The 144,179-nt window shown below is 47.0% G+C and overlaps 1 protein-coding gene and 1 long non-coding RNA gene across 3 annotated transcripts; both read left to right on the top strand.

Annotated features, from left to right (window-relative positions):
* Nucleotides 1–49,671: 49,671 nt before the first annotated feature.
* LOC138102847 (sorting nexin-18-like) lies at nucleotides 49,672–138,754 on the top strand. Of its 2 annotated transcripts, none has more exons than XM_069000595.1 (2): nucleotides 49,672–51,352; nucleotides 135,714–138,754. In XM_069000595.1, the coding sequence occupies exons 1-2, from the start codon at nucleotides 49,798–49,800 to the stop codon at nucleotides 135,965–135,967; spliced, it is 1,809 nt and encodes a 602-aa protein (XP_068856696.1). In that variant the 5' UTR covers nucleotides 49,672–49,797; the 3' UTR covers nucleotides 135,968–138,754. The 2 variants fall into 2 exon arrangements, with proteins under 2 accessions (XP_068856696.1, XP_068856698.1); XM_069000597.1 differs by lacking the exon at nucleotides 135,714–138,754 and adding an exon at nucleotides 108,523–109,845.
* Nucleotides 116,960–123,488, top strand: LOC138102848 (uncharacterized). The gene is made up of 2 exons (XR_011147583.1): nucleotides 116,960–118,408; nucleotides 123,157–123,488. It is a non-coding gene; the product is annotated as an uncharacterized lncRNA (long non-coding RNA).
* Nucleotides 138,755–144,179: the final 5,425 nt, after the last annotated feature.

Genomic DNA, 144,179 nt, shown 5'->3' with positions numbered 1-144,179 from the left:
CCGGGGTGGACAGGCGTTCGGCAGGATAAGGGTACATGTCATCTGTGGCCTTTGGTCAGAGATGTCTGCAGTCCAGAAGGCCTGAGGAAGTCCAGTAGAAACACTGCCGTTATCTTCCTGAGTTTGTTCTATCCTGGGGACACAAGACTTAAAAGGCACTAATTTAGCAAGGCAGGTCTTTTCAGGAATAGTTACAGGGGGTTTTTGCGTGGAGACCATAGCGCAAATCTGACCTTTAAAGTCAGCGTCTGTAACTCCTGAGCGTACTAAGATTCCTTGATGGGCAATATCAGGTTTTCCCACCAGCATTGCACTGGATCCCTGGGCTAAGGGTCCATATGCATCCGAGAGAAGCTTATAAATACCAGTAGAGTCTAAGACGACTGCTGCTGGGGTGTGGACGTCAAAACCGTCTGATCCCTGGGTGCCGTCTCTAGGGTGGCTGAGAAGGCCTGTGCCTGTACCTGTGCCACCCTCTGGGGACTGCATCAGAGAGCAATTCCCCCTCCTTGCACCCCGGTGGAGGTTTCCCGACAAAGGCAGACCATCAGCATGAGTCAGAGATCTACAATAGTCTGAGCAATGCCCTGGCCCACCACACCTCTTGCACTGGGGGATCGGTGTGCTCTCTTTTTGGCTTGGTTAGGCCGCTTCCATTTTTTCGTGTGTTTTGGTTGCTTTGGTTCACGACCAGAAGATGCGTGAACAGGCTGCAGGAACGCAGACAAAGCAGACCTTTTCTGGTTCCCAGCTCCCACCTTAGCACAGGCCTCAACCATGTCTGTTACCTCAGGTTCTTCTGGTAAGGCATCTATGATTTTTCTGCACTCCTCGTTTGCGTTATCTCTCACTAACTGCTTTAACAACAACTGTCTTAACCCGTTATCTTCAACCTGCTTCTCGAGAGAAGCAGCGACTTTCTCTACAAAAGAGAGGAATGACTCTGATCTCCCTTGAATTATTTCAATGTATCACTTTCTAGGAGCAGACAACTCTATGGTTTTCAACAGGGCAGCCATGCCGACCTGTTGAGCTTGGTGCAGGACGCTAGAGGGAAAGGTACCCTGTAGACTGGGATCAGAGAAGGGACAAGTCCCCATAAGAGCATCCGTTCCCACTGCACGTCTAGGATCGTCAGCAGGGAGCTGCATATTCCCTGATGCAGCCTTGTCAGCCAGCTGTCTTCAAGTATTTTCAAAAACTGCATATTGTACAGGTTGAAATAGAATTTGACCTAAGTGTCTGATATCAAATGGAGCAAGCAAATCTGTATTTATCACCCTTATTATTTGCATAACCTCAGCAGAACCTAGCCCATGTTGTGCAACCTTGGACTGCAGATCCTGTGCAACCTTCCAGGCAATTACCTCATGCTTATCATGCTGACCTGAGTTTGGGAGAGTCTTATACACTGGGAAAGCCTGGATCTCCCCTTTCAGGGTGTCACTACCATCCTTAACTTCTGGCACAGTCTGTGGATGGAGTGTAACAGCTTCCCGATTACTCAGGATCCTCAACTCTGGCATTCCCAGAGTTTCCAATAAATTCCAATCTCCCTCCTCCAAAGCCTGCATCTTAAGTGACTCCCAGAAAAGGTTGTAGTGTCTCGGACGCACTGTCACAGTGCAGTCCGGGAAGGTCCAGGGGTGAGACTGGAGCAGACTTTTCTTTCGCCTCCTGGCTACAGCCGCTTTACAACCTGGGGCCAAAGCCTCCTCTGCCTCACTGCCCGACGATGAATTGTTGGTTAAAGGCAACTTTGAGGTGCCGTGAACGAACAGAGGTGGGCGGGGAGGGATGGACTGACCAGAAGAGAAACTGGCAGCACAAGCTGCAGTCGGCTGTGCTTTGGTTTGAACTGCAGCCTCTTTCCGGGACGTGACCTCGGCCAGTCTCGACTGATCTGGCGCTGAAGCTGCTGCTGCTGCCTCCGGTGCTGCAGCTGCGCCCAGAGCTGCCACTGTCTTCTGTGCCGTGGCAGCATTTGGAGCCGCCACCAGCCAGGGCACGGCCACCGCCTCCACCGCTTCTGTCACTGGTCTCCGTTTCGCTGGTGGCTTGAGCGCTGGTGCTGCGCTGGAGGATAACGCCGTGACTGGCTCCGCTGACGCCGCAAGTTCCGGGTTTGGAGCTGCTGGTCGCGCCACTTCCTGATTCACCGCTTCTGTCGTGGGGGGCACGGGCGGCACGGAAGGCGCAGACGTGGGGCGCTCCGCGTGGAGGGGCACCTCTGGCAGCTGCAACAGCTGCTTTTGCAAGCTGAGCAGTTCCGATAGCTGCCGTGATATGTTCGGCAGCTCTGTCAGCAAATGCAGATGCTGTATTAGAAGGTCAATTGCTCAATTGTGCTTTTCCACAGCACCATCCTGTGGGGTATGCCCAGCCCCTGCCCTAGAGGGATCTCTGCTGAGAGAAGAGATTTTGCAATCGCCCAGCAGGACTCCCTGGAAAGGCAACCACTTCTTTGGTCACGGCGAGAAAAGACAGACCCACAATCCTTTAGGAGGCCCTATGCAGATCCCTTGTAACCCATTGGCCTTCGCCCATCCCCTGTATCCCTATAAAAGCTAAGGCCTCTGCCCCTGTGGAGGAGAGTTCTCGTCCCTGGCTTTCCCCTTAGCCGGAGGGGACCAACAATAAAGCTACCTTCCATGCGGAACCAGCCACACGTCTCTCTCTCTGGTCTGGCTTGGCCTGGATGCTGCCCTGCAGAGCTGAGCTGGAATCACGAGCTGATAATCACTAAAGAGCTGACAGTGTCTGCAAGGGCCCTCCTGCCAGCAGCTAAGGAAAGACACCAGGCCTTGGGAAGGCGATTCCTTTCGGGACCATCTCCCCAGACCGGTCACCTCTTCCTGGGTCAGGGCCACAGACCCCATCACCAGCTGTAATAACTGACGCCCGAACAGCCATTGGATCCCGGACCCGGACCTGGCCTGAGCTGCGTCTTGACCACGCCAAGACAGAACCAGCCGTTCGTGTGCTATTACTCTGAAGATAGGCCTACGTTTTAGCAGGCCTTTTGGATGGGGACAGTTCGAGACCCTCGCCTCCCACCAAGGACTGAAGTCCCTGAGGATCAAACTGCCTGACCATTACCCCAGCAGATCTTTCTAGGAGCCAGCCTCACTAGAAAACAGGATTTGTAAGTTTAAATTTGGGGCTCTCCTCCTCTTTCTTGTGTGCAACTTAAAGTAATTTTGGGGTTTTTTCTATTTTTTCTGCTGAGGGAGGAACTAAGATGGGACATAGGCAAGCTAAACCCAGCCTTTCCCAATCTGAGAGAGACCTATACCCCTTTCTTCTAACCCTTCACTTAAAGTCTGACTTTAAATTCTCTAAAGGTGTTCTTTCTAAGAAAAATCTCAAATCTTTCACTAATTGGATATCTCGAAATTTTCCTGACGCTACAACAGACTCTGTCCTGAATCAGGGGGATGGGGAGCAGAAGAATTCATTTGTCGGGAACAATGCATCTAGCTTGGTCAGCATACCAGAGCAGGAAGTAAAGAGACCACTGATAAGACCAGCAGGAGTCTCAGACAGACATCCTGCCTCATCCCAAAACTAGCTCAAACCAGTGCCAAAGCTTAAACCCAGGCCAAAGGTATAAAAGAGCATGCGCAGGAAAGAAAGGTGAAAAGTTCAGGATGAGGAAGACTCTCCCTGACTTCATCAAAAGACCCTCGGAAGACCCCTACCACAACCACCAAATAACACTGCGCAAGCGCTACGCGGATGTAAATGACTTTTGAGTTCATTATAATACGAAGCGAGGCTGGGCGGGGCTAGGTGATGAATATGCATAAGTTTGTTAGGAAACTTAATGAATATGGAACTTGTAACCCGATAAATACCGAGCTGAATGCAGCTGTCGGCAAGCATGATTTTGGAGGAGCGATCCCCCGTGAGTTCCCAGCGCTGGAATAAAGCATACCTACTGTACTACTTATTTAGTAGTGGAGTTCTTTCCGCTTTTCATTTGGCGAGCAGCCAGGGGAAACTCTGTCCGGCTGCAGGATCGACTGAGGAGTGGACATCCTAGGGGCGCCCCAGGGCTTTCCTGGAGGATCTCCGCCCCTTGTCTCGCTCACTGCGGCGGACAGACAACGACCTGCTGAAGCTGCGGATAAACGGTATGTTTTGCATTTAGGGTGCCTGTAAGTTGTACGCGTGGCCAGGGCTGCTGGTAAGCAGCGAGGAGACGTCCTGGGCACAGCGCAGTCCCTGTGAGGGTAAAGGTGGGGCTTGCAAGCAACCGGCTACCGGAGCGGGCAAGGGGGAATCGCTGACCGATAGAGCGGCTGCTAGCGATCCTGAGGGTGGATCGCGTGATTTCAGGGGGGGTCCCGCTGGAACTTGTTACTGTGTTGGGAAAATATAAGCGGGACCCTGAAACTATTACAAGCGAGTGTTGCCAACATTTTTGCTACTAGTAGCTGGTTTGAATGTTGTTGTGTTGCTTATATGTCTGTGCAGACGTTGGTTGTTGTCGGACTGCTTTTATGGGTGTGGATGTGTATTAGGTCGCCTATTCGTTTGTAAAACGGGAGCGTGCGTGTTGCCGTGTGTTGTTTGAGAGTGTGATATTGAGACATTTATTTGGGAGAGTGCTTGCTTGTTGAATTTGGAATCTTAACTGGGAGAACCTCTGCAGGAAGATTAGTGGCTCTTGATTGAGAACAACCAGCAGCAGAGAATTTAGAGTTTGAAAGAGTACGTGGAATAGCTTGTTATGTGGATGTATCAGAACCTTTTATTCAACGGGAGGGTGGCAGGTTGCATGGGTATTAATGCAGTGTAAAGTTTGTAAGAGAAGGTGGTACTGTTCTTCTGCCAGGCGGCAGAGCCTGTGTTCTTCTGCCAGGCGGCAGAGCCTGTGTTCTTCTGCCAGGCAGCAGAGCCTGTGTTCTCAGTGCTATCAGGGGTACGCTGAAGCTGATTTTGAGCCTGAGATTTTAAAGATTGTGTGTGGGAAGTCGCATTTGGTACCTGAGATTTGGGAGGTTCAGGAAGAAAATTGGGAAAGAACTGTGAGAGAGTGTGAAGAAAGATTTGGGGGCAAACGAGATAACACTAGGGGACGGACATAGAAACTCTCTCCGTTCGTGTGTCCTATCTGCTTGAGTGATAGAAAGGACTCCCTGCTTTGTGTGTGGGTGTAAGCTCAGTGCAGATTTTGTGGAAGTCGGAAAGGTTATAATTCTATTTATTTGGCAAACAAGAGATCTGTGCCCAGATTGGGAGGAGATAGTAAAGACTTCAGAAAAAAAAAAAAAAAGAAAAGAAAAAAAAAAAAAAAAGAGAGGAGATTTCAAGCAGCAAAGCAGGCTTGGCAAAAGGCATAGGATACAGGTGACCCGAAGGGGGTGGCACAGTATTTGAGTAAACTCAAATAGGATGGGAACCAGACAAAGTAAGGAAATCCCCAGAGCAAGCCCCCTCGGCTGTATTCTAGCCCATTGGAAGGAGATAGTAGGAGCTGGAGGCACAGAAAATAAAAGAACCCTTATAAAATATTGTACCCAGTGGTGGCCACTGTATAAATTAGAAAATGAAGCCAAATGGCCATCTAATGGAACTTTAGATTATAATACTTTGCTTCAGCTAATGCTGTTTCTGAGGCGGGAAGGTAAATGGGAAGAAGTTTCCTACGCCAATGCATTTTTTTCTCTCCGAAAACACCCTGAATGGCAGAGAGATTGTGGAATCAAACCCCCCAGTGATCCTATGGTGCTAGCTCTGGAAAAAGAGAATAAAAAGGGCCAAAGAAGAATTAAGCACTGTTGTTCGTCGTGCAGCATAGGCCAGAGATGCACAAGGTCAGACAAAGTCTATCAAGCAGCAGCTCAGGGACAAGATGATGATGAACTAACCGATTTGCTTAAGCCTCCCCTTAGGAGACAGGAAGAGGATGCGGACTCGGAAGGAACACCAACGCCAACCCCCTCTCCCCCGGGCAGTCCTGTCTCGTCCCGAACCAGGAAACAGGTACTGATGGCACCCCTGAGAGAGGCGGTGGCACCTGATGGGGATAAAATGTTGATTAGAGTACCTTTCTCTACTGCTGACCTAGATGCATGGTATAATATTGCCAAAAATTACCGAAATGATCCAGCGGGTACTGCTGAGCGCTTGCGACTTATAATTAAACAGCATAATCCAGATTGGGCTGATATACAATTATTATTGGGTGGACTAACAGAGACAGAAAGACAGTTAGTTTTGAAAACAGCTCGAGACTTGGCAGAGGATTATTACAAAACGCAACAATTACATGTAAAAGATTACTTCCCACTCCAGGAACCACACTGGAACTCAAATAGAACAGCTGAATTAAAGAAATTAAAAGGTTATTAAGAATGGATAGCAAAAGGGGTGGAAAGAGCTATTCCCAAGACCCTAAACTGGTCAGCTTTGTACGCAATAAGACAGGGTCCTTCCGAGTCACCATCCGAATTCCTGGATCGTCTGAGGGATGCAATGCGCCGTAACACATCGCTGGATCCTGGGACCGAGGTAGGGGTACAACAGCTAGTATCTTTGTTTCTACGGCAATCCACAGGAGATATCAGACGTAAATTGCAGAAACTTCAGGGGCCAGAAGGGAGGAACCTGGAAACTCTATTAGATGCAGCTTGGAGGGTATTCAGTAATCGAGAAGAAAGTTACAAGCGAGGGATGAGGAGATTAGTAGCAGTAGTAGAAGAAGGGAATAGAGGAAAACTTAGACAAGGACCCCCCAGACGAGGACCTCCCAGACAAGGCCCACCCCGGCTAGGTAGAGACCAATGCGCAATTGGTGGAAGGTCCGGCCATTGGAAAAATGAGTGCCCAGAAAGAAGACAAGAAGACCACCAGAACAGAGGAAACCGAGGAAGGGGGAGGGTGGTTGCACATGTGAAAGAAGATTGAAGAGGACCGGGGGATTCCACCCTAGCAGATCCACTGGTTATAATGAAGCTAGGGGACAAGGAAAAAGAAATAGAATTTTTGGTGGATACGGGGGCAGCATATTCAGTTTTAAATAAAGCTTTAATGCCTGTGGGGGATGACTATATTGTGGTACATGGAGCAACTGGCCAATCTGAAAAAGCTTATTTTTGTAAGCCATTGAAATATAAAATCGGGAAACAATGGGGTATTCACAAGTTTCTATATTTACCCAATTCTCCAAAAGCACTCTTGGGAAGAGATTTATTAGAGCAATTACAAGCAACCATTATTTTTAGGAATGGGCAAGTTATTCTGGAGGTAAATGACCAACAGTACGTAGAAATACTGAGCCTAATATTAACAACCAAAGGCCCTGCAGAGGAAATTAAGGAAGAGATAATAAGCCAAGTGTTCCCAGGAGTCTGGGCCACAGATGTACCTGGGAGAGCCAAAAATGCAACCCCAATACAGATCAAACTCAAAGAAGGGAGACAACCAGTTAGAATTAAACAGTATCCCCTTAAAAGGGAAGACAGGGAAGGAATTGGCCCAATAATTGAAAAATTCTTACAGTTGGGATTGTTAAAAGAGTGCCAATCTGATTTTAATACTCCTATCCTGCCTGTCCGTAAACCTGATGGATCTTACCGGGTGGTACAGGATTTACGGGCTGTTAACAAGATAACTGAGGACCTCTATCCTGTGGTGGCAAACCCTTACACTCTGTTAACATGTTTAACACCAGAGCTAACTTGGTTTACTGTTTTAGATCTAAAAGATGCCTTCTTTTGCCTCCCTCTCCATGAAGCCAGCCAGAAAATTTTTTGCATTTGAATGGGAAAGCCCTAAGAGTGGGCGCAAAACCCAGCTCACATGGACGGTGTTGCCTCAGGGATTTAAGAACAGTCCCACCTTGTTTGGAGAACAGCTCGCAAAAGACATAGAGTTCTGGGAAGCCCCACCAGGAGAAGGGAAGCTATTGCAGTACGTGGATGATCTCCTAATAGCTACCCGAACAGAGGAAGCTTGCACAGCCTGGACGGTAAGCCTCTTAAACTTTCTGGGACTCCAAGGGTACAGGCTATCTAAGAAAAAGGTTCAGGTGGTGAAACAGAAAGTGATCTATCTGGGCTATGAAGTCAGTGCTGGACAACGAACTTTGGGGCAAGATCGCAAAGAAGCAATATGCCAAACCCCAAAACCCCAGACAGTGAAAGAGTTATGGACTTTTCTAGGGATGACAGGGTGGTGCAGACTGTGGATTTACAATTATGGGCTGCTCGTGAAACCACTATATGAACTCACTACAAAGGAAAGCAGAGATCTCCAGTGGACAAAGGAGGCCAGGCGGGCCTTCAGCCAGCTAAAGAACGCCCTCATGTCAGCTCCAGCTCTAGGACTCCCAGACGCAAGTAAGCCATTTTTTCTATTTTCCCATGAGAAGCAAGGGATCGCCCTGGGAATACTAGCACAGGACCTGGGCCCATACCGACGGGCAGTTGCTTATTTCTCTAAGCAGCTAGATGCAGCAGCCAAAGGATGGCCTGGGTGCCTCAGAGCTGTTGCAGCAGTCGTGCTAAACATCCAGGAAGCACACAAGTTCACCTTGGGTCAGAGAATGACTGTACTGGTATCCCACACGGTGTCCGCAGTGCTGGAAGTGAAAGGCGGGCACTGGGTCTCCCCACAAAGGTTCCTGAAATATCAAGCCATCATGGTAGAACAAGATGATGTAGAAATAGTGGTAACTAACATTGTCAACCCAGCTTCCTTTCTCAGTGGAAATCAAGGGGAACTGGTACGCCATGATTGCCTGGAAACTGTCGAAGCTACCTACTCCAGTAGCCCGGATCTAAAGGATACCCCTTTAGACAACACAGAGACCTGGTTTACTGATGGGAGCAGCTACATCATCAGTGGAAAGCGACATGCTGGGTATGCAGTTACCACCTGCCGGGAGGTGATAGAATCCGGACCCCTGCCAACAAACACCTCTGCGCAGAAAGCTAAAATAATCGCCCTAACCCGTGCCTTAGAGATGGCAAAAGGAAAGAAAATAAACATCTATACAGACTCAAGGTATGCGTTTGGAGTTGTGCACGCACACGGGGCCATTTGGAAAGAAAGAGGACTGTTAAATTCGCATGGAAAGAACATCAAACATGCACAAGAAATAATGCGGCTGTTGGAAGCAGTCCAGCTACCTGAGAAGGTAGCAATCATGCACATAAGGGCACATCAAAAGGTGAGCTCAGAATTGGAAGAAGGGAATGAACTGGCGGACAGAGAGGCAAAAGAAGCAGCAAAAGGTGAAGTAACAACAACTGGAGCCTTGATCCCAGATGGACAACTTTCCCTAGAGGGTAAGCCAACATATAATAAAAAAGACAAGAAATTGATTAAAGATGAAAGGGGAACATTTAACCAAGAGGGATGGGCTATCACTGCAGGAGGAAAAGTAGTTATTCCCTCTCATTTGCTATGGGCCGTAGTTAGAGAGGAACACCAGAAAACACACTAGGGAACAAATGCCTTATATAACTACTTAATTGAGAAAATTATTGCCAGAAACTTATACGAAACTGTTATGCAAGTAACTCGACAGTGCAACCTTTGCCTCCAGACTAATCTCAAAAATACCCCCAAACCAAAAATGGGCGAGATTGGGAGAGGCCATGGGCCTGGACAGCAGTGGCAAATTGATTTCACAGAACTTCCAAGAAAAGGGGGGTATCGATATTTATTAGTGCTAACAGATACTTTTTCATGATGGCCAGCAGCCTTTCCTACTAGGACCGCTAAGGCTCGGGAAGTAACCAAGGTGTTACTACAAGAAATAATACTGCGCTTCGGAGTTCCAGCCACAATATCGTCAGATAGGGGATGACATTTTATTTCAAGGGTGGTACAACAAACTAGCCGACATTTAGGCATAGACTGGGAACTCCACACTCCATACCATCCCCAGTCGAGTGGCCAAGTAGAGAAAATGAACCATTTGATAAAACAGCAAATTGTGACATTAGGGCAAGAAGCTAACCTACCCTGGCCCCAATCTCTTCCACTTGCATTGTTACGAATTCGGACCAAGCCCAGAATTAAGGAGAAGTTAAGTCCCTTTGAAATACTTTATGGGAGACCATATGGGGTACAGAAAGGAATATCTACCCAAACAGGGGAAGAAACGCTAACCACCTACATGATTGCTTTAGATAAACAGCTTAGAGAAATTGGAAAACATGTGGCTGGAACTCGAAGTCGAGGCTTGGAAGGTCCTGTACATGGCATTCAGCCTGGAGATTATGTATATGTTAAGTCTCTTACAGAAAAGACTCTGGAACCACAGTGGGAAGGACCATTCCAGGTGCTCCTCACCACTTACACCGTGATTAAGATCAGAGAATAGAGTGCCTGGATTCACCATACCCGGGTAAAGAAGGCTCCAGAGACCCCTTGGAAAGTGACCCCTGGGGATGATGAACTGAAATTGAAGTTTACCCGAACAAAATGAAAATGTTAGGGTGGCACGCAAGTATAACTCAGAAAATTCTTTTTCTCACCGTTATAATTGTAACCTTCAGCCGGGAAGTTATTCATAGGAGAGAAGACATATGGTCCCAAGCCTTTATGCGGGTTACTGGACTCATGGGGAAATATTCTGATTTAAAAAATTTAAACCTGGTGACTATAGTCATGCACAGAAACCAAGTGTATACAAAGCAAGAATGGGAAAAACAGAGAACTTGGCAGCTCCAGGGGACTGTAGGAGAAAAAATCAAGATTGGATGCCGAATGATTAACGGGACTACTCATAGAAAAGCAACCCAAATCAGTGTCTCAATTACTCCTACAGACAAACACCGTGAAATCTGTAGTTATTCAAGTGAAGCAGATTGTTGGTATACTTTTACATTAGTACAGACTGTTGGTTTGTCTTTGGGGCCAAGGCAGTAATGGACTCTCATTCAAATTCCAGATAAATGCCATGGCTAGGCCTACTACGACCTACTCTGGCAATCAGATCCAAACCCAGGTCACACCACTTTAATCTGAGCCAAAGGTTTATGAGATTGGCCCTTATGTAGTAAGGAACACAGGCCAACAATTACTGCTGTTTAACCCAGAATGGTCTCTTAAGCGTGTAGAACTACTAATGCAAATTAACATTTCTGAAATCCAACCAGCCTGCTCCCCTTTAATTCAAACATCCCTTGAAGGGTGGACAGCCTGGCTGCAGAAGCAAACACCCCTCAAAGGCAGAATGCGGAGAGACCTGACTGGCATGCTAGGAACAGGACTGGGAGTTATAAATGGGATTGATTCAGAGATACTGATGAACAAATTGGCCACAGCGACCAGTGACCTGACCAAATTAAAACAACCCCTACAATCTTCCCTATTAGCATTAGGAAACAGCCAGTGGCGAGTCTCAAAAATACTCCCAGATCTTGCGAAAATCAGCAACCTGGACCACGAACTGATATTAAACACACTTGGCACAGCTCAGGACAATGTCTCATTAGCCCTTAGCTGCATACAAGCTCAATTATGGATGCAGTCCACAGCTTCCTTAATCATAAGAGAAGATAATGAAGGTGTATTTCCTATTGAAATCCGAGAGGCTGTTTGGAACAATGCTACTAAATTAGAAAGAAAGCTCCAATCCTGGTGGACCTTGGTAAATTTCACCTATGACCCAATGACTAACATAGCTACTGCCTTTGTCCTTACGATATGGAATGCCACAGTTTATGTAATTCATCCTATTGTCGCATTGGGATTAAACCATAAAGGGACAGTTTTCTACCCCTCTGAACATAGAGTACGGGCTTGGATGGTAGGAGAAAAATGGCAAACGGTGAATCTAGAATCTTGCATCACACAGGAACAACAAGGATTTATCTGTGAAAGTAATACACTTGATGCCAGAGACATATGTCTTGATACAGAACAAAGCATATGTATCTTTGAGATCCACCGAGACACTTCAGCAAAAACTGTACTTGTATATATTGGTCAAGGCTGTGTGTGCTTAAGAGCTACCTGCACTTCTATGATGATAGATGACAATGTTATAAATGTAACTGCCAGGAATCACTCTAATTTTTGTATTTGTAATTTTGCCAGGATTGTTGGGTGTGACTTTTCGTATTTAGCACCAGTTGTATCTCATCAATTAATAAGGTCTAACTATACCATTTACCATAAATTGTTACCCACACCTATTGGGATGGACCTAACATTAGTAAAGCAATTAATGAAACATCAAGACCTAATGGAGATTTTGAGAGAAATCCAAAGAAACAGGGAAAAGTCACCGTCCATTATGGCACACAAGAAATCAGCAGAATCTTGCAAAGAGTAAAACAAGACGCAAGCCATAACTGGTGGGACTCACTTTTCGGGTGGTCACCTACCGCAACTGGTATCCTAAATACGTTATGTCACCCCATCATTGTCTTATTAACCTTGGTTAGTACCTGCCTCACGCTATGGCGTTACTTATTTGGATCTATAGAGTACTAAAAAGGCTATCAGTTCTAACTACTTTGTCAAACGCACACAGAAAAACATTAAGAGATGCCTACCAAAAAATTCATTAGGAAAAGAATTTAAGTATTAATAAAAGAATTTACTAACTCTTTAGAAAAGGGGGGACTGAATCAGGGGCATGGGGAGCAGAAGAATTCGTTTGTCAGGAACAATGCATCTAGCTTGGTCAGCATACCAGAGCAGGAAGAAAAGATAAGAGACCACTGATAAGACCAGAGGGAGTCTCAGACAGATATCCTGCCTCATCCCAAAACTAGCTCAAACCAGTGCCAAAACTTAAACCCAGGCCAAAGGTATAAAAGAGCATGCGCAGGAAAGAAAGGTGAAAAGTTCAGGATGAGGAAGACTCCCTTGACTTCATCAAAAGACCCTCGGAAGACCCCTACCACAACCACCAAATAACACTGCGCAAGCGCTACGCGGATGTAAATGACTTTTGAGTTCATTATAATACGAAGCGAGGCTGGGCGGGGCTAGGTGATGAATATGCATAAGTTTGTTAGGAAACTTAATGAATATGGAACTTGTAACCCGATAAATACCGAGCTGAATGCAGCTGTCGGCAAGCATGATTTTGGAGGAGCGATCCCCCGTGAGTTCCCAGCGCTGGAATAAAGCATACCTACTTTACTACTTATTCTAGTAGTGGAGTTCTTTCCGCTTTTCAGTCCTTTATGATCCGTTCTGGGACAGAGTGGGGAAGACACTCTGTTCCTCTCAAGCCACGGGAAACCTCTCTGTTTCCAAATTCATCCCCTTATTTCATTTATTGATTAAAATGTGTCGTGCGACAACCCCCCCTCAGACAAACCCGTTCTCTGCCCTTCCCCCCTCCTACTCCCCATCTCCGCCTCCAGCAATGGCCAGCCAGAGCGTGGACCCCGCCAGCTGCCCCGGACCTGGCCCGGCTGGAGCGCCGGCCATCCCACTTCTCTACCCCGATCCCCTATTTCCAGCAGTTTTCCCATATCCAACCCTCCTGCTCACCCCCTCGGTTCCGCTGTTACCCCCCAAACAGCGCATGCGGGATCCATCCCAGGCCCATCCCCCCTCCCTGGGCTGGATGCCTCTGAGCCGCCCCCTGCCCCATCTACCCGTGCCCCTGGTATTTCGCAACCCTTCCCGCACAACACCACCCTTCCCCCTCTCGCACCGGCTCGCGGTGCCTCTGACCCCCCCCACCCCACCGCGTCCCACCCCACTGTGTCCCTGCTCCCTGCCGCATCCCTGCTCCACGCGCCGCTGCCCCTCCCTGCACCCATGCAGCAGGCATGGTACAACACGGGGCCAGTCCCGCAGAGCCCCGCGCACGCACTGGGGAGCACGGAAGAAGCGCCTGCCCCTCTTGCCGCTGGCAGGACCCAGCTATCCGCGGCACTGCCCCAGGCTACCGCCCTGCCACAGCTTACCACTCCTTTTCAGATGACAGTAGCAGCAGCTCTGACTCTGAATCTGGGGACCGATGGGCACAGACACACAGGGAAGCGAACCGGGAGGGAGACTGGGAGCTCGCCCAGAAAATCTCAGCCTTTCAAGTCATTATAGGGAAAGGGAGGAGGGGTGGTACATCATCTACAAAAACATGGGAACCTATCCCATACAAAGAACTCAAAGAGCTTTGCAAGGCAGCAAAAGAACATGGGAGAGGGTCACATTTCTTTAGAAACTTATTGGAAGCCACTTTCTCTGCCTATGCATTAGTACCACAGGATATTAAAAACATTATTAATTGCATCCTTTCCCCTGCTGAATATATGTTATGGGAAAGGCATTGGAAGAGACATTTAAAAACACTGTCTGACACTTATGCTAAAGATGCAAATCAGACAGATTGGACAATAGAACAACTGGCTGGAGAAGGTGACCTCCAAAAACCCTCAGATCAAGCTACAACCGTACCTGAAGTAGCATTACAAGACATAGCTATTGGAGCAAAAACATCGCTGCTCCTTACTCCTGATGATTCTGTTCCTACACAATATTTAACACCAAACAGTCAGTAAATGAAAGTTTCATTAAGTTGGTTGATCGTTTAAAAACTAGCTTAGAGAAACAGATAGAGAGTCCGGATGGACAAAAGGATTTTTTGGTTAAACTTGCTATGGTAAATGCTAACGAACAATGTAAGAATATCTTGAGGGCCCTACCCATGGACACAGAACCCACAATAGAACAAATGATAGAGAGCTGTATATGACACACATCTTCAGAACACACAATGACCCAAGCAGTTGTAAAGGGCATCACAGAGGGAGTTTCTGGTGCATTTGCTGCAGCAGTCTCTAAGGAGAATGCCCGCTGTTTCTATTGTGGCGAACTTGGACACTTTATAAAGGACTGCCCACAAAGGTCACCCACCCAGGACTGTCATGCCGCCTACCAAAGGCACCAGAGACAGCAACAGCACCAGCAGCGTTCAAAAAACTTCTATCAGAGAGCAGTGTCAAGGTCCTGTGCTCAGACAACAAATCAAAGGCCATACTACCCCACCCCGGCTGTGAACTCCACATCGGACCACTGAGAGCAGACAACTGGACCTCACCTGGCACCATCATCCCAGGGAATCCCAGAACACATGAGAAGGATCCAACACACGGAGCGCTACCAATCGGAACCAGATGCCAGCTCGTAACATCACTGCCACTTAACTTTGTTGACAAGCGTTTTTATTGTATCCCCACAGAAAAGTATGGACCGCAGAACGGCCCATGGGACATTCTTATCCTATGCGATACCATCCATGGTCCAGGACAACTCTTTGTATTACCTGAGATACAAACAGTGCACCCTGGACAAGAGATTCTTGTCCAGCTTTGCTGCATGGACACACCTTTCTCTCTCCCACAGGGAACACCGATTGCGCAAGCTTTTTCACTTCCATAGAACTGCCCGGAACAGCTTCCTCTCAATCCTAGAGCAATGTGGATAGAGATTGTGGGCTCAAACCAACCGACCATCGAGTGCAGCTTGTTCTGTAAAGAAGAGAGGGTCTACCGCCCAGGGATGCTGGACACTGGAGCAGACGTGACCATTATCGCCCGCTCCGAGTGGCCAGGGAATTGGGAACTGGAGCCAGAGGCAGGTATGATCTCCAGGATTGGTGGAGTTGCAGTATCCATGAGAAGCAAATGAAATGTCATCATCAAAGGACCTGAGGGCAAGATAGCCACCACCCGACCATTCATGGTAAGGGCCCCCATCACCCTAAGGGGCAGAAACCTTCTATCCCAGTGGGGCGGCACCCTTACCATTCCCAGCCAGGATTTCTGACTCGGGCCACTGATAAACGTGCCCTGCCATCTACTCCCCTGCTCACCTGGAAGACTGACAACCCAAAATGGACTAGGCAGTGGCCCCTTGAAGAAGAAAAACTCTGAAGCCCGAGATACCATCACCAAAGTCCAGGAAGCCCTGTCTTCACGCCAAGCCCATCGCGTTGAACCCAGCCTGCCTCTCCAGTTTGCAGTTTTGGGTAAGGCTCCCCTTTTACACAGACTGATCTTCCAATGGGACCCTCAACTCAGACACCCTTTGCTGATTCTTGAATGGGTCTTCACAAGCCATCAACCTACAAAGACATTAGCCACCTTCCAAGAAGTAATAGCACATTTAATAAAAAAGGCCAGAACTCATCTCTGCTCTCTTGCAGGGTGTGAGTTCACATGCATATACTTGCCATTGACCACTGAAGATCTAAAGCAGTTGCTCCAGACCAATGAGAGCCTCCAGTTTGCCCTAGATAGCTACACAGGCCAAATTTCCATTCACATGCAAAGACATAGATTTTTCTACCATGATGCAGCTTTTAAATTGATTCCAAAATTAATCCAAAGTAGAAAACCTCTCAAAGCTCTGACCGTCTTTACCGATGGGTCGGGTTCGTCTCATCGGTCTGTCATGACATGGAGGCAACCCAATACCCAAAAATGGGAATCTGATATCCAAATAGTAGAGGGATCTCCACAGATTGCTGAGTTAGCAGCTGCTGTCAGAGCCTTTGAGAAGTTTAAAGATGAACCTTTTAATTTGGTCACAGATTCGGCTTATGTGGCTGGCATAGCTATGAGGGCTCAACGTGCTTTTCTAAAGGAGGTCTCCAACCAAAAATTATATCAATTGGTTTCTACATTAATTCATTTAATCTCGCACAGAAAACAGCCTTACTACATTATGCATGTGAGGTCACACACTGACGTCCCTGGTCCCATCGCTGAAGGGAACAGGAGAGCAGATGCACTGGCCATGCCAGCAGAGACTGAAAACGTCCCTGAAGTCTTTGCCCAGGTGAAGTTGTCACATGCATTTTTTCACCAAAACATTCCTGCCCTGTTCAGAATGTTCAAGCTTTCAAAAGATCAAGCAAAAGCTATCATCGCAACATGCCCGAACTGCCAGAACTACCAAATACCATCTATGGGTACCGGAGTCAACCCCTGCGGTCTGAACAGCTGCCAATTGTGGCAAACTGATGTAACACACTTCCCATCATTTGGGAGATCCAAATACGTGCACGTGTCAGTCGACACGTTTTCTGGGTCAGTGTTTGCGTCAGCCCATGCAGGGGAAAACGCCGTCCACGTCATCAAGGATTTTCTCCTTGCCTTCGTCACCCTGGGAGTCCCTGAAGAAATCAAAACAGATAATGGGCCTGCCTACACCTCTCGTAAGTTAAAAGATTTCTTCAACCAATGGGGGATAAAGCACAAGACAGGCATACCTAGCAATCCCACAGGACAATCCATCCTAGAAAGGACCCACCAAACCCTCAAAAGAGTCCTCAATCAGCAACAGAGAGAAACAGAAATCTTGTCTCCCATTCAAAGACTCTGTAAGGCTCTCTATGTCATTAACTTCCTAAGTGGTACCTCCCCAGTACTCCACCACTTCTCAAATTCAACCCAAGCTAAGCTCGCAAAGAAACCACCAGTGCTGGTGAAGGACCCTGAATCACACCAGGTCTCTGGGACTTTCCAATTGATTACCTGGGGGAGAGCCTACGCCTGTGTCCAGCTACCATCTGGCCTGAAGTGGTTCCCAGGAAAAAGTATAAAACCATACCTAGGCCCTACAAACACTACTTCCACAAACACCAACAAGAACTCTCCTGACTCAAATACAGGACCTCCCCAAAACCAGACCAGCTCTGCATGGAGACGAAAACGTCGCCAAATGCCCACCAACCAGGAGAAAGATTGTCCCACCACACGGCAGCAGACGGAACAGAAAGCTGAACAAGAAGCTATGGCAAAAGTCAAGCCATAGGCCAGACACAGCCTGAAAGAACTGATCCTTAGTTTATATGTTATCACCCCTTGTTACCCCAAAATATCCCCTTCTCTCAACCCTTGTCAAATCTCCTTAAATACCTAAACCCCAAAACTTCCCCTCTCACCACAAAGCTAACAGATCTCGCTTATATTCCCTCTCAGAAGCCCCATCCCTGCCCGAAGATGAAATGTATCTACGTTGATGCTGTCCTCACCATTACCTCGATGACCTAAAAGTAGATAAGAGCCTAGACTGGGTCAATGACCTTTTTGGACCATGGGGAATAACGGGATGGATTGCATCTTTGATTAAGGGAGCTTTGTGGGTATTCATTGTAATTATTACTGTGTTACTTATGTTCTCTTGCCTCCTACGTTTCTGCAGAAAGGCTGCTGGGAATGCCTTTTTAATAAATATAGGAGGGGTGTAGGAGCTTGGGTGGGTTGGATGGTCGGGACAGACGGAGACGAGAGATCTCTGAAGTCAGATCTTGGAACACGGGGTTTATTGCGAAGGGCGTGGGTACAGGGGCACTGCTTAGAGCTGCCAGCCACAGCTCGGAGCAGGCCCAAGAGAACAAGAATGTAAAAGTAAGAGCAAGTAGGTAAGAGCGGAGTAAGAGTGAACGAAGAGGAGGTAAGTAAGAGGGGGCGAGAGAGAGAGAGTAAGAAAAAGGGCCGAGGTCCTAGTTACAATACAATAAATCCTCTTCTGTACTGAATATTCTAATTCTCACTAGCCAATCTAGTACAAGATACAAATCCTATAGCATTTACATACAGCCTATAAGAGTTATTACATTACCATAGAGTGTTACGTTTTAACTCCTAAAAACTACTCTTTGGACCCCTTCTGCTGAGCTAGTAGGGTCTGCTCTGATCCTCCGACCTGTCTGCAAGCAGAGGGTATTGTTCAATCAAGAGGGGATTACCTTCAGTCGGCCATACCATTGTTTTCCAGTTGTTCAGTAACTAAGACTTGGTATCTCAAAGGTGGCCTTCATTTCGATGTCGCTTATAGTTTTCATATTCCCAAAATCTTTTGTCAGGCAAACATATTTATAAGGCTTTCCTGTTTCATCTTCCCCAACATCTCCCCCGTTCTGATGAACAACTAAGGTATTAGATACAGTCCTACTCGTTATTTTTTGCACACACTGAAGTATACAAGTTGTGACTGCCTCTGTGATACACACTTAAGAATAGACAAACTCCCCCCCAAGCTCTCTCTCGTTTCCGGCGCTGGGACAGGTGGCTGCAGGCCCCGTGCGGGGGCCAGCAGGCCCGGCCAGGCGCTGCTTGGGCCAGGCCAGGCTGGGACACGGCCAGCCTGGAGCCATGGGCCTGTTCCAGCCGTGGAACCCCCCCCACTGCCTTGCCGTGGGCGGCCAGAGCGGCTCGGAACCACCCCCCCTCCACTGCGGCCAAGATTTCAGCAAAGCGGCACCTCTGTCCGGCAGAGGTCAGGTGACCAACAGCGATAAGCCACATTCCAGCTGCAAGGCCAAGGTGAGATTAACCCTTTTATTGCTGTGAAGAGCTGAAAACCTGAGGGAAGAGAGAGAGGAGATGCTTAAAGCTGAAAGTCTGTTGTGAAGCTATGATATATCAGAGTATCCTGTTGTAATTTCATGAAGATATGGGGGGTAGAGTGTTCAACTCGTAAGCAATAGGCAGATGCTGCCGCAGCTGTAATTTCATGAGAAGTTTGGACAGGGAGAGATGAACCAGATGAGGACTTTTGCTCCAAACGGGAAAGGAGAAAACCTCAGTTCCTAGAGATGCTCCCAGAGATAGTCCTTATGATGAAGATGAGGAAGACCCTTTGCTCCCAGGGAAGGAGAAGGGCCTCTGGTTTTTTTTTTATTATTTCTGAATGGCTCAACTTTAAATTGTACCCCAAAAAACTTCAAAAGTGGACCCTCGAAAGCAGTTGCAGGAAAAGCTGCAAGTCGGGGGAAGGGACTCACATCGCAAGCAGAGAGACTCCTCTTCCTAAATGGACTGAACAATATTTGGAAGTAGGCGGCTGTCTCATTGTGATAATGTTTTCATAGCACGAGCAAGAAGAGACTTCTCTTTCTAAATGGACTGAACAAGGTTATTATGGAAGTGGTAAACAGACTGAACATCTTAAGGGTTGTCTTTTTACGTTGTCAGTGGGAGAAGGGAGGAAGGTGGGGGGAGGAGGAGAGTTCTGAAGGTGGTGTAATTTTTTTTTTTTTCCTTCTTTTAGGTCTGTTAATAAACTTCTTTATACTCTTTCAAGTTTGTTGCCTGCTTTGCGTTTCTCCTAATTCTTATCTCACAGAAGATAAACAGTAATGAGTATTTTGGACCAAACAACTACACTCTTTTATAGACTTTTTTCTTCATAGTCTAATTGGACAAAGGATCAGCCACCCCCTGGGTGGATTGGCTAGAATTCCTAAACATCCATTGTCAAAATATTTTTCTACTGTACCATAAACATAGTTCTACAAGGTCACCGATGTCCATAGTATATAGAATTTCTGCTAATCTCTTCGTGAGAAAGAAAAGTATCCCACGGGCTTAGAAAGAAGCAAGAAAATTCTTACCAGTAGCAAATTGTATCCACACAGACGGGCTCTGAATTTTCCCCATGGTTTCTCTCAGCAGAGCAGAAGGTTTTAATATTTAGCATTATAATCCTTTTCCTGTGTTATTGTTAAACAAATAGTTTTATCTCTTTCACTTTCCTTCGAGGAAAATTTATTTTAATTTTTCCGAACCTGGTGGGGGAGGGGTGGTTGTAGCCTGCCTTCTCACAGAGGATGTATTTCTAAATTTGGCCAAACCAGAACAAATTTAGTGGCGCCCAACTGCGTGGCTCAAAGGAAAGTGAAAAAACCTGTTGTAATTACATTTTGGGTTGAATTTACTTATTCTGTGTTGGGGTAAAGTAATCACCATGTTGGTTGAGTTCATAATGTCACTCTGGCTTGATGTACTCATGTCTTTCTGGTCCTTAGGCTTCATTGAGGTACTGGGGTTTTTTTGGTCCCTAGGGTTGTTTGCCTATCCACAACTTGCTCCAATCTTGTCCCTGCTATGTAAACTTTATAGAGGAGGGAGACAAAACAGGATTTCTATCTTGCTGTGCTCGGTGATAATGATTTATAAGAAGTGAACAGAGGTACAGGCAGCTGTTCAAGGTGTGTATGATAAGTGGTTTCTCCCTTCTAACCCCAGTCCTAGCTTCAGTAGCCTGTTTTGGGAATTTATTAGTAATTGCACCCAGATTGTTAGAAGAGGAGGAGTTGGGGTTTCCCTTGCCTTTAAATTTGATAGGTTATCTTTTGAGAGTGTTCCGTTTCCCCTGGATGTTAAAGAGACCACCCTCCTGGTATTTAATCTGGTAAGCTACCTCTATGTGGTTCGCAGCTTGTCTAGAATGAGAGCTCAGATTTCCAGGGTGACTGCTGAGACATCTGACCCAGAGGTGGAAAATCCTGAGTGGTGTGGGGAATGGGAGGATATGGGCCAAATCCTGAAGAAATTCTCTGACCCAATGGTTTGCTATTTCCCCCCTGAACAAGTTCAGAAACCAGCTGAGGTGGGGAAATATCTGAAAGAGAAATACAATGACAATTCTAATGAGAACAAGCTCCTTGCAATATGTTGGGCTTTGGCATATGCCTATCTCACACTGCAGCAGGTAAAGGTAGAGGGGCAGGAAGATAAATCAGCAAAGCCTGCAGACACCTCAGTCACTCAGGCTGCAGCCAAACCAGATAGCAAGCCCAAACCAGATGGAGAGTCTAAGCCATTGACAGTGGCTCCTGTCACGAGGAAAAAACAAACCATCAAAATGGATCGTCCAGTGGAAGATAAGGATAATGCAGGGGAAGGGACCTCAAAAGATGCAGGGGAAGGAACCTCAAAACCACCATCTGACTCAGGCACAGAAACCATTACTGAGTCCATGTCCATAAAGGATCTTCACAGCTTAAGAAAGGACGACACCCAACGGTCTGATGAATCCATAATAAGTTGGATGGTCCGTATTTGGGATGCGGCAGGTGATGACGTCATGCTGGATGGTGCTGAAGTGAGGCATTTGGGATCCCTGTCACGTGGTACAGCTATCGACCAAGCAATGATAAGGGGGGCTGACTCTGCCAGTCTCTGTAGACGGATTTTGACAGGCGTGATTGAAAGATATATGTGCAGAGATGATCTCTACATGCAGCAAACCCAGTGGAAGACCAGGGAACAAGGGATCCAATGTCTGAGAGAACTAGGGGTGGTAGAGATTATCTTCACAGATGACCCAGGGTTGAGGAGTCCAGACCGGGTCAGAGTTAATCCATTCATGTGGCGAAAACTCATACAGCTTGGGCCACAAGAATATGCTTCTGCGTTTGCAATAATGAAACCGAACTACGCTGTGAATGAGACTGTGCAGGACATGGCAGTGAAGCTCTGAGCCTATGCAGATTCCGTGCATGGCCCAACACATGCAAGAATCGCAGCAGTAGAAACCCGTATGCAGAAATTGGAAGATGAAATAAAGAAGAATCACCTGGAACTCACGCAGGAACTCAAGAAGGAGATCAAAGAGAGCCTTCTCCACATGTGGGCAGTACAGATCAGAGATTCTGATACCAAACACGGACTTTCCCAAGAGACAAAATACCTCCCACGAAGAGAGTTGTGGGATTTCCTCTGTGATAGTGGGGAAAACGTGGAAGTGAGAAGGACAACCCACTTCTGCTCTGGCAGCACGAGTGCGTGAATTGAAGGAGTGTAAGTCTCAGAAAGGAAGTTCTACCAAAAAGGAAGTAGCTCCAGTTGCCTATAGCCAAACTGCTGGAAATGATGGAAAAGACAATGGCATGTCCGATTCCCATGAAGGAACCCCTAAGATGCAGGCCTAGGGAAAGAAGGATAACCAGGCACAGAGGGCCCCTGCCTCTAGCCAGGTAGAGGCCAGGGAAAACCGTGTTTTTTGGACTGTGTGGATTCGTTGGTGTGGTACATCAGAACCACAAAAATATAGTGTGCAGTGAACAATAATCCCACCACAATATGTGGGGGTATGTGTTGGGTTGGCCAAATTTAGAAATATATCCTCTGAGAGAAGTCAGTTTGCAAACCACCCATCCCCCACCAGGGTCGGGAAAAAATAAATTGTCCTCGAAGGAAAGTGAAGGTATTAAAAACTATTTAACAAACACACGGGAAAGGCATAATACTGCTAAATAATAAAACCTCTCACTGTGGAGAAAATACCTGGGAAAGTGTTAGAGTCCTCCTTTTGGTCTCCTCGGAGCTGGGGCCCTCTGTGCTTGGTGGAAAGTCTTCCTGATGTGTTCTGATACTGAAGCAGTCCAGCAGAAAAGAGACAAAATCCAAAATTCATGGGAAGGAAAAAGTTAAACTCTCAGTTTCTCTCAGGAGAAAGAAGCTGAAAAAACCTGGCCTCTGACATGCACTACTGGGACCTTATCTCCATCTACTGTATGTAGGGATTCAGATTGGGCTGGACCAGCTCTATTGGTGGAACCTCGGGTGTTAACTAACCAGGTGGCCTTTGCTTTCTTACTCGGGCAGCGATGTTTTTCCAGTCGTCAGCGGCCCAGACTGGTTTTCCCCAACGCTGCCAATTAGCTTTTTCCCGCTTTTCCAGCCATCCCCACAGAGCACAGGCTACCATCCATGAATCAGTGTAGAGGTAGAGCTTTGGCCACTTCTCTCTTTCAGCAATGTCCAGGGCTAGTTGAACAGCTTTGAGTTCAGCGAGTTGGCTTGATCCACCTTCTCCTTCAGTAGCTTCGGCAACCCGTCGTGTGGGACTCCATACAGCTGCTTTGCACATTCGTTTCATCCCTATGATTCGACAAGATCCGTCGGTGAAAAGAGTGCCGTGTGTGTCTTCTGATGGCAGTTGGTTGTATGGCGGAGCTTCTTCAGCGCATGTCACTCCTTCTTCTTCATCAGCGAGACCAAAGTTTTCACCTTCAGGCCAGTTTGTGATTATTTCCAAAATCCCAGGGCGATTCAGTTTTCCAATACAGGCGCGCTGTGTGATGAGAGCAATCCATTTGCTCCATGTGGCATTGGTGGCGTGGTGGGTAGAGGGAACCTCTGCTTTGAACATCCACCCCAGCACCGGTAGTCAGGGTGCCAGGAGGAGTTGTGCTTCAGTGCCAATTACCTCTGAGACGGCTTGGATTCCTTCATAGGCTGCCAAGATTTCCTTCTCTGTTGGGGTGTAGTTGGCTTCAGACCCTCTGTAGCTTCGGCTCCAGAATCCCAGTGGTCGACCTCGAGCCTCACCAGACACCTTCTGCCAAAGGCTCCAGGACAGGCCATGGCTCCCGGCTGCAGAGTAGAGCACGTTCTTCACTTCGGGTCCTGTCCTAACTGGGCCAAGGGCTACGGTATGAGCGATTTCCTGCTTGATTTGGGAAAATCTTGTTGCTGTTCAGGGCCCCAGTGGAAATCGTTCTTCTTGCGGGTAACCAGGTAAAGAGGACTCACAATCTGGCTGTACTCAGGAATATGCTTCCTCCAGAAACCTATTGCACCTAGGAAAGCTTGTGTTTCCTTCTTGTTTGTTGGTGGAGACATTGCTGTGATCTTATTGATGACCTCAGTGGGAATCTGATGCCGTCCATCTTGCCATTTCACTCCCAGGAACTGGATCTCTTATGCAGGTCCCTTGACTTTGCTCTTCTTGATGGCGAAACCAGCTTCCAGGAGAATCCGGATAACTTTCTCTCCTTTCTCAAACACTTCTGTTGCAGTGTTCCCACACACAATGATGTCATCAGTGTACTGCAAATGTTCTGGAGCCTCACCCTTTTCTGGTGCAGTCTGGATCAGTCCATGGCAGATGGTAGGACTGTGCTTCCACCCCTGGGGCAGTCAGTTCCAGGTGTACTGCACACCCCTCCAGGTGAAGGCAAACTGAGGCCTGCACTCTGCTGCCAGAGGAATGGAGAAAAACGCATTAGCAATGTCAATAGTGGCATACGACTTCACTGCTTTGGGCTCTAGCTCGTACTGGAGCTCCAACATGTCCGGCACAGCAGCGCTCAATGGTGGAGTCACTTCATTCAAGGCACGATAGTCCACAGTCAATCTCCATTCTCCTTCAGATTTGCGCACAGGCCAAATGGGAGTATTGAAGGCTGAGTGGGTCTTGCTGATCATCCCTTGGCTCTCCAGCTCATGGATCATCTTGTGGATGGGAATCACAGCATCTCGAGTTGTCCGGTACTGTCGGCGATGCACTGTCGAGGTAGCAATTGGTACCCTTTGTTCTTCCACCTTCAGAAGGCCAACTGCGGATGGGTTCTCTGATAGCCCAGGCAGGGTTTTCAATTGCTTAATGCCCTCTGTCTCCACAGCAGCTATTCCAAAAGCCCACTTGAGTCCCTTTGGGTCTCTAAAATACTTGTTCTGGAGGAAGTCTATGCCCAAAATGCACGGGGCGTCTGAACCAGTCACAATGAGATGTTTCTTCCACTCATTTCCACTCAGGCTCACCTCAGCATCCGCCACAGTGAAATCTTGTGATCCACCTGTTACACCAGCAATAGAAACAGATTCTACCCCTATTACCGCAGTCCTGGTTCCTATGGTATAGCACCGTGTCCCTCAGCCATAGGGAGGATGAGGAGAGATGATCCAGCAGGCAGGAATTGTGCAGCAAGATTGATTTATTTAATTATTTTACAAACTCTTTTATAGACTTTTTTCTTCATAGTCTAATTGGACAAAGGACCAGCCACCCCTTGGGGGTGATTGGCTAAAATCCTAAACATCCATTGTCAAAATATTTTTCTACTATACCATAAACAAGACTTTTCAAGGTTGCAGGTGGCTTGGTTGTTTACATTCCCTGCTACCTCTTCTGTGAGAGAGAAGTCTCTCACTGACTTAGAAAATAACAAGAAAATCCTTGCTAGCATCATTTTTGTACCTACATACCCCCACATGTTGCGATGGGATTATTGTACACTGCGCACCAGTGTCTGTTGGGAAATGGTTAGAGGATCAGAGACATGGATCATTGATAGAATTATGGGATCAATAAAAGAACTATACAAGCAATAGGCCTGCAAGCAAAGGTTAATGTGAGAAACTGTCTGCATGAGAAAAATCCCATTGTGAGAAACAGGCCTGGGAAACAAAAAGGGAGTTTTGAAGCGCTGCAGCTGTGCTGATAAGATGTGCTGACTGGGAGAGAAGGGAGGGTGAACTTTGAATTCTTTTAATCATAACATAACTAGTAGAAGTTTTCCAATGTAATCTAATTAGGTAGAAGCAGAAATGCGCTTTGATAGGTTTTAAGCCACTTAAGAGTTAACAAGCTGGAATACTATATAAGTGCCTCTGGATTGCTAATAAACGGAGCTTGCTTTTATCAACCACATTGGCTTGGACTGCAATTTCTCCCCCCGCCGGAGTCCGCGGACCCTTTTTTCCAACAAGTGTCAACAAAAGCATCATATTTTTGTGGTTCTGATGTACCAGGCCAACGAATCCACACAGTCCAAAAAACACGGTTTTCCCTGGCCTCTACCTGGCTAGAGGCAGGGCCCCTCTATGCCTGGTTATCCTTCTTTCCCTGGGCCTGCATCTTAGGGGTTCCTTCATGGGAATCGGACATGCCATTGTCTTTTCCATCATTTCCAGCAGTTTGGCTATAGGCAACTGGAGCTACTTCCTTTTTGGTAGAACTTCCTTTCTGAGACTTACACTCCTTCAATTCACGCACTCGTGCTGCCAGAGCAGAAGTGGGTTGTCCTTCTCACTTCCACGTTTTCCCCACTATCACAGAGGAAATCCCACAACTCTCTTCGTGGGAGGTATTTTGTCTCTTGGGAAAGTCCGTGTTTGGTATCAGAATCTCTGATCTGTACTGCCCACATGTGGAGAAGGCTCTCTTTGATCTCCTTCTTGAGTTCCTGCGTGAGTTCCAGGTGATTCTTCTTTATTTCATCTTCCAATTTCTGCATACGGGTTTCTACTGCTGCGATTCTTGCATGTGTTGGGCCATGCACGGAATCGGCATAGGCTCGGAGCTTCACTGCCATGTCCTGCACAGTCTCATTCGCAGCGTAATTGGGTTTCATTATTCCAAAAGCAGAAGCATATTCTTGTGGCCCAAGTCATATGAGTTTTCACCACATGAATGGATTAACTCTGACCCGGTCTGGACTCCTCAACCCTGGGTCATCTGTGAAGACAATTTCTACTGTGGTAGGTATCTTTTCAGCTTTTTACTGGCTAGGCTAGTGGTTTAATGCCTTAGAAAGCCTTGAGCAGCCTAGAGATGTAGCACAGGCAATCTAGCACTTTAGTAGCTCTAAAATCAGTACCTGTATCAGCTGCAAAGCAAATACCATCAGCAGAAGCAAAGAGGGAAAAATATAGCTCCCTGCTCGCTCAATTTCCCCCAGTTTGAAGCTTTCAAATGAAACAGAAAACAAGAGATGTTCACAGGAAGGTATCTGAGCCAAGAGAGGGCGGGGCCTCCCTCGATCGTCTCTCTTATTCGGAGAAGGGGAAAGGGGAGGACTGGGGGCAGACCCGGGGTGAGTTGCCAAACAGACACCGCTAAAGAGCTTGAGTTACATTTGGTTTTGCCTGCGCTTAGAACAAAAGAGCTCCAATCACATGGCAGAGGCAAGTGTCTTGGAGAGGGGGAGGGGAACCTCAGAAGAGGCAGCAACAATTCCCTATTTTTTTTCTTTAAAGCTGGGTTGTAACTCTTTGTAACTTAAAAGTGCATAGAACAGTAACAAAACAACAGTGAAAAACATAATTGGAATCTATCGTCCCTACAACTCGACAGTGCCTAGGATGTCTTTAAACTAGTTCCCCAGTCAAAACTCAGGGGGTTAGACAGGACATCTATGGTATGGGGTATCAGGACGAAGATTTACAGAGTACAGTGCAAGATGTGAGTGCAAAACAGTGCAACTTAAGGGATTAACATCAAAATTTCCAGTAGGGGGTTTCCATGAGAGTGCAAAATCAGGATCCTTTTTACGGTGTCTCCTCCAGGAGGCAGTTTTAACCTCCTTAACTTTTGAGGAAGTGACATAAGGTTTTACCCATTTCCCTGGGATCCACCTCAGTCCTTGAGGGGTAGATACACTGGCATACCCACGTCCCCAAGTTACAAGTTCGTATGGTCCTTGGATTTTTTGAGTCTCTGGGTCCCGGATCAGGACTTCTGGATTTTCCTTCAGTTTCTGGCTCCTGGTGTTCTGGAAATGACAATAGATGGAAGGGTTTGGATCCTCAAAGGTGCCATTCAGGAAGGTTATGATAAACAGTGATTTGCTGAGTCTGAGGACAGGTGAGTTGAGTTTAGTGGTTCCTGATTGTTGTAGCAGCATTTGCTTGAGGGTTTGATGGGCACATTCAACAATGCCTTGTCCAGTTGGGGAGTGAGGAATACCTGTAACATGTCGAAATTCCCACTGCTGACAAAAGTTTTTAAAGTCCTGAGAGGTGTAGGCATGTCCATTATCAGTTTTTATCACCTCAGGTATACCAAGCACAGCAAAAGCTTGGACAAGATGTTTTTCAACGTTTTTAGCCTTTTCACCTGCATGTGCAGAAGCACACATAGCACCAGAGAAGGTGTCAATAGAAACATGAACGTATTTTAATCTCCCAAATTCAGGGAAATGTGTGACGTCCATCTGCCACACTTCACCGCTATTAATGCCTCTGGGATTGATCCCCATGCCCAGTGATGGAAGCTGTAGCTTCTGGCAGTTGGGACATGTTGCCACTATTGCTTTTGCCTGCATCCGCTACAGATGGAACATGCGGATAAGAGCAGGGATATTTTGATGGTACATGGCATGGCTCAATTTTGCTTGTTCAAAAACCTAGGGGAGCTTTGGTAAGTCGGCTGATAGAACTATGTCTGCTGGCATAGCCAGAGCATCAGCTCTACGTTTACCTTCTGCAATAAATCCTGGCAGGTTTGTATGTGACCTCACATGCATGACAAAATAGGGATGCTCTCTGTGGGAAACCAGATAAATTAATTTTGAGAGCAAATAATAAATTTTTTTGTTTGAGATTTCTTTTAGGAGAGCATGCTCAGCTCTAACAGTTACTCCAGCTACATATGCAGAGTCTGTGACCAAATTAAAGGGTTCTTTGAACCTCTCAAATGCTCTAACGACAGCGGCTAGTTCAGCTACTTGTGGTGATCCTTGGATTACCTTGATGTCAGATTCCCACTTTTGCGTCTTTGGATTTTTCCATGTGACCACGGACCTTTTACTTTTTCGTGAAGCATCAGTAAAAACAGTAATCACATTGAGGGGTTTTCTACTTTGAATGTCTCTAGGGATGAAAGAGAATGGCAGATTAAACATGTTATGTTTTGGGTAATGATTGGAGATTTGGCCTGAGTAACTATCTAATGCAAATTGTAAATTTATATTATTTTGGAGTAGGTGATCTAATGCGTCAGTTGTTACAGGTAAGTAGATGCATGCAAAGTCACATCCTGCCAGGGTGCGGAGCCTTGCTCTACCCTTCATGAAAATTTTTGCCATTAGTTCTTGTGGCTGTGTGATGGTCTTAGGCAGTTGGAGTGGAAGGAATACCCATTTAATTATGATGAGGTGGTCCTTCTGCTCTTTTTCCCACTGAAATATGAGGCCGTGAAAGGGTGGTACCTTCCGTAGAATGATAAGCTTAAAGGGTAAGGAGGGCTGATACCTGTGTACTTGTCTGGTGGAAATGAGCTCTTGTATCTTTTTGAGAGACTGCTTTGCCTCTTCTGTCAGGGATCTAGGGGATGCTGGACCGCCTTCCCCTTTTACCAGGTTTGCAATAGGAGCTACATCTTCTGTGGTGAGTCTTAACCAGGGCCTTAGATAGGTCAGTGTCCCACAGATCTGTTGCACTTCCTCCAATGTTTTTGGGTTAATATTAATGGTGACGGGTGTTGGGGTGATAGAAGTTTCTGTGATTTTGAGTCTGAGGTATTTCCAAGGGCTTGTTCTCTGCATTTTTTCAGGTTGTAATTCAAACCCTTGGCCTCTAGGGCCTCAATCACCATGTTAAGTGTCTGCTCGAGATACTGATTATTGGGAGCATACACCAGCACATCATCCATGTAATGTAGGATGATGGCTTTCTCTGCTTCGGCACAGATGGGAGATAGAATTTTAGCAATATACTCTTGGCAGAGAGTTGGGGAATTTTTCATACCTTGGGGAAGCACAAGCCAATGGTAACATTCCATGGGAGTTTCATGATTAATAGAGGACACAGAAAATGCAAATTGAGGAGCATCTGCAGGGTGGAGTGGAATAAGAAAGAAGCAATCTTTAATGTCAAGAACAGCTAAATGCCAATGTTGTGGGAACATTGAAGGTGATGGCATACCTGGTTGAAGGGGTCCCATGTCTTCAATAACCTTATTAATTTCTCTAAGATCTTGGAGTAGCCTATATTTGTTCTTTCCCGGTTTTTGTATTACAAACACGGGTGTGTTCCATAGGCTGTTAGTTGGAACTATATTTCCTTTAGCCAATTGTTCAGCTACTAATGTTTTGAGTGCCTCTAAGTTTTTCTTTTTTTTAGTGACCACTGGTTAACCCACTGTCATAGGTTAGCAAGCATAGTCCTGGAAGGGATGTCCTTGCTAAGGGGTGCTTACAGCTTCCTCTGGGACCTGATAGAACCTATCAGCTGGCCAGTTTCAATATGGACAGTTCTTTAAGCCACTTAAATTTGTGACCGCCTCTATGATACACACTTAAGAATAGACAAACTCCGCCCCCCAAGCTCTTTCTCGTTTCTGGTGCTGGGACAGGTGGCTGCAGGCCCCGTGCGGGGGCCAGCGGGCCCGGCCAGGCCCTGCTCGGGCCAGGCCGGGCCACGGCCATCCTGGAGTCGACGGACCTGTTCCAGCCGTGGAACCCCCCCCCACTGCCTTGCCATGGGCAGCCGGAGCAAGTCTACTCTCCCCTCTCTCCACTGCGATAAGAAAAATTCAACATTCCAGCTGCAAAGCTGCAAGGCCGAGGTGAGATTAACCCTTTTATTGCTGTGAAGAGCTGAAAACCTGAGGGAAGAGAGAGAGGAGATGCTTAAAGCTGAAAGTCTGTTGTGAAGCTATGATATATCAGAGTATCCCATTGTAATTTCATGAAGATATGGGGGGTGGAGTGCTCAACTCGTAAGCAATAGGCAGATGATGACGCAGCTGTAATTTCATGAGAAGTTTGGACAGAGAGAGATGAACCAGATGAGGACTTTTGCTCCAAATGGGAAAGGAGAAAACCTCAGTTCCTAGAGATGCTCCCAGAGATAGTCCTTATGATGAAGATGAGGAAGACCCTTTGCTCCCAGGGAAGGAGAAGGGCCTCTGGTTTTTTTTGTTTCTGAACAGCTCAACCTTAAAAGTGGACCCCAAAAAACTTCAAGAGTGGACCCTCGAAAGCAGTTGCGGGAAAAGCTGCAAGTCGGGGGAAGGGACTCACATCGCAAGCAGAGAGACTCCTCTTCCTAAATGGACTGAACAATATTTGGAAGTGGGCGGCTGTCTCATTGTGATAATGTTTTCATAGCACGAGCAAGAAGAGACTTCTCTTTCTAAATGGACTGAACAAGGTTATTATGGAAGTGGTAAACAGACTGAACATCTTAAGGGTTGTCTTTTTACGTTGTCAGTGGGAGAAGGGAGGAAGGTGGGGGGAGGAGGAGAGTTCTGAAGGTGGTATATATTTTTTTTTTCCTTCTTTTAGGTCTGTTAATAAACTTCTTTATATTCTTTCAAGTTTGGTGCCTGCTTTGCGTTTCTCCTAATTCTTATCTCACAGAAGATAAACAGTAATGAGTATTTTAGACCAAACCACTACACCCACACTGGTTCGTCTGTTTTCCAAGTTAATTTCTGTTGATGGCACTCTGCTCCAGCGGCCTGCAAGGGAAAATTTTGATGTCTAGGGATGATATCAATTTTTGTTCCCCACTGAGACATGGCATCCCTTCCCCACAGGGTGAATTTGGTGTCTAGGACATATGGACGAAGTGTCGCTATTTCTCCTTCAGGACATTCAATTTGAATGGTGTTTCTGGATTGCTTCGCGATTTGGGTACCTCCAATCCCTTGTATGATGCTCTGAGATTGCAATTCCCATTGCGCAGGCCACTAATCAAATGGAATGACAGACACATCAGCACCTGTGTCTATCATGCCCGTTATACTGATTTTATGTGATTTGTGACGGAGCTTACATTCTATTACAGGTTTATCATTTTCCAAAACCTCAGTCCAACAGATGGCTAAGATACGACCATCTGTGGTCAGGTATTTGGGTAGTGGAATGGCCTGTGCAATGGCTTGACCCTTTTGCATGAAGTACCGTGGATATATACATTGTACAATTAGGTTAGAACACCCATTCTGATCCACTTTCATGAGTGTGGGTGTAACCTCTATCCCAGTAGGTGTTACCCGAGTATCCCCAATAACAAAAAGGTATGTGAAATCTGGCATGTGGTCCACATTCTGGAATGAGATGGGTATGACAGTCTGTTTGTTGTTGTTGAAATGGTGTGCTTTATCACAGGTTACCTTAAACCTGAGTCCAGAAGTCCAAGTTGCTTTGTCTGCAGCCCTATTTATGTTTGAACGCGGAGCTGTTAGGACACGTTGGGTGGCTAGTTTCCCTGCTGTTGACCTAGGGAAACAGTCTTTGGAGAGTTTTTATCAGAAGTTATAATCGTTCTGCAATTGCAAGCTACATGTCTCTTTTTCTGAAAACAATAGCATTTACAGTTACCACGTGATTGAGTTTCCCCTGTACCCGTAGCATTCTCCACAACTTCCCCAGCCATTCCCACTTTTTTCAAAAAGGGAACAGCTGTGTTCAGCTACATCATCTTTGTACAGACTTTGAGGATGGATTCAACAGTAGGAGCAGGATGCAGAGGGAGAGTGAGGTGACTTGTTTGCAAGCATCATTCGTATTAACTTGGAGAAGTTCGAGTAGGAGCGCTTGTTGGAGGTCGGGATTAGGGATCTGGGAAGAGACAGCTTCGCACAAACGGTTATAAAAGTGAATAATATTTTCATTTGGCAATTGCTTGATGGTGGTATAATGAGAATTAAGAGTTTGAGATGGTAGTAATGTTAAGGCCTTTTCAGCAGCACGTGTGTTTTCAGTAAGAACTGGACGAGGGATAAGCATTGCTTGTTTTTGAGGATTTGCCATATTATTGTCACCAGATAAAAGGTCTAATGTGATATAATTATTGTCAAAGTCCAGGTAATTATCTGGAGTTTGCCAAAAAATTTTTAATAAATCAGATAAAATTAATTCCATTGCTTTTTCCACATCATAAAATCACCAGGTATGAGAAGAGTTTGCATCAATGTCAGTAAATCATGAGGTACAAGTAAGTGAGTTGCAAAAGTAGCACTTAAAAGGCTCTTAAAATAATTACTATGCATCCCAAACTCCTTAATTGCCTTGCACAAATCCGTAAAATTAGAATAAGGAAGGGGTGTCCAGTCAGGGTTTGCTCCATTGCTAGTAGGAGAGAGTGTAGTAGAAGCAGTTGGAGTTACTTCCTGGTAGCCATGGGTTCCCGGATTTAGAGAGGTAGTCACAGGATTGTGGGAACTTGGGGCAGGACAATGGGAAGCAGGGGTGGGGAGTGGAGGTGGGGACACGGCCGGAGAAGAGGAGGGGTTGGAGGCGGGGTTGTGGGAGCCAGGGGCGGTACTTGAGTCATGGGCGGGCACAGAGGGAGGGGTGAAACACAACGCTGTGGGGGCACGGTTAGGGGCAGGGTCAGGTTGTGACGCGGGAGTGGGAGGGGATGGGGATGAGAAGGGATTTGTGGGGTGGGGGAGAAAGGGATTGTGGGAGGGATAGTTTGGGGATGAAGAAACATTGCATCCGCCATTATTGGAGACAAACAAACTCGGAGAAAAGGGGTTGGGGGAGGGGGTTTTTCCCGGGCTGAGTGCACATGGCAATGGCTGTCCCTGGGAACAAAGAGATCAGGGGAGAAGGGGTTTTTACGCGCGCTTGAAACATGAGGGCTAGAAACCGGTGACAGAGGAGTGGAGAAGAGGGGTTGGAAAGGTCCTGGGACGGGCTCCGGATTCCCGTCCAAGGCAGGGTGCTGAGGAAACATGGGTGAGCCAGGAGGACGATAGCTCTCCTGTGCTAAAAAGCAGTCTGCTCTAGCTGTGTTTTCCAGCATAGGGGAAGAGGGGTCAGGGACACAGGGGTTGGAAGAGGGTATAAGGGAATTAACAGGGGGCTTTTGCAGAGGCTTTTCATGTACTGCTTTTTTCTCCGGCAAAGTGTAACTTAGTAACAGGAGAGGAAAGTATTTTGAAACTGTTTCATCTCCTGCACGCCTAAGAGAGGAGAGTTTTCTCCCCACCTTATCCCAAAATTCAGGAGATCTTATGTCCTCGGAGCTCAGATTAGGAAAGTACTGAAAAAGCCATCGTACAAAAGATGGAACTAGATTTTTAGGGTATTTATGCCCAGTACAAGAAAGGTAGCTTTGAACTTGGTGATATATTTCTCTATGGTGTGCAGAAACTTCAGATCCCATTATGAAAGCAACACCACAAACCTCAACCCCAGCTCACCAAAAAGGAGGAAAAAACCAGAAAGTTTGCACCGGCACCAGCTTAAGACAGGAGCCCCTAAACCAGCCGGGAAATACTCACCAGAATTCTGGATTTACCACAGGAAAGCAGGTCCAGAGAAAAAAAACGTGCGAGAAGGGTCTTCTGATTTCCAGCCGATCCCTTGCCACGTGGTGTGGGGGAGGGAACAGGCTGAGGCTCTGGGCTCACTGTTACGCAAAAAGTAACAGCTTGCTACACAGAGCTGGCACAGCAGGACATGCAGAGCTAACTCCAGAAGACAAACAGCTGCCGGGACACCCTAAAAGTCTCTCAGAACCGGAGTTTAGAGATAGCACGTTGGGCGCCAGATGTAGAAGGTATCTTTTCAGCTTTTTACTGGCTAGGCTAGTAGTTTAATGCCTTAGAAAGCCTCGAGCAGCCTAGAGATCTAGCACTTTAGTAGCTCTAAAATCAGGACATGTATCAGCTGTAAAGCAAATACCATCAGCAGAAGCAAAGAAGGAAAAATATAGCTCCCTGCTCGCTCAATTTCCCCCAGTTAGAAGCTTTCAAAAGAAACAGAAAACAAGAGATGTTCACAGGAAGGTAGCTGAGCCAAGAGAGGGCGGGGCCTCCCTCGATCGTCTCTTTTATTCAGAGAAGGGGAAAGGGGAGGACTGGGGGCAGACCTGGGGTGACTGGACAATCAGACACTGCTAAGAGTTTGAGTTACATTTGGTTTTGCCTGCGCTTAGAACAAAGGAGCTCAGAGCACATGGCAGAAGCAAGTGTTATTGGAAGGGGGAGGGGAAGCTCAGAACAGGCAGCAACAAAGAACGATTTCCATTGGAGCCCTGAACAGCAACAAGCCTTTTCCCAGATCAAGCAGGAAATCCCTCACACCGTAGCCCTTGGCCCCGTCAGGACAGGACCCGAAGTGAAGTACGTGCTCTACTCTGCAGCTGCGAGCCATGGTCTGTCCTGGAGCCTTTGGCAGAAGGTGTCTGGTGAGGCTCGAGGTCGACCACTGGGATTTTGGAGCCGAAGCTACAGAGGGTCTGAAGCCAACTACACTCCAACAGAGAAGGAAATCTTGGCAGCCTATGAAGGAATCCAAGCTGCCTCAGAAGTAATTGGAACTTATGCGCAACTCCTCCTGGCACCCCGACTACTGGTGCTGGGGTGGATGTTCAAAGCAGAGGTTCCCTCTACCCACCACGCCCCCAATGCCACATGGGGCAAATGGATTGCTCTCATCACACAGCACGCCCGTATTGGAAAACTGAATCGCCCTGGGATTTTTGGAAATAATCACAAATTGGCTCGTCGGCAAGAACTTTGGTCTCACTGAAGAAGATGAACAAGAACAAGTGACATGCGCTGAAGAAGCTCCACCGTACAACCAACTACCATCAGAAGACACATGCTACGCTCTTTTCACTGATGGTTCTCGTTGAATCGTAGGGATGAAACGAAAGTGGAAAGCAGCCGTATGGAGTCCCACACAAGGGGTTGCAGAAGCTACTGAAGGAGAAGGTGGATCAAGCCAACTCACTGAACTCAAAGCTGTTCACCTGGCCGTGGACATTGCTGAAAAAGAGATGTGGCCAAAGCTATACCTCTTCGCTGATTCATAGATGGCAGCCAGTGCTCTATGGGGATGGCTGGAAAAGTGGGGAAAAGGCTAACTGGCAGTGTAGGGGAAAACCAATCTGGGCTGCTGAAGGTGGAAAGACATCACTGCCTGTAGGGTATGCCCAGCCCCTGCCTGTTGGGGTGGGTCAGCCTGCTCTTGGGCTGAAACCATCAAATGTCAGTCACCAGAAGAGATCACTGAGGTCTAGATAACCTCCCCCTGGGTGGCTCCCAATCCTAAATTACCTCCCCCTGTTCCAGAAAGTTCTCCCTTTTTTAGTTATTAATTGGTTCCCTGTAATGACTCCTGCCTCCCTGTTTTCCCCATTTGTTCTGAAAAATTGTATCCTCCCCTATGCTTGTACCCCATTGGTTGTTTTCTCTTTCCCTGCCTTACTCCACCCCCCCATAAAGGGGCTAGCCCGCGTCTCCTCAAGGCTTTTGCTGGTCCCTGATCCCTCCTGCAAATAAACCTGTTGGAACCCACACCAGAAGCCCCTCCCGCCTTCTTTGCCTCCGGGCTAACGCCAGCCTGATCATTGGCTGCCCGACGTGCTTCCTCTGAGGAGGAGCCAGTGCACACACCCATCTCACGCTGATTCCACTGAGCCGTCCAGCGAGGACGCTGTGGAGGCTAACGCTGTGTCCCCTCTGCCCGAGGGCACGCCGGGGCTTGTGGTTACAAGCCCCCGGCTGCGTTACCTGCCCTGGAGAGATCTCTGCTGAGATAAGAGATTTCGTAATTGCCCAGCAGGACTCCCTGGAAAGGCAACCACTTCTTTGGTCACGGCGAGAAAAGAGAGACCCACAATCCTTTAGGAGACCCTATGCAGATCCCTTGTAACCCATTGGCTTTCACCCATCCCCTGTATCCCTATAAAAGCTAAGGCCTCTGCCCCTGTGAGAGGGCGTTCTCGTCCCTGGCTTTCCCCTTCGCCCGAGTATGGAGTGATAATAAAGCTACCTTCCATGTGGAACCAGCCACACGAGCCTCTCGTCTCTCTCTCTGGTCTGGTCTGGCCTGGAGGCTGCCCTGCAGAGCTGAGCTGAAATCACGAGCTGATAATCACTAAAGAGCTGACAGCTTCTGCATGGGCCCTCCTGCCAGCAGCTGAGGAAAGACACCAGGCCTCGGGAAGGGAATTCCTTTTGGGACCATCTCCCCAGACCGGTCACCTCTTCCTGGGTCAGAGCTACTGACCCCATCACCAGCTGTAATAACTGGCGCCCGAACAGTCATTGGACCCCGGACCTGGCCTGAGCTGTGTCTTGACCACGCCAAGACAGAACCAGCCGTTCGTGTGCTGCTCCTCGGAAGATAGACCTACGTTTTAGCAGGCCTTTTGGACGGGGACAGTTCGAGACCCTCGCCTCCCACCTCAGGACAGAAGTCCCTGAGGATCGAACTGCCAGACCATTACCCCAGCAGACCTTTCTAGGAGCCAGCCTCACCAGAAAACGGGATTTGTAAGTTTAAATTTGGGGCTCTCCTCCTCTTTCTTGCGTACAACTTAAAGTAATTTTGGGGTTTTTTTCTCTTTTTTCTGCTGAGGGAGGAACTAAGATGGGACATAGGCAAGCTAAACCCAGCCTTTCCCAATCTGAGAGAGACCTATACCCCTTTCTTCTAACCCTTCTCTTAAAATCTGACTTTAAATTCTCTAAAGGTGTTCTTTCTAAGAAAAGTCTCAAATCTTTCACTAATTGGATATCTCGAAATTTTCCTGATGCTACAACAGACTCTGTCCTTTCTGAACCGTTCTGGGACGGAGTGGGGAAGACACTCTATTCCTCTCAAGCCACGGGAAACCTCTCTGTTTCCAAATTCATCCCTTAATTTCATGTATTGGTTAAAATGTGTCGTGCGACAACCCCCCCTCAGACAAACCCGTTTTCTGCCCTTCCCCCTTCCTACCCCCCCTCTCCGCCTCCGGCAATGGCCAGCCAGAGCATGGACCCCACCTGCTGCCCCGGCCCTGGCCCGGCTGGGGCGCCGGCCATCCCACTTCCCTACCCCCATTCCCTGTTCCCGGCAGTTCTCCCATACCCAACACCCTCCTGCTCACCCCCTCGGTTCCGCTGCAACCCCCCAGGCAGCGTGCGCGGGATCCATCCCAGACCCATCCCCCCTCCCTGGGCTGGATGCATCTGAGCCGCCCCCTGCCCCATCTCCCTGTGCCCCTGGTATTTCGCAACCCTTCACGCACGACACCACCCTTCCCCCTCTCGAGGTGCCTCTGACCCCCCCACCCCACCGCGTCCCACCCCACTGCGTCCCACCCTGCTGCATCCCTTCTCCATGTGGCCCTGACCCCCCCACCCTACCGTGGCGGCCCCATCCCAGAAAGTCACCCCGCCGCCGCTGCCCCTCCCTGCACCCACGCAACAGGCATGGTACAACACGGGGCCAGTCCCGCAGAGCCCCACACACGCACTGGGGAGCACGAAACAAGCGTCACACCCCCCGCCAGCATCTGCCCCTCTCGCCGCTGGTGGGACCCAGCTATCTGCGGCACTGCCCTAGGCTGCCTCCCGAGGAGTGGAATCTCCCTCCCCCCTCCCCCCCACTGCCAATGGCTCTGGCACCCTGGCAGGCGCCGGCACACCCGCTCTCTCCCCCCCCAGCTGCATCTTGCCCAATCCCTGCTGATGCTTTCCCTCTCCCTGCACCCCCCCTCCCCCTCCCACAGGTTCTTGCGCAATCCCCATCTCCTCCGCTGCAGCGTTAGAGCCCACCGCCCCCCCCCCCCCCCCCCCCCCCCTTCCTCCTATAGCCCATCCGGACTCCACACGGAATTGCGAAAGCGGCACCACCTGCAACCCGACCTCCCCCCAAACAACCTGCTGCTGTACAACCTCTCTACCCCCATGCTGCCACAACAGACCCCCTTCCCATCCCTCAATCCACCCCTGACCCCCCGCTACCCCTGCCCTGGCTAAAGGAAAGTCGGCATTTCAAAAATGCCACGCTACGCCACCTGTATCCCAGCCCTGCCCTACAACAGCTAACCCCTCCTTTTCAGATGACAGTAGCAGCAGCTCTGACTCTGAATCTGGGGACCGATGGGCACAGACACACAGGGAAGCGAACCGGGAGGGAGACTGGGAGCTCGCCCAGAAAATCTCAGCCTTTCAAGTCATTATAGGGAAAGGGAGGAGGGGTGGTACATCATCTACAAAAACATGGGAACCTATCCCATACAAAGAACTCAAAGAGCTTTGCAAGGCAGCAAAAGAACATGGGAGAGGGTCACATTTCTTTAGAAACTTATTGGAAGCCACTTTCTCTGCCTATGCATTAGTACCACAGGATATTAAAAACATTATTAATTGCATCCTTTCCCCTGCTGAATATATGTTATGGGAAAGGCATTGGAAGAGACATTTAAAAACACTGTCTGACACTTATGCTAAAGATGCAAATCAGACAGATTGGACAATAGAACAACTGGCTGGAGAAGGTGACCTCCAAAAACCCTCAGATCAAGCTACAACCGTACCTGAAGTAGCATTACAAGACATAGCTATTGGAGCAAAAACATCGCTGCTCCTTACTCCTGATGATTCTGTTCCTACACAATATTTAACACCAAACAGTCAGTAAATGAAAGTTTCATTAAGTTGGTTGATCGTTTAAAAACTAGCTTAGAGAAACAGATAGAGAGTCCGGATGGACAAAAGGATTTTTTGGTTAAACTTGCTATGGTAAATGCTAACGAACAATGTAAGATATCTTGAGGGCCCTACCCATGGACACAGAACCCACAATAGAACAAATGATAGAGAGCTGTATATGACACACATCTTCAGAACACACAATGACCCAAGCAGTTGTAAAGGGCATCACAGAGGGAGTTTCTGGTGCATTTGCTGCAGCAGTCTCTAAGGAGAATGCCCGCTGTTTCTATTGTGGCGAACTTGGACACTTTATAAAGGACTGCCCACAAAGGTCACCCACCCAGGACTGTCATGCCGCCTACCAAAGGCACCAGAGACAGCAACAGCACCAGCAGCGTTCAAAAAACTTCTATCAGAGAGCAGTGTCAAGGTCCTGTGCTCAGACAACAAATCAAAGGCCATACTACCCCACCCCGGCTGTGAACTCCACATCGGACCACTGAGAGCAGACAACTGGACCTCACCTGGCACCATCATCCCAGGGAATCCCAGAACACATGAGAAGGATCCAACACACGGAGCGCTACCAATCGGAACCAGATGCCAGCTCGTAACATCACTGCCACTTAACTTTGTTGACAAGCGTTTTTATTGTATCCCCACAGAAAAGTATGGACCGCAGAACGGCCCATGGGACATTCTTATCCTAAGCGATACCATCCATGGTCCAGGACAACTCTTTGTATTACCTGAGATACAAACAGCACAACCTGGACAAGAGATTCTTGTCCAGCTTTGCTGCACGGACACACCTTTCTTTCCCTCACGGGGAACACCCATTGCTCAAGCTGTTTTACTTCCACAGAACCGCCCAGAACAGCTTCCTCTCAATCCTAGAGCAATGTGGATAGAGATTGTGGGCTCAAACCAACCGACCATCGAGTGCAGCTTGTTCTGTAAAGAAGAGAGGGTCTACCGCCCAGGGATGCTGGACACTGGAGCAGACGTGACCATTATCGCCCGCTCCGAGTGGCCAGGGAATTGGGAACTGGAGCCAGTGGCAGGTATGATCTCCGGGATTGCTGGAGTTGCAGTATCCATGAGAAGCAAATGAAATGTCATCAAAGGACCCGAGGGCAAGATAGCAACCACCCGACCATTCATGGTAAGGGCCCCCATCACCCTAAGGGGCAGAGACCTTCTATCCCAGTGGGGTGCCACCCTCACCATTCCCAGCCAGGATTTCTGACTGGGGCCACTGAGAAACACACGCTGCCATCTACTCCCCTGCTCACCTGGAAGACTGACAACCCAACGTGGATAAGACAGTGGTCCCTTGAAGAAGAAAAACTCAGCGTGCTGGAAACCCTGGTGGAAGAGCAACTTGCCAAAGGTCATATCACCGAAACCACAAGCCCTTGGAATTCCCGTCTTTGTACTGAAAAAGCCCGGCAAGGACAAATGGCGACTACTCCAAGACCTACGAAAGATCGATGAGGTCATTGAAGACATGGGCCCCCTCCAACCCAGCCTGCCATCACCATCGATTCTGCCCCGAGACTGGATTCTTGTCATCATCGACATAAGACTGTTTCTTTAACGTCCTGATCCATCCTCAGGACGCACCAGGGTTCGCCTTCTCGATCCCCTCTCTTAACGAACAAGCCCCACTCAGAAGATACCATTGGCTCGTCCTCCCACAAGGCATGAAGAACAGCCCGACCATATGCCAGTGGTATGTCGCCCACATTCTGTCCCCCATCAGGAGCCTGTTCCCAGAAGCAATCATTTACCACTATATGGATGACATACTAATCTGTGCATCAGAAAAAAACTTACTTGGACAGAACTCTTAAAAAGACAATTGAAGCCATAGAAGAAGCAGGGTTTGAGATTCATGAGGACAAAGTGCAACACTCCAGCCCATGGACTTACCTTGGCCTCCAGATCCGTGAGAGAACCATCGTACCCCAGCAACTTGCCATCAAAGAGGATCCCAAAACCCTAAGGGACTTACACAGCTTGTGCAGATCCATAAATTGGATACATCCCCTACTGGGAGTCAGAACAGAAGACCTCACTCCCCTCTTTAACCTCCTTCGCGGCAGCGGAGACTTGGACTCTCCACGTGCCCTCACGCCTGAAGCCCGAGATACCATCACCAAAGTCCAGGAAGCCCTGTCTTCACGCCAAGCCCATCGCGTTGAACCCAGCCTGCCTCTCCAGTTTGCAGTTTTGGGTAAGGCTCCCCTTTTACACAGACTGATCTTCCAATGGGACCCTCAACTCAGACACCCTTTGCTGATTCTTGAATGGGTCTTCACAAGCCATCAACCTACAAAGACATTAACCACCTTCCAAGAAGTAATAGCACATTTAATAAAAAAGGCCAGAACTCGTCTCCGCTCTCTTGCAGGGTGTGAGTTCACATGCATATACTTGCCATTGACCACTGAAGATCTAAAGCAGTTGCTCCAGACCAATGAGAGCCTCCAGTTTGCCCTAGATAGCTACACAGGCCAAATTTCCATTCACATGCAAAGACATAGATTTTTCTACCATGATGCAGCTTTTAAATTGATTCCAAAATTAATCCAAAGTAGAAAACCTCTCAAAGCTCTGACCGTCTTTACCGATGGGTCGGGTTCGTCTCATCGGTCTGTCCTGACATGGAGGCAACCCAATACCCAAAAATGGGAATCTGATATCCAAATAGTAGAGGGATCTCCACAGATTGCTGAGTTAGCAGCTGCTGTCAGAGCCTTTGAGAAGTTTAGAGATGAACCTTTTAATTTGGTCACAGATTCGGCTTATGTGGCTGGCATAGCTATGAGGGCTCAACGTGCTTTTCTAAAGGAGGTCTCCAACCAAAAATTATATCAATTGGTTTCTACATTAATTCATTTAATCTCGCACAGAAAACAGCCTTACTACATTATGCATGTGAGGTCACACACTGACGTCCCTGGTCCCATCGCTGAAGGGAACAGGAGAGCAGATGCACTGGCCATGCCAGCAGAGACTGAAAACGTCCCTGAAGTCTTTGCCCAGGCGAAGTTGTCACATGCATTTTTTCACCAAAACATTCCTGCCCACGTCAGAACGTTCAAGCTTTCAAAAGATCAAGCAAAAGCTATCATCGCAACATGCCCGAACTGCCAGAACTACCAAACACCACCTATGGGTACCGGAGTCAACCCCCGCAGTCGAAACAGCTGCCAATTGTGGCAAACTGATGTAACACACTTCCCATCATTTGGGAGACCCAAATACGTGTACGTGTCAGTCGACACATTTTCTGGGGCAGTGTTTGCATCAGTCCATGCAGGGGAAAGTGCCGTCCACGTCATCAAGGATTTTCTCCTTGCCTTCGTCACCCTGGGAGTCCCTGAAGAAATCAAAACAGATAATTGGCCTGCCTACACCTCCCGTAAGTTAAAAGATTTCTTCAACCAATGGGGAATAATACACAAGACAGGCATACCTAGCAATCCCACAGGACAATCCATCCTAGAAAGGACCCACCAAACCCTCAAAAGAGTCCTCAATCAGCAACGGAGAGAAACAGAAATTTTGTTTCCTGTTGAAAGACTCTGTAAGGCTCTCTATATCATTAACTTCCTAAATGGTACGTCATCAGAGCCTGACCCCCCATTACTCCACCACTTCTCAAATTCAACCCAAGCTAAGCTCACAGAGAAACCACCAGTGCTGGTGAAGGACCCTGAATCACACCAGGTCTCTGGGACTTTCCAATTGATTACCTGGGGGAGAGCCTACGCCTGTGTCCAGCTACCATCTGGCCTGAAGTGGTTCCCAGGAAAAAGTATAAAACCATACCTAGGCCCTACAAACACTACTTCCACAAACACCAACAAGAACTCTCCTGACTCAAATACAGGACCTCCCCAAAACCAGACCAGCTCTGCATGGAGACGAAAACGTCGCCAAATGCCCACCAACCAGGAGAAAGATTGTCCCACCACACGGCAGCAGACGGAACAGAAAGCTGAACAAGAAGCTATGGCAAAAGTCAAGCCATAGGCCAGACACAGCCTGAAAGAACTGATCCTTAGTTTATATGTTATCACCCCTTGTTACCCCAAAATATCCCCTTCTCTCAACCCTTGTCAAATCTCCTTAAATACCTAAACCCCAAAACTTCCCCTCTCACCACAAAGCTAACAGATCTCGCTTATATTCCCTCTCAGAAGCCCCATCCCTGCCCGAAGATGAAATGTATCTACGTTGATGCTGTCCTCACCATTACCTCGATGACCTAAAAGTAGATAATGACCTTCTTGGATGATGGGGAATAACGGGATGGATTGCATCTTTGATTAAGGGAGCTTTATGGGTATTCATTGTAATTATTACAGTGTTACTTATGTTCTCTTGCCTCCTATGTTGCTGCAGAAAGGCTGGTGGGAATGCCTTTTTAATAAATACAGAAGGGGGAGTTGTGGGGTATGCCCAGCCCCTGCCCTGGAGGGATCTCTGCTGAGATAAGAGATTATGCAATCGCCCAGCAGGACTCCCTGGAAAGGCAACCACTTCTTTGGTCACGGCGAGAAAAGAGAGACCCACAATCCTTTAGGAGACCCTATGCAGATCCCTTGTAACCCATTGGCTTTCACCCATCCCCTGTATCCCTATAAAAGCTAAGGCCTCTGCCCCTGTGAGAGGGAGTTCTCGTCCCTGGCTTTCCCCTTCGCCCGAGTATGGAGTGATAATAAAGCTACCTTCCATGTGGAACCAGCCACACGAGCCTCTCGTCTCTCTCTCTGGTCTGGTCTGGCCTGGAGGCTGCCCTGCAGAGCTGAGCTGAAATCACGAGCTGATAATCACTAAAGAGCTGAGAGTCTCTGCATGGGCCCTCCTGGCCAGCAGCTGAGGGAAGACACCAGGCCTCGGGAAGGCGATTCCTTTTGGGACCATCTCCCCAGATCGGTCACCTCTTCCTGGGTCAGAGCTACTGACCCCATCACCAGCTGTAATAGCTGCCTGAGTAAGAAAGCGAGTTGTGAAAGTCCAGCATGTAAATGCTAATTTTCCCAAGAGTAGGGCTAATGAGGAACACCTAAACAACAAGCAGGTAGATCAGGCTGCAAAGATAGGAGTGTCACAGATGGACTTGGGCTGGAAACACAGGGGAGAGTTGTTCCTAGCTCGATGGGCCCATGTCGCGGGTTGGGTTTGTAACTGGGCGGAAACACCAATTTAGTGTAGTGGTTTGGTCTAAAATACTCATTACTGTTTATCTTCTGTGAGATAAGAATTAGGAGAAATGCAAAGCAGGCACCAACTTGAATGAATATAAAGAAGTTTATTAACAGACCTAAAAGAAGAAAAGAAAAAAAAATTATACCACCTTTAGAACTCTCCTCCTCCCCCCACCTTCCTCCCTTCTCCCACTGACAATGTAAAGACAACCCTTAAGATGTTCAGTCTGTTTACCACTTCCATAATAACCTTGTTCAGTCCATTTAGAAAGAGAAGTCTCTTTTTGCTCATGCTATGAAAACAGTATCACACCGAGACAGCCACCCACTTCCAAATATTGTTCAGTCCATTTAGGAAGAGGAGTCTCTCTGCTTGCGATGTGAGTCCCTTCCCCCGACTTGCAGCTTTTCCCGCAACTGCTTTCGAGGGTCCACTCTTGAAAGTTTTCTGGGGCACAATTTTAAGGTTGAGCTGTTCAGAAACAAAAAAAACAGAGGCCCTTCTCCTTCCCTGGGAGCAAAGGGTCATCTTCATCTTTAAGACTATCTCTGGAAGCATCTCTAGGAATTGAGGTTTTTCTCCTTTCCTCTTTGGAGCAAAAGTCCTCATCTGGTTCATCTGGTTCATCTCTCTCTGTCCAAACTTCTCATGAAATTACAGCTGCGTCAGCATCTGCCTATCTCAGCGCAGGTGCTTCTGCTTATGAGTTGAACACTCCACCCCCCATATCTTCATGAAATTACAACGGGATACTCTGATATATCATAGCTTCACAACAGACTTTCAGCTTTAAGCATCTCCTCTCTCTCTTCCCTCAGGTTTTCAGCTCTTCACAGCAATAAAAGGGTTAATCTCACCTCGGCCTTGCAGCTGGAATGTGGCTTATCGCAGTTGGTCACCTGACCTCTGCCGAACAGAGGTGCCGCTTTGCTGAATCTCGGCCGCAGTGGAGGGGGGGGGGGGTTCCGAGCCGCTCCGGCTGCCCACGGCAAGGCAGTGGGGGGGGGGTTCCACAGCTGGAACAGGCCCATGGCTCCAGGCTGGCCGTGGCCCGGCCCGGCCTGGCCCAAGCAGGGCCTGGCCCGGCCTGCTGGCCCCCGCACGGGGCCTGCAGCCACCTGTCCCAGCGCCGGAAACGAGAGAGAGCTTGGGGGGGAGTTTGTCTATTCTTAAGTGTGGATCACAGAGGCGGTCACAACTTTAAGTGGCTTAAAGAATTGTCCATATTCAAACTGGCCAGCTGATAGGTTCTATCAGGTCCCAGAGGAAGCTGTAAGCACCCCTTAGCAAGGATATCCCTTCCGGGACTATGCTTGCTAACCTATGACAGCCCATGATGCCTCAGGCCATCAAGGCAGAGATGCCACCTATAGGAGGGCATGAGATCGAGGTGTGGATCTAACCATGGACAGTATCTCCCAGGTGATCCATGATTGTGAGACATGCGCTGCGATCAAGCAGGCAAAGTAAGTGAAGCCCCTGTGGTACAGTGGGTGGTGGTCCAAATACAAGTATGGGGAGGCCTGGCAGATTGATTACATCACACTGCCTCAAACATGCCAAGGCAAGCGCTATGTGCTCACAATGGTAGAAGCCACCACAGGATGGCTGGAGACCTACCCTGTGCCTCACACTACAGCCCGGAACACCATCTTTGGTCTTGAAAAGCAAGTGCTTTGGAGGCATGGTACCCCTGAAAGAATTGAATCTGACAATGGCACTCATTTTAAGAATAGCCTTATTAACACCTGGGCTAGAGAACATGGCATTGAGTGGGTGTACCATATCCCTTACCATGCACCAGCTGCAGGCAAAGTGGAACGGTGCAATGGATTGTTGAAAACCACTTTGAAGGCACTAGGTGGGGGAACTTTCAAGAATTGGGAACAGCATCTAGCAAAGGCCACCTGGTTAGTTAACACCCGAGGTTCCACCAATAGAGCTGGTCCAGCCCAATCTGAACCCCTGCATACTGTAGATGGCGATAAGGTCCCAGTAGTGCATGTCAGAGGACTGTTAGGAAAGACTGTTTGGGTTAATTCTGCCTCTAGTACAGACAAACCCATTTGTGGGGTTGTTTTTGCTCAGGGACCTGGTTGCACATGGTGGGTAATGCAGGAAGATGGAACAACACGTTGTGTACCGCAGGGAGATCTGATTGTTGGGTGAAAACCACCTGTAATGTGCGATGCCTGTATACCACTGCTTGTTGAGTGTCACTGTCACTGTTTGTACATAGCTGTATATACATACATATGTATGTATTGATGTGTGTGTGTAGAGTTAGAATATATTAGTTTGGGCTTTGAGCCAACAATATGGGATAAGGGGTGAAATGCCTTGGGGTGAGTTTGTGATTTGTATCCCCTATTGCTGCTCTATGCCCAGAAATGAATCTTTTTGCCTTTATATGCCTTTAAATTGAGCCTGAGAGGGGAGAGGAAAAACTGAGCAAAACTTTTTCAAAGCAGTTTGTTTTCATGTTCCAAGGACACGCAGAGATAGAGACTTTTTTTTAGCTGTGGCAGGACAGTGAGAGGGAAGGGAAGCACCCGGCTTGCTTTTCTTTCCAGCCAGCTTTTGGCAGTTTTTTTCTCAGCTCCTTTTCTTTCGAAGACTTGAACTTTTGTTTTTCTGGGACTTTGTTTTTTTTCCCTTTTCTCTCTGCTGGACTGTTTCAACATCAGAATACATTGGGAGGATTTTCCACCAAGGCCTTGGCCCTGGAGTTTGGCCCACTACACCATCCCAGCTCCAAGGAGGGAGAGAGAGATCTGCGGAAGGACTCTGAATTTTCCCCCAGGTGTCTCTCAGCAGAGCAGGAGGTTTTATTATTTAACATTAGTATCTTTTTTTTTTCCTGTGTGTTTGTTAAATAAATAGTTTTTATCTCTTTCACTTTCCTCTGAGGAAAATTTATTTTTTTCCCAAACTGGTGGGGGAGGGGTGGTTGTAGCCTGCCTTCTCTCAGAGGATGTATTTCTAAATTTGGCCAAACCGGAACACCCTCCTGGCGGATGCAGGAAAGGATGTGGTGTTGTCTACCTGGACTTCAGCAAGGTCTTTGACACTGTCTGCCTCAGCATACTCCTGTAAAAGCTGACAGCCCACAGCTTGGACAGGAGCACTCTTTACTGGGTTAAGAACTGGCTGGATGGCCGGGCCCAGAGAATGGTGATGAACAGTGCTGCATCCTGTTGGCGGCCAGTCACTAGTTGTGTCCCCCAGGGATCAGTGCTGGGGCTAGTCCTGTTAAATATCTTTATTGATGGTCTGGATGAGGGGATTGAGTCCACCATCAGTAAATTTGCAGATGACACCAAGCTGGCAGCATGTGTCAATCTGTTGGAGGGTAGAAGGGCTCTGGAAAGGGACCTGGACAGGCTGGATAGATGGGCCACGTCCAACAACATGAAGTTTAATAAGTCCAAGTGCTGAGTCCTCCACTTTGGCCACAACAACCTCCTGCAGTGCTACAGGCTGGGGACAGAGTGGCTGGACAGTGGCCAGGCAGAAAGGGACCTGGGGGTACTGGTTGACAACAGGCTGAACATGAGCCAGCAGTGTGCCCTGGTGGCCAAGAAGGCCAATGGCATCCTGGTCTGTATCAGGAATAACGTGGCCAGCAGGACCAGGGAAGTCATTCTTCCCCTGTACTCGGCACTGGTGAGGCCACACCTTGAGTACTGTGTCCAGTTCTGGGCTCCTCAATTTAGGAAGGATGTTGCGATGCTCGAACATGTCCAGAGGAGGGCAACAAGGCTGGTTAAGGGCTTCAAACACAAGCCCTATGAAGAACGGCTGAGGGAGCTGGGGTTGTTTAGCATTGAAAAAAGGAGGCTCAAGGGAGACCTTATCACTCTCTACAACTACCTGAAATGTGAGGGTTGGTCTCTTCTCCCAGGCAACCACTGACAGAATGAGAGGACACAGTCTTAATCTGCACCAGGGGAAGTTTAGGTTAGACATCAGAAAAAAATTCTTCACTGAAAGAGTGATTGGGCAATGGAATCGTCTGTCCAGGGAGGTGGTGGAGTCACCGTCCCTGGACATGTTTAAAAAAAGACTGGACGTGGCACTCAGTGCCATGGTTTAGTTGATGAGGAGGTGTTAGGTTAGGTCATAGGTTGGACTTGATCTCAAAGGTCTTTTCCAATCTAGTTCATTCTGTGATTCTGTGATTCTGTAATACACTTACTGAAGAAAAGTTCAAGAAGGGACAGTATAAATTCTTATCACAGCATGGAAACCCTGAAAAGAAAACAAAGCATCTGAGAAGACCCACAGGCTTCTTTGCCAAACCTGGACAAGTGCTGAAACATCTTTGAGGAGGCTTGGAAGTAATCATCAGGTATTCAAGTCATGGAAATCTTGTAGACTTCTGAAAATATAATCAACAGATTTAAAGAGGCTGAACTTGCAATATTACAACCTGCAAAACTTGGTAAAATCCACTCAAAACACGGAAGATTATAACCGTGTTATTTTTCTGGCCGTGAGAATGGGATGCCTTTATCGGGTGAGGGCAGAGGCGGCGGAGGGGAGGGTGGGCAGGGGCACGACCGGGGTTTGGCGCTCACCCGGCAGCCGGTCGGATGTCAGGGTCCGGGCGGGGAAGGGGCGGGCCGGACCGTGCCCATCGATGGGGGCGGCCGCTCTGCTCTCGGCTCCTCTGCCCTGCCTCTCGGCTTTGGATTAGCGAAACTGGCGACGTGGGACATCCGCCGGCTCGGCCCCTCCGCCTTGTCTCGCCTGCCGAGGTGAAGTCGGGACTTGGAGCCGGCCGCGCCGCAGCGCAACGGAGCTCAGGGAGCTAGCCGCCGCAGCGTCCCCGCCGGCCAGACTCAGAGGCCAGCCGCGGCGCCCTCCTGCACAGCCCCGCCGGCGTGGTGAGGTGAGGAGCGGCGGCGGGGAGCCCCCGGCGGGCGGTTGGGCGGTGAGGCCATGGCGCTGCGGGCCCGGGCGCTGTACGACTTCAGATCGGAGAACCCAGGGGAAATCTCGCTGCGGGAGCACGAGGTGCTGAGCCTCTGCAGCGAGCAGGACATCGAGGGTTGGCTGGAGGGTATCAACAGCCACGGCGACCGTGGTCTCTTCCCGGCTTCCTACGTGCAGGTGATCCGCGCCGCCGAGACGCCACCGCCCGCCCGCTACGCCAACCTGCCTGCCGGCGGTTTCGAGCCGCTGCCGCCCCCTGCCGCCTTCAAGCCGGCGACACTAGAGGCCCCGCCGGTGGCGGCGCCCGAGCCCTTCTCGCTGCCCCCTGCCGCCGCCGAGTACCCCTTCCTGCCGCCGCCCTACGGCAGGTCCTACCAGCCCAGCCAGGGCAGCGATGACGACTGGGACGATGATTGGGACGAAAGCTCCACGGTGGCCGATGAGCCAGGCTCCCTGAGCAGCTCTTACCCTGTCTACGAGGCAGTGGGCAGACGGGCCTCTGGCCACTACCTCCTGTCCATGCAGTCTGAGATGTCCCTGAGCTTCCGCAGTGGCCATCTGGCAGGCCACCTGCACCCACCCAGCAGCAGCACCAAGAGTTCGGCCACGGTAAGCCGCAACCTCAACCGCTTCTCAACTTTCGTCAAGTCTGGTGGGGAGGCCTTTGTGCTGGGCGAGGTATCAGGCTTTGTGAAGGACGGGGACAAGCTGTGTGTGGTGCTGGGCCCCCGGGGCCCTGAGTGGCAGGAGAACCCCTACCCCTTCCAGTGCTCCATCGAGGACCCCACCAAACAGACTAAATTCAAGGGCATGAAGAGTTACATCGCCTACAAGCTGGTGTCCAGCCACACTGGGCAGCAGGTGCACCGCCGCTACAAGCATTTTGACTGGCTCTATGGGCGCCTGGCTGAGAAATTCCCTGTCATCTCTGTGCCCCACTTGCCAGAGAAGCAGGCCACTGGCCGCTTTGAGGAGGACTTCATCTCCAAACGTCGCAAAGGCCTGGCCTGGTGGATGGACCACATGTGCAGCCACCCGGTGCTGGCTCAATGCGATGCCTTCCAGCACTTCCTCACCTGTCCCAGCACGGATGAGAAGACCTGGAAACAAGGCAAGCGCAAGGCTGAGAAGGACGAGATGGTGGGTGCCAACTTTTTCCTGACCATCAGTGTCCCTACTGGCTCTGGGGCTGGCCTGGACTTGCATGAGGTAGAAAGTCAGGTGGATGGCTTCAAAGCCTTCACGAAGAAGATGGATGAAAGTGCCCTGCAGCTTAATCACACAGCCAATGAATTTTCTCGCAAACAAGTCACTGGTTTCAAGAAGGAATACCAGAAGGTGGGACACTCCTTTAAGTGTCTCAGTCAGGCATTTGAGCTGGACCAACAGGCCTTTTCAGCTGGCCTCAACCAAGCCATAGCCTTCACTGCAGAAGCCTATGATGCCATCGGGGACCTCTTTGCAGATCAGCCCCGGCAGGACCTAGATGCCGTGATGGATTTGTTAGCACTGTATCAGGGGCATTTGGCCAACTTTCCAGATATCATCCACGTCCAGAAAGGTAACACCCTTACATGTTTTCTGAAATGATGAAGTTTTATGTTTCAGTGGTATGCACATGGATATAGAGACAAAGGGCTAAATTTGTTCTTCATCTGACTTGCTGGCCTTGAGTTAAATCTTTCAGTGTTTACTCAGGTAAGCTGTTGCTAAAAATACAAAATAACACATCACTGGCAGTTTACATTCTGTGCCAAAGGTCTATACGTTGTTGGGAATTTCATTGGTCAGAGGTTACTGTGTTTGGCTGTGTATCTCTGAAAGAAACCACATCTGCCTATACTGCTGATACATTAAAGATTAATGGGCTTGTTTACAAAGCCTGAAAATAAAGTGGTATGAAAACATCTATTACTCTTTGATGTATGTTAGTTATCTTAAATCTCTGATCTAGTAGATAATAAATATGAAGTAAACTGAATATGGAGATACTCTGACTACTTTGTTTGAGGTGCACATGGTGGTGTGTGCATTTTTCAGTGTCAGACATTCAGATGAGATGTTTAAAGCTGCTGGGGTTTGTCAGTTCAGCCATACATTAAACTCTCTTGCTACCTTTGTAAGAATGATGGTCTGTCATGATGTTCTTAGTTGGAGTTGTTTATCCTTTGCCCTTATTATCACAAAAAGACGTTGCTCACTTCTTATCCTTTTATCATCTTTCTAGTTGAAACATGCTTCTGAGGTTCAGGTTACTGTTTGTATGATGCTTTGTGATCCATTGGAGAAAAAGAAACTCCAAATATGAAAAACTCATCTGCTATGTAACTAGTGACACTTGTTCAGATAAATATAAGCTTATAGCATTATATATGTGTAGATGATTTCCCAGCTGGGAAGTTAATACTAATCATATATTCATCATTATGAAAATACTAGCCCATCATTCGTTCTTCTTGCTGTTATATATGATCAGGGTGTGTGGAGATTAGAGCTGTAAAAGAGACCAAGAAAACATCACATATTCAGTACAGAAATGGGTATGTGTAACAGTTATTCGATAAAATGTGCAAGCTTCTTTACTGAAAATTATTTTGGAGATTAATAGGCCGTATTGTACTCCACAAGAGGCAGAGCTTGAATTGTCACCCATGATGAATCAATCTTTTCTACCCTTATGTTTCATTTCCAAGATTTTTGCATCTGGAACAGTACATTGAGTTTGATGGTAAAAAGGTTGGAAGAGTTTTTTCAATAGATCAAAAAGGCAGGCTTCCAGGAGGTGTGCATTATTGCTGGGAAAAACTGAGGAGACAAAATTCGTATAAATTGCACAAATTGTTACTTTAAAAAAGTAAGCTTTTCATTAAAATTACATGTATCAAAGTTAGATTTCCATTCTTCTGTCAAATCTTGATAATTATGAGTGGAAACTTAATATTGTTTTGAATAGAAAAGGGACTTGTTCTGTTAGCTGCTGTGTCATTGTGTTCTGATAACAACTTTAAAATATTTTAAATTTGGAGAGAAGGATGACCTTGGTAACGCCTCGTGTTTGAGAGTAGAGAATTTTGAAGTGAGTTGTCAAATAAGAATAGGATTATTTGTAAGCTTCTGGAAAAAAAACAGACGGAAAGATTTTTAATTAGGTGGAATAAGACAGCAGATTATATATACTATTTAAATACTATATTCTCAAGATTTAAGACTATATAGAGTTCTTCAATGTAATATTCTTGGACACTTTATTCTGAGGACTGGGAATAAGTTATGTGTTTGACTCAACCCATATTTCCTTCAACTTGCATATCTCTGTTTCCTTTATAGTTCTGTTTAAATCTGCACTTATTAGTTAGGTTTACCATGCTGAACCAGAGAAAGCTCATCTAACTGAGCTTCCACTAGAGCAGTGCATGAGCATGATGTATGTAGAGCTGATTTTATGCCAGAGCACTATTTTGGAACTGGTTGGAGAAATGTACAGTCAGTCTGTGCGCAGGTGTTGATGCTCCAGCACCTCTCGACTAACACTGCCTTTAACACAATATTATCCCTGGTACATATTTGCCTTTAGAAAATGGCATGCTATATTCGGTTTGCATGGCCTGGTTTTTGGTAGCAGGGGGGCTATAGAGGTGGCTTCTGTGAGAAGCTGTTAGAAGCTTCCACCATGTCTGGCAGAGCCAGTCCCTGATGGCTCTGAAGATGGATGTGCTGCTGGCTAAGGCTGGGCCAATTAGAGATGTTGGTAACGCTTCTGTGATAACATATTTAAGAAGAAAATCAAAACAAAGTGAGGGCACAGTTTTAATTCCAGCTAGAGAAGAGGAGGAGGTGAGAACATGTGAGGGAAACAACATGAAGACACCAAGGTCAGTGAAGAAGGAGGGGGAGGAGGTGCTCCAGGTGCCAGAGCCAAGATTCCTCTGCAGGCCGTGGTGATGACCATGGTGAAGCAGGTTGTCCCCCTGCAGCACATAGAGGTCCATGGGGAATGCAGAGATCCACCCGCAGCCCGTGGGGGAGATTCCCATGCTGGAGCAGGTGGATGCCTGGAGGATGCTGTGATCCAGTGGGAGACCTGGTGGAGAAAGGGGCCCCCTGCTTCCAGGCTGGAGTAGCCTGTCCTTGGAGGACTGCACCCCCTGGAAGAGTGACCCATGCCACAGCAGTTTTGAGAGGACTGTTTGCCCATGGGAGGGACTCAAGTTGCAGCAGTTTTGGGAGGACTGCTGCTCGTGAGATTGGACCCACGCTGGAGAAGTTCACAGAGAACTGTCTCTTGTGGGAAGGGACCCCACAGTCTTAAAGGGGAAGGACTCTTCTCCCTGAGCAGCAGAAGAAAACCATAGGTGACGAACTGACCAGAACCCCCAGCCTCTGTCTCCATGCACTGTTGGGGGGAAAAGGGTGTTTTTAAGAGCTTATTTTACTTCTCATTTTCGTGCTTTGATTCTGTTAGTAAAAAATGCACTTTATATCTCTAAGTCGAGCCTGTTGTGCCCTTAGAGTGTTTTCTCCCAGCCCTTATCTCAACTCATGAACCCTTTGTTTAAATTTTTCTCTCCTCTGCCCAGCTGTGGCAGGGGAGAGCGAGTGAGCAGCTGTTGTGGGTGCCTGGTGTTTGGCCAGTGTCTAACCACGACACATGCGTTTCAGATATTGGTCTCTTGAGTGTCCATGTTAATCATAGGAATAGGGTTAGAGCCAGGTTAAATGTTTGTTGTTGTCGTTCCCTTTACAAAATAGGCAAACTGGAAGAAAACGGAGAGGAAGATGTTTTTTCCCCCCCAGTATATTGCCATTTTATTACTTTTAAGAGTTACTTGTAACAAGGTATAACTTTTCAGATCAGATGAAAATATGAACTGTTCGGTGTTCTTGCCACATAAGAGTTTTCTTTTAGATTTACTAACTGTGATAGTTGTCAGTATTTGAGAATTATTGCCTGTATAGACCAAGCAAAAATCTTTCAGTGTTTTCTTTTCTAGTGTGCAACTTCTTTGTGTGTGTCCTTAGAAGTGGTAGAAACATCAAGCTGTTTGACATATTGCTTACATGGCCATGACTTTAAAAAGATGAACTCTGAAATTAGGAGTTGTACCGGTTTGGCCAAATTTAGAAATATATCCTCTGAGAGAAGGCACAACCACCCCTCCCCCACCAGGTTCGGGAAAAAATAAATTTTCCTCGAAGGAAAGTGAAGAAGATAAAACTATTTATTTAACAAACACACGGGAAAAGGATAATAATGCTAAATGATAAAATCTCTCGCTGTGGAGGAAAAACCTGGGAAAGCGTTAGAGTCTTCCCTTTGGTCTCCTCGGAGCTGGGCTTGGCCCAGGGCCAGGCCCTCTGTGCCCAGTGGAAAGTCCTCCCAATGTGTTCTGATGTTAAAGCAATCAAGCAGTCCAGTAGAAAAGGGAGAAAATCAGAAATTCCAGGGAAGGAAAAATTCAACTCTCAGTCTCTCTCTGGAGAACAAAGCAGCTGAACCACTGGGCAAAAAAAACTGTTCTGGGTGCAGCAAGCCGGGTGCTTCCTCCCTCCCCTGCTGCAGTGGGGGAAACCAATTGCTATCTGTGTGTGACCTTGAACAAGCTGCAAACTGCTTTGAAAAAGTTTTGCTCAGTTTTTTCCTTCCCCCTCCCAGGCTAGGTTTGGAGGCATAGAAAGGCACAGGAATTAATTTCTGGGCATAGGCAGCGATATATGATACACATCATAAGGTCACCCCAAGACATTCCACCCCTTATCCCATATTGTTGGCTCAATGCCCAAACTAAGATATTCTAATTCTATACCCACATTAATACATATATACATATATATATATACACTATATATGAACAGTGAGCTATATATATACAGTGACAGTGACAATCAGCAAGCAGGGGTATACAAGCATTTCATACTAATGGTGGTTTTCATACAACAAACAGATTTCCCTGTGGTACACAATGTGTTGTTCCATCTTTCTGCATTACCCACCGTGTGCAACCAGGTCCCTGAGCAAAGACAACCCCACGGATGGGTTTGTCTGTACTCGAGGCAGAATTTATCCACCCAGTCTTTCCTAACAGACCTCTGACATGCACTACTGGGTATTACCGCAGGCCTGGTTCCTAGGGTATATCACCGTGTCCCGCAGCCATAGGGAGGAGGAGGAGAGAAGATCCAGCAGGCAGGAATTGTGCAGCAAGATTGATTCATTTAATTATTTTACAAACTCTTTTATAGACTCTTTTCTTCATAGTCAGATTGGACAAAGGACCAGCCACCCCTTGGGGGTGATTGGCTAAAATCCTAAAACATCCATTGACAAAATATTTTTCTACTATACCATAAACAAGATGTTTCAAGATTACAGGTGTCTTGGTTACATTCCCTGCTACCTCTTCTGTGAGAGAGAAAAGTCTCTCATGGACTTAGAAACTAGCAAGAAAATCCTTGCTAGCAGCATTTTTGTACCTAAAACTGGGACCTTATCGCCATCTCCTGTATGCAGGGATTCAGATTGGGCTGGACCAGCTCTATTGGTGGAACCTCGGGTGTTAACTAACCAGGTGGCCTTTGCTAGATGCTGTTCCCAATTCTTGAAAGTTCCCCCACCTAGTGCCTTCACAGAGGTTTTCAACAATCCATTGCACCGTTCCACTTTGCCTGCAGCTGGTGCATGGTAAGGGATATGGTATACCCACTCAATGCCATGTTCTCTAGCCCAGGTATTAATAAGGCTATTCTTAAAATGAGTGCCATTATCAGATTCAATTCTCTCAGGGGTGCCATGCCTCCAAAGGACTTGCTTTTCAGGACACAAGATGGTGTTTCAGGCTGTAGTGTGAGGCACAGGGTAGGTCTCCAGCCATCCTGTGGTGGCTTCTACCATTGTGAGCACATAGCGCTTGCCTTGGCATGTTTGAGGCAGTGTGATGTAATCAATCTGCCAGGCCTCCCCATACTTGTATTTGGACCACCACCCACTGTACCACAGGGGCTTCACTTACTTTGCCTGCTTGATCGCAGCGCATGTCTCACAATCATGGATCACCTGGGAGATACTGTCCATGGTTAGATCCACCCCTCGATCTCGTGCCCACTTATAGGTGGCATCTCTGCCCTGATGGCCTGAGGCATCATGAGCCCATCGAGCTAGGAACAACTCTCCCTTATGTTTCCAGACCGAGTCTACCTGTGACACTTCTATCTTTGCAGCCTGATCTACCTGCTTGTTGTTTTGGTGTTCCTCATTAGCCCTACTCTTGGGGACATGGGCATTTACATGGCGGACTTTCACAACCAGCTTTATTACTCAGGCAGTGATGTTTTTCCACTCTTCAGCAGCCCAGATTGGTTTTCCCCTACGCTGCCAATTAGCTTTTTCCCACTTCTCTAGCCATCCCCACAGAGCATTGGCTACCATCCATGAATCAGTGTAGAGGTAGAGCTTTGGCCACTTCTCTCTTTCAGCAATGTCCAGGGCTAGCTGAACAGCTTTGAGTTCAGCGAGTTGTCTTGATCCACCTTCCCCTTCAGTAGCTTCTGCAACCCGTCGTGTGGGACTCCATACGGCTGCTTTCCACTTTCGTTTCATCCCTACGATGCGACAAGAACTGTCGGTGAAAAGAGCTTAGTGTGTGTCTTCTGATGGCAGTTGGTTGTACGGTGGAGCTTCTTCAGCACGTGTCACTTGTTCTTCTCCATCAGCGAGACCAAAATTTTCACCTTCAGGCCAGTTTTTTATTCTTTCCAAAATCCCAGGGTGATTCAGTTTTCCGATAAAGGTGCGCTGTGTGATGAGAGCAATCCATTTGCTCCATGTGGCATTGGTGGCGTGCTGGGTAGAGGGAACCTCTGCTTTGAACATACACCCCAGCACCGGTAGTCAGGGTGCCAGGAGGAGTTGTGCCTCAGTGCCAATTACCTCTGAGGCGGCTTGGATTCCTTCATAGGCTGCCAAGATTTCCTTCTCTGTTGGAGTGTAGTTGGCTTCAGACCCTCTGTAGCTTCGGCTCCAAAATCCTAGTGGTCGACCTCGAGTCTCACCAGACGCCTTCTGCCAAAGGCTCCAGGACAGGCCATGGCTCCCGGCTGCAGAGTAGAGCACGTTCTTCACTTCGGGTCCTGTCCTGAGTAGGCCAAGGGCTACGGCATGAGCAATTTCCTGCTTGATCTGGGCAAAATCTTGTTGCTGTTCGGGGCCCCAATGGAAATCGTTCTTCTTGCGGGAAACCAGGTAAAGAGGACTCACAATCTGGCTGTACTCAGGAATATGCATCCTCCAAAAGCCTATGGCACCTAGGAAATCTTGTTTTTCCTTCTTGTTTGTTGGTGGCGACATTGCTGTGATGTTATTGATGACCTCAGTGGGAATCTGATGCCGTCCATCTTGCCATTTCACTCCCAGGAACTGGATCTCTTGGGCAGGTCCCTTGACTTTGCTCTTCTTGATGGCGAAACCAGCTTCCAGGAGAATCCGGATAACTTTCTCTCCTTTCTCAAACACTTCTGTTGCAGTGTTCCCCCACACAATGATGTCATCAATGTACTGCAAATGTTCTGGAGCCTCACCCTTTTCTGGTGCAGTCTGGATCAGTCCATGGCAGATGGTAGGACTGTGCTTCCACCCCTGGGGCAGTCAGTTCCAGGTGTACTGCACGCCCCTCCAGGTGAAAGCAAACTGAGGCCTGCACTCTGCTGCCAGAGGAATGGAGAAAAACGCATTAGCAATGTCAATAGTGGCATACCACTTCACTGCTTTGGACTCCAGCTCGCACTGGAGCTCCAACATGTCCGGCACAGCAGCGCTCAATGGTGGAGTCACTTCATTCAAGGCACGATAGTCCACAGTCAATCTCCATTCTCCTTCCGATTTGCGCACAGGCCAAATGGGAGTATTGAAGGCTGAGTGGGTCTTGCTGATCATCCCTTGGCTCTCCAGCTCATGGATCATCTTGTGGATGGGACTCACAGCATCTCGAGTTGTCCAGTACTGTCGGCGATGCACTGTCGAGGTGGCAATTGGTACTCTTTGTTCTTCCACCTTCAGAAGGCCGACTGCAGACGGGTTCTCTGATAGCCCAGGCAGGGTTTTCAATTGCTTAATGCCCTCTGTCTCCACAGCAGCTATTCCCAAAGCCCACTTGAGTCCCTTTGGGTCTCTGAAATACCCATTCCGGAGGAAGTCTATGCCCAAAATGCACGGGGCCTCTGGGCCAGTCACAATGAGATGTCTCTTCCACTCATTTCCGGTCAGGCTCACCTCAGCTTCCACCAAGGTCAAATCTTTTGATCCACCTGTTACACCAGAAATAGAAACAGATTCTACCCCCACATGCTGCGATGGGATTACTGTGCACTGTGCACCAGTGTCAACCAAGGCATCATATTTTTGTGGTTCTGATGTACCAGGCCAACGAATCCACACAGTCCAAAAACCACGGTTTTCCCTGGCCTCTACCTGGCTAGAGGCAGGGCCCCTCTATGCCTGGTTATCCTTCTTTCCCTGGGCCTGTATCTTAGAGGTTCCTTCATGGGAATTGGACATGCCATCGTCTTTTCCATCATTTCCGGCAGTTTGGCTACAGGCAACTGGAGCTACTTCCTTTTTGGTAGATCCTCCTTTCTGAGACTTGCGCTCCTTCAATTCACTCACTCGTGCTGCCAGAGCATAAGTGGGTTGTCCACCCCACCTCCTCATGTCTTCCCCACTGTCACACAGGAAATTCCACAGCTCACTTCGTGGGATGTGCCTTCTCTCTGGGGAACGTCCGCGGAGAAGGCACTCTTTAATCTCCTGGAGACTCTTCTTCATTTCATCTTCCATTTTCTGCATACGTGTTTCCACAGCTGTGATTCTTGCATGTGTTGGGCCATGCACAGAGTCTGCATATGCTCGGAGCTTCACTGCCATGTCCCGCACGGTCTCGTTCGCACCGTAGTCCGGTTTCATTATTGCTAAAGCAGAAGCATATTCTGGTGGCCCAGGCTGTATGAGTTTTCGCCACATGTATGGAATAACTCTGACCCGGTCTGGACTTCTCAATGCTGGGTCATTTGCGAAGACAATCTCTACCACCCCTAGTTCTCTCAGGCGTTGGATGGTCTTCCACGGGGTTTGCTGCATGTAGAGATCATCTCCGCACATATATATCTTTCAATCACGCCTGTCAAAACCTGTCTCCAGACACTGGTAGAGTCAGTCTCCCTTTTCATCGCTTGGTCAATCACTGGATCATGTGACAGGGATCCCAAATGCCTCGCTTCAGCACCGTCCGGCATCACATCATCACCTGCCGCCTCCCAAATACGGACCATCCAACTTATTATGGATTCATCAGACCGTTGGGTGTAATCCTTTCTTAGGCTGTTAAGGCTCTTTATGGACATGGACTCAGTAATGGTTTCTGTGCCTGAGTCCATTGGTGGTTTTGAGGTTCCTTCCCCTGCATCTTTTGAGGTCCCTTCCCCTGCATTATCCTTATCTTTCACTGGGCGATCAGTTTTGGTTGTGTGTTTTTTCTTCGCGACAGGAGCCACTGTCAGTGGCTTAGACTCTCCATCTGGTTTGGGCTTGCTATCTGGTTTGGTTGCAGTCTGAGTGACTGCGGGGGTGTCTGCAGGCTTTGCTGATTTATCTTCCTGCCCCTCTACCTTTACCTGCTGCAGTGTGCGATAGGCATATGCCAAGGCCCAACATATTGCAAGGAGCTTGTTCTCATTGGAATTGTCATTGTATTTCTCTTTCAGATATTTCGCCACCTCAGCTGGTTTCTGAACTTGTTCAGGGGGGAAATAGCAAACCATTGGGTCAGAGAATTTCTTCAGGATTTGGCCTATATCCTCCCATTCCCAACACCCCTCAGGATGTTCCACCTCTGGGTCAGGTGTCTCATCAGTCACCCTGGAAATTTGAGCTCTCATTCTAGACAAGCTGCGAACCACATAGAGGAAGATTACCAGATTAAATACCAGGAGGGTGGTCTCTTTAACATCCAGGGGAAACTGAACACTCTCAAAAGATAACCTATCAAATTTAAAGGGAAGGGAAACCCCGACTCCTCCTCCTCTAACAATCTGGGTGCAGTTACTAATAAATTCCCAAAACAGGCTACTGAGACTAGGACTGGGGTTAGGACAGAGAAACCATTTATCATACACACTTTGAACAGCTGCCTGTACCTCTGTCAACTTCTTATAAATCATTGTCACCAAGCGCAGCAAAATAGAAATCCGAATTCGTGTCCCTGCTCTGCAAAAATTCCTTATCAAGGATAAGATCGGACCAAGTTGTGGATAGGCAAATAAGCCTAGGGACCAGAAAGGCCAGTACCTTAAACAAGCCTACGGACCAGAAATACATGAATATATCAAACCAGAGAAACGTTATGTACTCAACCAACATGATGACTATTTTACCCCAGCACAGAATAAGTAAATTCAAACCAAAATGTAATTAGCACAGGTTTTTCACTTTCCTTCAAGCCACACAGTTGGGCACCACTAAATTTGTACCTGTTTGGCCAAATTTAGAAATATATCCTCTGAGAGAAGGCACAACCACCCCTCCCCAACCAGGTTCGGGAAAAAATAAATTTTCCTCGAAGGAAAGTGAAGAAGATAAAACTATTTATTTAACAAACACACGGGAAAAGGATAATAATGCTAAATGATAAAATCTTTCGCTGTGGAGGAAAAACCTGGGAAAGCGTTAGAGTCTTCCCTTTGGTCTCCTCGGAGCTGGGCTTGGCCCAGGGCCAGGCCCTCTGTGCCCAGTGGAAAGTCCTCCCAATGTGTTCTGATGTTAAAGCAATCAAGCAGTCCAGTAGAAAAAGGGAGAAAATCAGAAATTCCAGGGAAGGAAAAATTTAACTCTCAGTCTCTCTCCGGAGAACAAAGCAGCTGAACCACTGGCCAACAAAACTGTTCTGGGCGCAGCAAGCTGGTTGCTTCCTCCCTCCCCTGCTGCAGTGGGGGAAACCAATTGCTATCTGTGTGTGACCTTGAACAAGCTGCAAACTGCTTTGAAAAAGTTTTGCTCAGTTTTTTCCTTCCCCCTCTCAGGCTCAGTTGAGAGGCATAGAAAGGCACAGGAATTAATTTCTGGGCATAGGCAGCGATATGGGATACACATCATAAGGTCACCCCAAGAGAGGAGTACTTTTCCATTTTTTTTCTACATAGTGCAAACATATTGTCCACTTGGGGCAAAACTTCAAGCATTTTCTAGACTCTGTTTCTATATTGTCCTAGACCTGAGAAGGACCAAAAAATAAAGGCTGTTATGCTCAAAATATACCCATATCTGTGGGTTGAATATGAGTCCCTTGTCCTGTTATAGGTTTGCTCTTCTGCAGATAGTTGAGCAGCTGCTTAATATGATTTGGAAGTGTGTTTTGTGGTATGGACTTAGAAGTCTCCATATCTGGGGTTTTTCAATCATTTCTGCAACTCTTCTTCTGCAAAAAGAAGGTCAGAGAATCTCTGAGCCAGAGACAAAAATTTCTCTCCATTCAGGTTTTATCTTTTCTCTTATAATTCTGAACCAAAGCCATGTAAGCCTCACTATTGCTTTGTCTGTGTATCAGCAGGAAAATGTGTTAACAATTATGATCTTTTATTGTTTTTGGGTCTAGGTCTTTCTGCCTCCCATGTTGAGGATATCATACATGATCTGAAGTGTGCCAAAAGAGGTGGTCATTTTGGTTACTTGTGTAAAATATGTGAATCACTGGACTGTATGAATATTTTTAAGCTGTTTATAATCTTATTAATATTGTAAGTATTTTATAAAAGGACAATAAGTTCAATAAGAGATTTTTAAAGATTCCGCACCTTCATCTTGTACACCAAGTGTTTAAGGAATGTCCTGTGAGAAAAGAAAAAGTTGAACTTCCTGCTCTGGAAGAGACAGAGGAAAGATTTGAACTCCCATATGTCAGTTGAGGACCAACTTCTATTTTAGTAGGCTTTGTCACTACCCACTGGTAGGGGGCTTGATGTTCGTTGTAAGTTCTCATCAGGCTGAACAAAGACACCAGACCAAGGGTCAGGAAACTCCAATGTTTTATTCTACAATCATCTTCACTCTGGCAACTAGCCCACTGCTTAGACTCAAAAGGTATTGGCTAACAAGCCCTTAATTTACACTACACTTCAATAAGCTCTCAACTCCCGCAAAAAACTTCTCAAAGGTGCTGGCTCACAAGCCACAACACACTAACACAAGCTCCCCATTCCCACAACAAACTTTAGTACAGAGTACAGGGTAGAATATGGTAGCTGTGCTTTGCCCAGGCAAAGCAAAGGAGAAGAGAAACAAAGGCAGAAAAGAGAGAGAAAAGAAAGTCACCAATCCTTAGATCCCCCAGTGGTCCTGCTGCGTGGATGGTCTGGAGCTGGGGTTGTGAGGCAAAGAAAGCAAAAGAGAGGGAGAAGAAAAGAGGGAAAGCGATCAGCTTCCTTTTATCGTTAATCTGGTGGGCACCTCTTATGTAAACTAAACTTTTCACGCTGTTTTGTTCATGTGTGCACAGCCAGCCCTTTGAGCCCTCCTTCAGGAAGTGAGTTGGGGGGAAAGGGAGAGTTGATATGGGCACGAGTCGAAAGGCAGAGCAGGAAGTTGGCTCAGAACAGTGCTACAACACCTCTGCGGGACCTTCTCTTCCAATCACATCTTTCTTGTCTGTCCTAGGTTACAATATAAGGTGTAACCAATAGTATGTATTCTATTGTCATCTTCACAAGCTGTTAAATCAGGTGGGGCAGTGTTCGTTATCTCCTACCATGATTCATCGCTGATAACTCCCTCCAGGAACTATCTCTGTTTAATGGGCTATCAAGCACCCAAGGCATGACTCATAGATTTACATCATCCCATTGTGAGATTCTCCGCCCAGGGGGGAGGAGCCGAGCATTCCCACCTGGATATAATCTGGGGTTTGGAACAACACAAGCAGTCCTTACCCCCTGGATTCCCAGAGGACAGGAGCTACCACTGGACCTTCAGGTGAAGACCGGACCCTTCTACAAGATCACTGCTTCAACAGGACCACTTCATCTGGACTGCTACCAATACCCCGACCAACAGGGTGTCAGGTTGTATCCTGACTCTGTCAGTGTTCTTGTACTATTGCATTTATTTTAATTCTCCTATTAAATTATAATTCTGACTTGTGATCTCCCACTGGTTTGTTTTCAAACTAGTACATTGTCGTAACAGAATGGTTGAGACAAAACATGCTTGCACCTGATCCTCCACAGGCTTGAAAAACAAGTTGCACTTCTGTAATTTCTTTTGCTGAACTGGTGTATCTTTCAAGAAATGCTAGTTTTAGTGACTTTAATTTCGAGAAGAAAAGCAGCGTCTCATCTTCATTTGTAATGGATAATGCCTTTTTTTCTGTGTTTTTAAGGTCTACTATGATGGGTTGACCCTGGCTGGAGGCTTCTCTGTCACTTGCCTCCTCAACTAGACAAGGAAGAAAAAATATAACGAAAGGCTCATGGGTGACCATAATGACATGAAAGATCACTCAGATTACTGTCATGGGCAAAACAGACTTGACTTGGGGAAAATTTAAACAGATTTGAGAAAGTGGCCTAAATGTTTTTTAAGATGCAAGCAGCAATTCCATTTCCTCTGCATTCCAAGATTTAAAAGAATTATTTTCAAAAATATTTTAATTACTCTTTTGCTCCTTGATCAGAATTTGTTAAAGTAAAATAAGGCAAATGGTCTTATTTACCTAAAGCAAACTTAATTCTAAAAATGTCTAAAGAATATTTGAACAATGTACTGGGAGTATTTTTAGAATATCTCACAAAATTATAGGCAAAAAAACCATTCCATCTGGGAATACATCAAAATTTCAAGCATTGAAAAACCCCAAACAGCACTGAAACCTGGATTTTTATAATGATTTTAGGGTTTTTTTGAGTGGGGTATGTGTGTTCACAAGTAAATCAGACTGGTCAAAATGCACACCTTAAATTTTATATCACAATTTAAAACCAGTTCTTTTCTCTTGCTTGCTTTCTTGCCTCTAAAATTTGTTGTGCAGGCATGTTTTTTCTGTCCCTATTTTTCCTTTATCCACTTTTTTCCCCCTCCATCCCTCAGATAAATATAGTTTCTAGGGGGTGTTGTCTAAGAACAAAAGAATGAAACCTTGCTACAGTGTTAAAATGGTAAGATAAAAAGCAGATATTTAATGAAAGCTTTCAGGTGCACAAAACATGGGTATGCTCATGTGTGATAAAGAATTACTACAATTTCCGTAAGGTTAATTAATTAGTGTATCTAGCTGATACATCCAATAGGAAATCAATTAACCCAGTAACGGACCCTTGGGTCTGCCCCTTGGAATTGTTCCAGGGGCTTCTTTGCCCTTTTTCTCACTATGTCTTCTCAGATTCTGGTTGCAAAAAAAAAATATGCTTGTTAGAGGTTCTTTTCTTGAGAATAAGACTAAACAGAATTTCAGGAATGTTAAAATGGTTAGCTTATTATTCTAAAATCTAAGAGAAAGGGTAGGAAAAATACTAGGAGCTATATAACCGTGTATTAACAGTCTACAAAGCTAAAAATATATGAAAAATGTATAAAAGGCAAAAATCTTTGAGTATCAGAGGTAAAATTTGTTCCGGTTTGGCCAAATTTAGAAATATATCGTCTGAGAGCTAAGCATGTAAACCTATCCAGATGACCCTCATAACAGGAAAAACAGTTGGGTATTTACATTTCATCTGTTTAAGGTTTTTTATGAAAAAGGTTGGACTGCTCTAGGATGAGTCTTGTATTTCTTGCCCTCTCAGATTCCCCATTTCTATTACAGCAATGATGTAGTGTTGTCTGCTTGCTGCTAAATCACCCAATATTACCTCCCAGTAACCTGAAGGAAACGGACACTTTTGCATGTCTAAAATATGAAACCAAGGGGGGCAGTGTTTCCTTGCCTCCTGCCCCCGGACTATCTTTCTGTTAATGGGCCATCAATGCCATGCCACGTGACTCAGAGATGACTCCCTCTAAACTATCTTCTGCTTAATGGGCCTCTTAACACCTTGCCTTATGACTCATCATCCCATTGTGAGATGCTCCACCCAGAGGGAGGAACCAAGCATTACATCCTGGATATAATCTGAGATTCTGAACACCAGAGACAACCTTTCCACTGGATTCCCAGAGGACAGGAGCTACATCGCCACCACAGGACCTTCTGAGGAAGAGCAGACCCTTCTACAGGATCACCACTTCAACAGAACCACATCCACCACTTCAGGAGGACTGCAGCCACCATTTTATCGGACTGCTACTACCACCCTGACTAACAGGGTGTCAGGTTGTATCCTGACTCTGTCAGTTTGAAACAGTGTTTTCTGCCTTTATTTATTTTTTTTTTATTTCCCTATTAAATTGTTATTCTGACTTGGTGCCTCCCACCGGTTTGTTTTCAAACTAGTGCGTATTTTGGTGCCCAGTGTGGGGCTTGACCTGAGAGAAAGTCAGAATTGCAATTTTGTATTAATAGAAACCTATCCACCATGGTGCTCTGCTTGTCTATAATGGGTACTGTATCATGCTCTCTATAGTTTTCCTCACATAGAAAACTACCTTCCTGTTGTATTGCTCCTGTTGAAACCAGAGAATGGTATGAGAATTGCTTTATTGGTTTATTATGCCTATAGCATAATAACCTGCGAGGCAATGAATACCATTTGGAATATATACTCAATTTTGTTTGGCTGTCCTAGTCAGGGCTGCTACATCTGGGATCTCCTCAACTATCACACCCAGCCCCTGGTGGGAAGAGTAGAGAGTGGTTTCTTCCAGCCTTTCAGGCCAGGCACAGCAGTTTTTGAAAATATTGAGTTCCCTCTGGATGTTAAGGATGGTATAATCTTCTTGTCAGTTCTATTCTCTTTTTTCTCTATGGCCTGCACTGTGTACACCATGCTGAGAAACAGAAAACTACTTGGTGTGGTGCAGCGTCTGTTTAAGGAGGAAAGAAAGAGCAAAGCAACAAACACCATGTCTACGCAGACTGTCCCAGAGGAGAAAGGAACCAAAAGCAAAGCAACAGCGTCCATGTCTAGGCAGACTGTCCCAGAGGCGAAAGGAACCAAAAGCAAAGCAACAGCCTCCATGTCTACACAGGCTGACACAGAGGGGAAAGAAACCAAAAGCACCGTCAGCGTCTCCACACAAACCGTCACCTAACCAGAACAGCCTAAACTGGTAGTTGCCCCCGTTCAGAAGAAGAAATCTAAAAGCAAGTCAGTCCGCATAGTGACTGACGAGGATGCAGCAGGACCTTTGCACCCAGCAGAAGAGGCAGAGCCAGAGATCATCACTCGGTCGCTATCCTTGGGTGAGCTGCTTGACCTGCGGAGGGAATTCACCTGCCAGACAAACGAGTCCATCCTGACCTGGCTGCTCCGCATTTGGGACGCTGCAGCCAATGACACCATTCTGGACGGAAATGAGGCCAGGCAACTGGGATCTCTGTCCCGGGATGTGGTCATTGACCAGGGGATCGGGAGAACCCAAGAAACTCTCAGCCTCTGGCGGCGACTGCTTACAAGTGTAAGGGACAGGTACCTTTGTAAAGAAGACCTCCAGGTGCACCAAGGAAAATGGAGCACAATGGAACAAGGTATCCGGTGCCTGAGGGAATTGGCTGTGCTGGAGATCATTTTCTCAGAAGACGAGAGATTTCCTAAGAGCCCGGATGGTGTCCAGTGCACATCACAGATGTGGTTGAGATTCGCATGTCTTGGACCAGAGATGTACTCCCGTTACCTGGCAACACTGCAATGGAGGGAAGGCGAGGACAGGGTGGGCGTTTTGGTCAACAAACTGAGGATTTACAAGGACACTGTCACAGCCCCGTTTCGCACCCATGTCTCATCTGTGGAAACAAGGCTGGCTGAGCAAGTCCAGAGCTTGATTGAAGAAGGCCATCAGAAACTGACAAAGGAACTTAAGGAAGAGATTTACCAGATCTCGCCAGAACCAACAAGAGTCTCTGCCATTAGGAGCAGGCGTCCCCCAACCAGGGAGAGAGGATACACTCCACGAGGTAACCTGGTTTTTTCTTCAGGAACATGGAGAAGACATGAGTAAGTGGGATGGAAAACCCACCTCCTCCTTAGCAGCCTGGGTACGTGAACTAAAAAGAAGGACAACTACCACAAGAAGCGCATCTAGAGTCAAGGCTGGTCTCTCATGCACAGAACTCCAGATCTTATAGGAGCGATAATATGACTGATTCTCTTGAATGGACCTCAGGAGCATATTCACCAGAGGGGAGCAATGTGTACTATGACCAGGAATAGAGGGGCCCTTCCTCTAGCCAGGTAGAGGAAAGGGACAATCGGGTCTTTTGGACTGTGTGGATCCAATGGCCTGGCACATCTGACCTACAAAAATACATACCTTTAGTTGACACCGGCGCTCAATGGACTCTGATGCCATCAAGGTATGTGGGAGCAGAACCCATTTCTATTGCTGGGGTGACAGGAGGATCCCAGCAGCTGACTGTACTGGAAGCCAAAGTGAGTCTAACTGGGAACGAGTGGCAGAAACACCCCATCGTGACTGGTCCAGAGGCCCCATGCATCTTTCGCATAGACTATCTCAGAAATGGATATTTCAAAGACCCAAAAGGACATCATTGGGCTTTTGGGATAGCTGCTGTAGAGGCCGAAGGCATCAGACAATTGAGTACCTTGCCTGGTCTCTCAGACGACCCCTTTGCTGTGGGAGTGCTGAGAGCTGAAGAACAACAGGTGCCTATTGCCAGAGCAACAGTGCACCGTCGGCAATACTGCACCGACAGAGACTCTGTGGTTCCCATCCATAAGATGATTCGTGAGCTGGAGAGTCAAGGGGTGGTCAGCAAGGCCCGTTCAACCTTCAACAGCCCTATATGGCCAGTGCGTAAGTCCAACGGAGAATGGAGACTGACGGTGGATTACCGTGGCCTGAATGAGGTCATGCCACCATTGAGTGCTGCTGTGCCGGACATGCTGGATCTCCAGTACGAGCTGGAGTCCAAGGCAGCCAAGTGGTACGCAACCATCAATATTGCCAATGCCTCCTTCTCCATCTCTCTGGCAGCAGAGTGCAGGCCTCAGTTTGCCTTCACCTGGAGGGACGTACCGTATACGTGGAACCGACTGCTCCAGGGGTGGAAGCACAGTCTCACCATCTGCCATGGACTGATCCAGACTGCACTGGAAAAGGGTGAGGCTCCAGAACATCTACAGTACATTGATGACATGATTGTGTGGGGGAACATGGCAATGGAAGTATTTGAGAAAGGAGAGAAAATCATCCAGATTCTCCTGGAAGCCAGCTTTGCCATCAAGAAGAGCAAAGTCAAGGGACCTGCTCGAGAGATCCAGTTCCTGGGAGTAAAGTGGCAAGATGGATGGAATCAGATTCCCACTGAGGTCATCAATAAGATCACAGCAATGTCTCCACTGACCAACAAAAAGGAAACACAAGCTTTCCTAGGCACCATAGGTTTCTGGAGAATGCATATTCCTGAGTACAGCCAGATTGTTAGCCCTCTCTGCCAGGTTACCTGCAAGAAGAATGTTTTCCACTGGGGCCCCGAACAGCAGCAAGCCTTTGCCCAGACCAAGCAGGAAATCGCTCATGCCATAGCCCTTGGCCCAGTCAGGACAGGACCAGAGGTGAAGAACGTGCTTTACTCTGCAGCCAGGAGCCATGGTCTGTCCTAGAGCCTTTGGCGGAAGGTGCCTGGTGAGACTCGGGGTCGACCACCGGGATTCTGGAGCTGAAGCTACAGAGGGTCTGAAGCCAACTACACTCCCACCGAGAAGGAAATCTTGGCAGCCTATGAAGCAGTCCAAGCTGCCTCACAAGTAATCGGCTCAGAGGCACAACTCCTCCTGGCACCCCGACTACCGGTGCTGGGGTGGATGTTCAAGGGAAAGGTTCCTTCCACGCATCACACCACCGACACCACATAGAGCAAATGGATTGCTCTCATCATGCAGCGCACCCATAATAGAATAAGGGGTGGATAATGTCCTGGGTTGCAGTGTATTCTATTACCATCCTCATGAGCTGTTGAAACCAGGTGGGGCAGTGTTTCCTTGCCTCCTGCCCCCGGACTATCTTTCTGTTAATGGGCCATCAATGCCATGCCACATGACTCAGAGATAACTCCCTCTAAACTATCTTCTGTTAATGAGCCCATCAACACCTTGCCTCATGACTAATCATCCCATTGTGAGATGCTCCACCCAGAGGGAGGAACCAAGCATTCCATCCTGGAAATAATCTGAGATTCTGAACACCAGAGACAACCCTTCTACTGGATTCCCAGAGGACAGGAGCTACATCGCCACCACAGGACCTTCTGAGGAAGAGCAGACCCTTCTACAGGATCACCACTTCAACAGAACCACATCCACCACTTCAGGAGGACTGCAGCCACCATTTTATCGGACTGCTACTACCACCCTGACTAACAGGGTGTCAGGTTGTATCCTGACTCTGTCAGTTTGAAACAGTGTTTTCTGCCTTTATTTATTTTTTTTTTATTTCCCTATTAAATTGTTATTCTGACTTGGTGCCTCCCACCGGTTTGTTTTCAAACTAGTACAAGACTCAATGGCACTAGCAGAATAGGCATCTGCAATGACTTAAGACTATCAAAGACTCCCAAAATATCCCATGACTCACAGGATTACTTCATCCATTGTGAAACTCCCCACCGTGGGGGAGGTACTGAGCATGCCCCACCTGAACCTGAGAATATATAATCTTTGGCCTTGGGGACTTGGGGGGCCACCGCTTGATAGATCTGGAGGAGTACCAGAACTTTAACAGGACAGCAACCATCACTGACCAACAGGGTGCCAGGTTTGTGGGTTAAAACCAGTTTTCTCTGTATCATTGTATCTACTGAAATCTCTTCAGTAAATTGTAAATCCAACCTCTAATCTTTCTTGAGGTAGTTGAGTGGGGTTCATTTTTCCCGCTGGTTTACTTTTAAACCAACACATATTTTGGTGCCCAATGTAGGGCATGAGAGAAGTCAGAATTATAATTGTGTTCTAAGCATTTGTATATTGAGGTAGTGAAACTCCCTGATCATCATGTTGCTCAGTGTATTCATGTGGATGTTGTACCTAACCCTGCATATATTTCCGCATATGGGGAACTGTTTGCCGATCATGATGCTCTTTTAAGATCAGGGAGAGGAATCAAAATTGCTTTGTTGATATACTGTGTTAATGGCATGATAACATCAGAGACAATGCGTTTCATTTGGAATGTATATTCAGTTTTGTTCCCCTGTCCTGGTCTGGGCTGCTACATCAGGGGCCTCATTAATAATTGCACCCAGCCTATGGGGGGGAAGAGGAGATAATTGTTTTTTCCAGCCCTTTGCCTCATTCTCCCCCATTCAGGCCTGCTACAACGTTTTTTGTGAATGTTGAGTTTCCTTTAGATGTTAAGGACAGCATAATTTTGTTGCTAGTTCTGCTGTTTCCTCTGTATGGCTTGTGCTGTCTACATCATGCTTAGAGTCAGGACAGAGGCTTCTAGGGAAGTTATCTGGAGCCTTGCCCTGGGAATGGATAATCCTGAGTGGTATGGGATGTGGAAGGAGATGGGCCAGTATTTGGAAAACTTCCTTCCTCCAATGATCTGGAAGTTCACCCCTGAACAACTACAAGACTCTTAAAATAATAGGATATGTGAAAGGAAAATGCTCTGACAGCTCCAGAGATGAATAAGTTACTGCAACATGCTGGGCCCTCGTCACTGCCTACCAGACACTGCTTGGGATGGTACAGCACCTTCAGGAGGAGGACAAAGGAAACAAATCAATAGGCACTGTGTCCACTGTATTGGTTTTGCATGGCTTGGTTTTTTGGTAGCAGGGGGGCCACAGAAGTGGCTTCTGTGAGAAAATGCTAGAAGCTTCCACCATGTCCGGCAGAGCCAATCCCTGATAGCTCTGAGGATGGACATGTGTCTTGGGGTGATTTATGATGATAGTCTATTCCCTGATCCTTTGCTTTATGCCCAAAAATGGTTGCTGAATCCTTAAGGTGGGTCTGGGGAGGAGGGAGCCTTGGGCCCTTTGGCAGGCTTTTTCAAAGCCTCACATCCCGGGCATCTGGGAGTGTGGTGCAGTCTGGGTTTTTTTGCTTGTTTTTTGTTAGCCCAGGCAAGAAGTTTTTTATCTTCCTTGGCCTTGGAGAAGCTGCAGCAGCAATCCTTTGGCAACTTTTAGAGGTGAACTGGACAGTTTGTTTAGTCCGAGACCAGAGAAAACGGAACCTGCGGGAGAGGGGTCGCTCAGGATCAGTGGGAGAGGGGTTGCTCCGTTTTTGGCCCCAAGCCTTGGGAAAGCCGAGCTGGAGAGAGAAAGCACACCAAGCCCAGCTGCTTCATCTGCTGGTGGAAAGGATGTCGATGCCAGATATTACCGCAGGCCTGGGCCCTAGGGTATATCACCGTGTCCCACAGCCATAGGGAGGAGGAGGAGAGAAGATCCAGCAGACAGGAATTGTGCAGCAAGATTGATTTATTTAATTATTTTACAAACTCTTTTATAGACTTTTTTCTTCATAGTCTAATTGGACAAAGGACCAGCCACCCCTTGGGGTGATTGGCCAAAATCCTAAAACATCCATTGTCAAAATATTTTTCTACTATACCATAAACAAGACTTTTCAAGGTTGCAGGTGGCTTGGGTGTTTACATAAATCTGCTACCTCTTCTGTGAGAGAGAAAAGTCTCTCACGGACTTAGAAAATAGCAAGAAAATCCTTGCTAGCAGCATTTTTGTATCTACAATTCCCCCTTTTTGTTTTATAAGATAACAACTCTACTATTAATCCTAAATAGAAATCTACATCAGTTATTAATTCTAAATATGTCCTTAAGGCTTTAACTATCTGACTCCATAACAAGAAATTTAAAGTTCAGTCTTTGCTTGTGGAAGGACCATCCCAGTCTCTGCTTGTAGAAGGACCATCTGCCTGATGGTTGACATCCTGGTCATCATCAGAAGAGTCATTAGGCTGATGGTCTACATTCTGGTCACCATTTGGATGGCTGGCGTTCTGGTCATCATTTGGAGGTTGCCTGTTCTGCCTCTGGTGCTGTAGGTCAGGGCGAACACATTTTGAAGGTAGCCACTGTACCCCAGTATCTGTGGAAACGCAAGCATACCCACGACCCCAAACAATAAGCTCATGCGGGCCTTCCCACTAGTTAGAGAGTAAATTCCGCACCCAGACTTTTGCCCAGGGCAGCTGTGTCTCGCCTGCAGACTGCAATGAGAGAAAATGATTGAGAATAACAGGATTATTTGAATTTTGTGGTACTGTAAGGTGATTAATTTTATACAAAGCTTTTGCTAGTTGGCTTCAGTAACCAAATTCAAAGGTTCCTGTGAGAATCATTGAAAAGCCAGGATAACAGCCCGTAATTCAACTAACTAAGCAGAGTCTGACTCAGATTGGTGCGTTAATCAGCCACTGCAAAGGCAGTGTAGGATACTGTGCGCCCTTACGCACAGTGACCCCTGCTAAAAATTTGTCCCAATCCATACGCCCCAAGCTGCCAACACATCCCGTCCCCAAAGGTTAAGGGAAGTGGTAGTATCAAAAGGCCGAATCGTAGCTGTGTGCCCCTCTGAGTCCTTGACCACCACAGGCCGTTCGCTTAAATAGCTCTGTGTGGTTCCTCCTAATCCTGCGATGGCTGATCCCACCGGGGATAAAGGCCATGAGGGAGGCCACGCAGAGGAGATGATAGTTACATCAGCAGCCATATCAATCAAACCTCGAAGCTGAATCCGGGGCGGACGGGCGTTCGGCAGGATCAGGGTACATGTCATCTGTGGCCTTTGGTCAGAGATGTCTGCAGTCCAGAAGGCCTGCGGAAGTCCCATAGATCCACTGCTGCTATCTCCGTGAATCTGTTGTTCTATCCTGGGGACACAAGACTTAAAAGGCACTAATTTAGCAAGGCAGGTCTTTTCAGGAATAGTTACAGGGGGTTTTTGCGTGGAGACCATAGCATGAATCTGACCTTTAAAGTCAGCATCAATAACCCCAGAGTGCACTAAGATTCCTTGATGGGCAACATCAGGTTTTGCCACCAGCATTGCACTGGATCCCTGGGCAAAGGGTCCATATGCGTCCAAGGGAACCTTATAAATACCGCTAGAGTCTAAGACGACTGCGGCTGCAGTGTGGACGTCAAACCCGTCTGATCCCTGAGTGCCGTCTCTAGGGTGGCTGGGTAGGCCTGGGCCTGTACCTGTGCCACCCTCTGGGGGTGCGACTGCATCGGAGAGCAATTCCCCCTCCTTGCACCCCGGCGGAAGTTTCCTGACAAAGGCCGACCATCGGCATGAGTCTGGGATCTACAATAGTCTGAGCAATGCCCTGGCCCCCCAGGCCTCCCCACTGGGGGATCGCTGTGTTCTCTTTTTGGTTTGGCTTAGGCCACTTCCGTTTCTTCACCTGTTTTGGTGGCTTTGGTTCACGACCAGAAGATGCGTGAACAGGCTGCAGGAACGCAGCCAAAGCAGACCTTTTCTGGTTCCCAGATCCCACCTCAGCGCAGCCTTCGACCATGTCTGTTACCTCGGGATCCCCTGGTAAGGCATCTATGATTTTTCTGCACTCCTCGTTTGCATTATCTCTCACTGACTGCATTAACAACATCTGTCTTAACCCATCATCGTCAACCTGCTTCTCGAGAGAAGCAGCGACTTTCTCTACAAAAGAGAGGAATGACTCTGATTTCCCTTGGACTATTTCAGTATATCGCTTTCTGGGTGCAGATAACTCTATGGTTTTCAACAGGGCAGCCATGCCGACCTGTTGAGCTTGCTGCAGGACGCTAGAGGAGAAAGTACCCTGTAGACTGGGATCAGAGAAGGGACCAGTCCCTATCAAAGCATCCACTCCTGCTGTCCGTCTAGGATCGGCAGCAGGGGGCTGCATATTCCCTAATGCAGCCTTGTCGGCCAGCTTTCTCCAGGTTTTCTCAAAAACTGTAAATTGTACAGGTTGAAATAGAATTTGACCTAAGTGTCTGATATCAAATGGAGAAAGCAAATCTGTATTTATCACCCTTATTATCTGCATAACCTCAGAAGAACCTAGCCCATATTTTGCCACCTTGGATTGGAGGTCCTGGGCAACCTTCCAAGCAATTACCTCATGCTTGTCATGCTCGGATGAATTTGGGAGAGCCTTATACACTGGGAAAGCTTGGATCTCCCCTTTTAGGGAATCCCTACCATCCTGAACTTCTGGCATAGCCTGTGGATGGAGTTTAACAGCTCCCCGGTTAACTCCAGAATCCTCAGATCTATTTGGCATTCCAGGTGTTTCTAATAACCTCCAGTCACCCTTCTCCAATGCTTGCATTTTAACTGACTCTAAGAAGCGACTGTAGTGGGTTGGACGCACCGTTAGCGTGCAGTCCTGAAAGGTCCAGGGGCGAGACTGGCGCAGCCTTTTCCTTCGCCGTGCGACTACAGCCGCCTGAAGACCTGGGGCCAGAACCTCATCTGCCTCACTGCCTGACGATGAGTCATGAGGCAAAGGCAACTCTGAGGTGCTGGGAGCGAACAGAAATGGACGGAGAAGGGCTCTTTGGCTAAGTTCGCTAGAGCCAGAACAGACAGTACAGACTGCAGTTGGCTGCGCTGCAGTATGAACAGCAGCTTCTTTACGGGATGCCGTCTCGGCAAGTTCTGATCGAACCTGTACTGAGGTTCTGCTTCCATCTCTGGGGCTACAGCCGTGCTCGGCACTGCGCCCATCTCTTGCTCCGCGGACGCGTTTGGCGCGGTCGCTGGCCCTTGCTCCACAGACGTGTTGGGCATGGTCGCTGCCAAAACCGCTGCTGTTTCTCGCTCCCCGGCTGCGTTCAGCACCGCCGCCCCTGGCGGCTGCTCCGCAGCCTCTGCCGCTTCCGGGTTTTCCCGCGGCAGCGCTACTTCCGGGTTCGCTGCCGGCCGTGCCGCTTTCTGGCTTGGAGCCGTGGCTCCCGGGGGCGGTGCTGGTGGCGCAGGCTCTGCGGGGTTCCCCTCCGACATTCCTCCGTCACTCATCACCAAAATAGGTGAGCCAGCTCTGCGGCTACATTCAAGGTCTGTCAGCAGAAAAAATAAGGAACGCCAGGTTTGATATAATTCTAACGCTGCTGGCTCCCCAGACGGGAGCTCGTGTCAGACAGCACAGCCAAGTTCCTGCCATAAGGCAAAGTCCAGGGCACTATCTCTGTCCATGGAAATCCCTTTTAAGGGAGCCCAGTCTAATAATTCCCGAACTGAGTTTTCAGGAATGGAGGTGTGCATTATACTAAACACACCTTTCCAGACCAGTACCACAGTGTCGGTTTGTGAGCCGCTGTTTGCCATTTCTCAGTCCTGTCAGGCTTCCCGGTCCTGGGGGGGGAAGGGGAACAACGTACCTCTAGAGAAATTCGGCTTGGCTCGCAACAGCAGGAAACGTCAGAGAGTGCAGATCATGTTGGGCAGCACCAAATATTACCGCAGACCTGGGCCCTAGGGTATATCACCATGTCCCGCAGCCATAGGGAGGAGGAGGAGAGAAAATCCAGCAGGCAGGAATTGTGCAGCAAGATTGATTTATTTAATTATTTTACAAACTCTTTTATAGACTTTTTCTTCATAGTCGGATTGGACAAAGGACCAGCCACCCCTTGGTGTGATTGGCCAAAATCCTAAAACATCCATTGTCAAAATATTTTTCTACGATACCATATATAAGACTTTTCAGGGTTGCAGGTGGCTTGGGTGTTTACATAACTCTGCTACCTCTTCTGTGAGAGAGAAAAGTCTCTCACGGACTTAGAAAATAGCAAGAAAATCCTTGCTAGCAGCATTTTTGTATATACAGCCAGAGAGTCACCAGATTTTTCATCCGTTGCCCGAACTATTGTGTGAAGCTCCTGTTTGTTTTTTTTCCCTGAGACTGAATCTGGCGCCATCTTCTACTGCGTGGCATGAGCCAGTATTTTTTCCCTGGCATTTTGGGTTTTTTTTCTGGTGTGTGTGGGGGGGAAAAGGGGGGGTAAGGTCTGACAGTTTAATATCTAGCATTTATTTACTTTTTTTTTCCCATGCCTTGTGGGCATTCTGTTTGTTTATAAACTGTTGGATTATTTTTTCACTTTCATCCCCTAGTATTCATTTCCTTTTGGTGGAAAGGGATTGTTGGAACCCTTTTTAGAGGAGACAACTCATTCCAGAGTGCTTTCTCCTAAATTTGTCCCTAAACTGAGACAACGTGCCACTGACCAAGACTGGGCCATTAGAAATGGTGGTAACACCTCTGTGATGACATATTTAAGAAGAAATCAAAACAATGGTTGGTGGCGCAGTTTTAATTCTAGAAGCCAGAGAAGAGGAGGAGGTGAGAACATGTGAGAGAAACGACATGCAGACACCAAGGTTAGTGAAGAAGGATGGGGAGGAGTGTTACGAATGGAGATGGGACCTTAGATAAGTCCCTGCCTTTTGCCCAGGCAGCAGGCAGTAGTTTTATTGGGGCAGCCAGCACCCTAAAACCCACTCTTGTTAGCAAGTTCTTTAATAATGGCTGATTAGGTCTATTACAAAATGAATTACTTATTTAATAGACACAAAATTAACAGACATAAGACTTTAAACAGACTGTTTACTGCACAGGAATAAAACAAAAAGAACTACTAGTAGATAACATGCAGTGCATGATAGAGGTACCTATTATTACAGCTAGCAAAGCTTAAGATCCAATGTACTTACCACCTAATTGATGATGGGGTACACATAGAATCTTTTGTCCCAATTCCCAGGGAAAGTATCTACAGAGTCATATCTGACCTCACGGGAGAAAATCCCCTATATGTTTCAGGGAGAGTGTAGGAGACTTCTGTCTCTGTAGAAATTTGTGTAGCTTTTATAGTCGTAAAGAGGAGTGTCTTTCTGTCAATAATATTTATTTTTCTTATTTCTTTTCCCACATCTGCTCTCCAGACCAAGATGTTGATTCTTAGTTGGGGGTCTCAGCCCTTTTGGTGCCAGAGATGACCCCCCCTGCTGGGCCTTTGACCCAGCCTGGGTTATCTCTTCCATATGCACCAACCATCTGTGGTAGAGAGGACGGGGGATATCTTGACACAAGGAGGTGCTTCAGGCACCAGTCAAGATTCCTCTGCAGGCTGTGGTGCAGGCCATGGTGAAGCAGGCTGTCCCCCTGTAGCCCATGGAGGTCCACGGGGGATGCAGAGATCCACCCACAGCCCGTAGGGGAGGTTCCCATGCCGGAGTGGGTGGATACCTGGAGGATGCTATGATCCAGTGGGAGGCCTGGTGGAGAGAGGGGCCCCTGCTTCCAGGCTGGAGCAGCCTGTCCTTGAAGGACTGCAGCCTGTGGAAGAGTGACCCATGCTGCAGCAGCTTTGGGAGGACTGCTGCTTGTGAGATTGGACCCACACTGGAGAAGTTCACGGAGAAATGTCTCCTGTGGGAAGGGATCCCACTGTCTCAAAGGGGAAGGACTTCTCTTTCTGAGCAGCAGAAGTAAACCTCGGGTGATGAACTGACCAAAACCCCCATGCCCTGTCTCCCTGCACTGTTGGTGGGAAGGAGGGAGGGGTTGGGGGGGAAAAAGGTGTTTTTAAGAGCTTATTTTACTTCTCATTTTTGTGCTGTGATCTTGTTAGTAATAAATGCACTTTATATCTCTAAGTCGGTCCTGTTTTGCCCTTGGAGTGTCTTCTCCCAGTCCTTATCTCAACTCATGAACCCTTCATTAAATTTTCTCTCCTCTGCTCAGCTGTAGCAGGGGAGGATGAGTAAGCGGCTTTCATGGGTGCCTGGAATTTGACCAGTGTCAAACCATGACATCCACACAAACCAGAGCTGAGCCAGAAGGACAGCCTAAGTTGATAGCAGTTGCCCCTGTTCAGAAAAGAAAATCCAAGACTAAATTGGTTTGCACCGTGAATGGTGAGGAAGAGACAGGACCTTTACACCCAGCAGAAGAGACAGGTCTTTTCCACCTTAATGATTCTGTGATTCAATTGCTATAAATGACCCTTGTTAAATGTGTTATATCATCTTGTGTTGTCTAATCTCATTTCAAAACAAGCCTTGAAACCTGTGAGTTTCTCTTTAGTCTTTAGTAGCATTCAGTGAGCACCGCTGCCTGTTTAACATCAGTCTTTGGGCAATGAAAAGCAGCATTCACATCTGCTTTTCACCACCTTTAGGAACAGAAATAGATGTAGCGCAGCTTTTTGCAGCATCTTTGATCCAGGCCCTCTTCACTGTTCGAAAGCTAATCCTGATCACTGGAACACGATCTCCTGAAAGAAGGTCTTTTCATCAGACCAGAAGCTTTAAATGTATGGGCAAGTCTTTACAGACTCTGTAGAGCTGGAGCTAAAAAAACATTATTCCAGATTTGTATCCAGCTAATACCAGCTAATATGCATTAGGAGGTGACTCCTGTTTCTTTTTCTTAAAGTGTGTGCTAGCTTTTTCTAGGGCTGTCATAGTTCTGCTTTTGTTTTGAAATACATCTTGCTCACTGGATTGTCCAAACCAATGCTCAGTCTTCACATCTTTAAATTCAGAAACCAGGTTATGTTTCTGCAGGTTTACTTAGGGCAGAGGGAGCTTGCTCAGCTTCAACAGTCTGCAAGGGCAGCAGTAGGAGCTGGGAGGTGCTGAGGATGATGTATAGATTAGTGAGGATGGAATAGGGGAAAATGTTCATGGTGTACAGCCTGGAGTGAGACCATTTAGGAGTTGTGGGCTAGGAGGCATCAGGGGTTACCACAGGTCCTGTCCTCCACTCAGGCATCTCTGAGCAAAACCCTTGTTTTCAAGCAGGTGTGCACATAAGGAGCTGCTCTCTTGTCCCCTTTTCCTTCACAGTCCTCCTCCTACCCTTCACCATTAGAAACCTGTGTGGATTGATGCATCCTTGGCAGCAATGAATCTCTGCTCCGTGTTTTGCTCCTGTAGATTCAAATACAAGGACTCTAAGCTATGGAGAAGTGTTTTGAGAAAATTTGAGATGAAATGTGGTATGTTAGTAATGCTGTTTGCAAAGTTGTTTAAACAACTTTTTTTTTTTTCTAGAAATCACTAAACTAAGTCTTGCAAACTTCAGTAGATACTGAACAAATTAACAATTACATTTTAGAAAAAATTATCATTGTTTTTAAAATAAAGCACATTGGCTTTTTTATGTGTGCTTTGGCAAGGTTTTTTGATAGACTTAAAATAAGCTAAATTTTTCCTTCTATTAAGTTATTTTAAGGTTAATTGTTTCGCTAATAATTCAACACTTCATTTAAGGCACTTCAAAAACGCAAGCAAATTTGTGCTTAAACATATGTATAAGCTCGTCATACATTGCTGACTTGCAGTTGTAGTCTGCTTAGGTTTTAAAGGAAATTCCTGTATAGGATCTATATGCATTAAGAGAGCAGTATTATTGGTTGCAAGTTTTCCCCTTAAATTCCTTTCAGTAATTATAAAATTTTGTATTTATTTTTTAATGACAAAAAATGCATAATGCATTTAGTGGTTAATGGTTTAGTGTTTGTATTGGGTCTGACTGAGACTTCATTTTCCCTTAGCATCCCTCACAGTGCTGTGCTTTGCATTGGTAGCTGGAAAGATACTGATAACACATCAGTGTGTTTTGGCTACTGATGAGCAGTGCTGGCACAGCATCAGCACTGTCCCTCTAGAATTTCCCCTCCCCATCAAGGAGCTGGGAATGGGCAAAATTCTGGGAGGAGACACAACTAGGCCAGCTGACCCAAATTAACCAAAGGGATATTCCAAACCATATGACATCTCAGCTCAGATATTAAACCTAAGGGAGGGAAGAGGAACAGGGAGCATTCATTATTTTATAATGTTTGCCTTCTGGAGCAACTGCTATGCATGCTGAAGCCCTGCTTCCTGGGAAGTGTCTGAACATCATTTGCTGATGGAAGTAGAGATTAAATTTTTCCCCTCTGCTTATGCATGTGCAAACTTTCACTTTTCCTTTTTTGCTTTAGTAAACTGCCTTATTTCAACCTACTAGTTGTTTTCTATCTTATTTGCTCCCCTTTCCCACTGGGAAAGGAAGTGATAAAGCAGCTTGGTGGGCACCTGGCACCCAGCCAAGATCAGCTCACTATGGTCCTTTTTGGTGCCCAAGGTGGGGGGAGATAAAGGCAGTTATATATATATTGCATACTATAGTAAATACTAATTATCAAGTAGCAAGCTCCTGTGTGGGACACAGAGTTTGTCAGCTGCACTGCTTATCTCTATTTTTTTGAGTTTGGGAACATGTTAACACATACAATGGCTCTGTGCTTTGCCCTTACATTGGCAGCCTTGTTATGCTGGGGGAGCTATCCTCTGTGGACGATGAGGGAATACACCTCCTTCTCCCTGCCCAAGACGGATGTGAATGCTTTTATAATGCAGTCTCCCATGGTCTTTGCTCATCCTTATGTAAGCTGTTTATTACTGTTAATAATATTAGCTAATACTGTTGGTACACAATGGAGTTCATGGAATCTGGTGTCATCCTGGTGTAAGAGAAAACAAACTTTAGGTGAGAAGATATTGAAATCTGCCCTGAGGTGTCCAGTTCCTGGGTGGCAGGGTTCATGGAAGGATTGGGGCAGGTTTCTAGGGCAGTTATCACCTCCCATTACTTGGGACTTTACACCTGAACAGGTAATCAACCCTGACAAACTGACCCATCAACTGATAAAAGGGCGCCTTGCCTTCCCCAATGAAAATCAGCAGCTTTTTGCCCTTTACTGGGGCCTGGCCTGTGCCTATGGTACCATGGTTCAGTACTCTCAGAGGACTGTAGTTGAGGCAGGAACCCAAACTGCTTTTGAGGACGCTATGCCTGAGACAGGGACTCAAATCACAGCAACTACAGTAATTGCCACAGTAATGAAAACAAAAAAATGGAAAAGGCAAGTTACAGGCCCATACCATCAATTAGTAAGGGAGGAAGAAGAAGGAAAAGTAGGAGAGGAGGGGGGAGAGGAGGGGTTAGATCAAGAAGCAGGTCCTTCAACAAAGAAATCAAAAGGAGTTAGGTAAATCAAACAGGAAACTAAAGTTACTCAGTCCCTGACCTCATCAGAACTTCAAGACTTGTGAAAAGATTACAGCCGCCAGCCAGATGAGTGGATTTCTGCCTGACTGCTTCGATGCTGGGATAATGGGGCCAACAGTCAGCAGTTAGAAGGTCATGAAGCCAAACAGCTGGGATCCCTTGCTAGAGATCAGGAAACTGAAAATGAATTGGAAAAGAAGGAGCAGTTTGCAGCCTCTGGAGATAGCTTCTCTCAAGCGTGAGGGCAAGATATTGTCTTGGGGTGATTTTATGATAATACTGTATTCCCCTATTGTCTGCTTTATGCCCAGAAATGGGTCCTGTAGCTTTAAGCTGGGTCTGGGAGAGGGGGAGAGAGCGGGGAGAATTTCTGGGTGTAGTGTTTGCTCCCCTCCCCCGTGTGCTCAGCCTTGCAGCAGGGAGAGAGGGGGGAAAGAGTACATTCCTGCTTTTAGCTAGCTTGTGAGCTGGGGCAATGTCACGATCCGCTAATACAAGCGAGGGTTGTGATGGTTCATTTCTTGATCTCAGAGTGCAAAAGGACACAAGGGATTTCAGTTTTAATCAAAACAGTGCACCTTTATTAAGTTCCCACAACACGGTAATGCGATAGAGGAGAGAGAGAGAGAGATAAAGAAAACAAAGTAAAAGGGTAGAGAGGAAGGAAGGGGGGGGGGGAAGAATAGCTACCAATGGATGAAACGAAGTCCTCGTGGTCTTCTGCCAATAGATTCGTCTTCTTTCCTTGGGGAGATCGCGATCTCAGTTATTTCAGAAAGTCCCTTTATAGTCCTTTTCAGAAGTGAGGGGCAACTGGCCAAGAGGTGGGGGAGATCTACAGCCATTGTTATGCGGCCCGTTGCTTTGGGAAAACAGGTACAGGACAGGTCATTCCTTTTCGCTTCAGCGCAGTCCTTCCGACTTTGGCAGCAAGAACGGCGCAGTCCATTGCGACCTGCACTAATTTCCTCAGGAATGCGTACCAGTTCCCAGTGGGCACACCTGCAGGCAACACTTGGTAGACTTCCCACCTCAGCCAGGCCAGGACTCCTGTGTTCAGTCTCTGTCCTTGGCGATGATCGTGAGGCAGATGAGGGATCTTCAGACCGTCTCTTACAGGCAAGAAGTTTTCCCAGGACTGCATACAGAAATCCTCTGGTAACTTCTGTGGCTTTTTCTCCTGGAACTGTTTGGCTTAGCTGTGATCTGAGAACTGCACCATCAGTAGCCAGACACTGCAGACTGGAGGGGAGAGGCCGCAGGACGCCACATCCCGGCCCAGACTTCAGGAGAAAGCCAAGCCAGCTACAGACAGAACTTTGAATCTGCCAGCTTTCTCCGCAGCGAGGAAGTTTAATATTTTGACAGTTATAAATTTTTCCCTATTCCCTGCGGGCACTCTACTTGTTAAATAAACAGTTTTTTTCACTTTCATCCAAGAAATTCCTTTCTGATTGGTGGGGGAGGGAGTGCTGAAACTGTCTTCTTTAGAGGACGCATTCATTCCAGAGCGTTTTCCTCCTAAACTTGTCTCAAACTGAGACAGATATCCATTTAAGGAAGACCCCATGAACTCCCCAGGAAAGTGGACCACTGCAGATGAAGGCATCCAGTACTTGAAAGAATTAGCAATGCTGGAAATCGTCTATAGTGATCTAAAGAATGACAGTGTCTCCAAAGATCCAGAGGATGCCCCTTGCATAATGGTCAAGTGGAGGAAGGTGGTTCAAAGTGCCCCTGCATCATATTCCAGCAGCTTGGTATCATTGTATTACCCACAAATGGATTCACCAGCTGTAGAGATTGCATCCTCCTGGCTCTGAAATGTAGAAGCAAGTCTGGGTACTTCCTCATCCCTACTAGCCAGCACCCCTGCTTTTAGGGGCAGCCCAAGAGATGGTTCCTCTCCTACCCTGGTCAGAAGGAAGGGAAGCCCCAAGCACAGGCCATGTGGCAAACTCTGGTTCTTTCTGCGTGACCAGGGGGAGGACATGAGGAAGTGGGATGGTGAACCCACATTTAAGCTGGAAGCCCATGTCCATGAACTGAGACGGAAGAGAGCAGTTAAGAAGGGGCCACCCAAGAAGACTGTCACTATAGTTGCCACAGAGATACAAGAAAGCAATCAGTGATCTCCCAGACATAAAAGAACTGAATCACTTCCATTAACCCTGGTGAGGGGACTTCTGGTCTGGCATCGCAAAGGTCAGACAGTGAATACTCTGCAGCCATGTTGGAACTTCAATATGAACTGGAGTCAAAGGCAGCCAAATGGTGCCACAATTGATATTGCTAATGCATTTTTCTCAGTCCCTCTGGAGGCAGAGTGCAGGCCACAATTAGCTTTCACTTGGAGAGTGTCCAGTATACCTGGAACTGAGTGCCCCAGGGGTGGAAACACAGCCCCATTATTTGCCATGGACTGATCCAGACTGCACTGGAACAGGGTGCAGCTCCAGAACACCTACAATATATTGATTATATTATTGTGTGGGGCAATACAGCAGAAGAAGTTTTTTGAGAAAGGAAAGAAAATAATCCAAATTCTTCTGAAAGCTGGTTGTAGTGGTGTGGTCCAAAATACTCATTACTTACTTATTTACCTTTTGTGAGGTAAGAATTAGGAGAAAGAAAAGCAGGCACAAAACTTAAAAGAATATAAAGAAGTTTATTAACAGACCTAAAAGATGGAAAAAAAAAATCATACCACACCTTCAGAACACTTCTCCTCCCTCCACCTTTCTCCCTTCTCCCACCAACAATGTAAAAAGACAACCCTTGAGATTTTCAGTCAGCTTACCACTTCTATGATAACCTTTTTCAGTTCACTTAGGGAGACGAGTCTCTCTTGCTCATGCTATGGAGACATCTCCACAAGAAGTTCTCTCATGGCTTCAGTATCACGAGACAGCTGCCCGGGTTAGTTCTCTGCTCACATGTGAGAGTCCTTTAGCGGGGGGGGGGGGGGGGGGGGGGAGGGTTTCCGAGCGCAGGGGAGCCGGCCGAAGTCACAACACGAATACCGATACGATTTGAGCATCATGCTTGCTTTATTGTTTACTTACACCCACTTATATCTACTTTACAAAGCTTCACGCCCTATTCCCACGGGACAGCCTCTAAGCAGCAGGGGAGCTGACCAGTGTGTAGCTTTTCCCAAGGCTGTTCAAGGCTGCCTGCTGTCAGGTGTCTTGCAAGCCTGTCTGCAGGCTGAGGCCCCTTCAGGGGTTCTCCTGCAGCAACCCTGGGGTGCCCAGACTGTCCTGGGGTATCATATGTCCCTGTTCCACAAGGAATCCCTCTACACATCCCCCATTTTCTTTTTGGGCAACCCAGGTCTGGTCGATGATCTCTCGCAGCCCTGCTTTAATGCAAGAAAAAACACACCCAAATACTATTAAACCCAATATAACTACAAATAACAATCGGCAGCCTTCTACTACCAAGGTACGCAGCCATCCTGTGATACCCAGACCCTTAAGCCAATCTCCAGTAGGGTCGTCTGTTTCCCGAAGGTCGTGCAGGCCCCTCTGGAGGTCGGAGAGGTGCTTGTGAATTGAGACAGAGTGGTCAGAAAGATTCATACAGCACATACCCTGGAACTCTTCACAGCCGTGGCCGTGAGCTAATAGTAGAAAATCAATGGCAGCCCGATTTTGTAATACTGCATGCCTAACACTAGTAACATCTGCGCTTAGCTCGTCAAGCATCTGCGAGGTTACATTTAGCTCATCTCTCACCCAGCAAGCAAGTTTATGCAAGATTGCGTGAGCCCTGGCTGCTGAAGCACCAGGTACAAACATAGATGCTAGCCAAATTATACCACGACTCCAAAAGACAGGCACTTCATTTCTTTTACATTTGAGCTCATGGATTGAATGCCGCACCCTGGTTTTAGTGTGGTGGGTGATATTTAAGAGTTGATGCAAGCTTGGATGGAACAGGGTGAGTTTCCCTAAGTAGCACGGTCCCCCATGTGGGCTGGCAGGAATCCCATTCCATGCGTGGTCCCTGCATATTAAAAACATACCACTGGGGAGACGTTTCGGGGCTTGACCCGTGAGGTTGATTCGGTGGTACATTGCTTTGGACACGTGGTTTCTCAGAAACCAGTCTGCAAGAGGGTTAACAGTGGCCCAAAGGCGCTTATTAACATTTAATTAACTGATAGTGGGAGGCTCGAATGTCATGTAACCATCCCCAGTTTGGTTTGTGGAACCCAGTAGATCTAACTCTTCTGATGTCCCCATGGTGATATTGATGCTTTTCAAGAATGCACCTTGCCAACAGGCACGCTGCTGCGCAGGCTTGAGTCCGATCAGCCCTGAACACTTGCCATTGTTTGTGGCGTTCCCTATCAGGGAGCTATTGTCTAGCATCCCTTGGAAGTCTTGCGGGTTAAAATATGGGACCCCGATTAAACAGGTGTGGAATGGGTCCTCTGGGGTGGGTAGGCTCAAACACATGGAGTCTTGCCCCGTTAATTCAGCCAGGGTGACCCACATGTTTTGTCTCTTTTGGATTGCTGTTAACATTGCGTGGGACCCAGTTAGGATGCTTACAAGAAGCAAACCTCTCAGAATGTTTGCGGGCCCAGAGCTGCTTTGTCGCTTCCCAGCGCTTGGGGGCCACCACATGCTGCCGCAGGACACGAACCTGTGTGCTACTCTCTCACCCTTACACTGCCACACTCTGTACTGTCTTCACTCGATCTAAATGGGCAGACAGCTGATCGAAGATGTCTGCCAATGCCCTTGTCTTAAGACAGTCAAAAAACAATTCCCCGCTCTATCTCTGTGTCTGGTGCTATACGCAAGAATCTACGCAACTCCCCTTCTTGGTTCCCCCTTCGCAGAGGGTTCCCCGACACCCAACACAAGTCACTAGCAACCACCCAGGGCAGCTTTTACATTCGCCACAGGGTCTCACTATTTCTCCTGCTACAGAGAGTGGTGGATCTGGCAAGTTCTCAGCCCCCTCACTCAGCTGTGTCTGCAGCCTCTCCCAAGGCTTCTCGGGACAGAGTTCCCGCAGTTCCAGCTGTTGTAGTAGGAGTGTCACTTTCCTCAGGAGCCGATGCTGACTGTGCCTTCTTGCTTCGGGGTCCTGTATGGGTAGCACGGCAGCACTTGCTGGGCACCCACAGCAGTCCTTCTGGGGAGGAAACACACATATATCCTCGGCCGTTAAATAGCACTGGGCTGGGACCTTCCCACAACCCCGTTCGAGGGTTACAGTACAAAACACTTATTCCTGGAAGGGCCTGCTCGATTCCCCTACCAACTGTCTGATGATGGATTGCCACTGGAGGCTCCTCCCTATCCCCAGCCAGAGAGAGGAAGTTCAATGTAAACAGTACTTTGCTTAGCCGCTTACTTGGTTCCATCTCTCCCCCTTTCTGTCGGCCCAGATATTCCTTTAGTGTACGATGGGCTCTCTCTACCACTGCCTGACCGGTGGGCAAGTGTGGAATCCCTGTGATATGTTCTACCCCCCACTGCTGCATAAATCTGGCTAGGTGACTGCTGGTGTATGCTGGCCCATTGTCCGTTTTAATCTTTTTGGGTACCCCCATTACTGCGAAGCAGGAGAGCAGATGCCGCTCCACATGCAATGCCCTCTCTCCTGTCTGAGCGGTAGCCCACAGGAAATGTGAAAAGGTGTCAATTGTTACATGGACATAGCACTGTCGGCCGAACTCAGGGATGTGAGTGATGTCCATTGGCCAGAGCTCAAGGGCTTTCAAACCCTTGGGGTTAACTCCCACACCCAACCCCAGGCGGTGATGGCTACAGCGAGGACAAGCCTGCACTATGCCTTTTGCTTCTATCAGCGGGATCTTAAACTGTCTCTGCAGGGATTTTGCATTTTGGTGGAACAAATCATGGCTACATCTGGCTTGCTCAGAAGTGCTCGCAGGCGGGAGATGCACTATGAGGGCACAGGTCACTGCCTCATCTGCACGGGCATTGCCCTCTCCCAGCCCAATGTTCCACTGGTTGCTCCGAACCTGCAGGATACAGTAGGGGTGTGTCTGTTGTTGCAGGGTGTGCTGCAATGTAATGAGCAGTCTGCCCAGATGTTTGTTGTTGGTACGCCGGATTTCTGCATCATGGATCCATTGGGCTACTCCAACAACATATAGGGAATCGCTGACTACATTCACCAGTTCCTTCGACCACTGTTGTAAGGCCCATAGCACAGCACGCAGTTCGAGTTTTTGCAAGCTGTCAGCCAGTTCTCCTGCTATGATATGAATCTTTCAGTGGTCATTCTCTTTCCACGCACAGGCGGCCCACTTCGTCTTCCTCCCCGCATCTGTGAACACTGTGCACCCTAGTACTGGCCAATCTACATTCAGCGGGCAGTCCAGCCGCTCATAGCACCCCAGCAACTGCGCCAGCCTTCCTTGTGGGCGCTTGTTATGGACCACGCCGGTGAATCCGAGCAGAGCTTCTTGCAGTGCCTCTGCATGGCATAGCATCCACTCCAAGTCCCCTGTTCGGACTGGTATACTGATGTCCTCTGCTTCTCTGCCATCCAACTCCACCACTCAGTCACCACTCTTCCGGATTAAAAGCTCCACCATCTCTACCCTGGACTGCAGTCTGAAGCTTGGCTGAGTTTGCAGGAAGATCCATTTGAGAATCCACATGTCCTCCTCCTTTTTCTTTTGCCATTGATGGATGATGGCATGTGAACCTGCTGCACCGATCAGGGTGATGAGGATGGCGAGTGGGACTCCTTCTTCTCTGTGCGATACCCATGTGTGCCGCAGCTTATCTGCGACCTTGGCAAGAGCTGCTGCTTGGTCTGGGGAGCATTCTCAAGGTTTGGCAGCATTTGTCCTGTGCAGCCATGGCAGGAAGGGGGCGAGGTCGGCGTTCGTGATTTCCGCAACTCCGCAGACCCATTGCAGATCTCCTAGCAGCCATTGAGCCAGCCCAGGTACTTCCATGGTGCAGTCCGCTGGATCTTCTGGGGGGCGACCTCTAATCCGGTCTCAAGCAGGTGTTCTCTGACCCATTGCATCTCTTTATCTGGGAACTCTGTAGCAGTAGCTATCAGGATGTCATCCATGTAATGGTAGATGAGTGCTTCTGCGTAGCGTCTTCGAATCAGATGTAGCGCCCAGTCAACATATAGCTGACACAGCGTGAGGGAATTTTTCATTCCCTGGGGTAGGACAACCCACTCGTAGCACTTAGCAGGCTCACTGTGATTCTTTGTGGGCACTGTACAGGCAAAACGTTCTGTGTCTTTTGGATGCAGTGGGATTGTGGAAAAGCAGTCTTTTAAGTCAATTACAGTGATTTGCCATCCCGCTGGGATCATTGTAGGAGCCGGTAGCCCAGGTTGCAGGGCCCCCATAGCTTGCATGTGCACATTTACTTGGCGAAGGTCATGAAGGAGGCACCGTTTTCCTGACTTCTTTGGGATCACAAAGATGGGGGTGTTCCATGGGCTGACCAAAGGCTTTATGTGTCCTGCTGCTAGCTGTTCTGCAACAAGTTGTTCTACTATCTTCAGCTTTTCGTCTGTTACCGGCCACTGCTCGACCCAGAGAGGGTCATCTGTTAACCAGGTGAGAGCCCATATGGGCGGCTGATCAGCAGTGGCCATCAGCATAAATGCTGGTCTGTGGTGAGCACAAGGCCTAGCTGTGCAAGGATGTCACATCCGATCAGGCCTTGCAGGGTCTGAGGCAGCTTCATAACATAGGGGTGACACACAATGGTTTTATTGTCCTCAAATTCTAGGGTAACTGGGGTTGCACTTACTTGGGGGATTTGTGTTCCTCCTACCCCTACCAGCATGGCTGCTGGTTTTTCCAGTCCCCAACCAGGTGGCCATACCGCCTGGCTGATTATGGTAACGTCAGCACCTGTGTCGAAAAGCGGCTGTATTTTGGTGACTTCTGCCCCCCTTTGCAGGATCACTTGCCACTGAGGTCTCTGGGCCAAGTTCAATGTTGTCGCGGGTTGGGTTTGTAACTGGGCGGAAACACCAATTTAGTGTAGTGGTTTGGTCTAAAATACTCATTACTGTTTATCTTCTGTGAGATAAGAATTAGGAGAAATGCAAAGCAGGCACCAAACTTGAAAGAATATAAAGAAGTTTATTAACAGACCTAAAAGAAGAAAAGAAAAAAAAAATTATACCACCTTCAGAACTCTCCTCCTCCCCCCACCTTCCTCCCTTCTCCCACTGACAATGTAAAGACAACCCTTAAGATGTTCAGTCTGTTTACCACTTCCATAATAACCTTGTTCAGTCCATTTAGAAAGAGAAGTCTCTTTTTGCTCATGCTATGAAAACAGTATCACACCGAGACAGCCACCCACTTCCAAATATTGTTCAGTCCATTCAGGAAGAGGAGTCTCTCTGCTTGCAATGTGAGTCCCTTCCCCCGACTTGCAGCTTTTCCCGCAACTGCTTTCGAGGGTCCACTCTTGAAAGTTTTTTGGGGTACAATTTTAAGGTTGAGCTGTTCAGAAACAAAGAAACAGAGGCCCTTCTCCTTCCCTGGGAGCAAAGGGTCTTCCTCATCTTCATCGTTAGGACTATCTCTGGGAGCATCTCTAGGAATTGAGGTTTTTCTCCTTTCCCATTTGGAGCAACAGTCCTCATTTGGTTCATCTCTCCCTGTCCAAGCTTCTCATGAAATTACAGCTGCGTCAGCATCTGCCTATCTCAGCGCAGGTGGTTCTGCTTACGAGTTGAACACTCCACCCCCCATATCTCCATGAAATTACAATGGGATACTCTGATATATCATAGCTTCACAACAGAATTTCAGCTTTAAGCATCTCCTCTCTCTCTTCCCTCAGGTTTTCAGCTCTTCACAGCAATAAAAGGGTTAATCTCACCTTGGCCTTGCAGCTGGAATGTGGCTTATCGCTGTTGGTCGCCTGACCTCTGCCGGACAGAGGTGCCGCTTTGCTGAAATCTTGGCCGCAGTGGAGAGGGGGGAGAGCCAAGCTGCTCTGGTCGCCCAGGGCCAGGCAGTGGGGGGGGGAGTTCCACAGCTGGAACAGGCCCATGGCTCCAGGATGGCCGTGGCCCAGCCTGGCCTGGCCCAAGCAGGGCCTGGCCGGGCCTGCTGGCCCCCGCACGGGGCCTGCAGCCACCTTTCCCAGCGCCGGAAAACGAGAGAGAGCTTGTGGGGGGAGTTTGTCTATTCTTAAGTGTGTATCACAGAGGCGGTCACAACTTTAAGTGGCTTAAAGAATTGTCCATATTCAAACTGGCCAGCTGATAGGTTCTATCAGGTCCCAGAGGAAGCTGTAAGCACCCCTTAGCAAGGACATCCCTTCCGGGACTATCCTTGCTAACCTATGACAAATGTGCAAAACACGTCGAACCCAGAGGACCCAAAACTGTGGTCTCCGCGGACACTATTGTTTCTGGTTCCCCTGTTGGTCATTTGGGGAATGGGGACGATTTGGGCGATGCAACTGCCCTGCGGGATAGTCATGGGTGGTTGCATCGCCTAGGCCATGATCTTAATTTCACCGGTGTAGTTGGCATCGGTGATTCCAGGGAGCACCACTACTCCCTGCCGGCTGGTTGATGACCGCCCCACGAGTAGGCCACTCAGACGAGGGCCGTCTGATGACAGGGGGCCCTTGGCTGTGGTCGGGATCAGGGTGACCTGGTGGTCTGTCAGCGTGACTTCTATTGAGGTTGCCACGCCCACTCCGAGGCTCCCTCGGGTGGCTGGATGGTTCTGCTGAAGGAAACCACCGGGGTTGCACTCGACTCGTCGCTCTTGGGGGCGCTCACTTGTGTCCTGGCATGAGACCCCACTGCGCTGCGCTGGCCATTTCCCGCATGGCGGCATACTATGGTGGCATGGTTGCCGGAATTGCAGTTGTGACACCACACTGGTTTCTGGCAAGTGTGCCTCAGGTGCCCCTCTTCACCGCATCAGAAACAGGCTACTCTGCCCATCTGGGGACCAGGAGGCGGGCCAGTGGCCTTCACCCCCTTTTTTCTTTGCACCCCTCTGGTCAGTGCTGCGGTGATGACTTGTCGCTGTTTTTGCTGGACATTCCGCAGTGTTGTAGTAAAAGCAGCTGTTTGAGATGACTGCTCCACATGGGTAGCACGCACGAGCATCTTGTCTACTCCTGCTTCTTGGGGCAGCGTGGCAAGAATTGTCTTAGTTTGCCTATTAGCATTTTCAAAGGGAAGTGTTTGGAACATTTGCTCTTGGAGCTCTTCAGAGAGCTCAGTTGCATCCTTCAAGGCTGCTGACAGACGGTCGATGAACTGACCATATGGCTCTGACAGCCCCTGTCGGACTGCTGCATACAGGGGTGACTTCTTCTTTTCGGGTACTGACAACAAGGCTTTGTGGGCAAGAGTCTGTGACAACTGATGAATGACTATGGGCATGGTCAGCTGCGTCACCGTTGCTCCATAAGCCCCGCTCCCAGTTAGCATGTCGGCTTGGACGGCACACAGTGGGTCTTGTGTATCACCTTGGTGTTTGCTAGCTTCTTGTGCTAGCTGCTTCCACGTTCGCTCCCAGAGTAGGAACTGTGAAGGGGTTAAGAACAATTGTGCGATGCTGATGCAATCATTCGGACACAGGACATCTGCTGTAAAGATAAACTGCAGGATGCTCCATGTAGCTTCGGACCGCAAGCCATGCGTGGTGACTGTTTGCTTGGCTTGCTGCAAGAGCTTCCAATCATGGGGTTCCCACTTTGCAGTGTCCCCTTGTATCTGTACAGGACAGGCAAGGACATCCACATCATCCCAGTCACCCTCAATGATTGCATCACGGATAACTCCATTCCATCTCCTTCGCAATGGATCAGTCCTCCCCGTCGGGGCTGATGGAGGCCATGGCTGCACCTCCCATCGCGGGAAGGAAGGGGCTGTAGGCACTGTGCCTGGTCCTCCCGACAGGAACGTAGGAGTTCTGGTGGCTATCTTGACCGGTGGGGCCACGGGACGCCACAGTGCTGAAGGTGTAATTTCACAAGCCTTAGACTCCAGCGCGTCCTGCCGTGTAGACAATTCAGCAAGCTTTTTGATTACTTCTTGCATCATCTCTCTGTGGTTCTCCTCCTCTTGGGGCTGACCCCTGGCTGGCGCTGTCTCTGCAGGCGACGAAGCAGCAGAGGATGCTTCACCATCAGACGTTGATCCACTGTCCGGCAGAGGGGGGGGCACGCCGCCACTTTCAGCCAGGAGCTAGGACCGCTCGTTTCTCCTCTGCTCACATGCGCCCCACCCCCTTAGTCAGGCGCCAGCACTTCCGCCTTTGCAGCCATTTCTCCCTCAGACTTCGGAGGGGTAACTTCCTTCCCCGTGGCGTCCAGCAACTCCCGCAGGGAACGCACGGATGCTGCTGTTCCCTTAATTGGTCTGCCTGCGGCCAGCCCGAAGAATTGTGCAACCCTGGACTCCGCTGTTGGGGTTTTAGTTTAGTCCTAGTTTTTTTTCCTGTTAAAGGAATTTTTTCCCATATGCATGTTGCTAGGGGACAAATGGCTGTGCTTAAGGAAGACAAAAGGACCAGGCTGCTCTTTTTGTTTCACCTGGGTATGGGGACAGTTCGCTCTCAGCGTGCGGAGAGAGAAGCTGCTGGTTCTGTTCGGCTGTTCTTTCTTTTCTGCAGAGAAAGATCCCAGGACCCCCGGCCCACCTTCCCTGCCCTGCTGGAGGCCAGGCCGTGGCTGCCTTGCCCTGCTGCTGCTTTGAGCCTTCGCTGTGTTGTAGCCGTGCTCGCCCTGCCTGCCTAGACCTCCGGGGGGTTCTCCATTTGGATACATCTGATCTGTCCTCCTGGATTTGTGCTCATCCCTGCCGCTCCAGCCTGCTGATCCAGCCTGCTGTTCCCGAAGGTCCAGCCGAACACCGGGGCCAGCTGTCAGGGGGTTTGTGAAGCCTTTGTTCCATCCTTTCCCGGGATCCCAGGCCACCGGTGCCGCGTGCTGTCCGGGCTCGCTCCGGAGCGCCCCCTGCAGCCACAGGGAAACCATCGCACCTGCCCTGCTCACCGGGAGCCGCCAGCGACCCTGCCGGCTGCAAGCAGAACTGCACCCAAGGGGAAAGGGCCTGACAGCCGAGAAGGCTGGGACTGGGTTTGTGATTTTCTACTGTTACTACCATAGTTATTGTTGTTTTGTTTGACTGGTTATACACATATAATAGTAAAGAACTGTTATTCCTATTTCCCACATCTTTGCCTAAAAGCCCTTGATTTCAAAATTTTAATAACTTGGAGGGAAAGGGGTTACATCTGCCATTCCAAGGGAGGCTTCTGCCTTCCTTAGCAGACACCTGTCTTTCAAACCAAGACAGATCCGCCCTGGTCTCCCGCCGCAGTTTCGTAAGGCCCCCGTATGTTCCCTTCCCAGAGCTTCCACTCCCGGAGCTGCCACTCCCTAAAGCTTCCATGGCGGCTGCGGCCACTGTCCTCTCTGCTTTCATCTCTGCAAGAGTGTTAGTCACTGCTCTCGAAGTTAATCCGAGAGCTCTAGCTTCCTTACCTTCTTTTCCACCCTCAATTTTGGACAGCCACAATTCGTTCCCAAATTCCCACCATGCTTCGGTAGAAAACAAAAGCGAAGTGTATCTCAATAACCCATGTTCCCGGGCCCACATAATGAGGGCATTAAGATCACGATCCTTTATAATCTCACCTCTCTTAGAGAGAATACTGGCTAGGAGACGAGTCCCTGCCTCATACTCCATAGCATCTCACCTGCGGGTGCTCGCTCGGCTTTGAGACCCTTCCTGCATCCAGCTCCCACAGGCTCCAGCACTGATAATACGATCATTCGGAGTCTTACCACATTTAAGCGAACCTGCATTAAGCGCAAAAATCACTCGGGTCCCTGCTCCGGGCGCCAGGTTTAGTGGGGGGTGGGTTCCGAGCGCAGGGGAGCCAGCTGAAATCACAATACGAACACCGATACGATTTGAGTATCGTGCTTGCTTTATTGTTTACTTACACTCACATATCTACTTTACAAAGCTTCACGCCCTATTCCCACGGGACAGCCTCTAAGCAGAGGGGGAGCTGACCAGTGTGTAGCTTTTCCCAAGGCTGTTCAAGGCTGCCTGCTGTCAGGTGTCTTGCAAGCCTGTCTGCAGGCTGAGGCCCCTTCAGGGGTTCTCCTGCAGCAACCCTGGGGTGCCCAGACTGTCCTGGGGTATCATATGTCCCTGTTCCACAAGGAATCCCTCTACAGAGTCCCTTCCCCAGACTTACAGCTTTTCCCACATCTGCTTTCAAGGGTCCAATCTTGAGCTACTGGGGTACCATTTTAAGGTTGAGCTGTTCAAAAAGAAAAGTTGCCTTCATCTATCTCTGGGAGCATCTTCATCTCTAGAAATAGAGGACCTCCCCCTTCCCTGGGAGCAAAAGGGTTCTCATCTTCATCTCTAGGACTAGGACTATCTCTGGGAGTATCTCTAGGAACAGAGGTCTTTCTCCTTCCGATTTGGAGCAAGAGTCCTCATCACTTCCATGTCTCCCTGTTCAAACTTCTTATCAAATTACAGCTGCTTCAGCATTTGCTTATTTCAGCACAGGTACTTTTGCTCACAAGTACAGTTTGAACCCTCCAACCGCCCATGCTTTCATGAAATTACAACAGGTACTCTGATATATCATAGTCTATCACCACCATAGCTTTACAACAGAATTTCAGCTTCTAAGCATCTCCTCTTTCTCCTCCCTCAGGGTTTCAGCTCTTCTTTCTTTACTTAATGTCTGCAGGCTTCATCTGTTCAGGAGGAAACTTACAGCACTAAAAGGGTTAATCTCACCCAGGCCTTACAACTGGAATTCGCTTATTGCTGTTGGTCACATGATCTTTGCCAGGCAGTGGGCAGCTTCAGCTGAATCTTCAGCTGCACTGGGGGGGGTGTAGAGCCAGGCTGCGCCATCTGCACGTAATGGGGCTGGGGGGGGCTGTGGATGGAACAGGGCCGCACGGCTCCAGGATGGCTGTGTCCTGGTCCGGCCTGGGCTGAGCAGGGCCTGGCCCGGGCCCACTGGGCCCCATAGGGGCTCAGGCCAGTTACCTGTCCCAAGGCCGGAAGCAAGAGAGAGCTCTCCCGGGGTTTGTCCATTCTTAAATGTGGACCACAGAGGCGTGTCAAAATTTTTAAGTGGCTTAAAAAATTGTCAATATTCAAACTAGCCAGTTGATAGGTTCTGTCAGGTCATAGAGGAAGCGGTAAGCACCTCTTTGCAAGAAAATAACTTCCGGAGCTATGCTAACCCATGACTCTGGTCTTGCCATAAAACAAATTAAGGTAAAGGGACTTGCACAGGAGATCCAGTTCTTGGGAATAAAATGGCAGGATGGCTGCCATCATGTGCCTATGGAGGTGGTTAAAAAAATTGCAACTATGGCTCCACCAGCTAGCAAGAAGGAAACACAAGCTTACCTAGCCCTTGTGGGGTTCTGGAGAATGCATATTTCAGGTTATAGTCAGCGTGTGAGCCCCCCTTATCAAGTAACCTGGAAGAAGAACCATTTTGAATGGGGCCTTGAGCAACGACAGGTCTTTGAGCAGCTCAAACAGGAAATAGATCATGCAGTAGCTCTTGGGCCTGTTCAGACAAGATCAGCTGTGGAAAATATACTCTACACTACAGCTGGGGAGCAGGGTCTCACCTGGAGCCTCTGTCAAAGGACATCAGGAGAAACCTGACATTATTAGGTTTTTGGAGGATCAGAAGCCCGATACTCTACAACTGAAAAAGAGCTATTAGCAGCCTATGAGGGGGGTTGAGCCATCTAAGAAGTTTTTGGGACAGAAACATGTCTCTTCTTGGCACTGCGATTGCCCAAACTACACTGGATGTTCAAAGGAAACATCCCCTCAACACATCATGCAACCAGCGCTACATGGAGTAAGTGGGTAGCATTGATTACACAATGAGCCCGAATGGGAAAACCCAATCTCCCAGGAATCCTAGAAGAGATTATAGACTGTCCAGAAGGCAGAGATTTTGAAGCATTGCCTGAGAAGGTGACTTGTGCCAAAGAAGCACCACCATATAACTAGTTACCAGAAAATGAAAGAGGCTATGGTCTATTTACTGATGGATCCTGCTATATGATAGGAAACCATTGGAGGTGGAAAGCTGCTGTGTGGAGTCCCACATGACGAGTTGTTGAGGCTGCTGAAGGAGAAGGCAAGTCAAGCAAATTTGCAGAAGCGAAAGCCATCCAACTAGCCCTAGAGATTGCTGAATGAGAAAAGTGGCCTGTACTGTCTCTATACTGACTCCTGGATTCTGGCTAATGCCATAGCAGAGTGGCTGCAGCAATGGAAGAGCAACAATTGGCAGTGCAGGGGTAAACCCATCTGGGCTGCTGCATTGTGGCAGGTGCATCAATGCACAGGTAGAAAACATGACTCTGAAGGTAGGTCACACGCCCAAAAGTTGTGCCACTGAAGAACAAGGAACAGGTAGGCAAGGCTGCCAAGATTGGAATAGCTCAGGTAGACTTTGACTGGGAGCAAAAGGGTGAGCTACTTATAGCCCAATGGGCCCATGAAACATCAGGCATCTAGGAAGGGATGCAACATACAAATGGGCCTGTGATTGAGGGGTGGACCTTACCATGGAGGCTATCACACAGCTTATTCATAAACGTGAAACATGTGCTGCCATCAAGCGAGCCATGCAAGTGAATTGTCTTTGGAATAGAGGGCGGTGGCTGGGTTTCCAATAAGGTGAGGCCTGGCAAAATGACTACATTGGACCACTGCCACAAACACAAGGCAAGAGCTACATACCATGGTAGAGGTAACAATTGGCTGTCTGGAAACATACCCAGTAAACCATGCCACTGCTTGAAACACTATCTTAGGCCTTGAGAGACACATTTTATGGTGACATGGTACCCCAGAGACAATTGAATCAGACAATGGGACTCATTTTAGAAATAACCTTAGAAATTCTTGGGCAAAGAAACATGGCATTGAGTGGATATATCACATCCCTTATCGCCCACAAGGCTCTGTAAACATTGAGAGGTATAATGGACTACTGAAGACTATGGCGTTAGGTAATGGGACATAGAAAGATTGGGATGCAAATTTAGCAGAAGCCACTTAGCTGGTTAATACTAGGGGATTTGCTAACCACCCTGGCCCTGCCAAAACAAAACCCCTACACAATGCGGGAGGAGATAAAGTCCCTGCACTACACATGGGGAAGCGACTGGGGAAGTCGGAGTGGATTTTTCCTCCTATGGGAAAAAGCAAACCCGCTTGTGGGTTTGTCTTTGCCCAAGGACCAGGGTGTACTTGATGGGTAATGCAGGAGGATGGGGAGACCCTGTGTGTGCCTCAAGGAGATTTAACCTTGGGGGAAGAATAATCGGTGGTGTAAGTTGTATGTTGTAGGAGGTAAAATATCAGGAATGGCATGAAAATATAATGAATTTTACAAGGAACAAGGAGAATGCAATGACAACCTGAGCAGGGCTGTTGTAGGTGCCCAGTTAACACAACCGGGGGCTTGTAACCACAAGCCTTGGCATGCCCTCGGGCAGAGGGGACGCAGCGTTAGCCTCCACAACGTCCTCGCTGGACGGCTCAGTGGAATCAGCGTGGGATGGGTGTGTGCGCTGGCTCCTCCTCAGAGGAAGCACGTCGGGCAGCCGGTGGATTAGGCTCGCGTTAGCCCCGAGGCAAAGAAGGCGGGAGGGGCTTCTGGTGTGGGTTCCAGCAGGTTTATTTGCAGGAGGGACCAGGGACCAGAGAAGCCTCGAGGAAAAGCAGGATAGCCCCTTTATGGGGGGGGTGGAGCAAGGCAGGGAGAGAGAAAACAACCAATGGGGTACAAGCAGAGGGGAGGATACAATTTTTCAGAACAAATGGGGAAAACAGGGAGGCAGAAGTCATTACAGGGAACCAATTAATAACTAAAAAAGGGAGAACTTTCTGGAACAGGGGGAGGTAATTTAGGATTGGGAGCCACCCAGGGGGAGGTAACCTAGATCTCTTCTCGTCCGCCTTCCGATCCACTGTCCTGGGTGGGGAAATCCACCCAGTGGGTGGCCCTGGTTTGACTGACATTTGATGGTTTCAGCCTGAGAGCAGGCTGAGCCACCCCAACATCTCCCCCTTTTTTATTACATTGAAAAGGAAGGGAGGATTTAAGGGATTTTAAAATTAAATACTTAAAAACAGGAAGGGTTAATAAAATTAACATCTCCAGAAAGAAACCCCATGCAATGTCCTTGATAATGGAAGGAATCCGGCCGCTGAAGCTCCCAGTGTACAGGAGGAGCTGCAGCAGCAGGTGGGACAGCAGCATGTGGGATGTCATCATGCAGTCATGGGAGATAACTTTAGGGACAGTGTAACATAAATAAAATTAATACTAATACAATTAACTTAAAAAACAATGGCTCCCTTGGACTCCCCCTCTTTCAAAACAAAGGGCCACTTAGGGGAGGGAAACACATTAGAGAAGGTGGGAAAGGGAATGTTTGTCTTTGCAGCCTGGGAGGAGAATTTCTTGTTTATTCAGGAGGTCTTGTTTCTCCTCCTTTTCCAGGCAGTTGCTACTGCGTTTTCAGGCTGCTTTGGTTTTGATGTCTTTGTTAAAAAGGGTTTGATCCACTTACCAGGGTTCCATCTTGGACCCTCTGGGGTGGAAACACACCCGTAGCTTCTACCCTGGGTGACTAGGGGGTACGGGCCAGGTATCTGTAAAGTATCAGGGTCTTTTATTAGGACCTCAGGTCTCTCAGTCAGTTTATGTTTGGCAGAGTTTGTGAAGTGTCTCATTATGGGAGGATCAGGTTCCTCATAGGAACAGTTTAAAAAGTTCAAAGTGAACAACGCATTGGACAGTCTTATGATGGGGGCAGCGATCTCATTGCCACCCCTTTGTTGTTCTAGGAGTCTTTTTAGTGTCTGATGTTTCCTCTCCACGATGGCTTGGCCTGTGGGCGAGTGAGGGATGCCAGTGATGTGATCCACACCCCACTCACTCATGAATCTGTTTAACTCTGCAGAGGTGTAGGCAGGGCCATTGTCAGTTTTTAAATTATTTGGTTTCCCCAACACAGCAAAGGCCTGTACTAGGTGGTTGATGACATCTTTGGCCCTCTCCCCACTGTGGGCTGCGGCAAAGGTTGCACCAGAAAAGGTATCTGCTGAAACGTGAATATATTTCTGGCAGCCAAATTGGGGGAAGTGGGTGACATCTGTTTGCCATACCTCACAAATGCCTAGGCCTCGGGGGTTAACCCCCCTGACCTAATGATGGAAGCTGAGGTTTCTGGCAGTTGGGGCATGTCGCCACAATGGCTTTCGCCTGGTCTCTAGTGAGGTGGAACATTCGGATGAGAGCTGGAGCATTTTGATGGAACATTGCATGGCTCAGCTAGGCTTGCTGGAATCTGTTAGGCAAGTTTACCATCTCAATAGGCATGGCTAGCGCATCAGCTCTCCGACTCCCCTCTGCGATGAACCCTGGCAGATCAGTGTGTGACCTCACATGCATTACGTAAAAGGATTGCTTTCGGTGGGAGACAATTTGGATTATCTTTGAAAGCAATTTATAGATTTTTGGATTTCCCACCTCTCTGAGTGATGCTCTTTCTGCTCTGGACACCACTCCTGCTACATATGTGGAATCTGTTACCAAATTAAAAGGTTTGTTGAACCGCTCAAGCTCTGCAACTGGCGGTGATCCTTCGACCACCTGCACATCAGACTCCCACTTCTGAGTGCAAGGATTCCTCCAAGCGATGACAGACTTCTGAGATGCTCCAGAACCATCTGTAAAGATCGTCAGGGCATTGAGGGGTTCACGACTCTGAATTTCTTTTGGAATTAATTTAAAGGCCGAATTGAACAATTTGTGTTTCGGGTTGTGAGCCGATATTTGTCCCGAATAACTATTAAAGGCAAATTGGAGATGATTGTTGTTTTGAAGGAGATGGTCCAGTGCATTGGTTGTTAGTGGCAGGTAAACACATGTGAAATCACACCCCGCAAGGGTACGGAGGCGAGACCTAGCCTTTACCACCAACTGAGCCATGAGCTCCTGTGGCGTGGTAATACTTTTGGACGGCTGGTGCGAGAGGAAAACCCACTCAATAATCAGAAGGGGATCCCTCTGCACCTTGTCCCACTGGAAAACCAGCCCATGGAGGTATGGCATTTCCCCCAACACTATAAATTGAAAGGGCAGACCTGGGGCATAACAATGGGCTTGGCAAGATGACAGCACCTCCTGGACTTTGATGAGGAAGTTTCTTGCCTCTTCTGTCAACTGCCTTGGGGATTTGAGATCCTCATTCCCACAAAGCAGGTTGAACAGAGGGGCAAGGTCCTCAGTCGTCAGTCCCAGGAGCTGCCTCACCCAGTTGATGGACCCGCAGAGTTGATGGAGTTCCTGCAGAGTCTTGGGGTTATCATTGATCTTTAATGGTTGGGACACCACCGTCTGCTCCTCTATTTTTTGTCCTAAATATTTAAAAGGTGAGGTCTTCTGGACCTTTTCGGGATGGATTTCGAATCCATCAGCCTCTAAAGCCCTGATTACCTCCCCCAGAGTCCAGTCCAGGTACTGCTGCGTGGGCGCACACACCAAAACATCGTCCATGTAGTGTAGGATCACAGCTCTAGCTGCCTTTTTCCGGACAGGGTACAGAATACGAGCAACATACCACTGGCAGCTGGTGGGCGAGTTTTTCATGCCTTGTGGCAGAACTCACCAGTGGTAGCGCTGCATGGGAGCCTCTCGGTTGAGGGAAGGCACCGAGAAGACAAACCGGGGTGCATCGTCCGAATGCAGGGGGATATGGAAGGAGCAGTCCTTGATGTCTATGACTGCTAGCTTCTACTACCTAGGGAGCATAGAGGGTGATGGAATTCCGGGCTGCAGGGGTCCCATGTCCTCAATGACCTCATTAATTTTCCGTAGGTCAGGAAGGAGTCTCCACTTGTTTGTCCCCGGCTTTCGGATCACAAAGACTGGGGAGTTCCAAGCGCGGTTGGAAGGCTCAATGTTACCCTTCCCCAGCTGCTCCTCCACGAGTGCAGTGAGCGCTCTCAATTGGTGTGTTTTTAAAGGCCACTGATCCACCCAGACCCTTTTATTAGTGAGCCAATTCAATTTCTGGGTGGGGTGCTCCGCAGTGGCCCCTACTAAAAATCCCGGGCTTGAGATGGGATCTCAACCCGGGCTCCCCACTGGGACATGAGATCCCTGCCCCACAATGTAAACCCAGAGTCAATAACAAATGGACGGACTGTTGCAATCCGCCCCTCTGGACCCTCAATCTGGGAAAGAGTCCTGCTTCTCTGGGCAGCCACGGATCCTCCCACACCCATAACAACACCTTCTGCAGGTTGCAACCCCCAATGTGAGGGCCAGTTGTTGGAGGTGATGACCGTCACGTCTGCCCCGGTGTCCATCATCCCTGCTAGGCTGATGTCCAAGCCCTGGCATGAAAGCTTGCAGCTTAGCATCGGCTTGTCCTCCCCTACCACCTCAGCCCAGAAGACAGATGGACTGTAGTTTTCTGATGAACTTCTGGGCATGAGGATGGCCTGGGTGAGAACCTGGCCAGCTGCAAGGAAGAAAGGTGGATTAATACATTGGATGTTAATTGTAAAGAGTCCTTGTGATCCTACTTGGACCATCTCTGGTGTTATTGAGATCTCTGGTGGTGCACGCGTGGTGTCTCCTATAACAAACAAGCAGCAGTCTTTCAGTCCTTCGCAACTCACGAGGACCCGTCGAGGTGTGATGGAGTCCATCGTGGTTGCAGTAGTGGTAGTCACAGTTTTTCTGGTTGCAGCTTCTTTATTTATGTCGCAGATCCGTGCTGGGTCCTCAGTTTCCCGGCTGTACCTTCATGGGAGTGGGCGATGGTACTTGCCCTGGGGAAACAGCTGGGGAACTTTGATTAATCGGGGCTGGAGCTCTGCAGTTCCAGGCCACATGTCCTGGCTTGCCACATCTGTGACAAGTCCAGGTTCTGTTTGTCATCCTCTTGTCCTGAGGTGCCGTTGCCTCAGCGGCACCCGCAGCTCCTACCACATTCCCCCTCATTTTTAAATTTGGTTGGCCAATTGGAACTAAGGTTGTGCAGTGTCGAATCATCTGCTTTAACGTTGGTGGAGGATCAAGTGGAAGGGTCAATCACTCTCTTACAAGGTTCATTTGCATTAGCTTTTGCTATTTGAGTGATTATGCTTTCTCTAATTCTTGTATCTTCCACTTGCTTCTCTACCACTAATTTTAATTTGTCAATAAAGTCAATGAATGGTTCATTTGGAAGTTGCCGAATCTCAGTAAAATTTAGTAGAGGGGCCGATTTAAGGGGCATCATTAAAAATGCTTGCTCCGCCGCATGCTTTACAGCATTTAAGACTGGCTCTGGGGTGTTTCAGGCCTGATCTTGTGGCTTGGCAAGCAACCCCTCACCAGTAAGGTGGTCCATGGAAACCCCTGCATTATTAGGGTCTTGCAACAGGATTGGGAGGACCTCTCTTAGTTGCTTTCTCCACCTGTCATCCCACAACTCGAATTCGGCTGGAGAAAGCAAGCAAGAAAAAATGCTTTGGAGGTCTGCTGGGACCAGCACTGTATTAGTGAGGGTGGCCCGCAGGAGATTCCGGAAATAGGGACTCTCCCTCCCAAACTCCTTCTGGGCCTTACAAAGTTCTTTGAGCCCAGCAGGGTCAAAGGGTTTCCAAGTGGGGTTGCCATCAGCTCGGTTATAAGTAACCGGAGCGGCGAAGGGACCGGAGGAGGCTCCCGGTTCCAGGTTCAAGATGGCGTCGGTTCCGGTTTGCACAGTGTGGGAACCGGAAAGTGAGGCATGGGAACCAGAAGGCCATGCGGTCTCCTCCATTTTGGGGGAGTGCAGGAACAGCAGGGAAAGGGGACAAAACAGTAGATGAAGAAAAGCCTTCACCGTCATTTTCAGGGCAATAAAACCGGGAACTGCTTTTTGGGCGAACAACCGGGGAAGGGGTCATAGGAGAGCAGGTTTGGGTAGAAGCCGAAACAGCCTGGCCAGGGCTACTTCAGCGGGGTGGCTGAGAGGATCGAGGAGAGTCAGGGAGACGGTGGCAGCCCTGTGCCTCTGGGCATTTTACAACTCCCGGTCTTCTCAGCGACAGGGTAGTGGAATGAGGAACGCGAGGGGGGGAAAGAGGGACTTGGGAAGAACTGGGGAGAACTTGGGGCTTTTCTTTTATTTTTCTATTAGCTTTGTATATATCTCTCAAAGCCCAGACCATGTAGAGAAACCTCACTCCGGAGGGATCTCCCCTTTGGTTTAATTCTAATATTTTGTCGCCCACAAATTGCCAAAACGTGGCTGACTTCAAATTAGCAGGGGACATCTGGGGAAAATAAAAGAACAGCCACTTAACAAACCTTTTCAAAAACCCCTTTGATAACTTTAACCCACAATTCTTCAGGGACTCCCCAACTTGGAGATAAACCTCCCGCTGAGGCTGGGAAAGCGTAGCTCCCATCTTAAACCTCAGCCTCAACTTCACCCACCACCGGCAAAAAGGAGAAATTAAAAATACTTTCCCAGGGGCCAGGAATCACAAGAATACTCACACACACGAGAAGAAGACACAGGCGTCTGGTCCTGAAAACAAAAAGGCACGGTGGGGTCCTCTGGATCAGGCTTCTCTCCTGGCAGGAGTTGGCCACATCCTCTCAGAGCGCGGCTTTTAAAACACAGCTCGCTGCCGCGAGAGGCATCAGCAGCTCCAAATCACTGACACTCGCAGCCCCCTGGCAGCGAGGACGATGCAGGAAGGCACGTGTGTGTCGTCCCTGTTCGGGCACCCACCTAACACAACCGGGGGCTTGTAACCACAAGCCTCGGCGTGCCCTCGGGCAGAGGCGACGCAGCGTTAGCCTCCACAACGTCCTCGCTGGACGGCTCAGTGGAATAGGCGTGAGATGGGTGCTTGTGCTGGCTCCTCCTCAGAGGAAGCACGTCGGGCAGCCGGTGGATTAGGCTCGCATTAGCCCGGAGGCAAAGAAGGCGGGAGGGGCTTCTGGTGTGGGTTCCAGCAGGTTTATTTGCAGGGGGTACCAGGGACCAGAGAAGCCTCGAGGAAATGCAGGCTCGCCCCTTATGGGGGGGTGGAGCAAGGCAGGGAGAGAGAAAACAACCAATGGGGTACAAGCAGAGGGGAGGATACAATTTTTCAGAACAAATGGGGAAAGCAGGGAGGCAGGAGTCATTACAGGGAATCAATTAATAACTAAAAAAGGGAGAACTTTCTGGAACAGGGGGAGGTAATTTAGGATTGGGAGCCACCCAGGGGGAGGTAACCTAGATCTCTTCTCGTCCGCCTTCCGATCCACTGTCCTTGGTGGGGAAATCCACCCAGTGGGTGGCCCTGGTTTGACTGACATTTGATGGTTTCAGCCTGAGAGCAGGCTGAGCCACCCCAATACCCAGTGATCAAGTGTGCTGCGTGTCCTGTCCTGACCACTCATCGTGATGGCATGGAGCCCATGTCATGGATCTGGAGGGATGGAGGAAGCCCAGGAAATGGGAAAATAATATCTGTCTTTGAAAGGATGGGGGATAGTAGTTAATGAAAATGCATGTTTTGTATAGAGATGATTTAAGGATGTAGTTTAAGTTGAGTGTGTTGGTAAGAAAGGATTCCAGTAATGAGAAATAAATACAATTGAACAGTTGAAAGATATATAAATTATGTGGGATCTGAGCATGATGCAAATGGTATAGAATAAAGGCATGGAGATTGTATTGGCTCTGACTGAGATAGAGTTCATTTTTCCTTAGCAGCCCTCACAGTGCTGTGCTTTGCATTGGTAGCTGGAAAGGTGTTGATAACATACCACTGTTTTGGCTACTGCTGAACAGCGCTGTCCCTCTAACCTTCCTGGGGTTGGGAGTGGGCAAGATCCTGGGAGGGAATACAACTAGGCCAGCTGACCTAAATTAACCAAAGGGATATTCCATACCATATGATGTCAGCTCAGATACAAAAGCTAAGGGAGAGAGCAGGAATGGGAGGGGGGGGGGGGGGGGCCATTTGTTATTCTACCTTTGCCTTCCGGAGCAAGCACTACACATGCTGAAGCCCTGCTTCTCGGGAAGTGTCTGAACATCACTCACTGATGGGATGTAGAGATTAACTTTTCCCTTTGCTTATGTGCATGCAAAATTTTGCTTTTCTTTTTTTGCTTTGGTAAACTGCCTTATCTCAACCGACTAGTTGTTTTCCATCTTATTTTCTCTTCCCTGTCCCACTGGGGAGTGATAGAGTGGCTTGGTGGGCACCTGGCACCCAGACAAGGTCAACCCACTACAATGAAGGTTATGAATATATAATGGTAATGAGTGGTTTTAATTGATGCAAAATAATTTGGAGGATATACATGCTCCAGAACTTAGTTATGCTTTCATGATAATTTCCAGTTTGGTCATTCTAGAAAGAACATCTAAAGCTTTTTCCTACATGACAACTGAAGAATTGTCATGTTTATTTAACCAGCTCTATCTGGCTTCCAGTAAGTCCCAAATTTAAGTTTTCCACAGCCTTGCATGGATTTCTGCTATGCCAACAAAACACAGAGAAAATTTTTGCTAAGCTTGGTTTTGTTTGTTGAAAGAAGTGTCCTTTTTGCAGAAGAGGGGATTAAGTATTTTTCAAATCGTGCCCTACCTCAGAGATTCCTCACTCCTTGAAGGAGAAAATACCAATCATCTGGCATGATCCTGCTGTTGGAACCACTGCATGTGAAAAAGATTTTTCTTTGTTGTTTTTTTGGGTCAGGCTGGAGATGGTGAGGTCAATCAGCTGTAGCAGCTGGTGCCAAGCTTTTAGCCTTCATGCTGGTGGGCCATGGGGACCAGGAAGGTATGAACCCAGCCCCTGACACCACCTCACAGCCCCTGGGGAGAGTCACTGCTCTTGACCTCCTGGCAGTTCTTTGGCACACCAGCTTCAGAGTATGGCCTCTGCCACTCAAATACCAGCATCCTTGGCCATGCAGTCTTCAGTGTACACTTAACCTTGTTAATAATTTCCCTGCCACAGTTTAAAAAAGAAAATGAAAATCTTCTCTATTGTCTTTCTGTAAGTGGGTCACACCAAAGGGGAATTTCTTATGCTCGCAACTGAGAGTTTGTACTAGGGCTGCAGACAGGAGATGCCACAAAGACTTCAGTCTAAATGCAAACTAAAGAGAAAAATATTATTTTAAGAGTAGGGAAATACGGAGAACAGAGAAAACACCCCCCAGCCAAGTTAACAAGTTGTTAGAAGTTGTACAGAGAAAAATCACACATGCTTCTCTGAATTTTAGAAATGACAGATTTTATTTATAATGCAAGGCACAACCCCCATTTCAAAAATGCAAAAAGCTCTTTTCCCCTAAGTATGCCAAATCATGTGGTATTTTAACTTCCTGGTGGTTTAACCCCAGCCAGCAGCCAAGCCCCACACAGCTGCTTGCTCACTCCCCCACCAGTGGGATCAGGGAGAGAACTGGAGGGGTAAAAGCTCAAAAACTCGTAGGTTGAGATAACGACAGTTTATAGGGAAAGCAAAAGGTACACACACAAGCAAAAGCAAAGCAAGGAATTCATTCCCTGCTTCCTATGGGCAGGCAGGTGTTCAGCCATGTGCAGGAGAGATGATGGGTAGACAAACACTGCAACTCCGAATATCCCCCTGTCGCGGGTTGGGTTTGTAACTGGGCGGAAACACCAATTTAGTGTAGTGGTTTGGTCTAAAATACTCATTACTGTTTATCTTCTGTGAGATAAGAATTAGGAGAAATGCAAAGCAGGCACCAACTTGAAAGAATATAAAGAAGTTTATTAACAGACCTAAAAGAAGAAAAGAAAAAAAAATTATACCACCTACAGAACTCTCCTCCTCCTCCCACCTTCCTCCCTTCTCCCACTGACAATGTAAAGACAACCCTTAAGATGTTCAGTCTGTTTACCACTTCCATAATAACCTTGTTCAGTCCATTTAGAAAGAGAAGTCTCTTCTTGCTCGTGCTATGAAAACAGTATCACACCGAGACAGCCGCCCACTTCCAAATATTGTTCAGTCCATTCAGGAAGAGGAGTCTCTCTGCTCACGATGTGAGTCCCTTCCCCCGACTTGCAGCTTTTCCCGCAACTGCTTTCAAGGGTCCAGTCTTGAAGTTTTTGGGGTACAATTTTAAGGTTGAGCCATTCATAAACAAAAAAAAACAGAGGCCCTTCTCCTTCCCTGGGAGCAAAGGGTCTTTCTTATCTTCAAGACTATCTCTGGGAGCATCTCTAGGAATTGAGGTTTTTCTCCTTTCCTCTTTGGAGCAAAAGTCCTCATCTGGTTCATCTGGTTCATCTCTCTCTGTCCAAACTTCTCATGAAATTACAGCTGCGTCAGCATCTGCCTATTGCTTACGAGTTGAACACTCCACCCCCCATATCTTCATGAAATTACAACAGGATACTCTGATATATCATAGCTTCACATCAGACTTTCAGCTTTAAGCATCTCCTCTCTCTCTTCCCTCAGGTTTTCAGCTCTTCACAGCAATAAAAGGGTTAATCTCACCTCGGCCTTGCAGCTGGAATGTGGCTTATCGCTGTTGGTCACCTGACCTCTGCCGGACAGAGGTGCCGCTTTGCTGAATCTCGGCCGCAGTGGAGGGGGGGGTGGTTCCGAGCCTCTCTGGCCGCCCACGGCAAGGCAGTGAGGGGGGGGTTCCATGGCTGGAACAGGCCCATGGCTCCAGGCTGGCTGTGGCCCGGCCCGGCCTGCCCCAAGCAGGGCCTGGCCGGGCCTGCTGGCCCCTGCACGGGGCCCGCAGCCACCTGTCCCAGCGCCGGAAACGAGAGAGAGCTGAGGTGGGAGTTTGTCTATTCTTAAGTGTGGATCACAGAGGCGGTCACAACTTTAAGTGGCTTAAAGAATTGTCCATATTCAAACTGGCCAGCTGATAGGTTCTATCAGGTCCCAGAGGAAGCTGTAAGCACCCCTTAGCAAGGATATCCCTTCCGGGACTATGCTTGCTAACCTATGACACCCCCTCTTCCTCCTTTTTCATTCAGTTTTATATACTGAACATGATGTAGCCTGGAATATCCCTTTGGTCAGTTTGGGTCCCCTGTCCAGGCTGTGTCTCTTCACAAATTCCCATTGAAAAGGAGTTATATCTTATTTAGCTAGCAGTCTTGTGGTCCTATGAATTTTGCAAGGACCTGTGTTTTAGTTAACTAAGGAATTTATGGTTTTTTTGACTTCATTATCTTAGCAGTTTTCAGTTTAAATCTGTGTTTCAGTAGAACAAGATAGAAACCCTGGGAAAATTAAGGAGTAGCCTTACTGCACCTGCAGGAAATTACTCCATAGACCTATACACCCCAGAAAACTTAATCAATAGAGAATTGTTTAGCTAGAGGAGCAAATTCAATAAAGTATTGTTTAGCTAAGAGGAGGTTTGGGTTATCTTTTACCTAAAGAGAAATGCACTTAGTGGTAATTAAAAGAATAAGAAAACTGGGACTCAGCAGAATTGGAATGTGCATGTGCTGGAAGTTGCCAACCTGAAAGTTCATCTTAAGTGATGAAGACGATAGCTGATGAAGAGCTGATGCCCCCCTTCCCCGAAATGATATCAAGAAAAGGACACTAGATGGCAGTCTTGCTCCACAAAAGAGCAGCAAGACAACATTTGAGATTACATCTATGATGCACGAAGATGGGCAGACTATGGGAGGGGGCTGTGGGGAGGTCTTGAATGATACTGTGTATTTAAACCCCTGGAAATTGTTGTTTCATTGGATATGTTTATAGGAAATAAACTCCCAATATGTCCCCAGCCTGGCCATAGCTGCAATAAAGGAATGTTCTATCTAACAGAACTTTTCTATTGGATCTAAGTTCTTTATTTCACCATGCACCCCCAGCCTCCTTGCCAGCATGGCAGTATGAGAAGAAGAAAAGGCTCTATGCAAGCCCTGCTCAGCAATAACAAAAACGTCTCTATATTATCAACCCTGTTGTTGCCCACCGACCACAAACACAAACCAACAGAGAGTCAGTTTATGCGGTGCTTTATTCAGGGCCCGGGGACCTGGGGACTAGTGTCCCAAATCAGGCTTCCCAAAGGCCTATCGTTTCACTCAGCTCTTTATACAGTTTCAAACATTGGCACACATACAAGATTTATTCTTCAAAGTAAAACATACATCACAAGGATTAACAATTGATAATCATACCCTACGCCATATCTCTCCATGGTTGTCTAGTCTTAGATAATGCTCAACGAGCTCCTACCACTGAAATCCCCCTTGCATACAACATATATCAACCCAGAACAATTTACTTTTAGACAGGTTCACCATGCCCAGCTAATTCACTAACAGGTTCACCATGCCCAGCTAATTCACTATTCCTAACCTCCCCACCCAGTACATTCTATTCCTGTTTCCCCAGAGAACTATTTCTACACCTGAGGCCTTACAGCCTAGCAGAGCCTTAGCCTTACTACTTCTAAAATCCAATATCCTATCCTTTTTGTAACAAGTCCCCCCTTTTGAGCATCCTTCGAGCTTCTTCTGGGTTCGCAAGGATGCTCAACAATTCATGTCGCTGTTTCGCGATAAGCAGGAGGTGGAACGGCTGGTTCTGCCAGGACTTCTCTTCGCATTATCGCCTTCATTATTCGCCGAGTATGTTGACCTTCCTTGACAATCATTCCTAAAAGACACTTATATACTATTAAGGCAACTAAAATGATTATAACAATCATGATTCCATATTGTACAATTGAGGATATCCATCCGGACATCCGAATTCCCAGGGAGCTGAACAGTTCTCCAACCCAATTGTGTTCTGCCTCTTTCTGAATATCATTTACCTTTCCTTCAATCCGTTCTAATTGACTTATATCCTTTTCCACTTCTTGTGTAACATTCGGGATGTGAATGCAGCAATGGTCGTCTCTACCATGCAGATATCCACATACGCCATGCTCTTTCAACAATATCATATCTAAAGCCATCCGATTTTGAATTGTCATTCTAGACGTAGCTTGTAACTGCAGATTTAAGTCCTTGAATCCCTTCTTGGTTACAGATGCTAACCTTTCTGTTTGTCCTAACAATTTGTACAACATTTCCCTGTTTCGATATGATGATATTTGTGCAAAGAGAGATTCTAATACCCACCCAAATTTAATTCCTGAAGAAGGTTCATGCCAATCTTCCCCTTCTTCTAACCCTATGTCCCCAATTTCCTGACTTATATCTCGCTTATGTCTTATTTGTATTTCTGAGGCCGTCAATTTTGTCGATTTCCAGAAAGGACAAAGAGTTGGAACTCCTAAAGTAATTTGTGTAGTTGGACCATCTACCGGCATATGAGTGGTCCAATGTCCATGACCCATTACCCAAACTAAATTTCCTGGAGCTCGGATTGATGTAGTTTTACAGTTTAACTCTCCTTCTGTATTTTTGTCTTTTATCGTGTGGTTATATCCCCTACATTCACAGCCAAATCTCAAAAGTACCTTTACCGGCAGTAGACTCACAGACTCACTTGGGCTGTCACAAGTGAAGACCTCAGTGCAATTCCAATCGGTCATCCTAGGTGCATCTTTCCTCCAACTATCCTGTCCTTGATAGGTCTTTGAGTAAGTTTGATTTTTCCGTCCCTTCCAATGAATACACCATTGAACTGTTCCTATATAACTATAAGTTTCCAACAAACTAGGTCCCCAGATTGTCTGCCATTGTTCCATGGTAGTTGTGTTTGTAACATTCTGGCATGTTATTTCAAAATATTGTTCAGTTGCCGGGACTTCTCGTGTTTGCCTCTCATCGTATTCACACCATCCTACTCCCTGGAATCTTCCGATTCTGGTAAATACAGCATTCGGAAGCTTGTAACAATCTGCTCGGGTCCTCGGGGTTTTCCTCCTTATCACATTTGTCCGATTAACCAATTTAGTTCGGCTCCTAATCTCCTGGGTACAACTTAAGGTAACTGTTCGATTAGATGCAGGCATGTCTGGAGCTGGTATAATTCCCCATGGTATAGGGTCTCCTGCCGCATGGGGCAAAGGCAGACATGCAGTGATTGCTGATACATTTTGTGTTTGCCCAAAATCCCTAATTAAACCCACAATCAGATTCTCTGGTTTGGTTTGGATTTCATCCTCTAGTACCTGCCGAGTCACCCTTGTTCTTTCAACATAAACACTAATCATCCCGGCTGCCCACCAATCATCTCGAGCAACCCAACACCAGTATTGTCCATTATCTTGCTGTTCTAGGACTTCTTTAATTACTAACACTATTTCTTGGGGTTTTCTTTTAATTTGATATTTCCCTTGAGCCACCAAGCTTTGTCCTCCAAACCACCATTCATACTCAGTGTAGCTTTCGGTTGGTATCCTACATCTTAAAACCAAATCCTGCCCTTCCTTTGCGTTATATATTTCCTGTTCAGGCTTGATTCCTCGCTCCTGTTGTAATACCACTTCTACCTTCCTAACCCCATAACCTCCACTATTACCACAAATGATAACACAAAGGTATTTACCCTCTGATCTACCAATCTCTGAGTTCGTTATATTCAACCATCCCCTGCTCTCATTTCCCAGCGTCCACCAACTTGTCCCTTGTACCTGTGGATTCCACATTTCCTGTGTCGTGTTCCATTTCCACCATTTCATTCTAATCTGTTTCTGACACCCTGTCTTAAACCTATGAGTACATTTTATTCTGAGGGGAGGTCCGTCCCACATATCTACTTTCCCATTTGGGAGATTCACCTGGACCTTATTTTCTGATTCTGTTTGGGAGATATTTAAAATGTCAAGATTTACGAATCCATAATCATAAGTCCCTTTTATCCAAACCACACAAGCGTATTTTCCTGTTCTGGCTTTTGTTATATTGGATATCTGCAGGGTAATCCTACCTTTTTGCTGCTTCTCATCCCAGACCGTTTCTACTCCTTTATCGGGAATTTGATCCTTGGTGATCCATTTCCATCGTGCCCTGACTCTGTCCCGTCCAGCTCCCTGATCATCGACAAACAAACATGTAAGATTTACATTTGAATTCTCCGGTACCCACACCCTTGATTCAGGTATTGTGATTTTAACAAAGGTTTCAACAATTATTATTTTACTCAAGAGTAACAACAACAGCATTAATTTTTGGCTTTGAACACCATTCTGGTGGGAGATAGGGGTTCCACCGACCATCGGGAGGGGACCTTTTTGACCCGTGTGTAATGGATCCAGCTGTTGATCCCGTCGACCTTGACAGCGGTGTAAGTTGTCATTATCACTTGATGGGGGCCGTCCCATGTTTCCTTCAGAGGCTCCACCGACCAGTTCTTCACGTAAACTTGATCTCCTGGGTGAATATCGTGAGCAGGAGTGTCCAGAGGTAACGGTCGATTCCACTCCAGCGTGGATCTCAGTGCTGCAAGGGTCTTATTTAAAGACAGAACATAATTTACAATCATCTGATCCCCAATTACATGTGGGTCCCCTTGATAGGTTACAGCATGATATGGTTTGCCGTACAAAATTTCATACGGACTTACCCCTATCCTTTCTCGTGGTTTAATCCTAATCCTCAGAAGGGCTAGAGGCAATGCTTGGGGCCACTGTATTTTAGCTTCTTGACAAATCTTTTTAATTTGATTTTTCAGAGTTTGATTCATTCGTTCCACCTGACCACTAGATTGAGGTCTCCAGGGGGTGTGTAAGTGCCACTGAATTCCCAGAATAGTAGAAACTTCCTGCACGATCCCTGCAGTAAAATGTGGTCCTCTATCTGATGATATTCCTAAAGGAACCCCAAACCTTGGAATAATTTCCTTGAGAAGGGTTTTCACTACCTCCTTGGCCTGATTCGTCCTGCAAGGGAAAGCTTTGGGCCATCCCGAAAAGGTGCACACATAAACTAGTAAGTACTTGTATGCCTGAGATTTTGGTAACTCGGAAAAATCTATTTGCCAATAATCCCCTGGTTGTGGCCCTACACGTATTTTCCCCATTTGGACCTGTCTTCTAACCAACGGGTTATTTTTAATGCAAATCGGGCAGGTGGCATTTATTCTTTTGGCCATTGTTATCATCGAATTAGAGAGTACTATTTTCTTTAGATATTCTACCAATGCTTCTGCACCACAGTGGAGTTTGTTATGTTCAGTTTCCATGACTACTTTCATCAATCCTACTGGCAGTATAACTTGTCCGACCGGTGTTACATACCATCCTACAACATTCCTTCTTGCTCCAGTGATTTGTGCCAACCGTTCATCCTCCGGAGAGTAGCACGGTTTCTCTTCTAAATAAGGTGCAGCGGGATTTTCTCTTGTCGGTATCAGAGCCATTTGAGTCCAGACCAATCTGGCTGCCCTTTTTGCAGCTTCATCTGCCATCCGATTCCCCTGAAATTCTTTCCCGGAGTCTGCTTGATGACCTCGGACATGCATGATCGCTACTGCTTTAGGTAAGTGTACAGCTTCCAGCAACTGAATTATTACTTCCTTATGTTTGATCTGTGAGCCTTGAGAGGTCAAAAGTCCTCTTTCTTTCCACAAAGCCCCATGGATGTGAACCACACCAAATGCATACTTTGAATCAGTCTAAATGTTTACTTTCCTGTCTCTACTAAGGACCAATGCCCTTACCAACGCCCATACTTCTGCTTTTTGCGCTGAAGTTTCTGGAGGCAGTGCTTTAGCTTCCACTATTTCTTGGAGTGTCACCACAGCATACCCTGCATACCTGGTTCCATGCTCCATAAAACTGGATCCGTCCGTGAACAGCTCCACATCGGGATCTGCCATCGGGACATCTTTCAGATCCTCACGGCTGGCATACACTTGTTCGATCACCTCCATGCAGTCATGCTCCAGTTCTCCTTCCTCTTGGGTGGACCTGAGGAATTCTGCTGGATTGAGATGGTTGGTTATTTTTAATTCAACATCATCTTGTTCCCGCAACTGAGCCTGATACTGCATCATTCTGCTGGAGGAGAGCCAATGCCCCCCTTTTTGTTCCAAGACGGCTATGACCATGTGAGGTACATATACCGTGATGTGTTTTCCCAGTGTCAGTTTCCGTGCCTCCTGAATTAGGATTACCGTAGCAGCCACTGCTCGCAAGCACCCTGGCCACCCTCCGCTCACCATGTCCAGCTGTTTCGAGAAGTACCCCACGGGCCTCTTCCATGACCCCAATCGCTGTGTGAGTACTCCTAAAGCTAATCTCTGCCTTTCATGCACATACAATTGAAAGTCTTTTGTCAGGTCTGGCAGACCCAGGGCGGGGGCCTCTTTGAGTGCTTGCTTTAATTCCTGGAAGGCCTTGTGCTGTGTCTTACCCCACTTGAATTCGGGTTCCTTGATTGTTTCGTACAGTGGTTTGGCCATGAGTCCGAAATTCGGAATCCACAGGCGACACCAGCCGACCATTCCTAGGAAAGATCTTAATTCCTGATTATTTCGTGGTACAGGGATTGCACAGATGGCTTGTATGCGATTCACCCTTATTCTCCTGACTCCTTGTGATATTTCACATCCCAGATAAATTACCTTCTGTCGCACCAGCTGCGCTTTTTCCTTGGATACTCGGTATCCTGCCTGACCCAACATGTTTAATAGTTCAATTGTTAACTTTAAGCACAGTCCCCGCTCCTCTGTTCCCAGGAGTATGTCATCCACATATTGTAAAACAACATAAGAAAAAGGAGACTCTTTTACCTTGGTAGTTTTCCATTCCTCTAACTCCTTTGCTAGCTGGTTTCCAAAAATGGTGGGTGAACACTTAAATCCTTGTGGCAACCTGGTCCATGTTAACTGTCGCTTGCGGCGAGTGTCTGGGCTTTCCCATTCAAAGGCGAAAATGTATTGACTCTCGGGGGCCAGTGGAATGCAGAAGAAGGCGTCTTTTAGATCAATCACTGTGAACCACTGAAAATTCTCAGAAATCGATGTTAACAATGTATATGGATTGGCCACCACCGGGTGTATATCTTTGGCAATTGCATTTACTGCTCTCAGGTCCTGCACCAACCTGTATTTCCCATTTGGTTTCCTTACCGGAAAGATTGGAGTATTAAATTCTGATTCGCATTCTTGTAAAATCCCTAATGCTATAAATTGTGTGATCATTGGGGCAATTCTTTTCCTGGCTTCCAAACTAATAGGGTACTGTCGAACTCTTACCGGGTGTGCCCCTTCCTTTAGTTCAATTTTTACAGGAACGGCTACCCTGGATCTGCCCGGGGTCCCTGTTTCCCATACCCACGGGACTACTGCCTGCTCTATTTCCTGGGGTATCTCCTCTGTCTTTGTCTCTTTAATCACAAAAAGTTTTGCCAGATTCCCCTCCGGGATTTCTAGTTTAGCACGCCCTTTCTCGAATATGATTTTTGCATCCAGTGCCGATAATAAATCTCGCCCCAACAAGCATTCCGGGCTGCTTGGCATATATAAAAACTGGTGATCCAATTCTTTGTTTCCAAATTTGATTTCCAGTGGCCGCAAGAATGACCTCTCCACCACCTCCCCTGACACCCCTACTACTTTCACAACTGAATCACTTAACGGTCCTATTTGTTCATTGATTGCAGAGAAAGTGGCTCCTGTATCTACCCTAAATTCCCTGGGCCCCCTGTCAACTTCCAGGACCACTTTTAGATCTTTATCTAGTCAGCTCTGATTTTGATAGTTCCCCATCATAAAGGCTTGAGCAACACCTTGTGGTCCTGGCGCGAAAGGGTTTAACCCATCATTCGCGTTCATTCCCTGATTTATGGGATTCCTTCCTGGAAAGTTACTCATCGGTGTCCCCATCCCCAAATTGAGGGGGCACTCATTCTTCCAATGACCTTCGGCGAAGCATCGGGCGCACTGATTGGGCCCCAATTTACCTCTACCCCTACCCATCATCTGATTCCCTACATTCTGATTCACAAAACCTCTGAAACCACCTCTTCCCATGCCCCCGTTTCCTCTGCCTCGTCCCCTCCCCCGGCCTCTCACATTCATCTGACTTGCCTGTTGTAACACTGCCAACATGCTTGCTTGTTGCTTCTTCACTGCCTCTTTTTCTCTATTATTATACACTTTCCACGCTACTTCAAGCATTTTCTCCAAGTCCCGAGTGTCATTCCCTTCTAGCTTTTGTAGCTTCCTCCTAATATCCTCCTGTGACTGTCCCATAAATATCAAGGCCATTTGTAGTTTTCCTGCCTCTGATTCCACGTCTAAGTCTGTATACCTCCGTGCTATTTCTTTCAGCCTCTCCAAGAACGCAGATGGTGACTCTGCCTTATCCTGTCTTACCGCATACAACTTAGACCAATTTAAAGTCTTTGGGATTCCCCTCTGAATTCCTTCCACCAACAGCTCCTGATAAACCTGCAACCTATGATACTCTTCTGCCAAATTAGGGTTCCATTCTGGATCTTCCCTTGGTACTATTTCATTCACATTCCCTATTCCTTGTAGTGCTGGTGCTTGCAACTGAATCATGTCCCTTGCCCGATTAGACATAGCTTTAAATACCATCTCCTTTTCCGTAGAATCCATTATCGAGTCTAGCAACACCTGTAGGTCATTCCAGTCCGGATTCTGTGTCTTTATTACCATTTTCACCACCCGAGCCACCTTTTCAGGATTTTCTCTATAAGCTCCAGCAGATTGCTTCCAAATTATTAAATCATTGGGGGAAAACGGAACTTTCACTCTGACCCGATCCCCTGTTGGTCCAACTGCTTCTCGCAATGGGGCCATTAGATGTGCTCGAGAAGCGCTTTTTCCCCTGTCCAGACGCCCTCTGCGAGTACGCTGGGAGAGTGGAGTTCGGGATTGTTCCCTCCCTCTCTCCCTGGGTTCGGGAGTTCGGGATCGTTCCCTCTCTCCTTCCTCGGAGTCAGATTCCTCTTCCGAAGAATCTGAGTCCGGGAGGGGGAGGTTGATTGGGTCGGATGGTGATACCAACAAAGACACATCCTCCTCAGGCTCAGAGAACCGTACCCTTCGCTCTTTACAACCCACGCATTCTTCTGGTTCCATTTCTAACACCATCATTCCACATTTCCTCTGCCAATCCTTTTTTCCTATTAGCTGATAGAACAAATCCAAATAGGGTATCTCATCCCACTTCTCATTTTCCCGTAGGTACCGCATCATGGAGGTTATAATTTCAGAATTAATAGTGCCATTCCACGGCCACTGCATCCCCCCAGTTTCATATTCAGGCCATACCTTATTACAATAATCAATCAATTCCCTTTTCCGCAGCTCCCGTCCCAATTTACCCTCCTTCCAATGACTTAGCAAACACCCGAGGGGAGAATCCTCCGGAATATCCTTATCTGAACTTGACAAAGCCCGAAACACCCGCAACGGCATCATTCCAGAGGTATGCAACCACACAATAACACACACACACCTAGTAACACACAGACTAATACCAATACCAATTACCACAATATCCAATTCCCTCCTTGCTTATCTCGTCGCCGCGAGAAGCAAGGGCTGGCTCTGCAAAGCTTTCGCTCTGTCTGACGGCCAGCGCCTAGGCTTTATAATCCAAACCAATGCCCCAACCCTGCGAGTAGAGACTCGTCTTACCGGGCAGGCTACCACCACCGGTTTAAAAGGAATAAAGCACCTTGTGGGCTTACCTCACGGTTGTCCGTCGGACGCGGGGTCGGGCACGGGCTGATGTCTCCCCAGAAATCACCTGGTGCCGGCACGGAGCAGATCACCCCGCGAACCGCCCCTACGACCCCCGGAGTCCTGCCGCGGTCGCCAGAAAACTGTTGCCCACCGACCACAAACACAAACCAACAGAGAGTCAGTTTATGCGGTGCTTTATTCAGGGCCCGGGGACCTGGGGACTAGTGTCCCAAATCAGGCTTCCCAAAGGCCTATCGTTTCACTCAGCTCTTTATACAGTTTCAAACATTGGCACACATACAAGATTTATTCTTCAAAGTAAAACATACATCACAAGGATTAACAATTGATAATCATACCCTACGCCATATCTCTCCATGGTTGTCTAGTCTTAGATAATGCTCAACGAGCTCCTACCACTGAAATCCCCCTTGCATACAACATATATCAACCCAGAACAATTTACTTTTAGACAGGTTCACCATGCCCAGCTAATTCACTAACAGGTTCACCATGCCCAGCTAATTCACTATTCCTAACCTCCCCACCCAGTACATTCTATTCCTGTTTCCCCAGAGAACTATTTCTACACCTGAGGCCTTACAGCCTAGCAGAGCCTTAGCCTTACTACTTCTAAAATCCAATATCCTATCCTTTTTGTAACACTGTGTTCAGCACAAATCCAAAACCCAGCCCCATACCAGCCACTGGGAAGAAAGTTAACTCTACACCAGCCCAAACTAGCATACTGTAGTAAGAGCATACCTTGACCTTCCATTCTACCTGACTGCCTGGTGAGGGGCTGGAGATGGGCAGGGGATGACCCATAGCAGGCAGGGGAACAAGAGAAGTGGAAACAAAAGACACAGAGCAGCAGCTGTGCTGCCCATTCCCTCCCAAATCACTGCCCATAGAGCAAACTCAGACACTGCTGTGCACAATCTCATGTTCCAAATCTGAATTGATGTGTCAGTGCACTGGGGGAAGACTTATAAGAAATGGCTTGTTAAATGGACATGCAAAGGAAAGGAAGATAACATCACTGCTGATAAACTGCATTTTTACTGTTTAATGGTGTTTACTACATGTGTGGATTCTGGCTGACAAGAAGACAAACCTGCTTCTGCAGCAGATAACATGGAGATTGTCCTGAAAGATAGGCAGAGAACTTTCTCTGTTAGCTTGCTGGCTAGTGTCACTGTAAAGACCATAGGAAAACATTTCTTGAAGGCAATGTGTAGGGAGTTCTGTCTGTGAACTGTAGTCATTTGTATGGTGTATTGGGTTTGCGTGGACAGGTTTTGGTAGTGGGTGTTATGAATGGATGATGTGGGTTTAAATAAGTCCCTGCCTTTTGCCCAGGCCTCCAGCAGCAGGCAGTAGCTTTATTGAGGTGGCCAGCACCCCAAAACCCACTCTCATTCATAAGTTCTTTAATAATGGCTGATTAAGTCTATTATAGCGATGCCTTAAGAGGCCTCCTAGACACAGAGACTGGACAGGAGTAAAAGAATAAAATAGGTATTTATTTGAAAGGCCTTCAAAGGTACACCCTGGGAGCCACAGGCTATTGCCAAAAATGGACCCCAAGATGGACAACAGGTCAAGAGTTCTTCACACCTTTATAGGTTTGGTTCATTTGCATATCAGGGTTAATTCTCCAATTAAAGCTTCAGTTCAATGATGTAATTTCCCCTCCGCTGGCCCCCCTTAGAAGCTCTTTGGATTATACTTTTTGGGCCTAGGACGGTCTGGGTGACCTTGGAGAGCAGGCCCGGAAAGGCTTTGTTATGTCTACCTAGCACGAGTGAGCAGAAATTAGCAAGGTACAAGAAACCTCAGTTACACTCTAAGCAGTACAGAATCAGGAAAATATAAAAGTTAAAACCTAGGCATCAATAGAATGAATTATTTATTTAATAGACACAAAACTAACAGACATAAGACTTAAAACATTATTACTACACAGGAATAAGAAAAAAGAGAATAGTATTATACACGCAGGGTTAAAGGTACCTATTAATTTTACTGCTAGAAAAGAAATAATATAACTTAGGATCCAATGTTTCTTACCATCCAATTCCTGATGGAGCACACATCAAAATCCTTTCCCTCAATTCCCAGGAAAGTAACCACGGAATTTGCGTCCAGGCTCTGGGCAGAATTCTCACGCTTTCAGGGCATGTGGGTAGAAGGCTTCTGTCTCTGTGATAATCTGTAGTACTTTTATAGTGTAAAACAGGCCTTTTGGTCTCCTATGTTTTCTCTTTTATCTCTTCCCACATCTGTTCTCCATACCAAGGTGTTGATTCTTGGTTAGGCTTGCAGTCCTTTTGGCACCAGGAGATGATACCTGCTGGGCCTTGCCCACCTGGGTCATCTCTTCTATCTGCACTGGACACCTGTGGTGGGGAGAGGGGCGATATGCCCTGCCACAGCAGGGCAGCTACCAGGGGGGCTTCTGTGAAGAAGCTAGAAGCTTCCCCCATGTCCAGCAGGGCTGATGCCAGCCAGCTCCAGGACAGACCTGCCACTGGCCAAGGCTGAGCCAATCAGTAACAGTCAGGGAAGAAGGAGAGGAGGAGGCACTCCAGGTGCCAGAGCAGAGATTCCCCTGCAGCCCATGGAGGACCCTATGCTGGAGCAGGTGGATGCCTGAAGGAGGCTGTGACCCTGTGGGAAGCCTGTGCTGGAGCATTCTCCTGGCTGGACCTATGACCCTGTGGAGAGGAGCCCACATTGGAGCAGGTTTGTTGTCAGGACTTGTGACCACATGGGGGACCCCCTGCTGGAGCAGTTCTTGAAGAACTGCAGCCCAGGAGAAGGGCCTGTGTTGGAGAAACTTTTGGACAACTGTCTCTTGTTGGAGGGACCTGACGCTGGAGCAGGGGAAAAATATGAGAAGAAAGGAGCAGCAGAAACAATGCGTGATGAAGTGATTGCAACCCCTTTCCCCGTACCCTTGCACTGCTTGAAGGGGAAGGAGGTAGAGAAATTGGGAGTAAAATTAAACCTGGGAAGAAGGGAGGGTTATGATCCACCCCAGAAGGTGAGGGTAACCCAGGTTCTTGTTAATAGGTCGCTTGGGGTGTATTAGAGTGAAATGACACTGAATGACCAGTGTTTCTAAATATATATATATATATATAAAAATATATATATGTAGGGTTTATTTTAGAGCACCTTGGCAGTGAAGGAAAACAGGTCTGTAGCCATCGTGGTTATTATCTATAGTAATATAAAAATATAAAAGCATAAAAATATCACTTCAAAAATGTATAAGGAAAAGAAAGAGAAGGAAAGTACAAGAGTAGAAAGATCTCACCACCCATGGACCTTGCAACAAGACTTGGTTGTTGCAATTTCAATGTCTGTTGGTCAAAGTGACGATCACATTCTTGATCCATCAAGGGTGAAAGAAACCCACAAAACACCAAAGTTCCATGGGTTATATACGCTCAGGTTCAGGTGGGAATGCCCACGTACCTCCCTTGGGGCAGGGAGTTTCACACTGAATGATGCAATGCTGTAGATCATGGGACACTTTGTGAGTTTGATGGTTTATGACACCTCTGAAGATGCCACAGCTGCCTCTCAGGTCAGCACAGCTGAGTCAATTATGGCCCATCAGAAGGGGTGATTACTTTTGGGCTACACGTGAATGTCCTGGTGCTTCCCAGAGGGGAGTGTTCACAGCTGAGCCACTTGTGTAAGGACTGGCATGATAAAAACATTATCCTACCTCGCAGGATTTGCCTCTTATCAGCCTCTTCCCTTATCTTGTTCAACACCCAGCTGTAGCCCGAGGTGGCGGGTGTGCTCGCCCTCTGCACCTGGGCGGTTTGCACATCCTCATCTTGCACCCTGATTGTTCAAGCCATTAGCATTACAGTCCCTCACAGGGAGAGGCAGGGGTGTTTTAAGTTTTGGGTTTATTGGTCATTATCCTGTTCTGATTTTTATTGGTAATAAATTCAATAATTTCCCGAAGTCTGTTTTGCCCATGACAGCAATTGATGGGTGATCTCTCCCTGTCTTTATCTCCACTCAGGAGCCTTTTGTTATAGCTTTTCTCCCCTGTCCAGTGTCGCGGGTTTGGTTTGAAACCGGGCGGAAACACCAATTTAGTGTAGTGGTTTGGTCCAAAATACTCATTACTGTTTATCTTCTGTGAGATAAGAATTAGGAGTGTTATAAATAAAGTATGTAATTCGTGCTATTATATATAAAACTAGAATGTAATCAGACCATGTAGAGACAAAGTTTCAACCCCCCCCCCCCCCCCCCCCCCCCCCACCGGCTTGGCTGAGAGAAAAATTTCACAACACCAAAAGAAGTTCCTCACAATAAGTGAGGATTCCACCTAGGTGGGGTTGGATCTTATCACTGGGACATTTGCACTATGACGACTTGATTACCACCTTCTGGTATCTACATCTCATCTGATAAGGAATCGGACTTTCCGGGAACTAAAAATAACTGTTCCAGGAACCCAAGATGGCCCATCCATCAGCAGAAATGACCCACTCATCACCCAGGATGGACGATTCATCAGACCCAGGAAAGGCTTTGTGCAGCCCAACTCCGGGACAAGAAAACTTCATGAATACAAGAAGAATAGAATTAATTCGGACCTCACCCAAAAACTGTATAAGAAGGGACCAGCCGAAGCAGCAGTCGTGAACTTGGGAGGTCTGGTGCGAGAGATCAGATCTATGCGTGTTCACCCAGCTCCGACCCCGGGCTCGTAGCTGCTTTTCTCGATCGTGGCTTTTGAAACCGATATTTTGGTCGCATAATAAATGTCATTTCTTTATAAATTTTGATTGGGCAATTTTGTTTATCTCATTTTTGGTCACCCCGACGTGATGCGATTTGGGGCATCGCGGACCCCTTTTTCGGTCAGGAGGCGCCCCGCTAATTTTTCTAGTGGCCTGGCCGGACAGGGGATCCCGCGGACCAATCGTATCAACGAACCTAATTTAAAGTAGCACTTCGATCGAGAAAAGGAAATAAAACAAGCTCTCAGGGAACTCGGGGGGGACCCAGGGTGGGATCCCCGGAGCCGCGGCACGGAAATTCACTCATAAAAGTCTACGTGCACGAAGAATCCATGCAGGAAAACGGACCTTAAGTATCGCGTGGTTGAGTGAGGGCGACCGAGCGTGTGTGAGACGTGATATTATCACGAAGCGAGTGTGGACCCCAAGATCGCAGTTCCTCTCTCCCACGAGGGAAGAGGTCGGTCGGGGGGGAAGCGAAAGACACGGAGTAAAAACCTAAATTCTTTTCCACACGTCAAGCCCGAATAAATCGAGAAATTCGGGGGATCGGTCGCAGACGACCAGGGGGAAGGGTACGTCCTTTATCGAGGTCAAAGGACTGGTAAACTCCCTTGTCTCGGACGTATTATAGTCCAGGTAAAAGTCAGAAGTTTGAGAGCTGTTACCGGAGGAAAACCCCCAGGGCGGTCCCCTGCGAGGGCTACTATACCGATAAGAAATTAAATACAAATTCGAAACGGTACCGAATTCAGGAACTTAGAGGACTCTGCGCAAAGTCCAGGTAAGAAGTAATTTTTTTTCTTTAAGATGGAACAGAAAAAGAGTAAAATCCCTAGAAAACCCCAAGAAAAATCAGGGGGTGGGAAGGAACAAGGGATACCTGAAATCCCGAGAGATAGTCCCTAAGCTGGATACCAGAACATCGGGGGGACTTTCCCGAAAGGAGAAATAAACCCAAGGAAAGGAGAAAAAAAGCAAACAATAAAGAGAGGGGTTTAGCCCCCCTTGGAAGCATTGCCCCCCCCAAGCCCAGGCTCCTGTTGCGCCACCGCTCCTGGAGCCCGAGGTCCCGCCTGTCCCGGCTCTCACGGCACAGCCCGCGGCTCCACCGCTTGTCCCAGCGGCGGTGGCTCTGCCGGTAGCCCCGGTGTTCCCACCGCCCCCTCCAGCCCCTGCGGGTCCCGCGGCAGACCAGCATCCCCTTACGGCCTCCCGCCCGTGCCCCTGCTCCGGCCCCGGTGGTGGCCCCAGTCCCGGCGCCCGCCCCTGCCCCCGCTGCGTTGTCTGACACAGCTCCATTGAACCAGGCTGCGGCCCCACGGGCTGCGCCGGGCCAGCCAGCAGCAGAGTTCTGCCGCCGTGGCTGCTGTGGACCCATGCAGAGGGTCCACCCCAGGCTCTGGTGTCCGTCAGAGGAGCTTGTCCCCTTGCCAGTTCCAGCGGCACTTTCCGCTTATCCCCCCCTTCTCCTGGAAGAATCAGCCCCGGAGAAGATCCTCACCTCTCACCTCCTACCTCCCCCCCCCTCGCCTGCACCGTTCCCTTGGCAACGACCGCTTCTGCCGTTTCTCTTAAAGGAGAAGCAAACACCAAAGTTTGAGCAGATCTCAAATATTTAGCACACAAGAAGAAAAAGGGGTTGATTCATGGGAGAAGGATGAAAGATGAGAAAATCTTTCAGGACGTCTAGTACTGTCAGAGGCTTCTCAAACTAAGGTCCAGGAAGCCCTTGATAAAACTAAAAGTCGGACCCTTAAAGCAAGAACTAATTTTTTTGTAGACTCGGGAGCTGAACAAACCACCGTTCAGTGACTGCCGAGTGGATGTACAACAAGCAAAGATACCCCGACGGTGGTCGGAGCAAAAGGGGAATCCTTTAAGGTCACAGTTATTAAAAATGTAGAGTTCAAATGTCAAACCAGGACATGCCTAGGGAATGTTTTGTTGATTGAAGAGGCAGACTACAATTTGTTAAGAAGAGATTGTGGCTTTGGAGGTAAGCTTGATCTTTCAGGAGTCACAGCTTGTAGTGAGCTTATACAAACTAACCATAGAAGATAAAGACAAGGTGAATCCGAAAGTCTAGTATACCAAAGGAGAGGCAGGCAGAATAGAAATGACACTCATTCGTATCGAGATTAAAAGGCCAGAAGATCTGATTAAGGGTTAAACAATATCCTCTCCCCATAAAAGGGAGAAAGGGACTAAAGCAAGTAATAGCTGGGGCTCTGTCCCCCACGGTCCCCTAATCCGTGCACTTTGCTGGGTGGCATCTCCCCCTCAGATACCTGGTGTAGCGTGGTAGACTTGAGGGGTGCCTTTTGGACTTGTACTCTGGCAGAGGAAAGCTGGGATTGTTTCACTTTTCGGTGGGGGGATCCAGGGACCCGCTGGGGGCGGTGGCTCGGGTGAGCCTCCTTGCCTCAGGGGTTTGTGGACTCACCGAGCTTGTTTGGTCGAGCTCTTGAGCAATTGCTCAGCCGGTTTTGTTCAGAGAGCCAGGCTGCCTCAGTGCGTGAATAGCTTGCTGGTAGCTGGACCAGCAGAAAGAGATGTGAGAAAAGCAACTATAAAGTTGTTAAATTTCTTAGGAGACAAGGGGTTAAAAGTCTCCAAATCAAAACCGCAGTTCACTGAACCCGAGGTAGAATGCCTGGGACATTGACTAACGAAAAAAAAGGGGGGGAACTATTTTTACAGACTCCCAAGTATGCATTTGGTGCGGTACACACTTTTGGGAAAATTTGGTGGGAAGAAAGAGGGTTAATTAACACCAGAAGGAGAGGATTAATCCATAGGGAAATAATAAAACATCCTGGAAGCTGTCAGGGAGCCAGAGGCGATTTCAATAGTGCATACAGGAATGCAGTTCCAGACCTGAGGAGCTGATAAAGAAGCAAAAAACCCCACAGCATTATTAAAGGTAAGTATCCCGGAGGTCGAGCAAGGAGAACCCAAAGAATACCCCCGACAACCCCCCAAAAAGGAGATTGAAAACTACCTAAAAATAAGAACAAAACAATGTGAAAAATGAGGTTCACTCTCCTGTGAGAATTTAAAGAGTTTAATATAAAGACAATAAGAGACACATAAAATAAAGCAAAGGGGTGATGGCCGGGTGCCTTGGCGCTCTGCCAAGAGCACCCCTGATGCTAGAGGTGAGTCCTTTTTATACCATTTTTACTGTCTGTTCTTCATTCATATTAAAACTTTTCCTGGAGCTGTTCTGCATGGCCACTCCTTGGTTCCGCCTTTTTAGAGCATGCGTAGTCTTCTGCCTTGTGGTTTTATTTCTCTTGATTCTTGGGGTTGGGCCCGCTAGGTGAGAGTCGATGGTAGGGTGGATCTCTTAATTCTCCAGACAGTCAGGGCTGATTGCAGCTTTGGGCCTCTTCGTCTCTCCGGGCAGAGTGGTGATAACGGCTCTCGGACTCTCCTGGCCCCAGTTCTCCGGGCAGAGTAGCCTTTGGGCCCTTTTCTTCCCTGGACAAAGTGTTGATTAGCAGCTCCTTGGGCCTCATCCTCTGTTCATTTGGAGGTTATCTTACTTGCTCACACTTGCTAACATTCTTGCTAAAAAGAGAGAAAACTACATCCACACAGCAAAAAGCTTTTCTAACATTATATAATATCTACCTTTATACTTTGCGAGAAGCCAATATAATATATGTTTATAACAACAAGAAGAAGGTACGTGGAGGTTACCAGATGGGAGGGAGCTACTGTCAAAGCAATATAGTAGAAAAAAAAAAATTTTTTTTAGATGTAAGAATTTATGAGTTAACCAAGCAGGAGGTACAAGGATGCATGACATGCCAAAAAGTAAACCGGGCTAAATCTCAACGAGCAGTGTTGGGAAGTTGCCCTGCAGACCACCGGCCTTTAAAGAAAATTCAAATAAATTTTACAGAGTTGACTAAAGTGGGGAAGTATAAAAATCTGCTAGTTTAGGAGATAAATTAACACATTGAGTAGAGACTTTCCCAACCCCTAGAGGTACAGCCCAAATCTTATAAAAAAATATTATTAGAAGAAATTATACCCCAATATGGCATGATAGATTATATAGACTCAGATCAGGGGACACATTTTACCTCAAAAATTATTAAGCAATTGGCTGAAGCTCTGAGAATTCAATGGGAGTATCACACTCCTTAGCACCCCCAGAGTTCGAGTCAAGTTGAAAAATAATGAATCAGAGACTAAAAGCTCAATTATTTAAATTAATGCTGGAAACAAAAATGTCATAGGTAAAATGTCTCCCCTTAGCCTTGTTAAATACCCAAACTATGCCGCATTCAGAGACAGGGCTGTCACCTTTCGAAATGTTATACGGGATACCAGTAGGACACCCCGGGATAGAGGATGGACAAATACAACCACACCTATTAGAAATTAACAGGAATCTACAGAGATTGAGAAGGCATGGACTGACGCAGCAATTCAGACAGCGGAGAGAGGCTGGACGCAGCTTCTCGAGTGAAGAAAACAGGACTTCATGAAGAGACACCTGAGTGGAGGATCACTTCTGCCCCAGGGGATTTAAAGATAAAACTCCGCCGGCCCAGCAAATGACTGGGAGGGACCAGATAACTTGTATCGTAATTGCTTGTACATGTTACCCATTTGTCTCTTTTGAGTGTGAATATTGTCACGAGATTCAGGTTACTCATTGCCAAAGGGGCTATAGACTCAGAGACTTGTGTACAAAGTGTTTAGAAGAAGAACTAAACTTGACTAGCAGTGTTTTACAGCTTGCTACAAATTTGAGTATAATATACTTGGATTCTTTAAAGTAGTATCACCTATACAAAAACGAAGTAAGGAGAAAATTGGACTCTTTAGCACAAATTCTGACTGTCGAGTGTCACAGGTTTTAAATAAAGTACCCTGCGGGACTGACACAGTTAAACTCTCTAGGTGGGGCGTGTACAAAAGGCAGTATGCAGCTCGATCTGGCCACAGGATCCCAGGGCAATATTCCTGCTGCCGAGAAGATCATTCACCTCGCCGCTGGTAGCAACCCAGTGGGCGTAGGCACAGGCAGAGGAATGCATCTGTGGGGATTCCTGATGGTTCTGAGCCTAGCCATATGCCAGACAGCTAACCTGGAGCCGGATAGCTGGTCCTACACTGAGGGGGAAAACCTCACCGAGAGGTGTAAGCTGTGTCTGCGAAGCCTCTTAAAGGAACAGGGTACATATCAAGGCCCAGAGGTCTGGGAAATCAGAAAAAAAAGCAAGACCTGTCATATAAACGGCACTCGATTCCAAATATGTAAAACAAATGGGGTAATTTTGTGCTACCCCCAAGTTGCAAGCTCTAAGCATGGGCAGTCAAGGGCACCTCCGATTAAAAGTAGACACCACCTTAATAAATCTAAAAGGGAAACCACACAAAAACCTATTCCAACTTGCAACCAATGTAATCAGACTGTTGGGATAGGAGGAAAAATGAAACCCATTTTTGTGGCCTACTTTCAGGTTAACAATCTGTGCTATGATACCTCTACATTAAACATCTGTATTATAAATGGAAAAACCTACTAGGTGGGACAAAATTTAAAATATCAAGGTAAACTGACCCTGAGCAATGAACCTGTTATACTAGACCACCTTGAAGAAAATGATGACAGGGCATGCTTGCAATATGCTAACATCTTTTGCTTTTCTAAGAACAAAGATGGCATGGACCCAGAAAGCACTATGAAACAGGTAGCATTAGAGCTCAAGAGACAAGAATCAGAAATAAGAAAAAACAGAATAGAACAAGAGAGACTATTGGCATTAAGCAAACAATACGACCTACTAGAAAAGCAGTATAATGATTGGGAATGGCCAGCCCCTAACACTAACTTGTTCATAGACTTAATGCAAGAAGTCGCTACTGAGTTAGGTTTATCCAACTGTTGGATATGTGGGGGGGGGGGGGCTGAAATCAGCAGAAAAATAGCCTTGGAAGGGTGAAGGCTTAGCTCCAGAACAACTTCTAAAAAGAGATAAAAATCACTTCCCAAAGACTACACAGAGGCCTGAAGGTTGGATTCTAAACCAACTAGTAATAGGAATAATTTGCATCAGCAGGGAAGGAAGTGAATATACTGAGGTTGTGGGATACACCCCGTGTATATCCACCCTAGCAATATATATATATTTAAATAATAAAAGTAAAATCTGGCAACCAGAACCCCCTGCAGGATATTGGAGTCAAGAAAGAAAAGCAAATTGTGATTGGAATAGTCAAGTCAACCTTTTGCTGGTACAAGCAATCTGGAGCTAACCCTTACCAATCCTTAGAAGACTTAAAAGAATATTGGAGAGACCATCAGGGACCTCGTAGCTGTAATCAAAAAGGTGGCACATGTTCCAGTCCAAAAATAAAATTCCATCTTACAAGCATCCTGGTGAGAACAATTATTTGATGGTACATGGTGGAAGAAAGCAGCATTTTTCATACTTTGGTCAGCATCCAGGGTGATATTCATACCCTGCATGATACCATGTTTTATTAGATTAATACACTCAGTAGTACAAGGTATGCAAATAGCTGCGATGCCTATGGACCTGGAACTAGCTACTAGAGGATTAGGCAAAAACAATAAAATCTCTAAAATCATGGAATTAAAAGAAGAAGCAAATAGTAAAGCTGCCGAGGTTCTGATAAAGTTTGAAAAGCAGATAAAAGAGGAAAAGCTAGAGTTACAAGAGAAACTAAATAGCTATGACTAAAAGGAATTCTTTTGTTTGAATATTCATACCTTTATATTTGTAGTAAGCATTTGATGATAGTGTTTCTATTTTTTTGTAACAAAAGGTAGCACGAATTAATGTTTCCATATAAAAAGGGCGGGAATTGTTATAAATAAAGTATGTAATTTGTGCTATTATATATAAAACTAGAATGTAATCAGACCATGTAGAGACAAAGTTTCAAAACTCCCCCCCACCGGCTTGGCTGAGAAAAAATTTCACAACACCAAAAGAAGTTCCCCACAATAAGTCAGGATTCCACCTAGGTGGGTGTAGTGGTTTGGTCTAAAATACTCATTACTGTTTATCTTCTGTGAGATAAGAATTAGGAGAAATGCAAAGCAGGCACCAACTTGAAAGAATATAAAGAAGTTTATTAACAGACCTAAAAGAAGAAAAGAAAAAAAAATTATACCACCTACAGAACTCTCCTCCTCCCCCCACCTTCCTCCCTTCTCCCACTGACAATGTAAAGACAACCCTTAAGATGTTCAGTCTGTTTACCACTTCCATAATAACCTTGTTCAGTCCATTTAGAAAGAGAAGTCTCTTTTTGCTCGTGCTATGAAAACATTATCACACCGAGACAGCCACCCACTTCCAAATATTGTTCAGTCCATTTAGGAAGAGGAGTCTCTCTGCTCGCAATGTGAGTCCCTTCCCCCGAATTGCAGCTTTTCCCGCAACTGCTTTCGAGGGTCGACTCTTGAAGTTTTTTGGGGTACAATTTTAAGGTTGAGCCGTTCAGAAACAAAAAACAGAGGCCTTTCTCCTTCCTTGGGAGCAAAGGGTCTTCCTCATCTTCATCGTTAGGACTATCTCTGGGAGCATCTCTAGGAACTGACGTTTTCTCCTTTCCCATTTGGAGCAAAAGTCCTCATCTGGTTCATCTGGTTCATCTCTCTCTGTCCAAACTTCTCATGAAATTACAGCTGCGTCAGCATCTGCCTATTGCTTATGAGTTGAACACTCCACCCCCCACATCTTCATGAAATTACAATGGGATACTCTGATATATCATAGCTTCACAACAGACTTTCAGCTTTAATCATCTCCTCTCTCTCTTCCCTCAGGTTTTTAGCTCTTCACAGCAATAAAAGGGTTAATCTCACCTCGGCCTTGCAGCTGGAATGTGGCTTATCGCTGTTGGTCACCTGACCTCTGCTGGACAGAGGTGCCGCTTTGCTGAAATCTTGGCTGCAGTGGAGAGGGGGGGGTTCCGAGCCGCTCTGGCTGCCCATGGCAAGGCAGTGGGGGGGGGGGGGGGGGGGTTCCACGTCTGGAACAGGCCCATGGCACCAGGATGGCTGTGGCCCGGCCTGGCCCAAGCAGGGCCTGGCCGGGCCTGCTGGCCCCTGCACTGGGCCTGCAGCCACCTGTCCCAGCGCCGGAAACGAGAGAGAGCTTGGGGGGGAGTTTGTCTATTCTTAAGTGTGGATCACAGAGGCGGTCACAACTTTAAGTGGCTTAAAGAATTGTCCATATTCAAACTGGCCAGCTGATAGGTTCTATCAGGTCCCAGAGGAAGCTGTAAGCACCCCTCAGCAAGGACATCCCTTCCTGGACTATCCTTGCTAACTTATGACATTCGGATTGGATCTTATCACCGGGACATTTGCACTATGACGACTTGATTACCACCTTCTGGTATCTACATCTCATCTGATAAGGAATCGGACATTCCGGGAACTAAAAATAACTGTTCCAGGAACCCAAGATGGCCCATCCATCAGCAGAAATGACCCACTCATCACCCAGGATGGACGATTCATCAGACCCAGGAAAGGCTTTGTGCAGCCCAACTCCGGGACAAGAAAACTTCATGAATACGAGAAGAATAGAATTAATTTGGACTTTACCCAAAAACTGTATAAGAAGGGACCAGCCGAAGCAGCAGTCGTGAACTTGGGAGGTCTGGTGCGATAGAGATCAGATCTATGCGTGTTCACCCAGCTCCGACCCCGGGCTCGTAGCTGCTTTTCTCGATCGTGGCTTTTGAAACCGATATTTTGGTCGCATAATAAATGTCATTTCTTTATAAATTTTGATTGGGCAATTTTGTTTATCTCAGGAGAAATGCAAAGCAGGCACCAACTTGAAAGAATATAAAGAAGTTTATTAACAGACCTAAAAGAAGGGGAAAAAAAATTACACCACCTTCAGAACTCTCCTCCTCCTCCCCCCACCTTCCTCCCTTCTCCCACTGACAATGTAAAAAGACAACTCTTAAGATGTTCAGTCTGTTTACCACTTCCATAATAACCTTGTTCAGTCCATTTAGAAAGAGAAGTCTCTTTTTGCTCGTGCTATGAAAACATTACCACAACGAGACAGCCACCCACTTCCAAATATTGTTCAGTCCATTCAGGAAGAGGAGTCTCTCTGCTTACGATGTGAGTCCCTTCCCCCGACTTGCAGCTTTTCCCGCAACTGCTTTCGGGGGTCCACTCTTGAAGTTTTTTGGGGTCCACTTTTAAGGTTGAGCTGTTCAGAAACAAAAACAGAGGCCCTTCTCCTTCCCTGGGAGCAAAGGGTCTTCCTCATCTTCATCATAAGGACTATCTCTGGGAGCATCTCTAGGAACTGAGGTTTTCTCCTTTCCCATTTGGAGCAAAAGTCCTCATCTGGTTCATCTGGTTCATCTCTCTCTGTCCAAACTTCTCATGAAATTACAGCTGCATCAGCATCTGCCTATCTCAGCGCAGGTGCTTCTGCTTACGAGTTGAACACTCCACCCCCCATATCTTCATGAAGTTACAACGGGATACTCTGATATATCATAGCTTCACAACAGACTTTCAGCTTTAAGCATCTCCTCTCTCTCTTCCCTCAGGTTTTCAGCTCTTCACAGCACTAAAAGGGTTCATCTCACCTCGGCCTTGCAGCTGGAATGTTGCTTATCACTGTCGGTCACATGACCTCTTCCGGACAGAAGTGCAGCTTCAGCTGAATCTTGGCCCCAGTGGAAAGGGGGGAAACCGAGCCACTCCGGCTGCCCACAGCCTTTCTGTATCAGGGGGGTTCCGCGGGGGGATCAGGGCCCATCGGCTCCAGGATGGCCGTGGCCCGGCCCGGCCTGGCCCAAGCAGGGCCTTGGCTGGGCCCTCTGGCCCCCGTGCCGGGCCCGCAGCCACCTGTCCCAACACCGGAAATGAGACAGAGAGTCTGCCTCAGGGTTTCTATTCTTAAGTGTGCATTACAGCGGCAGTCACAACTTTAAGTGGCTTAAAGAATTGTCCATATTCAAACTGGCCAGCTGATAGGTTCTATCAGGTCCCAGAGGAAACTGTAAGCACCCCTCAGCAAGGACATCCCTTCCTGGACTATGCTTGCTAACTTATGACATCCCGCTTAGGAGGGGAATGATAGGGCAGCTTTGGTGGGCATCTGGCATCCAGTCAGGGTCAACCCTCCATGTTTGTTAAGAAATGTAATATGAAAGGAGAAAATTAGTTAAGGCATTACAAATAGTTGAAGGAACAAGTAACTTAAGTGTGATCATAAAGGTTGGGAAAAATGCCATATTACTAACATTTTGTGAGAAGGTAAAAGCGTTATTGGTCTGACTAGTTTCAGTTATATGAATAAAATATGTATATAATATTTAAGGCAAAGAAGTTGCTCTTATGGGAAATTGAAACGAATAAATGTCTAAGACTCATCTTGGTATTATTTGTCACTAGATGAGTCTGCTTTAGGTGAGTCTAGTTTGGGTGATATTTTGGTTTTGAAGATGTATATGCTTTAATTAGCTATTTGGACAAGGAAGACTGTCAGTTCTTTTGCTCTGTGTTTCTTCTAGCTCTTACAAACTTGTGTTAGCTCTACCCAGATCTCTACAACTTTGAAATAAACTTTTAGATTATCTAGTAATCAATAATTAATTTTGGGATATCTGCTGTATAAAAGCAGAATGGTGTATTAGCAAGATTTTGTGTATTCAGATCTCCTTTTTATATTTCACAAAAATTGTGAAATGTGATGTTTCACAAAGTCCAATTTCTGAATGAGGCTATTTTTCTGGTGTTTATGTAGGCTTAAATTGATCTGATTAGTTCTCTAATGCTTTCATGTTTTTCCAGTGCTGGTATACTGTATTCAGTTTGCATGGCCTGGTTTTTGGTAGCAGGGGGGCCACAGAGGTGGCTTCTGTGAGAAGCTGCTAGAAGCTTCCACCATGTCCAGCAGAGCCAGTCTCTGATGGCTCTGAAGATGGACATACCACTGGCCAAGGCTGAGCCAATTAGAAATGGTGGTAATGCCTCTGTGATAACATATTTAAGAAGAAAATCAAAACAAAGGTTGTGGCGCAGTTTTAATTTTCAGCCAGAGAAGAGCAGAGTGAAAATATGTGAGACAACTCTGCAGACACCAAGGTCAGTGAAGAAGGAGGGAGAGGAGGTGCTCCAGGCGCCAGAGCCAAGATGCCTCTGCAGGCTGTGGCGAGGACCATGGTGAAGCAGGCTGTCCCCCTGCAGCCCATGGAGGTCCACGAGGAATGCAGAGATCTACCTGCAGCCCGTAGGGGAGGAGCCCACATCAGAGCAGGTGGATGCCTGGAGAAGGCTGTGATCTTGTGGGAGCCCCGTGGAGAGAGGGGCCCTGCTCCCAGGCTGGAGCATCCTGTCCTTGAAGAATTGCATCCTGTGGAAGTATGACCCACGCTGCAGCAGTTTTGGGAGGAATGTTTGCCCATGGGAGGGACTCACATTGCAGCAGGTCGCAGGTAGCTGCTGCTTGTGAGATTGGACCCACGCTGGAGAAGTTCACGGAGAACTGTTTCCCGTGGGAGGGACCCCACAGTGCAGCAGGGGAAGGACTCCTCTCCCTGAGCAGCGGAAGAAAACCTCGGGTGATGAACTGATCGTAACCCCCATTCCCTGCCTCAGTGCGCTACTGGGGTAGGCAGTAGAGCTGGGGAGGGGGGAGGGGTGATGGGAAGGTATTTTTAAGGGCTTATTTTACTTATCATTATCCTGCTCTGACTTTGTTAGTAATAAATTCACCTTATATCTCTAAGTGGAGCCTGTTTTGCCCATGATGGTATTTAATGAATGATCTCTCTCCTGGTCCTTATCTCTACTCAGGAACTCTTCTTTAAATTTTCTCTCCTCTGTCCAGCTGCAGAGGGGTGTGAGTGAGTGGTTTTCGTGGGTGCATGGCATCTGGCCAGCATCAACCCATGACATATATTTATCAGATATTGTCTGAAGAATACCATCAGATTTTTAAGATTGTGAAACAGGCATGTTTTACTAATTTTTGCAAGCTAGCACCTTAAAGTATTTTTTTAACAAGATTCACTGTTCTGTGATTTTTGATCTGAAAAAGCTTCAATTTTATTCCTTTTCATTTATATATATATATATATATATATATGCACACATATAAATATATTTAGAATGAGCCTTCTATAAATCCGTGTTGTTGCTTTTAAATCACTTGTTAAAGTACGGGAGTTGAGTCTACATTGTCCTCACAGTTCAACTATTTTGTTTTGTTCTTTACACAGGAGCCCTCACCAAAGTAAAGGAGAGTAAGCGACATGTGGAAGAGGGGAAGATGGAACTCCCAAAAGCTGAGGGCATTCAAGAACGCTGTAACATTATTTCTTTTGCAACCCTAGCAGAAATTAATCATTTCCACAAAATTCGTGTGAGGGACTTTAAATCACAGATGCAGCATTTCTTGCAACAGCAAATACTCTTTTTTCAAAAAGTGACACAAAAGCTAGAGGAGGCTCTTCACAAGTATGACAGTGTTTAATCTCTGATTTGCAGGCTTTCCTCAGTATGAATGTGACTCAACAAGCAGAGCAAACATTGCTGCTGCTGAAAAACTGTTTCCAGTGGTAGATTGTGGTACAAGGATGGTTTTGTGTTCACCTGGAATCCTCATTTAATCTCTGATTATGTAGAAAGGAAACAGTTATAGGGCTATGGAGTAGAAACAGTACCAAGCATTGTAACCAAGTTATACTGTGTATGCCTATACTACCATTGTAACTTTTTAAAAATAATGAGTATACTATTTGCCTTATTGCTTTTTGAAATATGGTATCTTAGTGCATACTTTGTAGACCTCAAAACCCTTTGGATCTTTAAAGAAGTTGGCTAGCTAAAAGCCAGCTTCAAATGCCTTTTTACTTTCCTAGATTTGGATTTCTTATATTAAAGTGATTCTTTGTTTACAGATTCCTAGTAAAGCAGCCACATGATTCTGTGCCTTTAGACTCTATTTTTCCTTTTCTAATAAGTCACATTTTTATGATTGAATGAATGAAGGATTGATGCCTATAACAGGAAATTATTATGAAACTGATTATTGACTGGAAAAAAATCATCTCCTATCCAGTTTGCACAGCAAGTACTGTCTTATGACAAATGTTATCTCAAAAAGGAGAATTTAAATGTATTCACACTTTTCCTGAAAATGGCAACTACTTGTTACATGGACTACTGTTGTCCCAAAACAGGTTCTATCACCTGGTGTGCAAAAAGCCAATCTACACACAGTTGAGGTATTTGATTTATTCACAGTTCTGTACAGAAAGGGGCACTGGAAGGCAAATCCACAAAGCCAGCAGCATGACTATCAAAATTTTTCACTTTTATACATTTTAGCATACAAAGGCATCAGTGTTCATTGGCTACAAGTTACATAGTTTTCTCATTAATTAGTATTCTACTTTCTATTGGTTAAATTATTCTCTCACTTCTTATGCTAATTAGTCCGTATGCTCAGTCTTCTTCTTTTGAGTTGGTGGGTTTCTTGGGTTGGTGGCTGTGAGTCAGTGGTCGCGATCTCCCCCTGCTGGAATTAACCTTCTACCCAAATTAGCACTTTAGATTGATGGTTGGCCTTGTTTGTTCCTTCTTCTGGCCTTATCTTGGTTGTTTCACCAAGTGTCCTTGGCTAGCTGGTTTCAGCATTCCGTTATGTCTGGTTTCACTTAATATATCACTTCAAGTTTCTTTTTTTTCTGTTCTTTCTCTATAGCTGCAGTTACTGAAGCTTATTAAAGCTGCAATTACTGACACGTTAAACATAATTTATCTATTTGGAAGCCCAGTGGTACATCACTAGGAAGTTAAGCACATATACAAAAATACACCACTAAATCCCCTTTCAGAAATGAATATTACAGTGAGGTTGGTTTTGGTTTTTTAAAATTATTTTTGTATAAAACATTACGGCAAGTGGAAATTTAAAGAGCTAACATAATAAAAATGAAATTTATTAAGATTATATGAATACAAGCTGTATGGCTAGAACATTTTTTATTTTTGAACTGATCTGGTCCTTGTTGATTGCTGATTTAGTTTATCTTCAGACTTGCATCTCTATTTCCAGTTGTCTGATTTGAGACTCCACTGTGATTCATTAGTTTACTAATTACAAATTTTCAGGGATGTTCAGTAATATAAATGATCTGAAATAAGTTTTGGCTGAACTGACTTGGAAAATAGGTTGCATTTTTATATTTATAAACATCAAGAATTAACAGTTGTCTTAATTTTTGAATAAATATTTTTGACAGGCAGAGTGCATTTATATATATGTAAACGTCTTTTAAAGAGTTTTCTGGATTATTTCCCTTGAATTAAGTCTGAAGTCTGTGTTTATAACTTATTGGTTTCCTTCTTATAGGTCAGTATGAAAGAGGGTTTTTATTTATCCTACCTTTTTTCTCCTAAATAAAAATAACAAAACATTCCAAGGAAGCAAAATGTTTACTTTTTTTTTTGTTTTAATTATATTAATCAGAGTTAGATTAAACAAGCGAAAGCCTGGAAAAGGAAGTTAAGCAATAGTTACATTCAAGTGCAAACCATTCCTCACCTATGCAGCAGAAATGTACTGTTCTTTTGCTCAATCATGAGTTTCTGTAGCTTAACCTCACACCTCTGTTTTACAGGAATAAATGTAGTAATGTAGTTTTGGTTTTAAGATTCATCCCTAGATGCTTGATGATTGCTATTTTGATCATGTTTTATTTGGCTATTATGTACCCAAAGAAGTAAAATACAGAATAATGGAGAGGAAAAAACCCATTATGTGTAAAAGAAAGGACAATCACTGAGGAAAGATTCCATTTCCAGATTAAGTGCTGCAAACAAGGTTGACAATATAAGGACCATAGTCATAGGGCTGACTTGCTCTTTATTGTCCTCATGGTGTTTTGTTCTACATTCAAAACTCACCACTTCCCATAACACCTCTTCCCAGCAGTACTCCAGCTTCCATTATGGTGTTCAATTACAAGAGATAGTGATGAGCTAGGTTTGAGCTGAGTTCCATGGCTTGTATTTGCTTAAGCCAGATACTGTCTTATTAAATGTCTTTGCAGTAATTAGATCAAACTACAATCAAGTTAATTCTACATGGAGGTATTAAGACCTGTTCAAAAACTGATCTTGTTCCAGTTGAAGTATTCTAGGAGGTTAGTATTAATGATATATACATGTCCAGGGGAAAATTAAGCTGTGATATGTATACATGCAACATTATCGGATACATACAGTTTTCCCAAATAAACTGTCATGGCCTTCACTTTACTTTCTCATTTGTGAATTTTTGGCATGGGGGGGAGAGTGGGGGTGCTAATTGGTTAAACTTGATGTACAAACAAACCTTGACTGGAATCCTGGATCTGAATTGTTTCAGACTTTAGAAAGGTTCAAATCTGCATCCATGTTAGCATCTTCCTTTTTTCCTCACTCATTATAGAGCTGAACTGACATAGGGAGCCTAAATTCCATTAATCCTCACTGCACTATGCAAGCATGTTGTGGTTTAGGAATGGTATTCCTCAATTTAGTGTTCTCACTGAAACACTCCGAACTACACTGCTCGCTCACTCACTCCCCTGTCCCCCTGCTCTTGCGGCAGGCTGGAGAGGAGAATTGGAGGCACAAAAAGGTAAAGATCACCAGTTGACATAAGAAAAGCATACTGGAAACAGCAATGAGATAAGAAAACAAAGAGTAACAACAACAATACTAATAGCAGAGTGTACAAGATAGGTGAACAATTCACACACGAGTGCTCACCACATGGAAACCAGCAACACCCCCACTGCTCCCGCCACACTACCCAACTAGAAGGGACTGTTATGGATCTAGTGAGAACTTTAGACAAGCCCTGCCTTAGGCTCAGATTTTTGGCAGCAGCTGTACTTAGGTGACCCACACCTAAATCGTTCTGGCTCGCAAGTTCTTAAGAATAGCAGATTAGGTCTATTATAAAATGAATTATTTATTGAATAGAGAGAAGGTAACAGACAAAAGGCCTTAAACAGAGTTACTCACTACACAGTATAAACCAAAAAACTAGTAGTAGATTACATAAAACAGTGCACGACACAAAGGTACCTATATTATAGCTAGCAAAGAAATAGTATAGATTAGAAGACAATGTAACTTACTGTAAGAAGCCAGAGGTCGGAAGCCGCGGCGGTACGGGGAGCTCGGATCCCCGGCGGGGGGAGAAGCAGAAACAGCAGCCAATATGGTTGAAAACTAAACTCCGATTTATTAGCAGTCTCGAGGCACTTAAATAGTATACCAGCTTATTAGCTTCTAAGGGGCTTACTTATCAGGATATTTTTCTATTTCTACACAATCAGGCTACATTGGCAGTCTTCCACAATCTTGTTATGTTCAAAGGAATCTTGCCCTTGCCTCCCTTATACTCCTAGATATCGCACCTGCAAGTACGGTACTCCCTGAAATTTCTCAGGCTGGAACTGTTTTGCTTTTCACAGAGACTTTCCCACAGAAAGTGTCTCACGCACTCAGGCCCAAAAATCCTTCAGCTTAATAGCTTGCACAGCTCCTTTATTGATCCCAATAAATCCATTCTCCAACAAATTCCCCGTTTTTCTTTTGTGCAAGCAAAGCTGGAGGGATCACAGATGTAGGCTTTACATATTGTCTATTGCAAGTATCGGGAGGCAAGGTGAACACACTGCCAGTTCTACAGTAATCAAATACTATACAAATAAAACTAGTTATAATTTTAAACTTAACAACTTTAACTATCCCTTTTAAACTTAACAACTTTAACTATCCCTCTAAGTTGAGGCCGTCTTTTTCTATAATCATATAATTAATTGATGTAACTTACTTATCTATTAGTGGAATGGGAAAAGGTAGTTAGGAAGAATTTAGCAGCATAAGTCTTTAAGCCTTTCACAGCCGTGGCTGTGGGCTAATAGCAGCAAATCAAAGGTTACTTAACTTGATATTACTACAAGACTAACATTAATAATACACACTTAACTTATTAAGCATTTGCAAGGTTATATTAACTTAGCTTTAACATCACTTACACTCTACACAACTTAACTTAGCAGAACTTAAAATTAAATTTACTTAAGCTTAACTTTGCTTAAACTTAACAACACTTAAACTTAACATGAATTAACCTTAACACTACCTTAACGTTACACAACTTAACTTTATCACTTAAATTCTGCAGAACTCAAGCTTGACAGAAATTAAACTTAAAAGAATTTAACCCTAACAGAAATTAACAGAAATCAGAACTACTCTTATTTCAAGATATTCAAAAAGAAACAACTTTTTACTTCACCGCTGAGTTTGGTGTTAAACCCAAGCTAATTTATGACAACAATTACAGGGTATCTGAACTTGGCCTCTATGGACCACTGAGCCATAGTTGGGGCAGGCCTTGACATAGGGTAAAACCCTTACAAAGGCCCTTTCAGGCTGTCCTCCTCAGGTGGATGCAGCTCTGGATCCGGGGTTGGCTCTGTTCACTGCAGGCTCTGCCGTAGCACGAGTCCAGCGGCTGGGCACCCACAGAGGTCCTGCTGGGGTAAGCACACACATGTACCCCTTGCCCGAATATCGAACCTCAGCGGGCCCCTGCCAGATCCCTGTAGCGGGATGTCTATACATCACATAAAAAGGCCTGATTACTTTCCTTTTTGTTTCCACAATACCACTGTGGAGATAGGCAGGTGCAGCGTCATTATCCCCAAACAAGCACAAATAATTCAACACATACAAGGCTTTTGCTAATTTTTCCTGCACATCTGAAATGTCTCTGAACTTGGCTAAATATAACTTTAGAGTCTGATTAGCACGCTCCACAATAGCTTGTCCTGTAGGTAAATGAGGGATTCCAGTGACATGTCGCACACTCCACTGCTGGCAAAACTTTCGAAGCCGCTCGCTAACGTAGGCAGGACCGTTGTCTGTCTTGATCTGTTCCGGCACCCCCATCACAGCAAAACAGCTGGTCAGATGTCGTATCACATGAAGGGCTTTTTCACCTGTCTGTGCTGATGCCCATATAAACTTGCTGCAAGTGTCTATAGTGACATGCACATATTTCAGTCTGCCAAACTCAGGAACATGGGTCACATCCATTTGCCATAGTTCATTTGGGCCCAAACCCCGGGGGTTGACCCCAATACCGAGACCCGGGCCATGATGACTGCATGTAGGACATGCCCGCACTATTCCTTTAGCTTCTTCCATGGTAATGTCAAATTGTCTGTGAAGGCTTCTGGCATTCTGGTGGAATGTGCTATGGGTTTCCCGTGCTTTTGCAAATTCACTTAATGGCACTGTCACAGAAACTAGCTGATCTGCATAGGCATTTCCTTTGCCCAGGCCTTCTGTCCACAGATGACTCCTGACATGTATTACGGCATAGGCACACGATCTCTGCCCAATAGCTGAATGAAGCTGGCGCAATAGTTCAAACAGACGTTTGTTATTTATGTCTTTGATCCTAGCATCCTCTATCCGTTCCACAATGCCAGCGACATACAGCGAGTCTGTCACCACATTGAGCTTAACAGACAACCATCGTTTAAAGGCCCAGACCACTGCAGCTAATTCAAGGGTCTGCAAGGAGTCCCCAGGTTCAGCCTCTAGTATCTGATGACACCATTGTCCTTGAACTTGCCACGTCGCAGCTGCTCGCCGGGACTTCTTTCCAGCATCAGTGAACACAGTTACTGCTTCCTGCAGCGGAAGCTTGCTCCTTTTGGGAATCTGAATCCATGTATGCTGTGTCATCCATTTCAGTATCGGAGCCTTGAGTGATTGTACTTCAATCTGCTGGGCATTGCTTAGCAGGCTAATCTGCAAAGTTTGAGAGTTCAGTAGATACCACTCGAGCTCAGCTCTTTTCATTGGCAAGTAGATCGTTCCTGGCTCTTGCCCAGTGACTTGTATTATACGGATGCGGCCTTTCTGTATCAATTCTGCCACATTATCAATTTTCTGTTGCAATGTTGTTTTAGGCTGTAAGCTGGTAAACATCCATTCCAAGACTTTAATCTGCTCCCCTAGTTTGTTTTTGCACTGAGTCAGTGCACCAATAAGTTGTGTCTCTCCATGGAGGACGGTGAAGTCGACTGGGATATCAGCATCCATGCGATCAACTGCCCTGTCTGCAATAACAGTACTAATACGCTGAATAGTCTCTACCTGTTCTGGTGTGGGTTGAACAGGCAGGGAAGGATCAGTCCCTTTTAGGAGGGGCCGCAGCACCTCCAGATCCTCGTTACTGATGCCGACAACAGGTCTAAGCCACTGCAGGTCACCCAAGAGTTTTTGTGCATCTTTCAAAGTTGTGAGATTAGTTTGAATTGTCACCTTCTGTGGCTTGATTTGTGACTCAGTAATACTCCACCCCAGATATTTCCAAACAGGCGTACGCTGAACCTTTTCGGGCGCAACGGTCAGGCCATACCGGTTCAGCTGTCGGGTGAGCATGAGCTCCTGCTGGGGGGTAATAGGGTCTGGTTGAGCGATCAGTATATCGTCCATATAGTGATAAATGATGGCCTTTGGCCATTGCTCTCGAACCGGCTTCAATGCGGCATCAACATACATCTGGCACAAAGTGGGACTGTTTTTCATCCCTTGTGGAAGTACTGTCCATTCATAGCGAGAAGCAGGTCCCTCTCTGTTTATTGCAGGGAGAGTAAAAGCAAAACGATGCATATCATCGGGATGCAATGGGATGGTAAAGAAACAGTCCTTTAAGTCCACTATTAACAAATGCCAATTCTCAGGCACAACTGCAGGATTGGGAAGGCCAGGCTGCAGGGCCCCCATAGCTTGCATCTGAGCATTAATAGCACGCAAGTCATGCAACAGCCGATACTTCCCAGATTTTTTCATGACCACAAAGATGGGTGTATTCCACGGACTAGTGGACGGTCGCAAATGTCCCTGACTTAACTGTTCCTGCACTAGTGCATGAGCTTGCTTCAGACTTTCCTCCTTGAGCGGCCACTGCTCGATCCACACGGAAGCATTTGTAATCCAGTGCAAGGCTATCGGGAAAGTCAGTGCAGCGGCCGCTACTGAAAAGGCCTCTCAGTAGTCAGCACAAATCCCAGCTGGTCAAGCACGTCTCTCCCGATTAAAGCATTAACCTTCTCGGGCAGAGGCATCACTGTAACAATAACAGATGCAGTGCGTCCATCTAGTATGACTTGAAGTCGCTCTCGGCTGCGCTGTACCGAAGCAGTGCCCCCGACACCTGCGACCCCCCCTATAGCTTGTTGAAGGGGCCAATGCGGAGGCCAGGACGAGTTGGCCACAATTGTTAGGTCAGCACCAGAGTCCAATAGTGCAGATAGCGTGATAGAATCACCATCACGAGTGAACACCACGGTGGCAACCGGTCTCTGAGCTAGTGGGAGAGTGAGAAGAGCGAGGCTCCCCGTTGAACCGAAGTTCCCGGTACCACGCTCCGGCGTTCCCTCGGCTATATCCGCAGCCAGGTGAGGCAGAGGGATTAACTGAGCGATCTTGGTATGTGCTGGGATGTGCACAGGTGGAAAATGAGTTTGAGCCATGATGCAAATTTCCCCTTCATAGTCTTTATCAATTAGGCCGGGCAATACAAAAAGTCCTCTCAGGCTACTAGAAGAGCGACCTAACAGCAAAGCTCCATAACACTGTCCATTAATAACCAGAGGTCC

Source organism: Aphelocoma coerulescens, assembly GCF_041296385.1.
Source record: "Aphelocoma coerulescens isolate FSJ_1873_10779 chromosome W unlocalized genomic scaffold, UR_Acoe_1.0 ChrW_unloc_scaf_2, whole genome shotgun sequence".
NCBI lineage: Eukaryota > Metazoa > Chordata > Aves > Passeriformes > Corvidae > Aphelocoma > Aphelocoma coerulescens.
The sequence above is the reverse complement of the archived record's forward strand: the minus strand, read 5'-3'. Positions and strand labels throughout refer to the sequence as shown.

What these genes read in the sequence shown, in the direction of transcription:
- LOC138102847 (XM_069000595.1), top strand. Translation starts at nt 49,798, where the DNA reads ATGGCGCTGCGGGCCCGGGCGCTGTACGACTTCAGATCGGAGAACCCA. An exon ending in TATCATCCACGTCCAGAAAG is followed by an intron (nt 51,353 to 135,713) that starts GTAACACCCTTA and finishes TTCTTTACACAG; the next exon opens with GAGCCCTCACCAAAGTAAAG.